Raw genomic sequence first — 139,647 nt, forward strand, 5'->3', positions numbered from 1 at the left:
TTCGATATGATTTCATAAAGTATGAATTGAGAAGATATGGTTATAGTTGTTATTATTTTGGGCAAATTAGTTAAATAATATGGCTAGAGAATGGTATTGTGCTTCGTCGGTTCCTTGATATGATATATGTTGTGAATTGCGATATCATGTTGCGACATAATGACTTATATAGAAGATGGAAGGGAAATCATGATTTTCAGGTGGGTTTGTTATGTAACCCTGAGTCTAGAAATTTCATGCTTGTCAAGTTCTATTGATTGATTGAGAAATGTTATGCATTTCAGCTTAAACGGACTGTGACATATGTCAATTATAGTGCATGACGACCCTGTTTAGGGTACGTAGGCAGTCTAACGAGGAGGTTAGATGCAGCCATAAAGCATACGAAAAATTACTATGCGATTTGATTATCAAATTGTGCTCTGCCCATATACCGGAGGCGGGGTATGATAGATACGGGTACTTAGTGACGTCACGTGTCGATCCTAGACGTATGTCGGGATCGGGGCGTGACAATTATAATGTCAACACACCTGAACAAACCATTTCAAATGACAAAATCCATCAAGTTCAACTCAGCAATTCTAGTATTACTTGGAATCCAAATACAATAACAAGTAGGCCATACTTCTCCAAGTAGCAAGTGGAGTAGAACAAGAGCTGGTTTGAAAGTGTTTTAAAATGATTAAAAATGCATTTGGTGAAATTATTTTTGGGTTTCAAAAGAACTTGAGTTCTTGCGAGAAGCACATAATTTTTAAAATAATTGGTGTTTCTTGCAAAAAGCAATTAAAGTGTTTTTTTTTTTCAAGATTCTCTTTGCATTTTTATTAAGGATTAGTTCCTAAAAACACTTTATTAAAAGTACTTTCAGTTACTTTAAAAACACTTCTAAACAAGCCCTTATATGTAAGAGGTACACCACAAACATCCAAGTGAATAACAGATTCCTATGTAAAGAGAGACTCACACATAATTATGCGTTATTAGATACTATAAGGTATAGTATCAAAATTCCAAAAATTCGTAATATCAACACATTATTACACTTGAATGAGTAAGCTAGGAAAATATATTTTTCATACCATATTAGTGTAACACATTATATGGAAAATGACGCTTACAATCCATATTCAATAAAATATATTCATTAAACATGTACCAAAAATGTAATTTCACTAACATTACCACACTTTACATAGTAATAGACCGCAAAGTGGCCCTAGTCAAAATTTTAAACTACTCACAAATGCCTATGACATCAAAGAAACTTTGGAAAGTTCCCCTAACTTGGTGGATTTAGATTGGATTTTTCAGGAAAATTGAAAAAAGGTGAAATTAGGTTCATATCTCTCATTTTGCTACTCCATTGATTAAATTTAAAACCTTATTTCTTTTCAATTTTTTATCAAGGTCATTGGGTATTAATAGCATCATTAATTATTTCAATAATAAAATATTTTTACCTAAAAATATTCATTTAGTGTTAAAAATGTTACAATTAGTATATTTATATTTATGGCTAAATTTTTTATCATATATTTTTATTTTTAGTTTGTACCCATTTTGAATTTGCAAACCTTTTTGAATTTGTACCAATTTTCTTTTCAGTTTTAATTTGTACCCATATATTAATTTCTTTTTGTGCCCATATTTTTTAAAGTTTTATTTGTATTTGTGCCCTTGTGTTTACCGTTACGTGACATTGTATAATTAATCAATGATAGGAAAATTACATATGGTATATTCATGTTTTATGGCTAAACTTTGTATTATATATTTATATTTTTAGTTTGTACCCATTTTTAATTTGCAATCTTTTTTTTTTAAAGTTGTAGTATTTTATTTTTAGTTTTAATTTGTAGCCATGTATTAATTTCTTTTTGAGCCCATATTTTTTAAAATTTCATTTGTACTCATAATTTTTTCAATATTTTATTTGTACCCTAATTTATTTATAATTTACCCATTCTTCTTTATTAATGTACCACTTTGTTATATGTGAAATGTACAAATTTTTTTTTTAACACTATGGATACATTCCTTTGCCATTTATTATTTCTTATTGTTACATAGTTTTTATCCATTTATTCAATCAAAATGTTTGAATTTTTTTTATTGTAGCTGTTTCTAATAGTATTATAATGAGGGATTTTAAATTTATAGGATTATAAATCTCATAAAATATCAAACAATTAATGTCAAAACTATAAAAAATATAAATTTTAATAGTAATATAATGAGGTGTACAAAGTCAAGGGACTTTGATCAAACTTTGAATACCATTAAAGTTTTAGTTAAAGAGTGTTAAAGATTAGGGATCGCATTTAATGTATCCATTGAAAAAACAAATTTGGAAGTCAGTTGAAGTGGGCCTATAGGCCCTTTTGCTTTACAGGCCGAATTGAGGATATGGGAAAACATTGGGCCTAGCCCAGCTGCCCAAAGAGTATAAACAAGACGACACCGTTCAGTATTTCGGTTATTTCACCACCTTCCGTTGGCGTCCATGCAAAAATCAACAAACAACCCCAACGTCCACCTCCGCAAAACATCAAAACCTCCTTCAATTTCGGAGTTGCAGGCATTTTAGGGTTAGGGTTTTTGAGGGGCTTTATGCTTCTGGATTTTCGGTTGTTTCTGAGGTCCAAAGGAGGAGTCTTTATCGAGCAAGAGATATTGTGTTTTGATAAACTTCACCTGAAAAGTAATTAAGTTCCGAAAATTTGGATTTACAGTTCATATTTTGAGCTGAATTCATGGAAACAAACATAACTCATTATTTATTAGCCAGTAATGATCCAATTAATTTAGATTTTAATCTTAATCAATAGCCTGTAGCTTTAGTAGAAGTGGGTAATATTATACATACACTTATTTTTACTTCTCATACATCCATGATCTTTCAATCACTTTATATATCTCATCTGACACTACGGGGACAATCATGAATCAGAATAATTTTGACGTTCGTGTGTCAAAATCCTTAATAACACGCAGAAAATAAAAAATCATCGCTACTTCTAATATCCTTAATATCCTTAATTGTTGACCGAATTTTATATCTCGAGTGTAGAATGAATACATGATATTCGGGATAGATTAGCCAGCATGACACGCTTATAATAACGGTTGTTATTCTTCTTTTTGGTTCAAGTTTGACAGAAAAATATGGCGGAAAAGATGGAGCAAAATCCCCGAATCACAAGGATCAAGTGCGAGGGTCAAAGCCAAACCATACCAGAACTTAACCTAGAGGATTTAAAGAAGCATACTCACATGCTTGCTTAACTACGTACTGAAGTTGTAACACTAAATAACCATCAGCCACGACAATTTTTGTGAACGAGAAAAGAACTTAAACATATTTGTGATTGAAAATTCATTCTCCAGCTAAGCTGAAATTATATTAATCGTGTATATATAAATCATAGTTTAGTACCATTTATTTTCGATGATTTTACTAGTGCATATTTCTTTTTTTCTTTCTTATTTTATAACTCTATTCAATAACCTTTATAGGCCAAAATAAAGAAAACCATCCAATTACTGTCTGCCCTTCCATCACCTTTCACAAAATATACAAAAGATTAACCAAGTTCAAATACGTGAACAAGAATTCACTAATACAAAGGAAAATAGGAGAAATTTTGTAATGTGACGGGAATAAGCATGATACACCTTGTGATTTTACATAAGTGATAAGAAATTTTATTTTTTAAGTTATTAACTTTTTTACATATATATTCCACCATTTGTATAGTGATGACATGTCCACTGATCTCACCGAAAAATCTCCCACTGGAAAATTTCCCGGATGATAGTGAACATCATTGGTCTTCGAATGGGCACAAAAAACGACAAAAAGCACAAGAAACAAAAGGAGAGCGGTCTCCAGACCTACCGCAAGAAACTTACCCAACGTTTTCTCCTTGAGCCAAGAAACTCCACCAGAACTAACATCTTTCGCAACCACGTCGTACTGTGGATACCTTAGGGTTTGGAAAGCAGGATCAAATAAGTCCTCAACCCCGTGAACAACCAGCCGTCCATTGTTATAGAGATCCCACTCAATTACTTTGACTAGGTTAAGAGAAGCATATCCATGCGTGCCGGCCGGTAGGGAAGTAACAACGAGAGGATGACCCAGTAGAAGAGTATCAACCTTGGAACCGTGACGAAAAGAGGCCTCCATGGAATCTTTGTCCATCTTGAATGGTACAGCATGGTACTTGAGGAGCGTCAATGGAGGCTGCGGGTACTTGGAGTCAAAGAAAGCTTTGTCTTGTGGGCAAAAGAGGGTAAGAGTGGCGTTAGGGTTTATAGCATCAAGAACCATGTCTAGGGTAAGTGACATGGCATGATACCCTTTGTCGGCGAGTACCGCTGACACCAAACCGACGTTGATCATCCCCGATGGCTCGTGTTTCTTTGTTTCTTCGTAGGGTTGGACAGCTTCAGCTTGCATGGTGTTGGTAATAAAGAGAGGGGAGGTGAGAAGAAGAACAAGAAGAAAACGGAGTGCAAACTTGGGATCCATGGGAGATTAGAGAGCTTTCAACAAGAGAGAGTTTGGTGAAGCAAAATATGAGGCAGGAGCATGTATATATAGTACTGAGGCAGTCTCTTAATTATACCCTATTTCTAATTGATTTCCGAATCGTAAAGGGATTCATTTTTCTTTCTGGATATATATAACAAACTTTATCTTGGCGGTGTCCATATTTTTTCGGTTTCTTGGGCCAAATTCTAATGTCAACACCCTAACAAACAGTTTCAAATGATAAAATCCCTCAAATTCAACTCAGCCATTCCGCAATCACTTGGAATCCAAATACAATAACAACTAAGTAGGTCATATTTCTCCGAGTACCAACACGGATAAAACAACTTATATGTAATTGGTGCACCATGGTGTTCCAAGTGAGTAACACAATATTATGTAGAGAGAGATTTTATACATCATTACGCATTATTGGATACTTTAAGGTATAGTTTCAAATTTCCTAAAGTTCGTAATATCAACACGTTATATACACTTGAATGAGTAATGCTAGAGATATCATTTTTTTTATACCATATTAGTGTAACACATAATGTGGCTGATGGTGCACACAACCGACATCTAATAAAATAAATTCTTAACTGATACGTCCACCTCTGCAAAATATCAAAAACTCCTCCTTCAATTTCAGAGTTGTAGGCAATTTAGGGTTATGGTTTTTGAAAGGTGTTTTTTGCTTCAGGATTTTCGGCTGTTCCTGAGGTCCAAAGGGGGAGTCTTTATCGAGATATTTGATAAACTTTGTTGATGCACAAAATCGGTGAGGACTTTGGTACAACAGAAAGTGTTAAGTTTGTGACATTCGTTAGATTGCTCAGGTCACTAGTGTGGATAAGTGTGCAAGTGGATAGAGACAGGGAAGCAAACACAAGATGTACGTGGTTCACCCAGATTGACTACGTCCACGGAGTAGAGGAGTTCTCATTAATTGTGAAGGGTTTACACAAGTACATAGGTTCAAGCTCTCCTTTAATGAGTACTAGTGAATGATTTAGTACAAATGACATTAGAAAATATTGTGGGAGAATGATCTCCTTTTATAGAAGAGAGTTTCTAGCTTTGTTCTAACATTGACACGTGTCGTGTTGTGATTGGCTTCTGATGTTGACACGTGTCGTGCTATGATTGGCTTCTGATGTCGACATGTGTCGCACTGTGATTGGCCTTCTGGTTGGAGGGAAACTCTTCTGGGTCCTTGACGGTATAACATTGATCGGTGCTCAGTAGTTTCGGGATTGGTCAAGTATGGTACAAACAGTGCTCCCCTAAGTTCTCGAGTGAGGGAAGCTCCTCAATTGGGGACTTGCAAGATCCAAGCCGCTGAGTAATCACGAAACTTCTAAGTACCGAAGTATGGTATCGTTTTCACTTGCCTTATCTGTCTCGTAAGTAGATGTGACATCTTCTCTAGAAGTACTTTTTCTTTATCCAGGGGTGGTATCTTTAACCAGTGGAGATGCACAGGGTAATGTATCAATTTCACTTGAAGCTTACTTGTAGTTTCACGCTTGGTTAAGCGCGATACAAACCATGTAGTAAGAGTCCCCCAAGTCGTCAAGCTAGGAGATCTGCCGAAAGAGGTGACAGACAAGGTAAGCAATTAGAGCTCCCAGCAATCAGTCCCAGATCAAAAGTTTGATTTTGAGTTCCGGCTGATTGTTCTCATTCTCCCTATCTTGCAGGCAGCAGTAAGGATAAAGAGAAGAAAAATGAGAAGAGATGATATAAGATACTTTTGCTTTTGAAGAAGTAACTTTCCACAGGTTTATTCTTGAACTGGCTGGAGGGTTTTCTGGTTTCCTCCAGAGTATAAGGTTGACTCAAGAATTTGAGGGTCAAAACAAGTCCATCAAATCAAAAGTGGGTTCGACCTTGATGATATGTGATACTTTTGCTGTTGACAAAGTAATAGATGAATCGGCACATGTTATGTTACACTTGTCTCCACATGCTTCCTTGTATCCTTCTCACTTGCCCTATCTGTTCCTCAAGCAGATGTGGTATATTCTCTAGAAGCATAAGATGTTGAAGATGAGTACTCGAGAACAATGCCAAGTAAGTAATCATGCAAGGAGTTCCAGGCAGTCAGTTCATGACTGGAAGCTTGATTCCAAGTGCTGACTGATTGCTCTCTTTCTCCTTGTCTTGCAGGTAAGAACAAGGGCAAAGGAAAAGACAGGGAAAAATCATGATATGGGATACTCTTGCTTTTAACCCTGATGATATAAGATACTCTTGCTCTGGTGTGGCTTGTTTGCAGAGGTATTATCGGAGGAGGGAGGAAAAAAGCTAAGTATTTCGAGAGACTCTGCTGAGAGCAAGGAAGAAAATATCGGTAATATCGGAAATATCGGTAGTCCGAAAATACGGAAATATCGATGGAAATATTGGGATAATATCGATATCGATAAAAATTACATGGAAACCACGGAAATTGTAAGAAAAACTTGGAAATTTTTATTGAAACTTTGCAGGATGTCTATTTAGTCAATTATCTATTAGTTTATCACAAAAAATTGGAAGGAAATGCATTGCATGATGGATTTAATATTATCAAGTTGATTATATAGCGAGCTGGCAAACATTGTGAGTGTAGAAAATATGTAGTAATTAATGAAAGAAATTTAAACACACCATAATCATTTATATATAATGAATTAGTACAATATTTTACACTTTATACATTGCATTTTTTTTTCTCTCGGATAACACACACAGGACTGACACATGGGTTGGATATTTTGAAAGCAGGTTTGGATTTTTTTTTTCTTCTCTCGGATAACACACACACACACACCCCACGATACACACTTCAATAACACACACACACACACATCCCACTTCTACACACACACACGCACAGACACACAGTTCAATAACACACACACACACACATCCCACTTCTACACACACACGCACAGACACACACTTCAATAACACACACACACACACACACATCCCACTTCTACACCAGGGACCAAGCCATTTCTTTCTCTCACTCACTTCGACCCTCTCTCTCTCTTCTCTGCAATCTCTCTCTCTCTCTCTCAAAATCCTCTTACCTCTCTCCCTCTCTTGCCGTGACCACACACACAGCAGCAGCAGCACCATCTGCTCTACTCGAGCAGCTCGAGGACGACACCGTGACTCGAGCAGCTCGAGGACGACACCGTGACTCGAGCAGCACCATCTTGCCGTGACCTCCACCGTGACTCGCGCAGCACCATCTTGCCGTGACCTCCACCGTGACTCGAACAGCACCATCTTGCCGTGACCACACATCATCAGTCTTCTCTCTCCCACCTCTGCGAGAATGGCGGACGACACCGTGACCTCCACCGTGGCGCACACTCCGACGAGCACCATCACCACCTGTGAGAGGCGCAGATCTTGGCAGAGAGAGGCGCAGATCTTGGCAGCTGCGACGACGGAGCTCGGCTGCCGTTTCGATTCCGACGATGGAGAGAGAGAGAGAGCGATATTATCGATATTATTGATAATATCGCGATATTATCGATAATATCGCGATATTATCACGATAATCAATTGGAATACTCTGAAAATATCGCTGTTGGAAAAAAACGATATTATCGGCGATATTTTGCCGATAATATCGATATTTAATTCCATGGCTGAGAGTGCTATTTCGGATGTGAAGAAAAGTTAGGCATTTTTTTTTATTTGCAGGTATGCCTGGCTGTGGAGGATGGAGGTCGACATATATAGGAATTGTCCCAACAGCGAGTAGTAACGTTGTTCCTTTACCCTTCTTGGTCATAGCAATGTAGTGGGAGCTGCAAGATTCACGTGTTTTGTCAGAGCACTTTGAAAAAATGGTATGTGGTATATGGAAAGCTGATGTTACGTGTGAAGATTGCAGACAAGCTTTATCCAAGGAAATCTGGCTCTCGAAGTTCGGAGAGCAGTAGCTCTTCGATTTTCGAATAAGCAATCCTGTCGGGGATTTGGCTCTTGAGATTTAGAGAACGGCGCCTCTTAGATTTTTGAGAAAGAAATCATGTTGGGAGTCTGGCTTTTGAGATTCGGAGAGCGGTGCCTCTTCGATTTTTGAGAAAGTAATCATGTTGGGAGTCTGGCTCTCGAGATTTGGAGAGCGGTGCTTTTTCGATTTTTGAGCAAGCAATTCTGTTGGGAGTGTTTTCTCGAATGTGAGTAAAGGTTAGGTATTTTTGCCAGTCTGCCTTATCACGGAGCACGGAGGTTGACACACATAGGGCCTTTCCAGTTATCAATCAATGATGATGTTCCTTTACCCTTGTGGGTAATAAGTAAGGTAGCTGGACCTTCAAAATTTATTTGTCTAAACTTTGTCAGAGATCTTTGGCAAAATTATCTGTGGTACCCGAGGAGCTGATGTTGGGTGTAGAGATTGTCGACAGATTTTACTCAGGAAAATCCGTTTCTTGAAATCCGAAGAGTGGTGCCTCTTCGATTTTTAAACCAACGGCACTGTTGCCCTTTCTTTTATACGGGCACCAATTGTGTGCAAGAAGTACGTTAAGAGAGTTATTGCTTATAGGAATTTTTCCCTTATTTTTGTACTTCAAAGATTTATTAGACCTCATTTCTCTTTCATCATTTCTGAAAATGTCCGGCCCATCCGACCGTCATTTTGACTTGAACTTTGGTGAAGAGGCAACCATGTCTCTTCAAGACAACATATGGCGCTCATCCTTCTTATCCCCTACTGGTCATCTTACCGTTGGGGACTCTGTGATGAAGAATTATATAACTGCTGTTGTGGTGGCTAGGAACATACTCACTCTCAAAGATAACAGACTACTTTCCAAACGGTCTGATGAGTTGGCTGTTAAGGATTCTCTGGCTCTTAGTGTTCAGTGTGCAGGTTCTATGTCTAATATGGCCCAACCCCTATTTGCTCGAACCCACCAAGTTGAATCATTGGCGGCTGAAGTGATAAGTCTCAAACAGGATATCAGAGGGCTCAAGCATGAGAATAAACAGTTGCACAGACTCACACATGACTATGCTACAAACATGAAGAGGAAGCTTGACCAACTGCAGGAATCTGATGGTCAGATTTTACTTGATCATTAGAGGTTTGTGGGTTTTTCCAAAGACATTTATTATCTTCGTCTTCTGGGGCTGTACCACGTAATGAAGCTCTAAATGATCAACCTTCGGTGTCTCCTCCTTCTAGGGTTCTGCCCAGTACTGAGGCTCCGAATGATCACCCTCCGATGCCTACTCTTTCTGAGGCTTTACCGACTGCTGAGACTTCTTCTGAGCAACATTTGTGAAGACTCCATCTTGTTTGTTTATTTTGATTCATGTATATGTATATATTTGTAACTTTTCAGATATATTAATAAATAAGTTGTGTTTCATTTCAACGTATTGTGTTAAATACACCAAGGCCTCATTCGCTAAGTTCTTTGAATTTTTTCTTTTGTTGAAGCTTTGTGAGTGAAGCATGTAGGTTGAGGTGATGCTCCCTTAATTTTCCGATTGAGGAAAACTTCTAGGTTGGAGACTTGAAAAATCTAAGTCACTGAGTAGTCGTGAAACTTTCAAGTACCGAGATGTAGTAGCATATGGTAGGAGTCCCCTAAGTCTCCAGTCGAGAGAGTTAACGAAGGGGGTGTCTTGCTAGTTGTCAAGACTCCTCTTTCATGTACATTTGTTATGAAAGTTGTTAGGCCCAAAGAAGGGGAGGTCTAGGCTCTCCTTTTGTTTCTTTTCTTTTTTTTCGATTTTTTTTTTTTTTTTGAATATTTGAATTTTTGATTTTTGAAATTTTTTTTTCGAATTTCCAAATTTTCAAATTTCCGAATATATATATATATTAAGCTTTATAGGTGAAACTTTGTTGGGTACCATGAATTGATTTTGCTTCACACTATCTTGATCAAGAGTGTGTGAAGCTTTTGGCATTTGTAGTTGAAGCTTTAGTATTGAAGCTTTGTAGGTGAAACTTTTGTGTTGAAGCTTTGTAGGTGAAGCTTTGGAGTTGAAGTTTTGGAGTTAAAACTTTGGAGTTGAAGTTTTTGTAGGTGAAGTTTTGGAGTTGAAGGTTTGTAGGTGAAGCTTTTGTGTTGAAGCTTTGTAGGTGAAGCTTTGAAGTTGAAGCTTTGTAGGTGAAGCTTTGGAGTTGAAGCTTTTGTAGGTGAAGCTTATTCTTAACTGATACGTCCACCTCCGCAAAATATCAAAACTCCTCCTTCAATTTCGGAGTTGCATGCAATTTAGGGTTATGGTTTTTGAAGGGGGTTTTCTGCTTTGGGATTTTTGGCTATTCCTGAGGTCCAAAGGAGGAGTCTTTATCAAGCAAGAGATATTTGATAAACTTTACCTGAAAAGTAATTAAGTTTAAAAAATGGTTGTTTTATTAACACTTCACATTTTGTTGACCACACCTCACGTACTGAAAACACCCCACTTTTACTTTTTAAATTAAAAATTATATTAATCCACCCCACGTAATTTCTTACATCCCACAAGGAAATAATAAAGGTTGTTGCTGCCTTGTTGGGAGATTTATCCAATATTAGAAAGAATTGCTTCTGTTTGTCGAATTCTAGGAAATAAAATGCACCTAGCTTCTAGTGTACTGCTATCTGTATAATTTAGCTGTTTTTGTTTGGTTCTTGCTCTAGTCTCTGACTTGACCTCTTACATTTTTATCCTATTTTGCTCTAGGATTTCAAACTTCAACTAGCTTTTCTCTTCTTGAAGTCTCTCATTTCAACCGAAAAAAATGAGAAATGAAACTCTCTTTTCCAGACATTCTTAACTACCAAATGGAATCAGTTTCTGATTCATAATTAATGATTATGCATGTATCAACATCAATATATTTCCCTTAAAAAAAATCTCATGGGTTCCTTGTAGCATTTGCGATTGCGATCGCGATTACACCCCCAACTTATGAAAATTATCTTTAAAAAAACGATATCGGAATTTGCAGAATTTTTTTTCAAATTTGAACTCTTAGACTATAGCTTGAAAACAAGAAAAATCGATCTCAACGTGTTCTTGAATTATTATTAGGTTAGTGTACTATTTAAGGCTTATAGTCATTTTATATCTAAATATATGAGTTATTTATTATTAAATTTTATATGGGGTGTAGTCAACAAAATGTTAATAAAAAAATCCTTAAAAAAATTGGATTTACGGTTCATATTTTGAGCTAAATTCATGAACCAACATATAACCCATTATTATCAGCTAGTAATGATCCAATTAATTTAGTTTTAAATCTTTATCAGTTGCATGTAGCTTTAGAAGAAGTGGGCTTTGGCAAAGGGTAGTGCTCAATTTTTACTTCTCATACTCTCTCTTATTTTTGGGTTTCAAAAGAACTTGAGTTCTTCCTGCAAGAAGCACATAAATTTTAAAATAACTGGTGTTTCTTGCAAAAAACAATTAAAGTGTTTTTTTTTCCAAGATTCACTTTGCATTTTAACTAAGGATTAGTTCCTAAAAACACTTTATTAAAAGTACTTTTAGTCACTTTAAAAACACTTCTAAATGAGCTCTTACATGTAAGCGGTACACTGCAAAGATCCAAGTGAATAACAGATTCCTATGTAAAGAAAGACTCACACATAATTATGCGTTATTAGATACTTTAAGGTATAGTATCAAAATTCCAAAAAATCGTAACCTCAACACTTTATTACACTTGAATGAGTAAGCTAGGAAGATATTTTTTTCATACCATATTAGTGTAACAAATTATATGGAAAATGACGCTTACAATCAATATTCAATAAAATATATTCATTAAACATGTACAAAAATGTAATTTCACTAACATTACCACACTTTAAAGTAGTAATAGACCGCAGAGTGGCCTTAGTCAAAATTTTAAACTACTCACAAATGCCTATGACATCAAAGAAACTTTGGAAAGTTCCCTAACTTGGTGGATTTAGATTGGATTTTTCAGGATAATTGAAAAAACAAATTTGGAAGTCAGTTGAAGTGGGCCTATAGGCCCTTTTGCTTTACAGGCCGAATTGAGGATATGAGAAAACATTGGGCCTAGTCCAAGGAAGAGTATAAACAAGACGACACCGTTCAGTATTTCGGTTATTTCACCGTCTTCCGTTGGCGTCCATATAAAATTCAACACACAACCCCAACGTCCACCTCCACAAAACATCAGAACCTCCTTCAATTTCGGAGTTGCAGGCAATTTAGGGTTAGGGTTTTTGAGGGGCTTTATGCTTCTGGATTTTCAGCTGTTTCTAAGGTCCAAAGGAGGAGTCTCTATCGAGCAAGAGATATTGTGTTGATAAACTTCACCTGAAAAGTAATCAAGTTCCGAAAATTTGGATTTACAGTTCATATTTTTAGCTGAATTCATGGAAACAAAAATAACCCATTATTAGTAATGATCCAATTAATATAGTTTTTAATCTTAATCAATAGCCTGTAGCTTTAGCAGAAGTGGGGTTTGGCAAAGGGTAGTGTTATCCATATCTTTCAGTCGCTTTATATATCTCATCTATTGTTCGATGAATGACACTAGGGGGGAAGTCATGAAACGAAATAATTTTGCCGCTCGTGTGTCAGTAAACACGCGGAAATTCAAAAATCATCGCTACTTCTAATATTCTTAATAACCTTAATCGTTGACCGAATTTTAAATTTCAAGTACAGAATGAATACATGATATTCGGAATAGATTAGCCAGCATGACATGCTTATAATAATGGTTGTTATTTTTCTTTTTGGTTGAAGTTTGACAGAAAAATATGGCTGAAAAGGTGGAGAAAAATCCCCGAATCACAAGGATCAAGTGCAAGGGTCAAAGCCTAACCATACCAGAGCATAACCTAGAGGATTTAAAGAAGCATACTCACATGCTTGCTTAACTACGCACTGAAGTTGTAACACTAAATAACCATCAGCCACGACAATTTTTGTGAAGGAGAAAAGAACTTAAACATATTTGTGATTGAAAATTCATTTTCCGATTAAGCTGAAATTATATTAGTCGTGTATATATAAATCATGGTTTAGTACTATTTATTGTCAATTGAATGTCACTCTAGGATATGTCTTCTGTTTGTACCATACTTGACCAATCCCGAAACTACCGAGCACCGGCCAACGCTATACTGTCAAGGACCCAGAAGAGTTCCCCTCCGACCAGGAGGCCAATCACTACTCGACACGTGTCAAGATTAGAAGCCAATCAGAGCGCAGCACGTGTCGACATCAAGAACCAATCATAACATGACACATGTCAATGTGACAAAGCTACAAGTTTTTCTATAAATAGGGGTCATTCCCCCACAATATTGGCTAATGCCATTTGTGTTAAATCATTCACAAGAACTCACTAAATTGAGAGCTTGATCCCTTGTACTTGTGTAAGCCCTTCACTACTAATAAGAACTCCTCTACTCCGTGGACGTAGCCAATCTGGGTGAACCACGTACATCATGTGTTTGCTTCTCTGTCTCTATTCATTTACGTACTTATCCTCACTAGTGACCGAAGCAACCAAGCGAAGGTCACAAAACCTGACACTTTCTGTTGTACCAAAGTCTTCGCTGATTTTGTGCATCAACATCTTCAATGATTCTACTAGTTCATATTTCGTTTTCTTTTTTTATAGCTCTATTCAATAACACCTTTATAGGCCAAAATAAGAAAACCATCCAATCACCTTCCATCACCTTTCATAAAGTATACAAAAGATTAATCAAGTTCAAACATAGTTCAACCTGATACGTGACCAAGAAGTATACAAAGGAAAACAGTAAAATTCACCGGTCTTCGAATGGTCACCATAAAAGAAAGAATGTACGAGAGAAAGCACAAGAAGCAAAGCGACAGTTTCCAGACCTAGCGCAAAAAACATACCCAACGTTGCCTCCTTGAGCCAAGAAACTCCACCAGAACTAACAACATCTTTCGCAACCACGTCGTACTGTGGATACCTTAGGGTTTGGAAAGCCGGATCAAATAAGTCCTCAACCCCGTGAACAATCAGCCGTCCATTGTTATAGAGATCCCACTCAGTTACTTTGACTAGGTTAAGAGAAGCATATCCATGCGTGCCGGCCGTTAGGGAAGTGACAACGAGAGGATGACCCGGCAGAAGAGTATCAACCTTGGAACCGTGACGAAAAGAGGCCTCCATGGAATCTTTGTCCATCTTGAATGGTACAGCATGGTACTTGAGGAGCGTCAGTGGAGGTTGCGGGTACTTGGAGTCAAAGAAAGCTTTGTCTTGTGGGCAAAAGAGGGTAAGCGTGGCGTTAGGGTTTATAGCATCAAGAACCATGTCTAGGGTAAGTGACATGGCATAATACCCTTTGTCGGCGAGTACGGCTGACACCAAACCGACGTTGATCATCCCCGATGGCTCGTGTTTCTTTGTTTCTTCGTAGGGTTGGACAGCTTCAGCTTGCATGGTGTTGGTAATAAAGAGAGGCGAGGTGAGAAGAAGAACAAGAAGAAAACGGAGTGCAAACTTGGGATCCATGGGAGATTAGAGAGCTTTCAACAAGAGAGAGTTTGGTGAAGCAAAACATGAGGCAGGAGCACGTAGATATAGTACTGAACCAGTCTCTTAATCCTACTCTATTTCTAATTGATTTCCGAATCGTAAAGGGATTCATTTTTCTTTCTGGATATATATAACAAACTTTATCTTGGCGGTGTCCACATTTTTTCGGTTTCTTGGGCCAAATTATAATGTCAACACCCTAACAAACCGTTTCAAATGATAAAATCCATCAAATTCAACTCAGCCATTCCGCAATCACTTGGAATCCAAATACAATAACAACTAAGTAGGTCATATTTCTCCGAGTACCAACACGGATTAAAACAACTTATATGTAATTGGTGCACCATTACTATGGTGTTCCAAGCAAGTTATAAAATATCGATGAATCAGAAATATCGGTAATCCAAAAACACGGAAATATCGATGGAAATATCGGGATATTAGCAATATCGATAAAAATTGAATAAAAACCACGGAAATTGTAAGAAAAACTTGGAAATTTTTATTGAAACTTTGCAGGATGTTTATTTAGTCAATTATCTATTAGTTGATCACAAAAAATTGGAAGGAAATGCATTGCATGATGGATTTAACTGATTTAAGTTGATTATATAGCGAGCTGGCAAACATTGTGAGTGTAGAAAATATGTAGTAATTAATGAAAGAAGTTTAAACACACTATAATCATTTATATATAATGAATTAGTACAATATTTTACACTTTATACATTGCATAGTAAGATACATGAGTGATTTAGTACCACATAGAGTTTCTATGAAGTTCAAATTTTTCTGAGCAAAGTCAAGTCCACATAATGTTCGAAGATAAAGATAGCAGATTTTTTTGCTTTTAAAATTTTTTTTTAGTCTTAATAGGTGTGCCACGGGGCCCACCTTTGTTTGTTGTTCCTTGGGTGGTCCAAGACTCCAAGCCTCACTCGTCTCTCTCTCTCTCTCTTCTCTTTCCCTCCCTCACACTCTCTTCCTTTTCCTCTTCTTCCCCGAGCCTCTGTGTTCTCTCATCTTCCCGTCAAACACACACACATCCAGTCACCGCACACCCTTCGTAGTACTCCGTCAACGACATCATCATCACCATTTAAACCTCGTCTTTCTCTCATTTTCTCTTGGTGCAGCTAGGACAGTGGAACCCAGGAACTCTCCGGCGAGGCTGTGAGTGTCGAGGAACTTTCCGAAAACCTCCGACCGTTTCACGGCAAATGGAAGTTATAAAAACATTCCTCTCATCTTGTATTTCATTTTGATACCTATATCGGAGTCTAGGGTGCTCTTTTACAGTCGGCCGGAGCTGTAGAAGCTCCGACATTCTTCTCCAATTCGCACCAACCTAAAATATCGCGATATTTGGATGATATTTTAGTGGATACGTATGAAAATATCGGTGTCTCACAAAAACGATATTATCGGCGAAATATCGTTGATAATATATCGAAATTTCAGACATTGGTTCCAAGTGAATAACACAATATTATGTAAAGAGAGACTTTATACATCATTATGCATTATTGGATACTTTAAGGTATAGTTTCCAATTTCCTAAAATTCATAATATCAACACGTTATATACACTTGAATGAGTAATGCTAGAGATATCACTTTTTATACCATATTAGTGTAACACATAATGTGGCAGATGATGCACACAACCGACATCTAATAAAATAAATTCTTAACTGATACGTCCACCTCCGCAAAATATCAAAAACTCCTCCTTCAATTTCGGAGTTGCAGGCAATTTAGGGTTATGGTTTTTGAAAGCGGTTTTCTGCTTCAGGATTTTCGGCTGTTCCTGAGGTCCAAAGGAGGAGTCTTTATCGAGCAAGAGATATTTGATAAACTTTACCTGAAAAGTAATTAAATTTAAAAAATTTGGATTTACAGTTCATATTTTGAGCTGAATTCATGAACCAGCATATAACCCATTATTATTAGCTAGTAATTATCCAATTAATTTAGTTTTAAATCTTAATCAATTGCATGTAGCTTTAGAAGAAGTGGGATTTGGCAAAGGGTAGTGCTCAATTTTTACTTTTCATACACTCCTCTCAATTTCCAGTCATCGGATCTAATGAATTAAAGAAAATCAATGGACAAAATTAACAAGGGTGTGTGAGAGGTAAATAGAGATGTGTGAATGACACTATCCAATCGCTTTATATATCTCATTCATCATATTGTTCGATGAATGACATTAGGGGAAAGTTAGGAATCAGAATATTTTTTATGCTCATGTGTTAGTAAACACGTAGAAAGTCACGAATCATATCTAATCATTTCAGTATGTATTCTATGTAAATAAACAAGCTAGAAATTTACAAATATCATTGGAAATCTAATATCCTTATGAAAACTACAAGTATCAATTGAAATCTAATATCCTTGACTTGAGAATCATTTCTCTTTAAACAATTGTTGTCGGACTCAAAATCTCAAGTGCAGGGGTGAATACATGATATTAGAGATAGATTAGCCACCATGACACTATATAATAACGGTTGTTATTTTTCTTTTTGGTTGAAGTTTGACAGAAGAATATGGCTGAAAAAGGTGGAGCAAAATCCCGAAACACAGGGATCAAGTGCAAGGGTCAAAGCCTAACCATACCATAGCTTAATTAACCTAGAGGATTTCAAGAAGCATATCACATGCTTGCTTCACCAACATCACAAGATACACCAAAATCATCAAGGTGGAAAAACTGCCTCTGCTCCCCAACCACTCATGCTGGCTCATTCCGCTGCAGACACCACCGAACTTCAAGTATCGGCTTGGGCCTCAACCGTGTAGGGGCCTCCGTCGGCTCCAACCTCTCGGAGCTTGCGAAAAGTACAGTCTAATCGCCTTCAACTCTCAGTCTCTGCTCAGTAACTTATGGAAAAATGTTGAGTTGAGTGAATACATGTGGCATGCATGCATGTAGCTTCTTCAGCATAAGAATAATACTATCAACACCAAAACTATAGTAAGATCCTGATGAATTTTGGGTTTCTGAAATTTTGATAGAACTTTTGAGGTTGTAGTATTATTTATTGATTATTAACATATTAAGAAGCTTCATTCAAATTGTTTTTGTTTAGTTACGAAACAGCACATGCATGTATTGTTTCCTTGTTTTCGTAATAACAATGTTGAGAGATGAGGATTGGGACTCTGAAACTTTGGATTCGAGGATAAATGCTCTTACTTAACTACGTACCGAAGTTGTAAGCCATGTTATTTTCACTGTCTTGACTCTTGATCTTCTAATTAACCACTAAATGACCAGCATCAACAAAATCTTTAATCTATGATAGGCCTAACGTTCAACCACAACAATTTTTGGGAAGGAGAAAAGAACTTACACATATTTGTGATTGAGAATTCATTCTCCGTTAAGGTGAAACTATTTTAGTCATGTATATATAAATCACGGTTTAGTACTATTATTGTCAATTGAATGGCACTCTACCATTAATCTTCGATTAAAATTTTGTAATCATTCTATTAGTAGGCCAAAATAAAGAAAACCATCCAATTACTGTCTGCCCTTCCATCATCTTTCACAAAAAAAGAAAAAAAAGAAAAAAAAGAAAAAAGCAAGAACCAGGGGAATATACAAAAGATTAATCAAGTTCAAACATAGTTCAAGAAAATTTAATCACTTAATGATACATGACCAAGAACCCCATAATACAAAGGAGAATACTGAAAGTCATCGGTCTTCGAAGGCTTCGCACAAAAGAAAAATACGAGAACGAGCACAATAGAGGAAGCAGCAGCCAGACCTAGCACAAGAAACCAATTCTCCATTGCCGCCTTGAGCCGAGAAACTCCACCAGAATTAACATCCTTCGCAACCACGTCGTACTGTGGATACCTTAGGGTTTGGAAAGCCGGATCAAAGAAGTCCTCGACCCCGTGAACAAGCAGTCGTCCATTGTTATAGAGATCCCACTCAGTAACTTTGACTAGGTTAAGAGAAGCATATCCATGAGTGCTGGCCGGTAGGGAAGTAACAACGAGAGGATGACCCGGCAGAAGAGTATCAACCTTGGAACCGTGACGAAAAGAGGCCTCCATAGAATCTTTGTCCATCTTGAATGGCACAGCATGGTACTTGAGGAGCGTCAACGGAGGCTGCGGGTACTTCGAGTTAAAGAAAGCTTTGTCTTGTGGGCAAAATAGGGTAAGAGTGGCGTTAGGGTTTGTAGCATCAAGAACCATGTCTAGGGTAAGTGACATGGCATGATACCCTTTGTCGGAGAGTACGGCTGACACCAAACCGACGTTGATCATCCCCGATGGCTCATGTTTCTTTGTTTCTTCGTAGGGTTGGACAGCTTCAGCTTGCATGGTGTTGGTATTACAGAGAAGGGAGGTGAGAAGAAGAACAAGAAGAAAACGGAGTGCAATCTTGGGATCCATGGGAGAAGAGAGCTAGGTGTATTTAGCTATCTAATTGCTTTAAACAAGAGAGAGTTCGATGAAACAAAACATGAGGCAGGAGCACGTATATATAGTACTTAGCCAGTTTCTTAATCCTACCCTAATTCTAATTGATTTCCAAATCGTAAACGGATTCATTTTTCTTGCTGGAGATATATAACAAAATTATAAGGGATATTTTAGATGCGGTCCCTAATCCTTAACATTCTTTTATTAAAACCTTAATAGTATTCAAAGTTTGATTAAGGTCCCTTGACTTTGTACACCTCATTATATTAGTATTAATATTTTTATTTTTATAGTTTTGACATTAATTGTTTGATATTTTATGAGATTTATAATCCTATAAATTTAAAATCTCTCATTATAATACTATTAGAAACGGTTACAATAAAAAAAAATCAAATATTTTGATTGAATAAATGGATAAAAAAATATGTAAAAATAAGAAATAATAAATGGCAAAAGAATGTATCCATAGTGTTAAAAATTTGGTACATTTCAAATATAATAAAGTGGTACATTAATAAAGAAGAATGGCTACATTAGAAATAAATTAGGGTACAGATAAAGGATTAAAAATTATGAATACATATGAATTTTTAAAAATATAGGCGCTAAAAGAAATTAATACATGGGTACAAAATAAAACTAAAAAGAAAATACTACAAATTAAAAAAAAAAAACTGTTGCAAATTAAAAGTGGGTACAAACTAAAAATATAATTATATGATACAAAGTTTAGGCATAAAACATAAATATACCATATGTTATTTTTCTATCATTGATTAAATATACAATGTCACGTGATAGTATACATGTCACATCCCGGCCCGGGGCGGATCACTTCCCGGGCCCGCTCCACCGTAGCACGATATTGTCCGCTTTGGGCCCCGACCACGCCCTCACGGTTTTGTTTCTGGGAACTCACGAGCAACTTCCCAATGGGTCACCCATCCTGGGAGTGCTCTGGCCTTCTTCTCGCTTAATTTCAGAGTTCCGACGGAACCCAAAGCCAGTGAGCTCCCAAAAGGCCTCGTGCTAGGTAGGGATGAGAATACATATTTAAGGATCGCTCCCCTGGGCGATGTGGGATGTTACAATCCACCCCCCTTAGGGGCCCGACGTCCTCGTCGGCACACTCGCGGCCAGGGTCAGGCTCTGATACCAATTGTCACATCCCGGCCCGGGGCGAATCACTTCCAAGGCCCGCTCCACCACCGTAGCACGATATTGTCTGCTTTGGGCCCCGACCACGCCCTCACGGTTTTGTTTCTAGGAACTCACGAGCAACTTCCCAGTGGTTCACCCATCCTGGGAGTGCTCTGGCCTCCTTCTCGCTTAACTTCAGAGTTCCGACGGAACCCGAAGCCAGTGAGCTCTCAAAAGGCCTCGTGCTAGGTAGGGATGGGAATACACATTTAAGGATCGCTCCCCTGGGCGATGTGGGATGTTACAATACACATGGGTACAAACACAAATAAAACTTTAAAAAATATGGGCACAAAAAGAAACTAATATATGGGTACAAATTAAAAATGAAAAGAAAATTGGTACAAATTAAAAAATATTTGCAAATTAAAAATAGGTACAAACTAAAAATAAAAATATATGATAAAAAATTTAGCCATAAATATAAATATACTAATTGTAACATTTTTAACATTAAAGGAATATATTTAAAAATATAAATATTTTATTATTCAAATAATTAATGATGTTATTAATACCCAAGGACCTTGATAAAAAATTGAAAATGAATGAGATTTGAATTAATGGAGTAACAAAAAGAAGGATGTGAACCTAATTTTCCCAGGCTCTTGGTGGTTTCCAATTTTTTTTTTGGTTTTTGGGCCAAATTATAATGTCAACACCCGAACAAACCGTTTCAATTTGATAAAATCCTTCAAGTTCATCCGCAATCACATGGAATCCAAATATGATAACAACCAAGTAGGTCATATTTTTCCAAACAACATTACGGATTAGACAACTTACATGTAACGGATACACCGTCACTGTGGTGTTCTGAGTAAATAACACAAGACTATGTAAAGAGATACTTACACACAATTATGCATTATTGGATACTTTAAGGTACAATATCCAATTTCCTAAAACTCGTTACATCAACATGTTATTACACTTAAATAAGTAATGCAACAGAGATGATTTTTTATACCACATATGACATGATAAATGATGCTTGCAATTGACATTCAATAAAATAAATTCATTAACTTATACGATATGTACAAAATATAAATTCAACTAGTAATACACCGCAGAGTTGCCATAGTCAAAATTTTAGACCACTCACAAATGCCTATGACATCAAAGAAACGTGGAAAATTCTTCAACTTGATGGATTTAAGATTGGATTTTATATTGAAAGAACAAACGTGGAAGTCAATAAAAGTGGGCCTATAGGCCCTTTTGTTTTGCAGGCCGAATTTAAGATATGGGCAAAGATTAGGCCCAGTCCAGCTGTCCAAAGGAGAGTATAACTAAACGACACCGTGTCGGTCGTTATTTCACCGCCTTCGATTGGCTTCCGCAGCGAAACCAACATACAGCCCCAACCTCCACCTCCACCACCTCCACAAAACATCAAAATCTCCTCCTTCAGTTTCGGAGTTGCCGGCAATTTAGGGTTAGGGTTTTTTGAAAGGGGTTTTATGCTTCAGGGTTTTCTGCTGTTTCTGGGGTCCAAAGGAGGAGTCTTTATCCGGTAAAGAGATATTGGGTTCTGATAAACTTCACTTGAAAAGTAATTAAATATCGAAAATTTGGAATTATAGTTCATATTTTGAGCCTGAATTCATGAAAACAAACATAACCCGTTATTCATTAGCGATTAATGATCTGATTAATTTAGTTTTTAATCGTAATAAATAGCATGTAGCTTTAGGGGAAGTGGGGTTTGGCAAATTGGCCAGCACCCAAGTTCTAATGCCCGTTTTCCGTAAATTAGAGTAGTTTGGAATATCGTCTTGTCAAAACAAAATAGTATAATACTTATATGTATGCATTTCTCTAGTAACATGTGCTGCTATGTATGTATGTATGTAGGTATTTATGTAGTGTTTATATTCGTAATGTGAACAGAGTTGGTTTTTGTTTTCTCAGGTAATCTTCATCACTAATTAAGATGCCAATGTTGACTGGTGCAAGTGCAATCGTGAACTCGCTTCCATTGCCAGCAGGTACTTATGAGTATCCATTCCTAAGTTTCTGTGGTTTTGAAGGTTCACAGATTCCGTTATTTGATTTTCCCATCGATTTTGATTACCCTTTATGACTTCGGATTTTGCAAGAAAAGATTCCCGTCGAAGAACTTCCATAACTGTGTTTGTTGCAATTTTGTTTTACTGAAACTTTCAGTTTGATGATATGGATTGGGTTTCTAAGAATGGCGTGTGATTCTTATGATGTTTGGTTGTATATGGTGAAAACTGTAGGTCAGTGCCGTGGACAATTTAAGCTTTCTAGCTGTGGACCGAAAAAAGTACATGTTGATGTAAAAATGGTGCATCTTAAGATAGGAGCGGTGGGGCTTGGTGCACAGTTTCCACTCGAGAGAAGAAATCCAGTTACGGTTTCAAATCGAAGGCAGTCTGCTTCTGTGATATGTGCTAGTGCCTTGGTTAGTTTGTTATTTCGTATAAAGTTTCAGTTTTTACCTTGCCTTTACATGGTGATAAAATTTTGAATTGTTGCATGCATGCCGGATCACTATTTTATACTCTTCCCTAGCAATTCGAGATAATTGAAGCATTTATATCCTGTGAATTCATTGATTTGAACCCTGAGAATGGTGACTTTGTAGCATTAACTGATGCATTTCGTACCTTTTCGTAAAAGTTGGTGAGGCAAGATACCGGCATGGGTTTTTAAAATTCTTTCACTTGAGTTATTGAGTTCAAATATCTGGAATTAATCAATTGGGATCCTGGTTCAGTTATTTGTCCAGTTTTGCGGCTTCTAAATTTTGCATTTTTGGTGTGCATGACCCTTAGGTAAGCACCTTGAAATTGTTTTTACGTAGATGTTTGAAGCGTTATTCAAATGATGGAGTCTACGTTTTGTTCTAGCTCCTTTTTTATAGTTGTTCGTTTCTTCCTTCGGAATTGATCCCTGTCTTCCTCTTTCAAGGAACAAAAAGGGAAAGAAATCTTGATTTTGCTATTTTATTTTGCAGAATGCCAGATGTGGTGCAGAGCAAACGCAGACTGTTACACGTGAGGCTCCAACAATTACACATCTCCCTGGTAAGAGCCATTATTTTGTATTAATCTCTTGTTAGTGCCGAGGGAAAAAATCGTTTTGAAACATTAGAGATGAGTGTTTGCAGGACGCAAATGTAATCTCTCGCAGCCTTTGATTTGAACCCTGAGAATGTGACTGTTTCTCTGCCTGAAATTCTGTAATAATGTCAGAAATCATCTAACAGTTGAGTGAAACTGTAGGCAAGGAGAAGTCCCCACTGCTTGATGATGGTGGGAGTGGCTTCCCTCCTCGTGACGATGGTGATGGCGGTGGCGGTGGAGGTGGCGGTGGAGGCAACTTTTCCGGAGGCTTTGCCTTTTTCGGCTTTCTTCTTTTCCTAAGCTTCTTAAAGGATAAAGAAAGTGAGGGTTCCTATCGAGAGAATAGGAGAAGGTGATGGAATTTGAGAGGATGTATTATGGAGATTTTGCATTGTATTTTTCTGTGCCAATGAATAATAATTGACTTTTATTCTTGATAAACCAAATGGTTTTCAAATGAATGCTAATTCGAGTATTTTTGCAGTTTTTCTCTAGAATTATTTTTTTTGACAAACGATAGTGTTAGCGAGGTAAATGGTTAAATGTTAGTGGAGAAGGGAATTGATGAGAATTGAACATGCACGAAAGTGCGTAGGCATTGTTTTCCGCTACTACAAGTAAAATGCTATTTGTGTACCTTCACCTTACATTAAGCGATGAAAATAAGATATTACAACCGCATGCAACCATTTTTAAACAGGAATTTAGATATAATATGGATCAAATATAATTGGAGGAAAATTAGCTATTTATTCTGAGGGAAAATGACCAGAACAAAAGTTTAAGGTGCAAATTAACAATGGACTACAAGTTCAATCAGAAAAAGAGTGACTCCAAGCCAACAAAGCTTCTTACTTTGCGAGAATCGTATGAAATGTTTGTCAGCCTTACTCTTTTGGTTCGATTCATAATAAAAACCTACTTGCAAAGCAAGAGTAAAATTATGTACGATAGACGACATCTCAACCCTTACAAAGCAGAAAATCTTGTTGGCTTGGAAAATGAATGAAATCTTGAAAATTAATAAATTTTTGGCCCGATCGGTTCGCCTAGCCAAATTTGGAGAATAAATTGGCAAGACGTAATTTCAAAATTGTTATTGTACGGCAGAACGTAAGAGTTACAGTTACCTAATCCAACCCTCCTCCTAGAGGACAAAATGCAATAACAAGTCGCTACAATTAATCCTATCTACTTAAAAATCTCTCAAAATTTTGAGGACTCATTTTGTTGGTTTCGTCCATGTAGTTTCCGATGTCACGGTATTTCCATAGTAAACCTTCTTTGAGGATTCGTCCCAGTAGGCCTGAACAAGTCGAAAAGATAAAAAATATCAGATTTTGAACAAGTAACTCCGCTCCGTCTAAGCCAGAGAAAATTATTTGCTTCGCATTTAACGGATTAAACAACAAGCACATAATCTAGAAAGCGAGTAAAGAATCGAAGTTTAGGTTCCTTGTTAATGGGTTTCAATGCGACCAGGATCAACTTAAACAGAAATGTCAGTGAGACATACCTGCCATCCGGGTGGGAGACCGTTTGATTGTTCGGTCATATCAGGCTGCTGGTTCCCATCAGTAGGAGCCGCAGATGTAGATGCTGCTGCGGTTTTTGCAGCTTCACGGTCTAATTGAGCTTTTCTTCGCTTCACTTTCTCACGCCTGCAGGAAACAGAACCATCAAATCAGAAAAAAAGTTGATGTAACATGAAAGTTGTGTCTAGAGACATGGTGAAAGTGACCAAGTCACCCTGAAAAAATAATGAATATATAAGCAAACTTTGGAGTTACAGTAATGCGTAAACATAAGATTTTGGGTTACCCTACCAATCGCCACCCAGAGGCTGAAAATTGGCATTATCTTTGGCCTCTCCACTAGTAATTTGTTGTGCGTACCATTCCTGCAACAATGGAACGTAAGAAACCAGAAGAAGCCAAAGCACAGTAAAACTGTACAAACAAAGTTCAGCAAACCTCTATTCCCCTTTGTCGCTTCCTCTCTAACAACTCGTATGCATTTTCAGGTTCCTCCTCGTCTTCAAGCAACTCCTCTTTTGCTGCTTTCCACTGGTTCAATTGACAACAAAATTAGGGGATCCATAATTATATGATGCAAGGATATGAAAAATTAGACAAAAACATACCTTGTCTACCAAACTGGAGACTTTCTTATTAGACCTCAAAGAGGAAGCAACTGCACTTGTTCGCTTTTTCGTTCGTGGAACTGATATGAGAAAAGGAAAGTAATGAGTATGCTTATAATCATATGCAAGTCACTAAGACCTGTCATAGATTAATTCCACCACACACATGAAGTAGGTTGCCATAGAAGAATGTCATTCAAAAAAATTACCCAATTTAATTAGGTTACAAAAGCTTTACCTTTAGATTGAACCTTGGTAGCCACTGATGTGGCCGAAATAGATGCGGCAATAGGAACAGAATTAGTTGATGGCAAAGAAACAGTTGCAGGTGCTTGAACTGTGGCTGTGGTAGAAGGAACCTCGATAGATCCCCCATCATTCCCACTATCAACAGAAAAACGCTCAGTATTCACATTTGAAGCGCTGCTGCTTGCTCCTGAATAGGAGTTGACGGATCCAGTCTGATCAGATGCCGGGTTTTCATAGCTTAGAGGAGCAGATTCGCTGTGAAACTGCAAGGGCTCTACACTACTGACTACAGGAGCAGCAGGTCCTGTTCCATCTTGAAGCCCATAATATGGGACAGACTCGACAGGGTTAACCGCAACCTGAGCAGTTTCCATGTAGGTGATAGGAACTGCACCATAGTAAAGTGGTGCCTGGGGTATAACTACTTGGGATCCTTCAGGATGTCCATAAAAATTAGTGTTAGAAGCTTCAGTGGCGGAATGCCCATAATACCCAAAACTGGAAGCTGGATATGAATAATTGTATTGCTCAGCAAAAGGAGGTTGCGTTGTCTCAGGGTAAGATGGATGAGAAGAATATGGGGGCTCAGGTGGGGGCTCATCAGGTGGGGGCGGAGGAATTTCTTCATTATCAGGTGGTGGTGGGGGAATCCATTCCTCATCTGGGGGAGGTGGAATGGTGAACGTATCCTCTGACACTAAGGATGTGTAAATTGAAGGTGGACTTGGATGAATTGGCTGCTCCGGTCGAGCAAACTCCTTGGAATTCAATGCATATTCAATAGGTGTATCTCCTGCATAATTTGACTCTTCAACTTCCATGTCCACATCCATGTCAACCTCTTCCCCACCACAGAACTCATTTTTGGTAGTCGACTCATATGGAACTACCACCTCATTGACTTGTTCACTTGCGCCCCTATCCATATGTCTAGTAGGAGAGCCAGACACAGACACATGCTCAGCATTTGCACCAGAATTTTTAACATCTTGATCTTTAGAAACTATCGCTGATGTATCAATAATAGGAGTAACATGACAATCATCCAGAGTACCAACTTGATCTACTTCAGTTTTATACCCCTCTTTTTCCTGAAAATTGTTTGTAGCCTGGGAGAAAGATGGATGAGTTGCCTCAGTATCATTCGACTGTAGAGATTTAACAATCTTGGATGTTTCATCATTAAGAGCACTCTCTAGTTGTTTAAGTTGTCTTTCAGAGTGCATCCAAAATGGAAGCAGAGATGAACCATGAGATAAAAGAGACTTAATATCAAATAGCCTTATCTCAACTTCCATAGTGTACTTTGTGATCCAGTTGAGACCTGGCAGTGGGTCCTTCGACCTGAAACGTATAGACTAATTTATTAAACATCTCAAAGAAAAGAGCAAAAATAAAGGGAAACATACAAATAAATCTAAATGAATGAGCAAACAAATAAATTTAAGAAAGCAGGATGCTTGTGTTGTGGGAGGGTTGGGGAAAGAATGGCAAAATATGTAGTACCCTTGCAGTGACTTCAATCTTCCTAATAATGCCTCACAATGTTTGATAAGACCAAAGGAGAGAGCAATCGCTGATTCATAATCTTCATTAGCGATTGTATTGTGAGTGGCTCCTTTATTGAATTCTAGATTCCACTTGTCCATTTGTGACCCATGCCCGTGCGATTCTATTCCATGAGGGGCCATATTGGCATCCCCTTCAATTGTGACAGAATTAGATAAACCATCTAACTTCACATCAGAAGCTAAATTAGACTCTTCTGCACCACCAGTAGCATTATCTGTTGTTCCAACAGTAGTAGGCATTTCCTGATCACTTAACTTCGTTTCCTGGGCCAAAACATCAGGGACTTCCCATGAAGTTTCTCCAGTTTCAGTATTCCAGTAATAATAGCTATTACTCTCTTCATGCATCACAATCTTCCAACCTGAACTAACATCTCCAATGACTTGTACGCTTGAGGTTTCAGGAACAGAGATCTGTTGCTTCAAATCCGATTCTGTATGTAAATCACTAGAGACGATATCATCATTCTCTCTTTTATCACTGTGGTCCATGTTCTGCTCACAATCTTGCTGGGCAGAATTTGCATTACCTCCCTGTTTCTCAACCTTTTGAGAAGCAATGTCTTCACTAGCATTGGCATCCAAATGCTGACGAGATTCACCAAGCAAACTCTTAACCTGAAAGAGACAAAGCATTTAGCATGTGAAGTAAATACAAAAAAGAAAGGTTTGCGAGTGGAACAGAATCTACTTTTAATACCTAGCTTGAGCATTACTGCTTAAAGAGAAACCCAACTTAGCACGTCTTGACATCTAAACCCTAGAATAGTGTAAAGAACTTTATTTAATTACCTCATCGCTTTTGTCAGGTGAGGAATTTTCTGCAGAAACATCGCTATGATTTGAATCATCATCCAAATCATCATCACTATATTGCCCAAGTAACAGCAGTGGATTCTGTAAATTCTGACCTGCAGACATAATAATACCAGCATGTCAAACACTATCCAATCCATCATATTATCTACTTACTAATCTTTTAATGAGATATGTTATCTACATAGTAATCACGAACATATCAGCACCTAAACAAACAAATGGGCTGGAGTATTAATGTAGAACGGAAGTAAGAGCAACTAAAATTGAGGAGACAACAGTTGTCTAAGTATATAGATTTGAAATGAGAAGATTAGTATCTCTTCATTGCAGCCACCTGTTCACAAGGAAGAAATATGTCAGTGAGTACAATGCAAAATAAAGCCAGGACATACGAACCGATAGAAAAAAATCCCAGCCGAACTCTCGAAAACGCTTTGCGGCTGCCAAAAAGGGCATAACGAATGGGAGTGACTCATATTGCACTGTGGCAGGGCCCGACATGATCTGACAACGAATGTTCTGAACGTGACAACAGCCACCCTACAGTCTGAAAACAAAATCTCGAGGGGGGAGGAAAATAACATAACATGTCTTGCACATATAGTATCCAAATTCCACCGAACAACATAATGTTGAGCACACATGTCCTCTCTACAAAGTCCTTTTTGAAGAAAACTGACGGAACCCACCTGAAGATGATGGTGAATTGGGTACCCCAGCATGGTTCTTGGATTTAGTATCTTCTCCATGTTCATCGTGTTCTGCAGAGCCACCCACATCTCCTATAAAAGCAAAACAAAGGTCCTCAACATAACACCCCAAAATCCATATAAACTACGCACAAACCATCTATATTACCCAATCCCGTAACACAAGATGCCAGCTTTACAAAAAAATAATGTCTTAACGATACTAAGAAAGAACCTTTTGGGACTGCTAGGTGCTATTCCAGTAAGCACTTGACTTTTGAATAAAAACTTCGACATGCTTATAAGAAAAGCACTTCTACTCACTACACAAGCAGAATATCTAAATTGTACAGTAAGAGACCTTAATCCACCATTACTCTAAAAGAAACCTCTTTCCTGTCAAAATTGCATAAAATTTCACTTCAACAATTCAGCTCAATTTTCTGACAACCTAATCAATATATAACGAGATGAACAGAAAGCCATTAAAAACGAAACACATACAATTAACCAGGAAAAACAAATACATAAAAAAAAAATCCTAAACAGGGTAATGGGTAATCTCAATAATTCAAGTTATCTCATACACAAATGCATGCATGTAAGCACACAAGCACAAATATATAAATATATAAATATACATACATATATATATATATATAGAGAGAGAGAGAGAGAGAGAGAGAGAGTACCGGAGGGTTCCGCGAAGAGATCGAGCTTGACTCTGCGACCAGCGTTGGTCTTAGCTGCAAGACGACGCTCTTTTCTCTTCCCCATCGATTACAACAGATTAACAGCTCGAGCTTCCTTCAGATTTTGCCCAAATTCCCAAAAGTTTTGAACTTTAGCTTGATTTTTCGGAGGATTTGATTGCGTTGCGAGGGAGACCGACCGTCGAGTGTGGAGGCTTTTTTATTGCGTTTCTGTCTAAGATACTCATATCCTACCATTTCATCGTATACGGTGAAAAATTATTTTAAATTTATTATTTTAAATAAAATTGTTAATGAAAAGAGTAAACTGTCATTTAACCCCCTAAACTATCACGTGAGTTTCAATTTCCCCCTTGAACTATTTTTTCAGCCAATTGACCCCCTAAACTATGTTAAAGTGGCCAATTAACCCCCTACCGTTAAGTATCTTTAACTCCATCCAATTTTCTGTTAGAAAGTGTCATGTGCTTGGCACATGACCACCTTTTTACATTTTATGTCTAAATCTTTACAAAGAAAACATATAAAACAAATATTAAAAAAAAACATACAAACCCTAAACTTAATCATTCAAAATAATAGAAAAAGTAAGGCTTTTTATATTAACACCCTATAAAATGTTGAATGCACCCATATTAAAATTTAATATTAAATGACTTATTTACTCTACTATGCAATGACAATTTTGACCTTATTAGGTTTAAAAAAAAATTATAAATACACCCCAAATCACTTTTAACGTATTATTTATCTTCTCAACTATCAAAACCCTCTCATCCTCCATTGTTGAACAAAACCCTAATCAATGAAACTACAAACATGTTGATTGAGAAAAATTGTTTTTGACGAATGAAACACGAAATCGATGTTTCTGAAGCTTCACATGAGGTAAGACTTCACATTTTTCATTGTTTTAGTGATTTCGATGACATCGATAATTATTTAATCTTGCGTTTGCTGCATTATTTAAACTTATATATTCATATTCATATTCATATTCATCTTTGAGGGTTCATATTGAAAAATAATGCAGCAAACGCAAGATTAAATAATTATCGATGTCATCGAAATCACTAAAACAATGAAAAATATGAAGTCTTACCTCATGTGAAGCTTCAGAAACATCGATTTCATGTTTCATTCATCAAAAACAATTTTTCTCAATCAACATGTTTGTAGTTTCATTGGTTATGATTTTGTTCAACAATGGAGGATGAGAGGGTTTTGATAGTTGAGAAGATAAATAATATGCTAAAAGTGATTTGGGATGTATTTATAAATTTTTTTTTTAAACCTAATAATGTCAAAATTGTCATTGCATAGTGGAGTAAATAAGTCATTTAATATTAAATTTTAATATGGGGTGCATTCAACATTTTGTGGGGTGTTAATATAAAAAGCCTTACCTTTTCTATTATTTTGAATGATTAAGTTTAGGGTTTGTATGTTTTTTTTTTTTAATATTTATTTTATATGTTTTTTTTGTAAAGATTTAGACATAAAATGTAAAAAGGTGGTCATGTGCCAAGCACATGACTCTTTCTAACAGAAAATTGGATGGAGTTAAAGATATTTAACGGTAGGGGGTTAATTGGCCACTTTAATATAGTTTAGGGGGTCAATTGGCTGAAAAAATAGTTCAGGGGGGAAATTGAAACTCACGTGATAGTTTAGGGGGTTAAATGACAGTTTACTCTAATGAAAATTAACGCATAATAAAAGTACGGATAGAATGTGAGCATCCTAATCAGATGGTTCGAAGAACATATCCTCATCCGTTTAAGTCGATCCACAAAGCCCTCATTGAAAGGCCCAATTGACTAAAAATTAAAGTGCTAATCTGCTAAGGCCCAATTAACTGAAACTTTTAAAAAAATAATGACGTGTAACTTAAATAAGTTGAAATCAAATCCTAAAAAGTAAACGTGTTTAGTCTAAAAAATATAAAAGATAGGTGCGGAATCTATTTTCCTCTTATATTATATTACTAGACTTTGCATGCTTTTTCAGTTTAGAAAACTACTGAAGAAAGAATGGAGTAGAATTTTCTTCCTTCCTAATCTTTATCTCATTCTTTCCTCTCTTATTTAAACGATTATGATTACGCAATGTTTACATCTCATTTTGAATTTTTTATATAGAGAATAAGACAAAAAGAAGAGTGTGAGATGAGGAGATGGAAGAGGATGATAATAAGAGGGAAGAGAATCCTACTACAGAAAGAAAAATATAATTCATGACCTCAAAAGTTGGAGTGAATATTCTTAATCATTTGAGTTGCAAAATTTCGACTTTTTTTATAGATTTTTTTTTTCATATTTTTTTAGTCATGTTAGACAAGGGAAGATTTTATTTTAATTAAGTATGAGTTTTTGAGTATTTAGGTTTTGTAAAGGAGTGCGGAACCATAAAATACTATTTGCTCGCCCAACCATGTATCATCAGGTCAAGTAAGTTTACTTGACGAAAATATACGTTTGTCGGGCAAAGTTGGTCACAATTTAAGGTTTTGTCAAAGGCTTTGCATGACGAAAAATTTTTGCAGGACAAGATAACATTCGTTGGGCAAAGTTTTGGTTTTGAGAAAAAAATGGCGCGTATTGTGTAAAGGTTTGCTCGAAGAAAATTTAGGTCGTCAACTTAACTACCTTTGTCCGATGATATATTTCATTGGGTCCTGTTAGTGCCGAAACGTTATCTAATTGTCACGTGAACGGAGCTAAATTTTCAACAGCTGAACGAGACAGTAAATTGTGCACTCAAAATAGTGGAGTTGTTTTCCTTGGGGGTAAATGTGAATAGGTTTTTTTTGGCAACTTTTAAGTGGGATTCATTGTTATACACAAACCGCAAGAAAGTTATGATGTTCAAGTGTTATTGGTATGATACGAACTCAGACAATCGAGATATGTACTTGTTATTTGTCAACACAAACACCCGATGGTTTGAGGATGATCCCTACATCCTCGTCAATACAGCAAAACAAGTATTCTACATTGATGATCCAAAGGCGATGAGTGGTTGGAAAGTAGTCCAAATTATAAAACATACAAATATTTGGGACTTGCCATACCCACAACAAAATGAGGATGAGTATACCGATTATGACCAAAATGTTCACCAAAAGGATTCATCTAAACACACGTAAAAATTCCAAAACAAAAGAAAAAGGAGTTCTTTTGGAATGACTAGCGAATAATAATTTTGTTGTTGCCAATTGCCATGGCTAATGCAGAAAGAATCCTTTGTTTTAAACTAATTAAACCCTAATTCGACCCCTTTCTTGTAACTATAATCGAGTCGACTTCAATTGCTCCCTTCAAATTGACCGTCGGCATATCCTCATGATAAAAGCCTGCCCCTTTCATATATGCCTCCTCAAAACTACAGCCTATCAAACTTGCCCCACGTAAATTTGCACCTTGAAGACCAGCACCCACAAAAGAAGCTCCAGCAAGATCTGCATCACACATACATGATCCTTTCAACTCCGCATTGTCGAAGATGGCACCCTCAGCATACGCCCCCGTAAACTTTGCATCCGATAAATTTGCATCGGAGAATATTGTGTTTCTCACGTATGCATAGGTGAAGTCCATACCTGACAGGTCCAGGCAAGAAAGATCAAGGCCAGAAAGATCAAGACCTTGAAGGTTTTTCAAGTACTTGTCGATAACACCGGCACGAGTTAAATCTGGACAAGGCTTGTCCTCTTCACCTTTGTTCTTATTTAGAACATCTTGTACTCCATCCATTAACCCAACTAGCTGATAGTATTCTGCTTCTCTCAGAAGTTCTTCATATACAGAATCTTCTAATAAGGTCGGGACTTTGCCGTCTCTTAACCAGTTAAGAATGTGCCTAAATTGTTTTCCATCCCTGTCGATAAAAACAGCTCCATTTTCGTCTTGCTGCAAGTTGTGACGACCGCTAAACATTGCAGCTAGCCTCGAATGAGGCTCGCAATTAGTGAAAGTACCAATGGTGGTCCGGAATATTTTTCCTCCGACGTCCAAGCGAACTACAGAGGAGGGATTAGGGTTTTCTTCGGTCGACATTGCTTCAAAAAATTGGGAAACAAATTGAGGAACAAGTTTATAATATTGTAGTGCAACGCTCAAGCCTAGCTAATGAGGAGAATAACGAATACTAGGGTTTGTATATATAGCCAACAAAACGCTAGCTGTATAGGAAAAGGAAATAGAATTCCTAATTTAGGTATAAATGGTGGATCCCTTGGGGAGTAGGATTTTCTCGGCCCAAATCTCTTTCCCTTTTCTCCCTATCCTTTCACTTTCTTCTTTGTCTATTTCTCTCTATGAAGAAGTCAATACAAGATATTAGCATGGCTTAAAAGTCTCCCCTACATGTGCCAATGTATTTGATGCTAAATGTCCACTATGTGTTAACATCAACAATTAGAAAATATTAAGTTTAGAGAAGAAATTAAGAATTTGAATTTTTTGGGTTGCTATGATTGAGTTGCAGAGATGAAAAGAACAAGAAAAAAACTAATTAGCCTAGTACCCAAAACAAACCCACATAATGGGGTTAATAGAATTAACAAAATGTGGAGTGAACTTTGAGTTTTATGGGGTAGAGGGGAATCAAAATTGAATTCGAGGTAGCAAAGTTGAGTGAATTTTGAGTTTCAGGAGTAAAATGACAATTTTGTATTTACATAGGATAAAGTAAGATTAAAAATTAAAATTAGTTTTGGAAAGCGTGGCAAAAAATAAAAATAGAAAAAGTTTGAGTTTTATAGGGTAGAGAAGAATCAATATGGAATTTCAGTTAGCAAAGTTGAGCGAATTTTGAGTTCAAGAGTAAAATGACGATTTTTTATTTACATAGGATAAAGTAAGATTAAAATCAGTTCCGGAAAGCATGGCAAAAAATAAAACTAGAAAGAGTTTTGTTTTAAAAAAAAAAAAAAGATCAAAAACGCCCACCGTGGGGCTCGAACCCACGACCACAAGGTTAAGAGCCTTGCGCTCTACCAACTGAGCTAGACGGGCAATTGTTAATCACCGTAGCGTTTTCCAATTTAAAAAGTTATTCAAAATCTGCGATGCGAAATTTAACAAAAAGAAAATAAAACCGCTTCAAATACCCAAATCAAAACTGACTTTTCTGTTGCCCGCGGCCTCTGCTTGGAGAAATTTTTTATTGTGATAGAAATATGGGTGTATACGTGTTTTTATGTAAGTGATGAAAAATTTTAGTTTTTAAGTTATCAATTTTTTAACACATATATCTCACAATTTGTATAGTGACATATTGTGTACCCCTGGTGTGCCGGTCACATTGAAAAATCTGTCATCTGCCTGCTCGCTCGCTTTCTCTGTTTCTCAGTCGGTCAGTTCTCTCACTTTCTCTCTAAAATTCAGTTTTCTAATTTTTTAAAGAAAGCAAATACCCAGATTAATCAAATATTGATTCAGTCTTTTGATTTTTTATATTGTCCTTTGCCTGTTTTTGTGCTTTTTTTTCTTTTTCCTTTTTCCAATTGGGAATATTTTGTATCTTTGAGGATTATCATAGAAGTTTTTATCTTTTTCTGTTTGATTCCTGAGAAAACGAACGAAAACAATTGTTTGTTAATGCTTATGGTAATTTTCAGTCTGTAGTTTGATTTTTCATGATACAATGTCTTCTACTTTATTAGTATTTTCATATTCTTTGTACCGTCGCCAAGTTAGGTTATTGTTCGCTTGATTCGTTCAGTGGTTTGTGTGCCGAAGATTTTACAAACTACATTAGGAATGAACGGAAAAATGAAGTCGTGTAAAACCGCACTTTGTTTTTTCTTATTTTATGTAGTACTGTCCTTGTTAGTGCTTACCCAATTTTTAAGCTTCTTATATATTTGCTACTTATATTGTATCATTAGGTGCTTTAATATAAAAGAAAACTAACAAAAAGTTCAAAAAACTTTTAGTTTTAATGAAAAAAGACAAATAAATGTGTAGTGAATAGTAAGGAAAGGTAAAAATATGGTTTTTCGTTAAAAGTGAACAGTATCGGAAGTGTGTTAATGAATGATGGGTATGACAATGATCCATGAGATTCATATATGCACCTTCACAACAATTCATGCCCAATTTCGATTTCTGTTTGAATATTTTGTGCTCACTTTCTTCCTTATAACAATACTTGCAAGTATTCGATTTTGACATTGTATGATCGTTATTTACAGAGATACAGTTATGGCCGTAAGAACAGTGACGAGGAAGTCAGGGAGTAACCTATTACCCAGGTTTTCTCCTGCTGCTCTATTGCATTCACATGCTACAAGCTTTGGTTAGTCCCTCTCTCCGCTTACTCTAACTTTGTGTGTGCACGAACGTGTGTAGATTTCAATGTGTATTGATTTTAAGGAAAACTAATGAAAAAAGTTTGAACACTTTGAATTTCAACGATAAATACAAAATAAAGGGTAAAGTGAATAGTACCAGGATTGACTTTTTAGTGTAAAAATGTGATTTTTCGTTAAAGTAAATAATACCATGAGCTTTTATTGTTAAATAGGACGTAGTGGTTAGTGTGTTGTGTACAGAATATGAATGCTAAACCCGTTATAAACGCCTAATATTTTGGTGTATCACGAATAGTTTTATACAAATCATTAGCTTGGTTCATTTGGCTGATAAATTATAGTCGTTAAGATTTTCTTGTGCAGGATTTAAAGAAGTAAGGGAGGAGGAAAAAGGTCGAATGGTTGGTAATGTCTTCAGCAGTGTTGCTTCGAACTATGATCTAATGAATGATGTGATGAGTGCAGGATTACACAGATTATGGAAGGATAGGTAAACCGATTGAAGATTTACTTTAATGCGTTATTCTTTTCCCTCTATTTATTTTCTTTTAGGCTTTTTATTCAAAATGGTCCCTGAGATTTGCATCATCCATAAGTTTGGTTCATGAGATTTAAAATCAATAGAAGTAGTCCCTGAGATTGTCCACCATCCATGATTTTGGTCATTTCGCTGAAGCTTTTGGCCGGAAGTTTGGACAATTTTCAAAGCTTCGTAACTCAATCGTTTCTTAACCAAATTCGATCCATAATATATCAAAATGAATATATGAAAGTGTAAAATAAGATTATATCTATTTGGAAGCCCAATGATTGCCGGAGATGGTCAGAAAAAAGCCTTAAAGTTGACTGGTCCGAGGGAAAACTGAAAAACTTGTCGGAAAGTCGCCGAAAACTGGGTAAACTTTAAACATTCATAACTTCTTCAATACTCAACGAAATCAAGTGATTCAAAAACAAAAATCATACATCTCAATGAGAAGAATAGAATGGTACCTTTTTCAATGGCTAACTCATGGTGTTTTGGCCGGAAAACGGCTCGAAAGTGGCTGTTGAAAAACGAGTCAGCAACTTTCGAGCCGTTTTCCGGCCAAAGCACGGAGATTTAGCTGTAAAAAAACAGTACCATTCTCTTCTTCTCGTCGAGAAGTATGATTTTTATTTTTGAATCACTTAATTTCGTTGAGTATTGAAGAAATTATGAACGTTTAAAGTTTACTCATTTTCCGGCGAGTTTTCCAGTTTTCCCTCGGACCAGTCAATTTTGAAGCTATTTTCTAACCATCTCCGTTAATCATTGGGCTTCCAAATAGATATAATCTTATTCTATACTTTCCTATCTTCATTTTGATATATTACAGGTCGAATTTGGTTAAGAAACGATTGAGTTACGAAGTTTTGAAAATTGACCAAATTTTTGGCCAAAAGCTTCCGCGGAAGGACCAAAATCATGGATGGTGGACAATCTCAGGGACTATTTCTATTGATTTTAAATCTCAGGGACCAAACTTATGGATGATGCAAATCTCAGGAACCATTTTGAATAAAAAGCCTTTCCTTTTATAGACGAGCGAATTGTTAGCACCTTGACTTTTTTCACTGCTCTATACAATGCCCCATCTCTTTTCAGATTAGTTTCCAAACTGAATCCTTTCCCCGGAATGAAGCATCTTGATGTGGCTGGTAGGACAGGTAAAGCTCGTGACATGCAATCCAGTTTGAATTTTTATACGGCCAACTTTTGCATATTGTTGGTTACCTGGGTTCAACTTTGGGCATTTTAATAGAAAGTTATATGCCTATCATAATGTTATATCTCACATCGTCCAGGGTGAGGATCCTCTATGCTTTATATGTACATGCTCACCTCCTTTAGCACGAGGCCTTTTGGGAACTCACTGGCTTTGGGTTCTATCGGAACTCCGAAGTTAAGCGAGTTCGGGCGAGAGCATTCCCAGGATGGGTGATCCCCTGGAAGTTCTCGTGCGAGTTCTCAGAAACAAAATCGTGAGGACGTGGTCGGGATTCAAAGCAGACAATATCGTGCTACGACGGAGGCGAGATTGGGATGTGACACATAAAGTATGAGATCCAGTTTGGGATGGGACACCATCCCATGATTCCCTCATATATTATGGAGTGGAAGGTGATCTTGCAGGTGTGTTACCTGCTCATGCTGGAGTGCATCTGCCAGATGGAAAAATAAATAACATAATTTCATAGGATAGTTTGTTTCCTTGTCTGAAACAGTACAGAAATCAATTCTTCTCATTGTGTATGTCAATCTTACTGGTAATTTTATTTTGTCAGGTGATGTTGCCTTCAGAATACTAGACTCAGTAAACAGCATCAGACGTAGAGCTATGCAAGATGTTCTCGAAGATGATTTACAGGAAGAAACTAAGATTTATGTATGTGACATAAACCCTAACATGTTGAATGTTGGTAAAAAGCGGGCGTTGGAGAGAGGTCAGATAATGCTGTGAGTTTGACTTTAGGTTGCACTAGGCATTCTCCTTAGATATTGGACAAACAAATTCTACTTTTGTTTATAAATGTACAATCGTGTATTGAAATTTACAGGTATTGGAGAAGACAAATCCCTTCTATGGGTGGAGGGTGACGCAGAAGCCTTGTCTTTTGGAGATAATACAATGGATGGTTACACAATTGCATTTGGAATTAGGAATGTTACACACACGTGGACAGAGGGAGGTAAGGCCTAGTGGGGGCACATGCCCCCTCTCATCCCTTTTGTTTTATTACAAATTATTCAATTAATCATATTAAAATAGTGAAAATGTTCTTTTAGTTTTTAAATGCCCCTCCGTCTTGTATATTTTTCTCACGCACTAATGTCTAAACCTTTTTTAGTTGCATGTACTTGGTTAATTAGTACAGATGAGCATTAGATTGTCAACAATTAAAGACAAAATTAGACGATAGAGTAATAAAATTAGGCATTTTGTAATTAATTTTTTCAGCATTTGTAAAAGAATCAGCTTTATTTGTCCAAAAAAGGAGCTCAAATTTTTTAAGATGCCCCCTCTTAGTTAAATTTCTGACTTCGTCCCTGTACACACATAGAGAAAGTGCTGTCTGAAGCCTATCAGTAAGGTGGCCAAACCTCTGTACTGGTTAACAAATACTAACAATTAATAATAATGCAAGGCAAGTTATCATGATGGAAAATTGGTAAATGATCTCTCTAAATAGGCTATCACTCCTTCTGTATGAAGAATTCAATGGTTTTTACTCCGTGTATCAACTGTTGAATAAGTAACTTATTTCAATTAGTTTTAAGCACGTCACCTGTAGTATTTTCATTTTTGTTTTTGCGTTGATAGCGCTAGAATACAGCTTGAGTAGTTAAATTGTGGGTAAATTATATAAAACTACCTCAATTATTGGGTCATTAACAGTTTCATACCTCGTTTTTAAAAAGTTTCAATGTTGCTTATACCTTATCTTCGACTTTGTTGCAATGTCATACCTTCCGTCAGTTGTCTGTCAATTCCTTTGTTAAATGCTGACGTGGCTTGAGACGGGGCCCACATTCTATTAAATGGGTTGCAAGGAATGGGCGGAGGTTTCTCGATAAACTATCTTACTTGAATGAAGAAAGACAGAACTCTTCTTCATATACAAAATTTTCAGTCCAGTCCTTTGCTTAATAATTTTTTTAATAGAAAGTGGGCCCCTCCTCAAGCCACGTCAGCATTTAACAGAGGAATTGACAGACAACTGACAGAAGGTATGACATTGCAACAAATTCGAAGATAAGGTATGACATTGAAACGTTTTAAAGACGAGGTATGAAATTGTTAATGATCTAATAGTTGAGGTAGTTTTATGTAATATACCCTTAAATTGTCCATCCTTGTGACTGCTATTTTGGTTTTCTCAAATTAGTTATTCTCATGCGGAAGCTTTTAAGGCGGAGGAGAGGATTGTGAGACATACCAATTTCCTCCTTATTGTCTCTGTCAGATGTTATAGGCAACAAGGCACACTTACAAACATTTTTCCGACTCTATTCCCTGCTTTTCCATAAAGAATAATAGAAATATGTAAATTGTTTCCATTACCTTTGGTATATGGATGTGTTCCCTTCTAAACAATTATGCAGATGCGCTAAAACTGACACACACGATGAACCAATATCTAGAGCTACAGTAGGTAGAAAGAACCAGGTGAAAACCTGAATAATTTTTTAGTATGATGTGCACATGCAGTTCTAAAGAACCAACTTTGAAGCTAAAAAGGTGATATATGCCTTAGGGGATTAACAGTAAGATGAAACTACCAGTATATAACTTGACCAAAATGAAACTAGAGGTATATAACTGACTTGTACTGATACCACTGATACATATAGGAAAACCTGTGAAACAATCTTCTTCGAGGGCGTTTCTACAGCTCAATCCATCTAAAAACTTCTCGGCCTTCATGATATAAGCTTTTGTGCCAATGTTAAGTTATGCTGGTCATTTTGATTATTAATAGGCTGTTGTGTATTTTTGCGGGAAGAGGCATTAAAGTAGTTTGTCAAATTGTTACACTAATCATGTTTGCTCTTTATGATTTTGTTAATAGAGTGCTAAAGCGTGGAGGAAGGTTCCTGTGCCTTGAACTGAGCCATGTAGACATTCCTGTATTCAAAGAATTGTAAGTATTTGACACTTTTAGTTGGTTAAATTTGCAATTTCTAACCTACGAGGGAATCTCTTTTGAGTTATCACTGACATCATCATGTCTGTACGGGAAATATTATAGATTCATGGTCTGCTGCATAGATATTTTTTGTTACGAAAGTTTAACGTTAATCCAGCTGCTTGAATTCAATAGCTCAAAAATAGGTGGAGTTCGCCCTTTGCTCCAAATGTTATGTTGAAGTTCCTTATCCCAGGAAAAAACAAGGAAAGACAAATGCTCCATTGAATTTGACTTTAATTGGAATTTTCTGTTGTCGTAAGCACCATACGCTTCAAGCTGCACACTGGCATGAGCGTGTAGTGTCAATTGATATGCACACAAGTGCTACCGTGCCCTCCAGCTTAGAGGAAAATCTTTTACGATAGACATTTGAGTCATTGGCAAAGATTGTTATGGCGGGCAACGGTGCATACCATTTGATGGACGCTTGCTTTCTTTCTTGTGTATTTCTTTTAGTCGTGTAATTAAGGTTTCCTCATTTCCTCGTGCAGCTATGATTTTTACTCATTCTCAGTCATTTCAGCCCTTGGAGAGCTCGTTGCAGGGGATAGAAAATCATACCAGTACTTGGTAGAGAGTATTCGTCGTTTCCCCCCACAGGTTTTGTTTTCAGATTCCATACTTGAGTACTCTATTTTAGTATTATCCGCATTTTGATTGGTCCTGCTCGTACTTCTTTCTTGTAAATTTTCTTATATTCCCTTACATTTCATCTTATGTACTGATTGCAGGAGAAGTTTGCTTCGATGATTGCGGATGCAGGATTCCAGCAGGTTGAATATGAGAACCTTGTTGGAGGTGTAGTTGCTATTCATTCGGGGTTGAAAGTTTAGTAGCGTTTTTAAGTATTTGGACCCCGAAAATTCTCAAAAGCATCTGTTTGAACAATTTTGGCATTGAGCTTTTTGTTTTACCTCTCCGTAATCACCTTTAAGAAATTAAATAAGTGAAATAAGTAATGTTTTGTATGTAAGTCTCAGATCAACTCATGCTCAAAACAATCAATGAGACTTGTGTAACTCTCAAACTGACAAACGAATGCCGCGGCACAAGGGGCAGCAACTACTGCCACGACAAAGGCGCGGCATTCAAGTGGCAGCAACTACTGCCACGACAAAGGAACGCCGGTTGCCATTGAAACCAATGATCTCTACCATCCCCAGTTTAGTATTTTGCAGAATTTCTTTCGTTTCTTTCTCTGTAGATTTGAAGTTTGTGATTTGTAAGAATTTTTTACTGATTGAAAAGAACATTTATGTAAAGAGAGAAACCTCGAGTACAACTATTTTCAGTACAATCAAAGAGTAAAACATTTCTAGCAATAGCGGGTAAGGACCTATCCCATATATAAGTATCATGAATGGAGTGCCATACACGAGTAATGACATTAGTTGGGAAATTTGCCTCTCTAGAAATATGAGTCCAAGAATATAGAAGAAAAGGATTGTGCAAGTAATCTAATGTCCTCAAGAATAGTCTTCAATCGCCAAGGCGTTATGCACTTGTTGAAAACAGATTCAATAATGAGTTTGGAGTCACCTTCGACACAGACATCCTTGAAACCTTTGACTTTTGCAGACTTTAGGGTATCACATAAGACAAGTGATGGTGCTTCAGCAGCAGCAGATGTAGGATTCTCTCCAAGGTGGCGCGCCCCGGCCAAATCATAGGCAGCATCACGCTCACCAATTCCTCTTCCAGTTGTGTTGAATCTGCATCTTTCACAAATATTGACTTGTATGATTGTACCAAGAGTCGAACGAAGAAAATGTTTCAAGTCATATTATTATTGCAAGCTGTCAAGACCCGACTTGTCCTTAAGGTTGCATTGCATGGAAATTAGTCCAATATCAATGCTGGACCGGTTATTTTATTAGAAAAATTTAGACAGGACATTTTAACAGTTGAATCTATTATAAATAGGTGAAAGAGAGAGGGGGAACCTTTGCTAAAGGTTGAAGTGGAACGAGATCAGAGTATCACATTGTCTTGTTATCTTTACTTGTTTTGGATATGGGAGATGGATGCGAGAGAGAGAGAGATAGAGAGAACCTTTTTTTGCTAGAGGTTGAAGTGGAATGAGATCAGAGTATCGCACTGTCTTGGTGTCTTTACTTATTTTGGATTTGGGAGATGAATATGAAAGAAAAAGGGTGAAAGAGACTCGTATAATGTGTTTCACCATTGTTTGCGCTTTTGTTGTTCACAAGAGGGAACTGAGGCTGAGTTTTCAATCGGCGTCTGGGGTCTCAAAGTTACACCTTTATATAGGAAAGTTCACCGAGAAAACATATACAACCTTACAAAGTCATGAGCAAAAATACTGTAGTCAAATAGTAAGAACTATTTACCCTATGCAACAATCTTCAATGAATAGTGAAGACTCACATGGCAATTGCACTTTTTGCTCATCTTTCCTAGATGTGGATTGTCTGCCCTCTCATTTTCATATTCTTCTTATCCCCTTATGTTTGTGTGATCACGGTTAAGCCACGTTAACATTTTATATTGATTTTTTTATAAAAAAAAAAAAGTAATAGGAATATAAAATGTTGACGTGGCTTAACCGTGACCACACAAAACAAGAGGGGATGAGAAGAGTATGAAAATGGGAGGGGACAATCCACCTCCATCTTTCCTTTGATCACTCTGTTTTTTCTGTGTGGGTCTAATTGAATTGACTACAACAGGTCATGAATGCCATTATAAATAAGCCCTAGAAGTGGATTATAATATGTACACAAAAATTTCGACCAAAAAAAATATATATATGTACACGAAATTAAACTAAAATTATTAGAGGAGAAAAGTTATTTTTGAGTTAAAATCTAAATTTTTTTATATAATACAATCGTGGATGTGGACTTAACCATAATTAAATTTTCAAAATTATTAATGCTCATAAAAATTGAACATAATACCTTTTAATTAGGCTTAAATGTCAAAATGGCCATTGTGTTTTACTCTATCGACCAATTTAGTTCCTGTGTTTTCAATTTAGTCAAATTGGTCCATGTGTTTACATTCGTTAGCCAGTTCAAGACAATCAGGTAAAAGACACTTAAAATTGACATGTCCTAAATCGCATTTATACTCAAGTGAATTGAACGAAACGTCAATTTCGAAAGATAGGTATCGTATCTGTTTAGTAAGTGTACATAAAATTAAGTTTTTGTCCTCTCATGTGCCTGACACATGTCAATTCTAACGGTCTTTTAATGGATTGTCTTGAATTAGCTAATGGATGTAAACACAGAGATCAATTTGGCCATATTGAAAACACAGAGACAAAATTGGCCGATAGAGTAAAATACGAAGACCATTTTGACATCTAAGCCTTTTAATTATAAATAAAAAGATGCCTACACTGTACGTGCCTCCACTAGCATTTTCCAAATTTTCTTTTATTTGATACGTTTGAACTTATAACACCAAACGGATAACTTTAATGGGAAGAAAAAAAAATAGAAATAAATGAGATATGAACAAGAGAGCAGGGTTGAGAGTGTGATATTTGAGAAGTGCAAATATTGACAATTAGAGACATTTGGGACAAAGTGGTGTACTAGCTGGCGACAAAGACTTTTATTTGATACGTTTGAACTTATTCACTCTGCAAGTCCTGTATCTTTGTTCTTCCACCCCACCCTTTTTTGTCTGTGCGGTTCGAGTGAATAAGGTATCCCCCTCCAAAAAAAAATGAGCCAAGGGCAGTGGTGGCCCCAGCTCCTACGCGTGAACGTGACTACGAGAAATTTTTAGGTGTTCCCGTCACCCTACATCACCATAGACACTTGGTGTACCCATCAAATCAGGGGATGCCACGTTTCCCATTAAAAAATCTTTCTGATTTATTTTTTAAGAAAATCAATTAAACAAACACTTTAATGGGAAACGTGGCACCCTCTGATTGGATGAGTACACCAAGTGTGATGGTGATGTGGGGTGACGGGAACATCTAAAAATTTCTCCTTTTTGTGATCCAACAAATGGAAATGATGGGCTTTGGTTGGTTCAACGGCCGAACGGCTGAAATCGAATATGAAAAAAGTTCTAACGTCTCAAAATCAAATTCAACGGCTAAAACATTTAAAAAAATTATTTAAATCAAAATTCTAGCAAAAACTTCACAAATACCTATGTATTTGTTCAAATATCCATACAAAATTCACTTTCCTCATACTATTCTTCCATTTTTTTTTCTACTCACTTCCAAAATTTTCAATATGGCAAAATATCATATTAAAGGGAGGACCCTTACAAGATGGCATTCAATTTTGAGCTCTAATATGCAGAGGAGAGGTGGTAGATTTCCTGGAGGTTTGAGCTCTAATATGCAGAGGAGATGTGGTAGATTTCCTGGAGGCCCTAAATTTCAGAGGCAGAGGGATTTTGGTGGTTCAGGTGGTTCAGGTGCCCCTTTATGCCGCAGATGTAATAATAGGCATTTTGGGGAGTATAAGAGAGGCAGCAGTGCATGCTATACTTGTGGACAGATGGGGCATAGAGCTGTACATTGCCCTTAGAATCAGCAGAGGCCCCAACAGCCTCTCTTACCACCGTCTGCGCTGATCCAGCAAACTTCAGGACCTAGCGGTTATGCCCAGACTGGACGAGGAGGTGCTTATCACTATCAGGGCGACGCCGCTCCTTATGCTTCAGGGCAGTATCAGTACTCGCAAGATCTTCATTATCAGGGTGGTTACCCTCAATATCAGGGAAGTTCTATGTCATATCAGCCATATTCAGCAGGTGGATCCTAGTGGTACCAATGGGGACAGCCCCAACATGTAGATGTTGCTGCTAGCAGTGCAGGATCGTTGAGGCAGTCTGGTCAGCCAAGACAAGGACGAGGTATTCATGCTAACAGAGGTCGTGGTGGACGACAACAGGCTCAGGAACGTATCCACAATATGACACTGCAAGATGCTCAGAACAATCCTGATTTAATCATGGGTACGTTAAATATTCTTGGTCATTTTGCTAAAGTATTGATTGATTGTGGTGCTACACATTCTGTTGTTTCTCATACATTTGCTCAAGTGACGCAACCTCATCCTACACCTCTAGGATATGATTTAGAGTTTTCTATGCCTAGAGGGGAGATATGTTATGTTGATCAGGTATATCCAGGATGCCCAGTGATGGTAGAGGATGTAGTTATGCCAGCTAACCTTATTCGGTTAGACATTGTGGATTTTGATGTGATTTTGGGCACTTATTGGTTACACTACAATCGTGCCAAGATAGATAGCTACGGAAAAATGGTTACTTTTCATCGTCCTGAATTATCTGAAGTCACATTTGTGGGAGAGCTTAGTGGGGTGAGGCATTGTGTTATTTCTGCCATGAAAGCCAAAAGATTGTTGTCGAAAGGTTGTCAGGGATATTTGGCTCATGTGGTGTTGAATGATAATGCTCCTATTAGTGTGGATGATGTACGTGTGGTCAGTCATTTTCCGGATGTGTTCCTTGATGATTTGTCTGGATTGCCGCCAGACAGAGATGTGGAGTTCGCTATTGATTTACTTCCAGGTACGAATCCTATATCTTTGACTCCATATAGAATGGCTCCTGCCGAATTGAGGGAATTGAAAGTTCAGTTGCAAGAATTAGTGGATAAAGGTTTTATTCAACCTAGTACTTCACCCTAGGGAGCTCTAGTTTTGTTTGTGAGGAAGAAAGACGGAACTTTAAGGTTGTGCATTGATTACAGGCAATTGAATCGGGTAACAATTAAGAACCGTTATCTGTTACCTCGTATAGATGATTTGTTTGATCAACTCCGAGGTGCCTGTGTGTTCTCTAAGATTGACTTGAGGTCTGGTTACTACCAGTTGAAGATTAGAATTAAAGATGTCCCGAAAACAGCATTCAGGACTCGATATGGTCATTATGAGTTTCTAGTAATGCCATTCGGATTAACTAATGTTCCAGCAGCTTTCATGGATTTAATGAATCGTGTATTCTAGCCGTATTTGGACAGGTTTGTCATTGTCTTCATTGATGACATTTTGGTATACTCTAAGTCTAGAGCAGAGCATGCTAGACATCTTAAATTAGTGTTGAAAAGTTTGAGGGAACACCAGCTATATGCTAAGTTTTGCAAATGCCAATTCTGGTTAGATCAAGTGGCATTTTTGGGACATGTTATATCAGCTCAAGGCATTCGAGTGGATTCTCAAAAAGTGGCAGCTGTGGAGAATTGGGAACAACCTCGAACCGTCACTTAGGTACGGAGTTTTCTTGGCTTAGCAGGCTATTATAGACGGTTTGTTAAGCATTTTCAGTCATTGATTTGCCATTGACAAGGTTGACTAGAAAAGAAGTTAAGTTTGAGTGGGATGATAATTGTGAGCAAAGTTTTCAGCAGTTGAAGTATTATCTCACTCATGCACATGTTTTAGCACTCCCAGATGATAATGGTAATTTTGAGGTCTTCAGTGATGCTTCTTTGAACGGTCTGGGTTGTGTATTGATGCAACATGGTAGGGTGATTGCTTATGCTTCGAGACAGTTGAAACCTCATGAGAAGAATTACCCTATTCATGATCTGGAGTTAGCGGCTATCATCTTTGCTTTGAAGATTTGGAGACATTATCTTTATGGTGAGAAATGTAAGATCTTCACAGATCATAAAAGCCTTCAGTATCTTTTTACTCAGAGAGATCTAAATCTTAGGCAGCCGAGGTTGATTGAGTTACTTAGCGATTATGATTGCACGATTGAGTATCACCCTGGTCGTGCAAATGCAGTGGCGGATGCACTTACTAGGAAGACTCCAGCTAGACTTAATGTCATATATGATTGTCATGTTCCTCTTCTTGCAGATTTGAGGTCCACTGGAGTGGAGTTAGGAGTGGAAGATCGAGAGGAAGCCTTACTTGCTAATTTTCAAGTTAGGCCAATTTTAATTGATCGAGTGCTTGAAGTCCAGATGAATGATGAAGAGACCCAGGAAATAATTCAAGCAAGGAATCAGGGAAAGTAGAAAGACTTCAGAATTCGAGAATCTGATGGTATGCTTATGCAAGAGAACAGAATGTATGTGCCGAATAATATGGAATTAAAAAAGGCAATTCTTGATGAAGCACATATTTCGGCATATGCAATGCATCCAGGAGGTACCAAGATGTATCATACCATTCGACCATTTTATTATTGGCCGGGTATGAAAAGAGAAATTGCTGAATATGTGACTAGGTGTGCCATTTGTCAGCAAGTTAAGGCGGAAAGGAAGAAGCCGTTTGGGTTGATGCAGCCACTTCCCATTCCGTAGTGGAAATGGGAAAATATTACTATGGATTTCATGTACAAACTTCCTTATACACAGAATGGTTATGACGACATTTGGGTGATAGTTGATCGGCTTACTAAGTCAACACATTTTATTCCAATAAGGGAAAAAAATTCGTTAAGCCGATTAGCTAAGTTGTTCATATCAAAGATTGTGAAGTACCATGGTGTTCCAGTTGATATTATCTCGGACCGGGATCCTAGATTTACTTCTAAGTTTTGGATAGCGTTCCAGGAAGCTCTTGGTACGAGATTACTTTATTACGGCATATCATCCTCAGACTGATGGGCAATCTGATAGGACTATTCAAACGTTAGAAGATATGATGAGATCTTCGGTGCTGCAGTTTGGCGATGGTTGGCATGATTGGTTGGATTTGATGGAATTCGCCTACAACAATAATTACCATTCGAGTATTGGTATGGCACCATTTGAGGCACTCTATGGCAAATCTTGTCGCACACCCTTGTGTTGGTCAGAGGTGGGTGAAAGAGTTTTAGTGGGTCCTGAGAGAGTGGAAAAGACTACTCAGAATATTCAGGTAATTAAGTCTAACCTGAAAGCGGCCCAGGATCGTCAGAAGACTCTGGCAGACAAGGATGCTACTGATCGAGTGTATAAAGTTGGCGATTGGGTATTCTTGAAGTTGTCACCATAGAGAGGTGTAGTACGGTTTGGGAAAAATGGTAAGCTAAGCCCTAGGTACATTGGACCATATATGGTCACCGAGCAAGTCGGTGAGGTTGCTTACAAGCTTGAGTTGCCTCAAGAGTTGTCCAAAGTTCATGATGTGTTTCATGTTTCGATGCTTCGACATTATGTCTCAGATTCTTCGCATGTGATTCCTCATCAACCTTTGGAAATTAATTCAGACTTGTTTTACGATGATGAGCCAATGACTATTTTGGATTGGAAAGATAAGGAGCTGAGGAATAAGACAGTGCGTTTGGTGAAAGTATTATGGAGAAATCATGCAGTGGAAAAAACTACTTGGGAGACAGATGACCGGATGAAAGAGATGTATCCACGCCTATTTTATGATTATTAGTGGATTGTATGATTGTATAAATTTCGAGGACGAAATTTTATAAGGTGGGTAGATTGTCACAGCCCGTCCTGGGAAAATTTTATCGAAGGTGTGAAATGACGGTTTTACCCTTAAACGTGGGTAACGGTGTGCGTACTTGACTTAGGTTTAGGTCCAAGTTATTTTCCTAAGTATGTGAAACTAATTGGAATTAAGTTGTTTTGTTGTTTTGGTTGGTTGGAGTGGACAATTTTGGACCACACACACTCCAACTCCCTCTCTCTCTCCTTCCCGTGCACTCTCTCTCTCCTCCCTCTCGATTTTCTTCTGTTTCCGTCAACTTCGTACGGACGAACGCCAAACTCACATTTCACAATATGCTTATAAAGTTTACCTTAATGCATAAGAAAAATATTTTGTCCAAGTAAAAAAATGGAACTTTAACGAAAAGCACCCGGTACTGTTCACTTTAACGAAAAACCACATTTTTACACTAAAAAGTCAATCCTGGTACTATTCACTTTACCCTTTATTTTGTCCTTATCATTAAAACTCAAAGTTTTCAAGCCCTTTTCATTAGTTTTCCTGTAAAAAAATTAGACTTTTTTCCAAAAAAAAATATGTGCTTTTTTATGGTATTTAGTCAATTTTACAAATTTGTACAAACTTCATCATATAATCCATTTGCTTTCACCTATGCCTCACCGTAGAATTTGAGAATTTATGTAAAACTTTATGCTAATATTCTTGAGGGTGGAACCCTATATTAGCAATATTTTGGGCCTCACAACTATTTATTCCACTTATTATTAGTCGGTTTTGTAATTTTGTACAAAGTTCATTATGGAATCCATTTACTTTCACCTCCACCTCACCATGCAGTTTCGAAAACTCGTGTAAGACTTTTCATTGATATTCTTAAGTGTGAAACCCTATGTCGCAACATTTTGGGCCTCACTACTATTTTTTCCGAAATCAATATGGGCTAGGGTTTAGTTTTAATCGCATGAGTCAACCATTGTTGCCCGTACAAACCATTGGTATCGAGGGTAAGACATTTATAGGAGGTAGGGTTTAGTTTTAATCTCATGGATGGACGATTGTTGCCTGCATGAAGCATTGGTGTTGGGGGTGGACATTTATAAGCTGCCAATAATAGTGGTAGGGTCTAGTTTTAATCTTAGGGATCAACTATAGTTGGCCGGCGAAACATTGTTGCCGTGGGTGGGACATTTATAAGCTGCTATTTATCTTTTTGTTAAAATTTCATGTACCGTAACACCAAACTATCATCTCCATGCTCTACAAAATGTATTTTCGGTGAAGATTTTCTTATAATCCATGTCAAAACAATTGAAAACAAGGATATAAATATAAATCTAAAAGTATTTGAATTATAAATAAAGTAAGATAGGAAGAAAAAAAAATTAATAGAAAATTAAATAATCGGTACTTTGTTACCGATATTCTATAACATAGTCGCTAAAAATATATTGATTGGCTGAGATTCTAGTCGCTATATGGATAGCGACTAACTTTCTTACGAGTCACTAGCATTTTACCGATCCCCACTTTTCAATTTTTTTTCTGTTTACTTTTGTTAATTTTTCTTTTATTTCTCTTACCATAACAACAAACCATGTCACAGCCCGTCCTGGAAAATTTTATCGATGGTGTAAAAGGACGGTTTTACCCTTAAACGTGGGTAGCAGTGTGCGTGCGTGACTTAGGTTTAGGTCCAAGTTATTTTCCTAAGTATGTGGAACTAATTGGAATTAAGTTGTTTGGTTGGTTGGAGTGGACAATTTTGGACCACTCACACTCCAACTCCCTCTCTCTCTCTCCTTCCCGTGCACTCTCTCTCTCATCCCTCTCGATTTTCTTTTGTTTCCGTCAACTTTGTACAGACGAACGCCAAACTCACATTTCACGCACAGATCGACGTTAAAAAGGTAATGTTCTTGTTCCCTACAAGCTCTTGAGTTCCTTCGTACCATTTTTAGGACTTGTAAACTTGTAAAACCCGAGAAATCATCACCCCCGATTTGAGTATTGTTCACATGGTCGTAATTATGGATGTTTCAGGGAATTTTAAGCTCGTAGGAAGCTTTAGGACGTTCCTACAAAGCTCGGATGACAAAAACCATAACAACAAACCATGTCACAGCCCATCCTGGAAAATTTTATCGATGGTGTAAAAGGACAGTTTTACCCTTAAACGTGGGTAGCGGTGTGCGTGCATGACTTAGGTTTAGGTCCAAGCTATTTTCCTAAGTATGTGGAACTAATTGGAATTAAGTTGTTTGGTTGTTTTGGTTGGTTGGAGTGGACAATTTTGGACCACACACTCCAACTCCCTTTTTCTCTCCTTCCCGTGCATTCTCTCTCTCCTCCCTCTCGATTTTCTTCTATTTCCGTCAACTTTATACGGACGAACGCCAAACTCACATTTCATGCACAGATCGACGTTAAAAAGGCAATGTTCTTGTTCCCTACAAGCTCTTGAGTTCCTTCGTACCATTTTTAGGACTTGAAAACTTGTAAAACCCGAGAAATCATCACCCCCGATTTGAGTATTGTTCACATGGTCGTAATTATGGATGTTTCAGGGGATTTTAAGCTCGTAGGAAGCTTTAGGACGTTCCTACGAAGCTCGGATGACAAAAACCAAGCAAATTGGACGTCGGGAAGTTGAGTTTGGTGAGTTTGAAAGTTCGCCGGAATTATTGTGTCTTCTCCGACGAGATCCTGTGACTTTTGGAGTTTAAAATTGGTAAGAATGTGTTCTAATCATTGTAAGCTTTAAATTGGTTTATGTTTCATGAATTTTGGTTGAGAAATGGACGAGAAATGAAGATTTGAAAAATTCCCAGTTTTCCGGTGACGGCGACGTCGCCGGAGTTCAAAGGTCGTCGTCGTCGGAGTTCAAAGGTAGGGGATGATGGAATATTCCGTCAACTTTGACGGAATATTCCTAACGGCGTTGGTTAGTTTTAACGGTTCCTGTTACTTTTTAACGGAATATTCCTAACGGGGTTAAGGGATTCCGTTAGGGTCCCTGCGCATGTTGCCCTACCCTTGTGGTGACACCGGCTAGATTGATTGATGAGCTATGAATTCAGATGTACAGACCTCTGTAGGGGTTCCAGCTCATATATTGTTATTCATGAACTTAATTGCACCTGAGTTACTTATTTCGTTTTATATTTGGCATGACATACTTATGTTTATGGTTATGTGAAGCATGATTTGAATACATATATTAATATATTTATATTCTATTTCTGGGAAAATTATACATTTTTTTACGGTGAGGGGTTAGAGCTTTTGATAATGAATGGTTTTGAAAAGCTTTGTTTTTGCCCACTCACGTTTTCTGTTTTGCGCCCCTCCAGGTTTTAGGTAGGCTTGCTGTTAGTGGCATTGAGGATCTCGGCAGTCTGACAAAATATATATTTAGTAGGACATCTTATGGTACTGTATAACAGTACTTGTCCTACTAGACTGCACCTAGACTTTCTATGCTCTGATTAGGTGTATTCACACTTGTATCCCATTTCTAATACTTTCTGCTTATAAGTGCACATTAGTAGCTTTCGGTTTTTATTTATCCGTATATTTCTTATCTTTATTACTTCCGCACTGTGCACATGGCTACGTCACCCTCACGTGATGGCCAGCATGCCCCGACTCGGGTCGGGGTGTGTCAATTAAGGACTCAACTTTTTCAAGAGGCTGCTTTTAAAAAAAAAATTAAGCAACCCCAAACTGACCATAATTAAGTTTTCAAAAATATTAATGCTCATAGAAGTTGAACATAATACCTTTTATTTATAAATAAAGAGACAAATACACACATTTAGGACAACCGTTAGAAGGAGTGGAAGAGAATCCTCTAGATCCACTTTGTTGGGATCCAAGGAATCTCCGCATTCTAACTGTTCATTGTACATAGTGCGGCAAGTTTTGATCAGGTACTATTTGTGTTTAATTTTAAATAAAAAAAATTAAATGATTTATAACCACACGATGCACGATGAATAACTAAGATGTAATGATTCCTAGGATTCCCACAATTCGAATCCGGATAGGATCCAAATCCAGAAAGAGTGGGGTGAGCTCCATAAAACAAAGTGGTGCACTGTACAAGCTGGCGACAATTAAAGACTTTGACTTGGAGTGAGTAAATTTATGGAAGACTCCATCAAGAGGAAAAATTATTAATTGGAAAAACATTTTCGTGGTCTGAGGGACACTGAGCCATGAAGATGTCATTTTCTTGTGGAAAACAAAACATTTTGCAAGTTTCTTCACACCCACTCCTTTTTTCACGTCTGAAAACAGTACAAAAGAGAAGAAAGATCCTGTAACCTCAATCCAACTTTCAAAATGAACACAAATAACACAAAAATTGTGTTTTTCTACATAAAAATAATTGACTTGGACTTTGGCCAAATTGCCAAACTGCATTGATGGAAGACTCTAAAATCGACCTTTTTTTTTTTTTGGCAAACGATAGATTTGTTAGATTAGGGAGCCGATGGAGTTCGAACTCATACTGTGATGTAAGGGCAACACTCATCTCCACCACTATGGCAGAGGACCACTTGCTACTCTAAAATTGTCCAAGTTACCAAGACTCCATAGTCATCCAAGTTGCCAAATTGCATTTGTGGAACTCCAAGGACCATGTACAATGATTGGGCCAAAAACAAACCTAATGAATATCTTATACACGTTTTATGAGATTAGAATTGCACCCAAACTTGAGAGTGCAAAATATAATTTATCCTATATAATATAATACGTTGAAAAAGTCATACTCTAGCAACTTCACCTTGCGGCAGTCCCCCAGTTGTGTGATGCCCAACACCCTCCTCGGGGGATTTCTTGTAGAGAGTGATAAGCCTGCCTTGCCACAAGCAATTCATGTGAAGACCTATTGCAGGCTATTTCGGCCAGAACCCGATTGCTTTTGGTTTACTTCTTGGTAGCTTTTGTCTATGACTTTACATCTGTCCGTATACATATATAGAAATAGTAGTATAAAGTGTGGCCATTGCATTCTTATCTTAACTAGTCATTGTCCCTTTGCATGAAAACCAATTCTTTGTTATATTAACTTCTGTTTCTTCCTCACAAGCGTAAACACAATTTTAACTGAAAAAGCATTAAGCGTTGTGCATAAAGTGAATAGAGCCCCAACAAACTAGTGCATAAAAATAAATTACAATACAGGAAACATCTACGAAGAATCTTTCTTCTAAAAGGAAGACTCGAAATTTATTTATCTGAAACGAGCACATTCTCTGCTTCTCAGGCCGTCAAAGGATCTAGAGCAAACAATTCACTGCAGGTTATCATACGTATTGGCTTCAACAAATGCAACTTCTGAGTTGAGAGGAGTTGAGTAACTCGTCTCATTGTAGGACGAGAATGTGGACTGGGATTCAAGCATGAAAACACAATCTTCATAAGAGAGAGTACTTCCCCTGCTTCTTGATGTGTGGGAGGCAAAATGCGTTGGTCTAGAACATCCACAACTGACATTTGATGGGGTGGTAATGTTGATGTTGATGACGACGTGGACGAAGAAGGCACTAATAAGAATGATGAGAAAAAATCACCAGGATGCCTTCCCATGATGGTTTCCATAGCAACCACTCCAAAGCTATAAACATCGCATGTTTCTTTCACTTCCATGGTATATGCAAGTTCTACTCAGAAGAAGACCATAGCAATGGGACTATTAGTTTGTATATATAATACCTTAACTGAAGATAAAAAGTGAAAAAATTGAACAAAACTAATTTACAACTAACTTTTAACAAAAATTAGATGACAATATTTTAATTAATGGGTCAAGACTTAACAAGCTCAAGTAAAAATACGGTTGGTTTTAAGTAATCCCAAAAAACCCATAATCATAAATCAGCCATTAAAGAGGGTTAGTTTTGTAATTATGTAAATCCTATCTGAGAGATACGGAGGCAGATTGCCTGCCCTCCTGTTTGGGTGCCCTTCTTATCCCCTCATATTTTGTGCGGTCACGGTTAAGCTTTTTTTATAGAGATAATAAGACAACAAGTAATAAGAATATAAAATGTTGACGTAACTTAACCGTGTTCGCACAAATAAGAGGGCATAGGAAGGGCACCCAAACAGGAGGGCAAACAATCTGCATGCGAGAGATACAGTCTGCAATCTCTCTCTGCCACTCCGCTCCCTGTCCTCTCACGATTTCTCACTCTCTCTCTAATTCAGAACAATATGAAGTAGCTCGAGCTCTCTCCTCGTTGAATCAATGGCAGTCATCTAGAGGTGATTTTAGCTTGTCTTTCTTGTTGGGTTAGTGGACTATTAGCGTAATTTGGGTAGTGAAGGTTTCGTTTTGGCTTAATTTCGATTTTCAACTATAATTGAATATTGGGTTTTATGGATTTCTTATTAGTGTGGTGATTTGTCTTCAAAATTTGAGAATTTTACTTATTAGTGTGGTGGTTTTAGGGATTTCTTATTAGCTTGCTAAAAGTTGCTAATAGATGCATCAGAATAAAATTTTCATTTTTCCCTTCAACTTCATGTAGAGATACTGTGAAGGAGTTGAAGAATGTTGGTGGTACATTGTCATCATTCAAATCCAATGAATCAGACCTTGGGTCAAACTAAACTTTTGAGGTAATATTAATGTTTATTGTTGATGTTTTTGTACTTTTTGTATGCATCTATATTGTATGTTGGTATATGATCTGAGGAATACAAGACATGGGCTCTCTTCGATATGTTTATTCTTGATATGCAGGATTTCGATAAACGTTACAAAAAGGGCTCAATTTTATGTACAAAATCTGAATTACGTAAATATCTTGATGAAGAAAGACTTGAGAGAAAACAAGAGTTGGATATTCTTTCTCGGTGGAAAGTAGACCAATTTCATTATCCTGTCCTTTCTCGTTTGGCTTGCGATGTATTAACAATTCTTGTTTCTATTGTCACCTCAGAATCAGTATTTAGTATTGGTGCTAGAATGATCCATCAATATCGTAGTTGCTTATTGCCTGAAACCATTCAAGCATTGTTATGTACTAGAGATTGGTTTTTTGACAAAAGAGGTAAATCTTACATGGTATTTATATTCTTACTGCAGTTTCCATGTTTACTGCATGTTGTTTTAATTAGTTAGTTTTTAGTAATTCATTAACATCTCGATTGGTATTACTTATTGAATTAGAAGCTTACTATAGTTTTGCATGTTTATAATTGGTTTTTTTTTTTTTCCAGTTTTTTTTTATGTTTTAGCTTTAAGGAAAGAGAGTGCTGACTTGGAAGAACATACAATAAACCCAAGTATCGCCTATACTTTATGTGAATGTTCTCCTCAAAATCAAAGCATGGAACATGGTATGTTTAATCCGTCCTAATGTTGAAAAGAAATAAATTTGGCCAAAAAATTAATCATAGACAACACTCAATTAATAAGGTTAAAAGGGAGAAAACATATTACCTGGTGCGACATACCCATATGTGCCTGCAACGGCAGTCCAAGTTGTTGAGCCTGGATTCAAAAACTTAGCAGTGCCAAAGTCTGAAACAGAGGCATCATATTTAGAATCCAACAAAATATTCTTGGTTGATATGTCCCGGTGCACAATTGGTGGCACGCAATCGTGGTGCATGTATGCCAAGGCATGAGCTACACAGTTAACAATATTAACCCTTTTTCTCCACCCTACTTCTTTAGCTTCTTCATCTTTGCTCAAAATTGCAGCCAAGCTACCTCTTTCAACAAACTCGTACACCAAGAACGAGTGTTGATGGTGTGAACAGAAACCATAAAGCTTCACAATATTCCGGTGCCTTATCTCTGTTAGTGTCCTTATTTCATTCAAGAATGCCGTCTCTAAATTCTTCTCGCCATCCCACAATTGATGTAGTTTTTTCACAGCGACTATGTTGTCACTTGACAAATTTGCTCTGTAGACACTTCCTTGTCCTCCACTCCCGATGCAATATGTGGAATCAAAATTTTCTGTCGCCCTTATGATTTCCTCATACATTGACTTTCCATCAAAATTTAAAACTGAAAACGATATTTCTTCATGCAAGTTTTTTTCTGCTTTTTCTGGACGTTTCTTCTTTCTTTCCATTAGGAATTTAATTGTAAAGAAAGTAGAAAGAAGTAAAATTGCTGCTATAAGGGAGAATGTGATTCCAAATACCCATTTGCGGTGCTTCCTTGGGCCAATTGTGCAAGATTGCAAACCTTCAACGTTGCCGCACAGTCCTTTGTTCCCTTGTAAAGCTTCTGGCAGAGCTTGTTGAAATGCTCTGTTGTTGGGAAGGGGACCTTCCAATTCATTGTAAGATACATCCACATATAACAAGCTGTGCATGCCTTCGAAACTTGATGGTATGAAACCCGAAAGATTGTTATGAGAAAGATTGAGTGTCTGTAGACTCTCCATATTGCTGATTTCAGGTGGTATGCTACCTTCAAGTGAGTTGTGACTTAAGTCCAGTTCGTTCAACTGAACTAACTTTTCCAACTTCAATGGAATTCCTTGGGAAAATTGATTGTTGCTCAAATTCAGATGGTACAGTTTGAGAAAGTTGCCTAATGCGCTCGCAATTGACCCATTTAATTTGTTTGATGACAAGTCGAGATATTCAAGATCAACAAGTAATCCAAATTCCGAAGGTATACAGCCTGAAAGTTGATTTCCATTCAGCATCAACTTCTGCAAAGAAGTCATTCTCCCTAACCCCTTTGGAATGGCCCCAACTAGGTGATTTGAAGAAAGGTCGAGTTTATGGATTTTGTCAGCATTGACAATCTCGGGAGGTATGCTACCACTAAGGTTGTTTCCCACAATTAGTAAGGTTTCTAATTGTGCGCATTGTCCCCATTTATGTGAAATTTCACCATAAAACTTATTGTGACTCATATCTATGAAATCAAGATTTGGATAAACACCAAAATCTTTTGATACATTGCCTGTGAATTGGTTCCCTTCAAGATGAACTCTAACAAAGCTCTTGCATGTTTTCAAGCTTTTGGGGATTGGACCTGTCAAATGGTTATTGCTCACTGAAAGGTTTTGGAGTTGTCCACTACAACAAATATTTTCGGGCAAATAACCTATTAATTGGTTTTCACCTAATTGCAGTTCAGTCAACTTCTTCAATTTCCCTATCTCTTTAGGAATAGTGCCAGAAAGATTGTTACTATGGAGATTGAGAATGGTAAGGTTTGTGAGCTGACCTAGGGATGTTGGGATTGAACCGCTCAGCTGATTCTCATACAAACCGAGCTCCACAAGAGATTTCAATTTCCCTATCTCTTTTGGAATTATGCTAGAAAGATTATTACGGGAGAGATAGAGAAATGTGATGTTTGTGAGATCACCGAGGGATGTTGGGATTGAACCGCTGAGCTGATTCTCATACAAACCGAGCTCCACAAGAGATTTCAATTTCCCTATCTCTTTTGGAATTGTGCTAGAAAGATTATTACGGGAGAGATAGAGAAAGGTGATGTTTGTGAGATCACCGAGGGATTTTGGGATTGAACCGCTGAGTTGATTCTTAGACAATTCTATGTCTACAAGAGATTTCAATTTCCCTATCTCTTTAGGAATAGTGCCAGAAAGATTATTACCATAGAGATAGAGAGTGGTAAGGTTTATGAGCTGACCTAGGGATGTTGGGATTGAACCGCTGAGCTGATTCTTATACAAACTGAGCTCTACAAGAGATTTCAATTTCCCTATCTCTTTAGGAATAATGCCAGAAAGATTGTTACTATAGAGATAAAGAGTGGTAAGGTTTGTGAGCTGACCTAGGGATGTTGGGATTGAACCGCTGAGCTGATTCTCACACAAAACGAGCTCCACAAGAGATTTCAATTTCCCTATCTCTTTAGGAATAGTGCCAGAAAGATTATTATTATTGAGATAGAGAGCGATAAGGTTTGTGAGCTGACCTAAGGATGTTGGGATTGAACCGATGAGCTGATTCTCAGACAATTCTAGGTCCACAAGAGATTTCAATTTCCCTATCTGTTTAGGAATAGTGCCATAAAGATTATTACTATACATATAGAGAGTGGTAAGGTTTGTGAGCTGACCTAGGGATGTTGGGATTGAACCGCTGAGCTGATTCTCATACAAACCGAGCTCCACAAGAGATTTCAATTTCCCTATCTCTTGAGGAATAGTGCCAGAAAGATTATTACGGTGGAGATGGATAATGGTAATGTTTGTGAGATCACCAAGAGATATTGGGATTGAACCATTGAGCCAATTGTTGGAAAGATCAAGATAGATAAGTTTGGAGAGGGAACTGATCTGAGCTGGAATGACATTAAAGAGATTATTGTAGCTGAGATCGATGTATTGAAGATTGGGGAAAGACAAGAATGAAAACTCATGTAGCGTTCCTTGTATACCGGAATTGGTAAGGTTTATCACATTGACACTTCCAACAGCATTGCATGAAATACCAGTCCAAAAGCATGGGGCTACTTTTGTATGAGCGGGTAGGTAAGCCCACGATGTGAGATTTTGCAGGTGGGTATGGTTTTGAAGGGTGGCTTTCCATTTGAGAAGCGCTTCTGCTTCAATAGTAGAAGTAGCAGAAGCAAAAGCAGCACAACTTGGCAATGAAAGAAGTTGTACGAATAAGACAAGGCAATAAGCCAGAGGGCATAGTTTATGAAAATCTAAAGATGTCATGGCCACTAGTGTTTAATTTCGTGTGCGTATTAAAATCTACTCCTAGGGCTTATTTATAATGGCATTCATGGGCTATCGTAGTTAATTCAATTCAACCTGCACCGAAAAAGGGGGGGGGGAGAAAAGAAAGATAGAGGACTTGCAAAGTCTCAGTCTTTGTCCCAAATGCATGTAATTGTTTTATGGGGCCCACCCCACTCATTTTAACGGTTGTTTCCTATCATTTATTTCTATTTTTTTTTCTTCTCATTAAAGTTATTTCGTTTGGTGTCATAAGTTCAAACTTATCACATAAAAGAAAATTTGGGAAATGCTAGTGGACTTAATATTTTATCTCTTTGGGGCAATCATCTAAAGATTATTAAGAATCAGTTGTAACACATACTGTGTAGTGATATTTATCTCTTTATTTATAAATAAAAAATATTATGTTCAACTTTTACGAGCATTAATAATTTTGAAAACTTAATTATGGCTAGTTTGGGGTTGCTCAAAATTTTTAAAAGCAGCTTTTTTTTTAAAAAGTTGGGTCCTTAATTGTGTTTGGTAAATAAATAAAAAAAGTTTTTTTTTTTCAAATCATAGGTCTAAAACAATTGAAAACATAAGCAACTCTACACATGCTTCTCAAAAAAGCGTTTTTTGTTTTTTTTTTTCTTCAAATGAGGCAGGTGAACAATATCATTTAATGAAACATTCATATTGACAATCATACCCCATCTTTTTTTTTTTTTTAGCTAAGAGCACTTTTAGCACTATAGTTTACCATTACACTTACCTGCTTTTTCACAGCTATTTATTCTCATAGTACAACAGAAGCAGTTTTGAAAAAAAAATATATATATATATAGCAACCCAGACTAGCCCCAAGTCTACCTCCATGATTGTGTTGTATAAAAAAAAATTAGTTTTAACTCAAAAATAACTTTGATCTCCCAATAGTTTTGGCTAAAAATTTTAGGCAAGGATTATTAAAGAATGATTTTAGCCTAATTTTTGTCGGTTAATTTTTCTAAAAGTAAAATTTATGTAAATTATCTTGATTTATTTTTGTGAACATTTTAACTTAAAAATATTTTTTATGAACATTTTAACTTAAAAATATTTAAATTTCGATAAAAATGCACCTTGAAACATGAAAGCCATGGAACAATGATTACATTTTTATAAAGATAAGGATTAAAACTTTGAAATAGTTCTATATAGTATGCTTCAATCTTACAACAATTACTAATACAAACAATAATTAAAACACTAAATAAAGATTAATAAATGATAAGTAAAATACTACATTAGAATTACAACAATTACTAATACTAATAATATTCATCAACATTTGGTTGACTTGGTCCTTGATTTCGTGGTGGATTTCGTGGTGGACTTGGGTAATAGACATTATATTGGTCATCATCTTCAAAGATATTCATTACTGTGAGAATCCGTTTTTGGTTAGGTTGCTGTGAAGTTTGAAAATCAGAAAGTGTGGGACCCTCCCCACTTCTATCACGGGTCTATACCTTACTCCACATAGCAATCAGTTTTCCTATTATTTTATTACCACTTTTTACCGAAAGCCAACACAATCATCGCACCTTCTCTCTCACGCTACCTCCCCTCCCTTTTCCCCCATTTTCTGCCATCTCACTCCCACTAACCAATAATTTTATTATTTTATTTTAACTCTCTTTCTTCTCCCTACACCTCAAGTTCTCTTAGCTCATTCTTATCACTCTTCCTCTCGGATTTGGATCCTCTCCTGAGCTTAAGAAAAAGGTCCTCTTTATCAAGATACGTGAGCCGTTAGATGAAAATTCAACGGTTATATTTATTATAACTTTAAAGGAATTCTCTTGTTTGTAGCTGTTGAATTTTCATCCAACGACCCACGTGTCTTAATCAGTAGGATCCTCTTCTTAAGCTCAGGAGAGGATCCAAATCCGATTTACATTTCTTTCACTTCTCTCCTTCCCTCAAATTCCCTCCTTTCCTCTGCACGCACAGAGAGCTCCGAGAGCCCCAAAATCAAGGAGCTGCGCTCCATTTGGTTAAACATCCGTTAAAATTAGGGGTTTGGTGTATGGAGATTGTTAGTAGGATTATCTTGTCAAAGCTCGGAATATCGAGATGAGTGGTTTATGTAATGTGTTGCAAATTATACTTATTTTCAATTATCTCTCTATTTCAAGTCAAGCATGTTGAATTTGTGGAAACGCTTTTGGAATTATTAATATAGTGATGTGTGGATATTTGGATATTTGGAATTGTTCATGGAGCATGAGAACCTTAGTGTTGCATTAATCCGAGGAATAAATGTAAACTGCACACGGGGACATTAGGGGAGAATGGCCAATAAGAGTCACGTGGTGAGTTACTATTTATGAAGGATATAATGAACTCGTAAGGGGATGATGTGATATGGCATTACGTGCATGATGATTTGATACTATTATTGTATTTTCTGTAGTGACTAAAATGACATCTCTTGACATATTACATATTCTACTCACTGAGCAACAGTGGTTGTTGCTCACCCCTCACCCTTTATTTTACAGATGAGTTATTTGACAAGGCAAGTGCTAGACAAGCTGAGTTTGGGTTAGACAAGAGATTTAAGAGTTTTCTTATTTTTGTACACTCTATAAGGATTTTGTAGTAATTACTTGTTTAAGAGAAGTTATTGTTTTACGTCTTTACTTTTTACTTTTACTTTTACTCGCACGCCGGGCATGGGTCTCACCGATTCGCCGTCCAAGGCATGACAATTACAGCATTCCCTCTTATAATTTCAGGTTGCTTGTTGCGGAATAATTTCTTCCTATGTAAAGTGTATTTGTTGGGACCCTCCCTCATTACATCAAAATCGAATGTCATCTTGTAAGGGTCCTCCTCCTTCTAATATGATCTTTGAATTTTGAATGGATGTTTGAACAAATACATGTATTTATAGAGTTTTTGGATGAATTTTGATTTAAATAATTTCTTTTAAATGTGCTGTTGAATTTAATTTTGAGCCATTAGACCTTTCTTTACTATTAATTTAATATAAGAATTCAACCGTTCGATTTAATTTAATTATAAATTTAATTTCAAAAAAATTGAATATAGACCGTTGAATCAACCATTGCCCATCATTTCCAATCGTTGGATCACAAAAAGAGCAGTTATGCTAGTGGGTAGTCGCTGGGACTCAGGAATTGATGACTTGTCGCATGAGATGCTTCTGGCGCGTTGCTTAGCTACAGCTGGGCACTTTGTAGGCGCGTTCACACGTTGGAGCTTGGGCCACCACTATCCTTGAGGGGAGGTGAGAATTTGGCCCAAAAGCAAGTTTTAACATTTTAAATCTCAAAAAAATTAAAGTACGGTGCATGATTTCTTTGAACACTATTGGGTGGAACTAAAAGTTAAAAGGAAAACTAACGAAAAGTCCAAAAAAAATTTCCTTTTAATGAAAAGCCCTTTTTAAAGGTATAGTGAATAGTACCCAAGGAAATGTATAAATGTGGTTTTTCGTTAAAAGTGAACAGTACTTGGAGTGTTTTGTTAAAACTCCCAAAGTTAAACCTTCCGGAGCAATGGCCGTGGTTTATAGCTAGGGTCTTGAAAACCAGCATATAGTTATCTTTCTCCGAGCAAGAGTTACTTACCAAATTGAAGTCACCGATGTCTCGTCTCATGTTCTGCATTTCTAAAGTCTTCAAGAGAAAGAAAACATTTTCATTTTCGATGCCAACATTCTCTTCGCCGAAGCCAATCCCACAATTCTCTCGAGCTGAAATGCAATAAGCGAAAAACAAAAATACACTTGCATATCAAGTTTTTCAGTATTCATTGGTCCGATAATCAAACAAACAAACAAAATACAGAATCTAATTCATATTCGCTACATCAGGCAGTGTAAAACGACAACAGGAGATTAACAAAGTTCATCATATCGATCAGATTCGCACAATTCTGATGCTAGGCGGTTTCTTTATTCAATTGATGAGAACCGTGCCAGTTTCTACTATAAAGGATCACTAAGTTGTTAAACATTCAAAACTTCTAGCAAAGTTAACAGCTACCCTATCTCATCCTCATACTCAAAGAACGATCTAGCACACTTTTAGGAGAACAAAACATTACCCGAAGGAGATCAAATTGAGAAAAGAGCACCGTGCATGCCATGTCATTGGACCCATCAAGCATATTAACAACCTGCAATTCAATAAAAACCGCTTTTGGTTTACGAAGAGAAGAATACGACTGTATCTCAAAATGAATTATATAAAGTATCAAAACACTTCATTATTTTTTTTTTTTTAATTTGGTAGCTCTCCAATTGAGCTTCTTAAAGAGAATGACGATTTGTATCGCGCTCACCTCAGGGTAGAATTCCTTTCTCTCAGGCAGAGAATATATGATTAAATTCTGAATGCCACGAATCTATTCACCACAAAATAATCGTATGTCAGCAACGAGGCTCAAAATACTGATTTTAAACTTCCGCAAAATACTCTCCAAATTAAGCAGCAATATCCAAAATGGAAGGACACAAAATACAACAGCATTTGGACAAGAAAAGTATGCTCAAAGCAGTCTAAAGAACCTTATATCTGTGGTAAAAATGTGATCTCTCAGTGTAAAGCATTATCTTCCGCTTTCCTTCAAAGAACCTAACCCGTGCACGAGAAATATCACTTTGCTGTGCATATCTAATGAGCCACAAAATATTTATTGCGTCAGTACATTTACGAGTTACGACCACACAATCATCATAACATAAATAGGACAGGTTCTTACTCATGAAGTAAACAGAAGGATGCACTCTGTGACTTCAAAAAATTCCGAACTCGAACATATTCAAAGTAAGAACTGATAAATATCATAATCCCGCCCTGAACGAAAGTTTCCAAGTAAAGATATCATGAAAAATTCCAAGGAGACAAGTTAAACAAAAATTTATCAACAACTGCAATTTTAAAAATATTAGGCCTCAAATAATTACCTCAACAGAATCTTTTATCTTTGGGAAGACCTGAAAACAGAAAAAACACCAAACATCTCAAAATGTGAGTAAAAAGATGCTAAAAAAATCAAGCTAAACTAAAACAGTCGAGCGCAGAGAGATTTATTTCAATTTCTTAAGACGCAGCAAGTTCAATGACATGAGTAGGATTTGGGTTAAGATATGGAATATTTTTTCTTTCGAAAAAAACTGAATTTATATCAGAAACTTTTCATTTCTCTTCCAACTTCAAGTACAAGTTGTTATAGCTAGTTGCCCTGATGTTCCTAAAAGGCTTGGCACAAAATTATTTAATTCCATAGATTTGACAACACAAAAACTGCAGGAACTATAACTTGAAAATTAAAACTTATCTTTCAAAGAAATTTAAGGGGTTGTTTGCTATCCTTCTTGAACTTTTTGTTATTGAAACTAATGGTATTAAGTAATTTAGTTACATTCATCATTTTTTAAAACAAAAAATTGGATCCAAGAAGGATACCAAGAAGGATACCAAACGGGCACTAAAGAATTCTTCTTCAAGATGGTTCTATCAAATTAATAACAAAGTATCTAACCACAAGTTGTAGAGACCTTCTTTAATAAGTCGAACTATAGCAATTCAGAAATCAAATTATAGTTGTTTAATAACAACAAACTATAAAGTCTCTTGCAATTAAGGACGCTTCTGGAAAACAGAACAAACCTTTGTAGTAAAATATTCAAAACGAGCATCATCAAAATGTTCTATTGAATCTGCATCAAACCGCTGATAAATCTGGAAGGTTGAATAGTAACAAAGTGCATTAGCTGAGGAAGTTATTCAGTCTGAAACATTATTAAGGAATCAACCCAATTCCTTGCACTTAAAGAAGAAACTGAGTACAGTGACACATATATATATATATATATATATATATTTTTTTTTTTTTCTAGGTAGCCACTTCTCCTAAAAGGTCGTACCCAGTGCACAAGGCTCCCGCTTTAAGCAGGGTCTGGGAGAGGTGAATGTCGGCTAGCCTTACCCCCATTTATGGAGAGGCTGCTCCCAAGTATCGAACCCGAGACCTACCGCTCATGGGCGAAGGCACTTGCCATCGCACCAAGTGCGACCTCTTGGTAGCCACTTCTCCTAACATAATAAATATTCAAATCACACCAAGAAACGTAAAAGAACAATTCAAAGTCTCAATGTTGTGTGACCCATATTCCCGACAGGTTCTCAATGAATGAAGTCAAAACATAAATCAATAAAGTGTTGAGAATGAGTCCCACATTGATAGGAGGATAGACCTTGCATGGGCTTATAAGAGGTTGGGCTACTCCCTATATTGCCAATTGGTTTTATGGTGGAACCTCAACTTCTTTCATAGTATCAGAGCAAGTTGTCCCACGTGTGAAGCCCGACAGCCACACGCGCTCCACGTCACCCCATTGTGTTGTCCACGTGTTAGGCTTAAAAATTCGCCACACATGAGGGGGAGTGTTGAGAATGAGTCCCACATTGATGGGATGACGGACCTTGCATGGGCTTATATGAGGTTGGGCTACTCCCTATATTGCTAATTGGTTTTATGGTGGAACCTCAACTTCCTTCATAAAGAACATCACTGATTCTATGTTTTCATTTCAAATCCACCTTAACCCCTCAAAAGCCAATTATCAGCAACAAGAAACAAGAAGCAGGACAGAAATTGATATATTATTTAGACAGTACATTTCGCATCCTAATTATGTGAAGAAAGGGAAATAAAGGATGACAAATAAGAAAATTAGAAGATAGACAGTTAAGACCTCCAAACCAGACAAATTAAATGGTTTTACAAGCAAGTAAACTCAACTTGAAGGAGAACGGTTTTAAGTTTTGACGGTATTGTCAAATGAGTCAAGAGAATAACTAGAATCTAGGAATTTCAAGTAATGAAACACAAACATAGAAGCTAAAATAATCAGAAAAGAAAAACCCATTGGACATTAGTCACATGAGAGATAAAAGGTATACAATGAAGAGCAATTGATGGACGACATTCCAACAATCCACTTTGATCCATATATTTTCACCGTAACAGTTAGATTTTTTTTAATGTTTTAATGCAACATAAATTAATAGAAGCATTAACACATCTCAGTGGGTGAAAAATATCACAAAACCATCCACAAATCAACACAAAATAAAGTTTTATGCCTATACCTGGCGGACTTGAAGAACCACTTTAGGAAGAACTCCTTTATGTTCATGTACCAGCTTCACCTATAGTTATAACAAACTCAGTATTTAAGACTATTTGCATTTTGTGAACCATAAAATAAGCATTGCCAATCTGAATATTTGAAGGAAAACAGAAATTAGAGTTTTCCTTTTGCATTGTGTTGGCAAACAGCCATTTTATATTAATTTATGTAGTTTTTTTAATTAATTTAATATTTTCTATTGATATCATTTAATCCATTGTACGATCAGTGGACGGTAGAGCCCAAAAGCATAGGAGAATATATAAAGCTATAAAAGATACTTTCTAGTCCAAAAATATGCACAAACTGAACAAATAATCATGCTCTAAATGTTAATTTTTATACATACCTTCCCATGGTAATTACTGCAGTGCTTGTTGAACAAATTGTTTATATCTGCCGTAAAAAGCATCGGGTTAAAGGCTGATCAAGAACTGGAATGCATATATTATTGATTTTCTTATAATTTTGAATTTTATCACGAGTGAACATCAATATAAAAGAAAGAAAAAAATTTCACAGTTGCCATCAAAGAAAAGGAGAAATCTTACCTGGATTTGAATAATAACTCAAAAGTATTGTTTGCCTATAGAAAGGTGCATATCCATCCAGGTACCTGACCATGAAAAACATTGTTGAGTTGGTTTTCATGACATGTGATATAGATCAGTAGCTTCACAATCAAATTTCCAATCGGAATACAACATTTTCATAATGAGTTCTACTTCTTGAGATGTTCATAACAACTTAGGTTGTATAGGAAGAACTTTGTTACTAATAGTGTGAGGGAGAAAACTATAAGGATAAATTGCCATGTCAGGTCCAAAACAATGTTAATACTTGAAAAGATAGACGCAAAACATACCACGGTCTTATCCGCATGACATCAGTTCCATGCTGCTTAGATGGTATGTGGTTCAATTGTTCAACAACAGACTTCAAAAAGTCCCAGTTCTGGATATTTTATCAGAAAAGAGAAGATATAAATTTTTTGCAAGCACCATATATTTCAAGTAGATAATTGATCACACTATTACCTGCATCGTTATAACATCTGCATGATCAATAACTAGAACCTGCCACATCAAAACATATATCTCCATCAATGGAAGGGAACCATCAAAGCATAGGAAAAAAAACCCCATAATAAGAATACAAGCGTACTTCCAAACACAGACAGGTTGGTCAGATATATTACCTCTATGGAAGAAAGATAGTCGACATCTTTTTCTTTATTTATTTTAGCCTCATCAATTTTCTGTAAAAATAAAGGTCCAGACTCATTATAATAGTTATAAGGGAAGTGTAAGCCAATCACAAATGTAAACAAATGACCAACCTCCAACCTTAGAACACATAGATAAAGTCCACAGTCCTATATTTAGAAAAAAGTATTTCATTTTAAGATGATTCTTGCTAAGGAGTTGGTGGCTTCAATAGGAAAGTTGGTTACACAAACTAGAGACAATTATATAATTATCCTTTCTTTTTAGTTTCTTTCCCAGGAACCTTCAGTTTTCTTGTTGTTATTTAGAGGCAAGAAGGCCAAATGTGCCATTTTAACAAATCTTAACTACTTTGATATAAAAGAAAGTAATTTTTGAGAAGACAAACATGCCTGCATATATCCAAATAATTATGGGAAATTAGATAACCAACTGTAATACAAAAGAAGTCATAGCTAGTTCTTGTGTCCCTTAAATACAGAATTCAAAACCTTATGTACTTATTTTGCCTCTTAAAAATTATTATCACTGTGCTGCATCTATTTAAATCACTAAGTGCAATAATTTCCTTATCTAAATCTGCATCCATCTACAAACAGTAAGTTGACCAAAGGTGGTCATGTAAGGCATTAACCATTGATGGGCACTTCTTACTTACCAGTTAACTACATTGAAAGTAACAAAGGAAAAAAAAAGGCAATGCCTCAAAGAAATACATTGGAAGATATAACAAAAATGGACTTCTAGGATTAGATTAATAATGGAATTTTTTTTTTTTTTTTTTTTTTGGTGTATAGTAGTAGTTTCATAACAGATCACCAGTGGAAAAAATCAGATTAGGAACTTTGAAAGTGAAAATAAAGTTGATCACTTACTTTCAACAAACCAACTGAAGAAGCAACTATAATGTCTGAGGTATAGAAATCACTGTACAGCTTTATGCTCCTCCTACAAAGCAAAGATTAAAAACTGAGTTGAAATCTCAATCTATGTCGTCTCTGTTTAAATGTCCGCCAATAAATTTTTTGAACAAGAAAAAAAAAGCATGAAATTGTAAAACAAAAGTGAATATAACTTTTAGCACTCTTTGATCACTCTACATTCAACGTAATAAGTTAGAATTTGGACCAAAAAAAAAAAACTTAATAAGTTAGAACATCATAAGCGGATGACTTCACAAAATTCCAATATAATCCTTCATTACTTTAACTAATGATTCACAATTAAAAAATGATTAAAAAGACTTTGTAGCCATTAAAGGATCATATGTAGCTGATGTTGCACTGGGGCCAAAAGATATAAAACCTCAAAATTCCAATTACAGTTTTGCAAGATACAATGAAGCCATCCACACCATTAACAGACAAATTGGTGCTAAACAATATCATAATAGTTCAGCACACACAGAAGAATGCTTCTAAAATGATTCAGTAAAATATTCAAGTGACGGGAAGAGACATGTGCCTTGCTGGCCACTAATGTCGCACTAACTTTGATTGAAGCCTAGTGTTAAATTGAACTTTGATTGGTACGAGAGGAATTGTAGGTACTATAATAAAACATATCATCATGCATATATACGTTATGTACAATATACCCACAAACATAAATTACATACAGCTTTGCATTTATATATATTTTAAGAACAATGTACCTAATCACCAAACACTGTAACTCTTCTAAAACCCACCACCAGAACCAAACATCAACTGTTGATGCTCACATTGTCCACCTACGTTAAGGCTCAAAATTTACATGTTCTACCAAAGATATACTATCTACTTAAAAGGCCACAAGATACTTGTAAGTTAAATCTCACATACACGTTGCATAGAAGATTATAGAATACCCTTGGTAAAGCAACAATAAGAGCAACTATTCACCAGATGGTCTTTACTATAAAAGTCTCAAATAGGTAATCATCGTTATAAGTTAAAGTAACTTACTTGGTGAACTTGATGCCAACCATGAAGTCATCCTTGCTATTTCCTCCAAAAAGTACTTGAAAATCACTAGGCTTTGAAGACTTGTGAGGTTTTAGAATTTCCTGGCCAGGTGGTGTTATTTCTTTTTCATCCTCATTGTCATCAGTTCCGAACTCTCTAGAAAATCTATCCATGTGCTCCACATTAACCTGAGAAAGAGAACATACGGTATTAAGAATAAGGTAAATCTGCCTACTATTCACGTCATTTCCTTTAATTAAGAATAAGGTAAGCCCCACTTAGTGGGATAAGGCTTTTGTTGTTGTACACCCAGCACTTTCCCAAACTCATTCATGGACTTGAATTTGAAACTGGTTCTCTGCCCACAATCTTTGGGAGTTTCCTATAGCAAATAGTAGGCAGCTACCTCTAGGAATTGGACCCCAGACCACGTGGGAGCAAACCACGGACTTGACGGTTCGACTAAACCCTCATTAATTCATAGATAAATGTGATTATGAGAATGCAAGTAAAACTCAGAAAAATTGATGTAGACATATTCATACAATGATTCTGGCAGAAATTTAGCATAAAGTTTGGAATCTTCTTCAGCAACTAATATACGGTGTACAAAGTTTACCAAGATGAATGCTTGATAATTGAGCTTTCAAGCAACAGAATGTAACAATGTAGCTTCAACTAAGAACAATCTCAACAACCCTAAACACATCAACATCTAAGGAATTAAAGAAGTATGCCCTTGGAAGTCATGTGTCATCAGATAATAACAGACTAATAATTGTATCCTTTGCATTCTTCTACACAATCAAGGATCTGTTTAAATGTGTCTGTGGGTAGAGGAACTGCATATGAGATATGTCGGACAATACACATCCATGTAGAATAATACATTGGCTCCGTGTATACTCAAGGGGACAACCACCCTCAAAACACAGTGAAAGGCACCCAAAATACTCAAACCTATACTAACAGGAGTCATCCATTACTAAATTCTGAGGTTCTATGTCCATAGGGTAACTGATCCGCATAATTTTCTAGTGATTGCATGTTTTGTGGGTATAACTCCTAAATCAAAACTATCAGAGATGCCAAAAGTTAAATAAATAAATGAATAAAATTGAAAGTTTCTATAAGAAAAATTAAACAAGGGTAGAAAGAGAAGCAATGTGCAGGGAGCAAGGTCAAAATAGTCCATGAAACGGGGGCACAACCCTCGTCCAAACATACTAAAGGATTAAATCTGACCTACCTCACATAGTACCGTCAAGAGAAATCTTCACATATTACTTTTACATACAACATTTGTGGAGATCAACCAGTGCATAGCTTGTACAAGAAAAGAAGAAAAATGAAAAGAAATACCTTGTGAGCTGAAGGAGTAAGTTGTATTATCCTCTTAACAACACGGAGTGCAATGCTTGCCATTGGCAATAGGATCAAAACCTGGTAAAGAAATAAAGCAAATCCTCTTCACTATAAATGCAAATTACAATATCTCATTTGAAGATATATGTTCTTTTCTCCACACTAAAGATATGCGTTTTAATTCAAGAGATAACTTTATAAGCAGCATAATGATAATACGATCTACAAGTATAGCCATACAATGTTTACAAAATCAAATTGCAACAATTACAATAAATAGATAGTAGTTCATGGTTCCCGAACCAAGTGTGCCCAAATTTGAAACACAGTGCACATATAGGACCACAAACAAGATATACACTACTCCCTCTCCACCAAATAAAACAAGATACACACTACATGGCTTGTACAAAAAAAGGATATACACTATCATATGAATGACGTTATCAAAACGATATACACTGTTATGAGGAATCCAAGTCCAGTATATTTATAACAAGAACATCACACTTGTATACCTTAGGACGAGTAAATCCATGGTCCAGGAAACTATCATCAGTAGGAATTTCATTATTAGCAGTTTCTCGAAGCTTGGACACTTTTGCATCATTCTTGGTTACAAGATCTCTAGTTTTGAAGACATGATTCAGCTGCATATAAGTAATTATTATAAGATGACAATTTCTAAAATAGAACATAAAGATATTGATATTTTTCAAGGAATAGGAACAAGCACATACACACTGCATAATGTATGCATCCATGACATTTGAGTCTTCTGTAGAGCCTCTGTGATAAAAGGGCTTTTTGTTGCAGTGCAATATATCCCGATAGCTGTTGACTGAGGAACGTGTACACATCGACATAAACACAAAATATCCAAAATGAGTCAACCCATACTACAATTGCAAACTTAAGAAACTTCATGATTACAAATTAGGATAAAGAGAGAATAAATAAATAAAAAAAGAAGACAAAATCTGGATACACTATAAATAAAAATAGAAGACAATCTGGATAAACTACAACCCAGCGAAGATGTCACTTCGCTAAAAACTATACATTTTTCCCCTTTGTTTTGATATCGGGATAAGGAAAAATGATAAAAGGTAAACCATAGGTAAGGTTACCAAAAATGACAAAACAATAGAAGTTGTAAGAAGCTTACCACTCAAGAAAATTGAAATGAATGTTTATGGATAGAATTATTTTCCATACAAAAAACAATCAAGTATTTAGAAATAAGATATCATTAATGCTGGTATATCATGCCCACTTCTTCCCGTATATCCCTTACTGTACATATGACATTTCATACGGTCAAGATTAATAAAGCCTCATGGAAGCTGAAGTTCCACTAATGAAGAATAGGAATGAATCATAACTTGCACTTTCAATATTCCGATTTAACCTTAGTACAGATTAATTTTCTTGTTCAAAAGCTCCATAAGAAAATGTCAGATAAAATCATGTCAAGTTTATAAGGAAATATTTAGCATTAAAATTCCACAGTTGCACAATTATCGAGGTGTGTTTTTGGAACAAAGTTGGGAGATTGAATTCCACCAGCTCCAATAAAAAAATTAAAATCATAGCAACTATTTAAGATAGTGGGAATTAAGTGGGGACATGTAGAGCTTAATGATATAGATCAAGCCATCGCAATAACAAGTAGCCAGTGCAAGTCAAATTGGGGACTCACACAGGGAGAAGAACAATCTTTCTCTAGATGAATGAAAATCATTTCCTCCAGATCTGCAATAAACATCTAACCAATGCTTATATAACTTTTGCTTCAGACCATAACAAGAGTTGGGGTCGTCATCCTGAAAAAATAATACTCAAAAAAGAAAAAATTAAGGGACATATTATGAATATAATTGTGCAAACAGCAGAACAAGAAAAAAAATTAAGGGACTGTAATGTATACATACTATACTTGGCATGTGAAGGAACAACATGGATCATGTATTTAAAAAAATTACCAAAAACATTAAAATTTATTGACAAGGAAAAAGTAAAACCCAGAAGGTGAAACACAAGGGATCCATCTCTGCCTAAATAACACTTCAGAAAGTATGAGAGGACCATGAGAATGAATTCATAACCACCCCACACTTTAGATGAATTAAAGCAAAGAGGAACCCCTAAAACTTTGTCGTTTAAGAACAAAACACACCACAATCTGCTCCTTTCCAACAGAAAGTTGATGAGATTTTTTTTGAGAGAAAGGAGTGGTGAGAAGATGGGGATCATAAAATATAGTACATTCTGCAAAACCTAAAAACAAAACGAAAAAGGGTCGGCCAAAGGAACTTGTTAATAAGAGGAATAGTGTATTCTTAGGTTTAAGCTTGTGGAGATTTCGATCAAATGTGGTTTGTCAATAAGAGTAAGTATGATTTGCTCTAAGAGGTGGTTCTTCCAAAGTGTGAAGAGAGCAACTCCTATCATCGCTCCCACTATTAAACAGAAGGAATGATAGATAAGGAAGAACAAAGGTGGATTCTGTTGCCTTTACTCTGGAAGGCGCTTCAATGGACAAAACCAATGCAAAAGAGATCATTTCAAGAGCTTTTACAAACAGACATAAAATGAATATAGTGCAAGTCATAAATGGGTAACATACTTTTGTAAAACACTCTCCTGTTCCTGCCCAGTTGCCCTTTGTCATCCCAACAGCAGGCACCTCCCACTCGTATGTCCACTTCTTTTTTGACAGATTTTCAACCTCAGCTTTTGTTAATTTGTGCCCCCAGTGTATATCAAAGGAACTGCACAATACAAGATATAATAGGGGAATATAAAGTGTATATAAGCATACAATCTGATTTAAAAAAGATGCCAAAATGGGAAGACATACAAACATAAAAGCTAGTGGTGATTACATCAAGCTTAACACGGAATACAATAATAATGTTAACGTATAATATAAATGCAAAATCCAAATGAACAAGATATTTCATGTAAATGCACCTCAAGCACATTGATGGTTCAACAGCAGATTGAGAACTGGTTCCCAGGTCTTGTTCTGCATCCGAATCATGAGTCTCTTCGTCATCAAAAGCAGAGGTCTCCTGGTCATCCTCATTTTCAGAATCTTCACTATGCTCCTCAATGCCTGCCATTTCAGGGTCTTCATCATCAACTCCTATGCAAGTATAGAGAATGAATTAAATAATATGGAGTGCAGCACAATCTAACACAAAAGATCAATCTGACTCTGCTTATGAAGAAGTAAGACTACATCTTAATCCTATATCACATAGGAGATAAAAACAAAAGTAAGCACTCATGCTCACTACAGTAATGTATGCCTTCCATACAATATTGATACATGACTATATGAACCTCAACTATGGGCTTTTGGTTACTTATTTAAAATACAGATAATGAAAAAGATTGTGGAATCCAGGAGGCCAGTATCCTTACAACAGGAAATGCACAAGTATTGTCTGCAAAACAATTCGGAGGGCAGAAACAACAAAATTGTTTTCTACTATTTGAATATAAAACATAAATGTTCTACCTTCTTCATCGTTATCCGCATCCTCTGAGTCACTAGAAGATTCACTTCCATCATCTTCGGAATTTTCAGAGTCACTTATACCTTCTTCTTGTCTTTTTCTATACAAAAAAGAAGTGGATGACAACATGTTAGTTGTAAATTCCTTGAATGAATCAACCAGTTTCAAATTAATAACATTGAGAGAAGAGATTTCCTTTTTTGAACTGCCATAATAATGAACGCACCAAGTTAGATTGCTATCAACTAAACACAGATGTAGCGCAGGTGTAAATCCAACTTTTTTGAGCTTTATATTTTTCTTAGTCACAATGTGCTGACATAACTCAAACAACAACAACAAAGCCTTTTCCCACTAAGTGGGGTCGGCTATATGAATCCTAGAACGCCATTGCGCTCGGTTTTGTGTCATGTCCTCCGTTAGATCCAAGTAATCAAGTCTTTTCTTAGGGTCTCTTCCAAAGTTTTCCTAGGTCTTCCTCTACCCCTTCGGCCCTGAACTTCTGTCCCGTAGTCACATTTTCGAACCGGAGCGTCAGTAGGCCTTCTTTGCACATGTCCAAACCACCGGAACCGATTTTCTCTCATATTTCCTTCAATTTTGGCTACTCCTACTTTACCTTGGATATCCTCATTCCCAATCTTATCCTTTCTCGTGTGCCCATACATCCCACGAAGCATCCTCATCTCCGCTACACCCATTTTGTGTACGTGTTGATGCTTCACCGCCCAACATTCTGTGCCATACAACATCGTTGGCCTTATTGCCGTCCTATAAAATTTTTCCTTGAGCTTCAGTGGCCTACGACGATCACACAACACGCCGGATACACTCTTACACTTCATCCATCCAACTTGTATTCTATGGTTGAGATCTCCAGCTAATTCTCCGTTCTCTTGCAAGATAGATCCTAGGTAGCGAAAACGGTCACTTTTTGTGATCTTCGCTAGATTGCTCCGGTCATTAGTGTGGATAAGTATATAAATGGATAGAGATAGGAAAGCAAACACAAGATGTACGTGATTCACCCAGATTGGCTACGTCCACGGAATAGAGGAGTTCTCATTAATTGTGAAGGGTTTACACAAGTACATAGGTTCAAGCTCTCCTTTAGGGAGTACAAGTGAATGATTTAGTACAAATGACTTTAGGAAATATTGTGGGAGAATGATCTCGTAACCACGAAACTTCTAAGTCCCGGAGTGTGGTATCGGCTTGACTTTCCTTATCTGTCTCATAGGTAGATGTGGAATCTTCTCTGGAAGTACTCTTCTTCCATCCAGGGGTGGTATCTGTAACTGGTGGAGATGCACAAGGTAATGTATCAATGTCACTTGAAGCTTACTTGTAGTTTCAGGCTTGGTCAAGCGCGATACAAACCATGTAGTAGGAGTCCCCCAAGTCGCCGAGCTAGGGGATCTGCTGAAAGAGGTAACAGACAAGGTAAGCAATCAGAGCTCCGGCTGATTGTTCACATTCTCCCTATCTTGCAGGCAGCATGAAGGATAAAGAGAAGAAAAATGAGAAGAGATGATATGGGATACTTTTGCTTTTGAAGAAGTAACTTTCCACAGGCTTATTCTTGAACTGGGCTGGAGGGTTTTCTGGTTTCCTCCAAAGTATAAGGCCGACTGAAGAATTTGAGGGTCAAAACAAGTCCATCAAATCTAGAGTACGTTCGACCCTGCTGATATGGGGTACTTTTGCTTTTGACAGAGTAGTGGATGTATCGGCACGTGTGCTGTTACGCTTGTCTCCACATGCTTCCTTGTATCCTTCTCACTTGCCCTATCTGTTCCTCAGGCAGATGCGGTATCTTCCTTGGGAGCATAAGATGTTGAAGATGAGTACTCGAGAGCAATGCCAGGGTAAGGGGTTCCAGGCAGTCAGTTCCTGGCTGGAAGCTTGATTCCAAGTGCTGACTGATTGCTCTCTTTCTCCTTGTCTTGCAGGTAAGAACAAGGCCAAAGGAAAAGACAGGGAAAAAGCATGATATGGGATACTCTTGCTTTTAACCCTGATGATATGAGATATTCTTGCTCTAGTATAGCTTGTTTACAGAGGTATTATCGGGGGGAAAGAAAGCTGAATATTTCGAAAGGCTTCGTTGGGAGTGCCCTCTCAGATAAGAGGAAGGGTTGAGCATTTTTGCAGGTCTGCCTGTCCGTTGGGGATGGAGGTCGACATATATAGAAGTCTCCCTAACATCAAGTAATAATGCTATTCCTTTACCCTGCTTGGTCATAGCACGGTAGTGGGAGCTGCCAGCTTCACAAGTTTTAACTCTGTCAGAGCACTTTGAAAAAGTGGTCTGTGGTATCTGGAAAGCTGATGTTGCGTGTGAAGATTACAGACAAGCTTTATCCAAGGAGATCCGGCTCTTGAAGTTGGGAAAGTGGTGCCTTTTCGGTTTTCGAACAAGCAATCCTGTCGGGGATCTGGCTCTCGAGATTCGGAGAACGATGCCTCTTCGATTTTTGAGAAAGCAATCATGCTGGGGGTCTGGCTCTCGAGATTCGGAGAACGGTGTCTTCGATTTTTGAGAAAGTAATCATGTTGGGAGTTGGGAGTGTTTTCTCGAATATGAGTAAAGGTTGGGCATGTTTGCTAGTCTACCTTGCCACGAAGCACAGAGGTTGACACACAGGGACTTTCCAATTATCCAGCAGTGGTACTGTTCCTTTACCCTCTCTTCGATTTTTGAGAAAGTAATCATGTTAGGAGTCTGGCTCTCGAGATTCGGAGGGCGGTGCCTCTTCGATTTTGGAGCAAGCAATCTTGTTGGGGGTGTTTTCTCGAATGTGAGTAAAGGTTGGGCATGTTTGCTAGTCTACCTTGCCACGAAGCACAGAGGATGACACACAGGGACTTTCAAATTATCCAGCAGTGGTACTGTTCCTTTACCCTCTTCGATTTTTGAGAAAGTAATCATGTTGGGAGTCTGGCTCTCGAGATTCGGAGGGCGATGCCTCTTCGATTTTGGGGCAAGCAATCTTGTTGGGAGTGTTTTCTCGAATGTGAGTAAAGGTTGGGCATGTTTGCTAGTCTACCTTGCCATGAAGCACAGAGGTTGACACACCGGGACTTTCCAATTATCCAACAGTGGTACTGTTCCTTTACCCTTGTGGGTAATAATATGGTAGCTAGGCCGTCAAAATTTATGTGTCTAAACTTTGTTAGTGTTGTTTCTTTGCTATTCTTTTACCCTTCTTGGTCAGAGCGATGTAGTGAGAGTTGCAAGCTTCACGTGTCTCGACTTTGTCAGAGAACTTTGGCAAAGTTATATGTGGTACCCATGAGCTACTGTTGCGTGTGGGAAGTGGGTGATTGAACAGTACGATTCCTGTGCTTTCTACTTCGCCAGAAATCTTCGATAGAATGCCCATAATTTCCGCAAAGCTGAGTGTGCGTGTGACAGGTGCTGACAAGGCTGGAAAAGTAGTCTCAACTTTGTCAGAGAACTTTGGCAAAGTTATATGTGGTACCCATGAGCTACTGTTGCGTGTGGGAAGTGGGTGATTGAACAGTACGATTCATGTGCTTTCTACTTCGCCAGAAATCTTCGACAGAATGCCCATAATTTCCGCAAAACTGAGTGTGCGTGTGACAGGTGCTGACAAGGCTGGAAAAGTAGGTGCCTCTTCGATTTCTGAGATTGACCCTCGTGGTCTCTGAGCAGCCCAGCTTTTGAGAAAGCAAACCTCTTCGATTTCTGAGATCGGCCCTCGTGGTCTCTGAGCAGCCCAGCTTTTGAGAAAGCAAACCTCTTCGATTTCTGAGATCGGCCCTCGTGGTCTCTAAGCAGCCCAGCTTTTGAGAAAGCAAACCTCTTCGATTTCTGAGATCGGCCTTCGTGGTCTTTGAGCAGCCCAACTTTTGAGAAAGCAAACGCCTCTTCGATTTCTGAGATCGACCCTCGTGGTCTCTGAGCAGCCCAGCTTTTGAGAAAGCAAACGCCTCTTCGATTTCTGAAGCTTCGTCGAGTGCAGATTTTTATAGAGGCTGACATTAAGTTCCAAAGCACACTTGAATATCCACCAGTAGAAGCTCCATTCTTGCACTTCTAAGATCTTGATTTGTCCGACCTCTTCTCTTTTCTACACCTTTGAAAATGTCTGGCCCCTCCGACCGTCGTTTTGACTTGAACCTTGTTGAAGAGGCAGCCCCGCCTTCTCCAGACAACATATGGCGCCCATCCTTTGTCTCCCCTACTGGTCCTCTTACCGTTGGGGATTCCGTGATGAAGAATGATATGACCGCTGCGGTAGTGGCCAGGAACCTTCTCACTCCCAAAGATAACAGACTACTTTCCAAACGGTCTGATGAGTTGGCTGTTAAGGATTCTCTGGCTCTTAGTGTTCAGTGTGCAGGTTCTGTGTCTAATATGGCCCAACGCCTATTTGCTCGAACCCGCCAAGTTGAATCATTGGCGGCTGAAGTGATGAGTCTCAAACAGGAGATTAGAGGGCTCAAGCATGAGAATAAACAGTTGCACCGGCTCGCACATGACTATGCTACAAACATGAAGAGGAAGCTTGACCAGATGAAGGAATCTGATGGTCAGGTTTTACTTGATCATCAGAGATTTGTGGGTTTGTTCCAAAGGCATTTATTGCCTTCGTCTTCTGGGGCTGTACCGCGTAATGAAGCTCCAAATGATCAACCTCTGATGCCTCCTCCTTCTAGGGTTCTGTCCAGTACTGAGGCTCCGAATGATCCCCCTCCGGTGCCTTCTCTTTCTGGGGCTCTACCGACCGCCGAGACTTCTCCTAAGCAACCTTTGTGAAGGCTCCCTCTTGTTTGTTTATTTTGACTCAAGTATATGTACATATTTGTAATTTATCGGGGATATCAATAAATAAGCTTTCCTTCATTTCAACGTATTGTGTTAAATCACCAAAGCCTTTTTCGCTAAGTTCTTTGAATTTTCTTTTGTTGAAGCTTGTATGTTGGAGCTTTGTGAGTGGAGCATGTAGGTTGAGGTAGTGTTCCCTTAATTTCCCGAGAGAGGACAACTTCTCGGTTGGAGACTTGGAAAATCCAAGTCACTGAGTGGGATCGGCTATATGAATCTTAGAACGCCATTGTGTTCTGTCATGTGTCATATCCTCCGTTAGATCCAAGTACTCTAAGTCTTTTCTTAGGGTCTCTCTCAAAGTTTTCCTGGGTCTTCCTCTACCCCTTCGGCCCTGAACCTCTGTCCCATAGTCGCATCTTCTAATCGGAGCGTCAGTAGGCCTTCTTTGCACATGTCCAAACCACCGTAACCGATTTTCTCTCATCTTTCCTTCAATTTCGGCTACTCCTACTTTACCCCGGATATCCTCATTCCTAATCTTATCCTTTCTCGTGTGCCCACACATCCAACGAAGCATCCTCATCTCCGCTACACCCATTTTGTGTACGTGTTGATGCTTCACCGCCCAACATTCTGTGCCATACAGCATCGCCGGCCTTATTGCCGTCCTATAAAATTTTCCCTTGAGCTTCAGTGGCATACGGCGGTCACACAACACGCCGGATGCACTCTTCCACTTCATCCATCCAGCTTGTATTCTATGGTTGAGATCTCCATCTAATTCTCCGTTCTTTTGCAAGATAGATCCTAGGTAACGAAAACGGTCGCTCTTTGGTATTTCTTGATCTCCGATCCTCACCCCTAACTCGTTTTGGCCTCCATTTGCACTGAACTTGCACTCCATATATTCTGTCTTTGATCGGCTTAGGCGAAGACCTTTAGATTCCAACACTTCTCTCCAAAGGTTAAGCTTTGCATTTACCCCTTCTTGAGTTTCATCTATCAACACTATATCGTCTGCGAAAAGCATACACCAAGGAATATCATCTTGAATATGTCCTGTTAACTCATCCATTACCAACGCAAAAAGGTAAGGACTTAAGGATGAGCCTTGATGTAATCCTACAGTTATGGGAAAGCTTTCGGTTTGTCCTTCATGAGTTCTTACGGCAGTCTTTGCTCCTTCATACATATCCTGTATAGCTTGGATATATGCTACTCGTACTCCTTTCTTCTCTAAAATCCTCCAAAGAATGTCTCTTGGGACCCTATCATACGCTTTTTCCAAATCTATAAAGACCATGTGTAAATCCTTTTTCCCATCTCTATATCTTTCCATCAATCTTCGTAAAAGATAGATTGCCTCCATGGTTGAGCGCCCTGGCATGAACCCGAATTGGTTGTCCGAAACCCGTGTCTCTTGCCTCAATCTATGCTCAATGACTCTCTCCCAGAGCTTCATTGTATGACTCATTAGCTTAATACCCCTATAGTTCATGCAATTTTGTACATCGCCCTTATTCTTGTAGATAGGCACCAAAGTGCTCGTTCGCCACTCATTTGGCATCTTCTTCGTTTTCAAAATCCTATTGAAAAGGTCAGTGAGCCATGTTATACCCGTCTCTCCCAAAACTTTCCACACTTCGATTGGTATATCGTCTGGGCCTACTGCTTTTCTATGCTTCATCTTCTTCAAAGCTACAACCACTTCTTCCTTCCGGATTCTGCGATAAAAAGAGTAGTTTTTACACTCTTCTGAGTTACTCAACTCCCCTAAAGAAGCACTCCTTTCATGTCCTTCATTGAAAAGATTATGAAAATAACCTTTTCATCTGTCTTTAACCGCGTTCTCTGTAGCAAGAACATTTCCATCCTCATCCTTGATGCACCTCACTTGGTTTAGGTCCCTTGTCTTCTTTTCCCTTGCTCTAGCTAGTTTATAGATATCCAACTCTCCTTCTTTGGTATCTAGTCGTTTATACATATCGTCATAAGCCGCTAACTTAGCTTCTCTCACAGCTTTCTTCGCCTCTTGCTTCGCTTTTCTATACCTTTCACCATTTTCATCGGTCCTATCCTTGTATAAGGCTTTACAACATTCCTTCTTAGCCTTCACCTTTGTTTGTACCTCCTCATTCCACCACCAAGATTCCTTTTGGTGTGGGGCAAAGCCCTTGGACTCTCCTAATACCTCTTTTGCTATTTTTCGGATACAACTAGCCATGGAATCCCACATTTGGTTAGCTTCCCCCTTTCTAATACAGGGGAACTACCAAATGCGCGATTTCGTTCTTGACTCCTAGAGGCGCCTCAAAACCTTATAAACCAAATTTTATATGCAACCCTTAAACGTCACAGAACAGAGCATAACGAAACTAATAATTGGAGGTCACGTAAGAACCAAAACAAGCTTAAACAACCCAAAAATCACTGCCTTATGCACACTTAATGTTGGGAACAAAAAAATACCTTTTAGAGTTTAGCCATATAAGTAGATGCTAAAAAAAACTGAAAATAAACCCAGACTTTGAGAAAACCCTTACCTCAGCTTATATGCAGCAGAAACAGATTTATTAGATGATCCCAGCGTCATTAACAGTTTATCATACATGGATGGCTCCTTATAAACCGTTTCTTCTTCAGAAACCACACCGTTAGATTCTTCGTTTGGTAGTTCCCCTGTATTAGAAAGATCTTGAATGTGAATATGAAAACAGTGCCAATTAAATCAATATCTCCAATTCATTAACCAAATATAGATCCCCTAACGATCACGATTGACAGATCTCCGAAATCCTCACAAGGAGTATCCAGATTCCATAGAAAAATATCTCCAGGGGCATAACCACAGGTGTTTTGGTGACTCGCAAGGTTGAAAACAGTAAAAAAGCGTAGTACCGTGTAGCCAAAAACAAGAATGACAAATGAGAACGGTAAAAACTGAGATTGCAAGCTTTTGAAGCAAACAAGGAATGCGTGTAATTACACAGTGAATCAGAACAGGGAGAAGATGGAGAGGAACCAGAGGACTGTTGATTTTGCAGAATTGTAGAGAGAGAAAGAGAGGAGAGAGAGGGGGGACTGGGGTTTTAAGTTGTGGTGGTGGTGTTGGGGAAGAAGATGTCAGGCGAGGAATACAGCGATGAGACTCGTCTGCTGCGATCCTCCAGCGACATTATCAAAGACAACAACGCTGGAGTTTCGGCAGAGAAAGACAGCGACTTGGAAGCTCAAGAGGGATTAATAAGCAGCAGGAGAAGCAGTATTAGTCCGACCAGTAGAAGAGGAGGAGTCGGAGGCTTCAAAGATCTGCTGATCAAGCATTTGGACGGCGTATGGGGGCTTTCCGGCCACCATCTCAGTATCAAGTGTGGCCGAGATAATTCCCCAAATCACGGCGGCAGAGAGGTTAGAGGTCAGCTTTCCGCTGTAGATCACCCCCACCATCATAATCAGCATCATCAGATTCAGCAGCAGGTAACAATTGGGTGGAAACTCTCAAAACAGATACAAAGGGGGAAAAAGGCCAACTCTCTTCAAAGACCAAAGGTTAAAATTAACACGAATTCGGACTTCAGAAACACTATAAAAAGGTAAAAATACCTGAGGAAGTGGACGCGGGACTGTGTGCAACATTTTCTTCTTCAAGACGACGACTTTTCTTGCCCGTGTTGAACCTGTTGGCCATTTTGCGTTTTCCAAATCCTGCTAAGGAAACACAACAATGTCTGACCAGTAAGTATTGCAATGGAAACGAAGATGAAGCTACAGATTGAACAAAAATTCAATTTCAATGATGCAATGGGGACAAAGAATCATGCTAATTCAGTTCATGGGCAAGGAACCAAACAAAAACTTACCTAGGTTCTTGCCTGATTGTTTTCCCATGTTGAGAAGAAAAAGAAAACCGGAAATTTCGCACCAGAAAATCCCCCAATTCGAGTACAGACTTGGTTTCGGTTAAAGAGACCGGAGGAGGATGAGGGTTTGTCCGAGTTGAAGCCTGAGGTCGTTTAATTTATAGTCAAATAGAATGCCAAAGCATGAACAGAACATAGCAAACAAATTTTAATTCTACAAAAACGAAAAAGGAATTAAATTTTCTCCACCATTTTTTCCACAATAATTTTTCAGCCACAACTTTGCATCATCAGTCTCTGATAAATTAAGTTTTGACAAATTATGTATAGAATTCCTCTTCCATGGTTTGGAACACTCAAAATACCAAATTCAAATCAGAAACGGGAAAATTCGGAGTTTGGGAGCTTACGTTCTGCCTCGCGGTGGTGAAGGTGGGCTCTTGCAACTGCGTTGGGAGGAGACCTACTGGTTTAACGTGTAAGTGAAGGAGGAAATCGAGGTTTTTGGGGTTCAGGATTTTTATTTTATTTTAGTTAGGGTTTAGGGTTTAAGAACGAGGCAGAGGTGGGTCTTAAATTTCAAGTAGACATCGATATTGTCCTCATTTGGTCACTTACTTAATCCGTCAGGTGTGAGGTTTTAGCACAAAAGGTATCGGTGTTAGTTAGAATGAGATAATTCTATTTAAAGGGCTTGTTCTCAAGCCTTCTAGCAGATGTGGGATAGATGAATTCTAATACTCTCCCGCATGTGAGACCCTATTTTTATGGGTCACACGTGAAGTTTCACACATCGACAACCACGTGGAGCCAAGCTGGGGCTTACCCGTTTGCACGGGGCTAATGGAGACCCACCCATTCACGCGGCATCTCTTGGGTATTTGTGCAACTCGTGGTGGCTAAGCAAGATGGAAACTTTACTTTGAGAGTGGGTTTTGGGTGGTGGTGGGGGGGGGAGGCGTCGCAGTGGTTGAGCAAGTTGTGCGGCGGAGAAGGCGGTGGCTTGCCCCGGGGAGGGGGTTGGGGCATCGCGGTGGCTGAGCAAGTTGTGCGGCGGAGAAGGCGGTGACTTGCGATCTCCGTGCAACTTGCAATGGTTGTAGCAAAAGAGGAGTTACGAATGTTAATATGATAGTGAGAAGAAGAGGAGGTAACGTGCATAACTTGTTATAATTCCAAATTGAGTTTCGTTTGCAGCCAAGTGGTCGTAATGAGCACTATTCAAAAATAGTAAAATAAGAGTGGAAAATTTTAAGATCCACGTGGAAGGCCTACGTGGCATCTTAGGGGTATTTTGATAATTTCACTACTATTAAGAATAAAATATGATAAATCTCGAGAATGGATGTCACAGCAACTCAAGCATAACAACCCAAAAAAATTCAAATTCTTAATTTCTTCTTTTTAACAATATTTTCTTATTGTTGAATGTTAACGCATAGCAAAGATTTATAATCAAATACATTGGCACATGTGGTATAATCTTATTGGGTGGTGGATCTCACATCTGTTCTAGGAGAAACTTTTACGTTTCAGGGAGAAGAGAGACTCCACAAGTTAAAATGAAACGAATTTTGAATTTCAGAGAGTAAAGTGATAACTTTTGAGTTACAAAATAAAAGTAAGATTAAAATCAAGTTCTAGAAAGAGTCGCTAAAAATAAGCCTTTTATTTTCCTTTAGACTCTAGCATTAGTTGTAGAAAAGAACCACTCTTTCTTTTTTCTTCCAACCCAAATTGCGAGACCAATGCACGTCCAAGCTCCACAACACAAACTTATAAGTCTGAGAAAGCTCAAGGCCATCATCAACAATTTGTATGTCTTTATGTCGAAATTATTTATGCATGTCCTGTAGTACGGTTTCAAAACGCGCATTAGCGCGCGGGTAATTTTTCAAGTTGATTCTAAAATTTAAAGTCAAATTATTCTCCACAGCCCTCGCGATTAAACTTGAGGCATGCATGGCAATGCAAATCACACCCGCATGATGGTGATCTCTTATCACTGCTACCGCTACGAACACCTCACCAGATAATTATGGAGCCATATATGTATAAAGTAAAGCAGGAAAACAACAACAAAGAAATGAAGGAAAAGAAGACGTAGGGAGGGCTATGTACAATTGTTGCAGGACAATGATATGTAAATCCTGGTCAGTCAATTGCTGATTTCTTCCTTCCATGGCTACAGTCATATCCATTTCTCTGAATATGCACACTAAAAAAAACGAAAATATGATGCGCAATAATTCTTTAATTTTAAGGAAAACTAACGAAAAGTTCAAAAAAAATTTAATTTTAATGAAAAATAACAAATAAAGGTGTAGTGAATAGTAGTCAAGAAAGATAAAAGTGTGATTTTTCATTAAAAATGAATAGTACCGAGAGTATTATGTTAAAACTTCCTTAATTTTATTGATCCTCTAAACTGCACATCTTAGAAACTAGGAGCTCCTGTTTGGTTTTCAACTTAAATTTAATTTTTTTTTAAACTCAAAAACAATTTTTGAGTCCCAAGCCTTAATTCTGGTTTGTAGTATTATTTTAAAAAACTGAATTCAAAACTGTAACCCACCCTTCTCCTCTCTCTCTCTATAGATCTTCTTTTCTTCTCTCTCTCTCTCTCTCTCTCCCCTATCCCTTCCGGTCTCAATCTCCCTCCTTCGGCTCCAAGAAGGAGTTGCATGGTCTTCGGAAATATTTTTAAAAATATTGAAAACTTTTGAGTAGAGTACTAAATCGGCCCTAAGTGTTCTTAACCACTGTTTTTTTTTTTCTTTTTTTGTCTAAGGTAGACTTTATTAGATTATAAGAAACGTTTACATCTTAAGCAAAAATATTAAATAAAAACTCCAGACCAATTGCATCCCAACAAAAAGCACCTCTATGTGAGGCGAACAAAAAGGCATTTGCTTTGTCCAATTCCTCCCTAATGCCCTGTGGGACTTGAGGAGTAATGATGTTCTTAGCTGAGGCCACGGCATGCGCAGCAGCATTTCCGCACCGCTTAACAAAACCAAACCTCACCCTTCCAAATTGAGATACCAAAAGTCATATATCATGAATAACGCATTCCAAAGTAGCATCGATCACGTGCTCTCCCGTAAGCATTCGAATAAGTACCTGAGAGTCAGATTCGAGTTCCACATCCGCACAACCTAGCTCGCAGCAGACCCACAGAGCAGCTCGGATAGCAGCAGCTTCTGCCATTGCTGCCGAGTTGAAGAATAGCCCCCTTCCCCACCAGCAGCTTGCAACAAACCAGCAAAATCCCACAAAACCCACCCATAACCACCCCTGCATGTTTTCCCACACCATGCACCATCACAATTGATCTTCATCACCCCAAAATAAGGCCTCTTCCATCGAACCCGTTGCCCTGCAAAGCTGTCAACACTCCCCTCCGTAGCACCTCCATCCACACTCCGCTTACTGCATTGCCCAGCCCTAAACTCCAAGAGGTGACACCTCACCAAATTCACTATCTCCATGGGATTAACCAAAATTCCCTTAAACACCATTTCATTCCTGCTCTTCCATATGCGCCACATGATAAACACACACTCCTGCATCAATTCCTCCTTTTGGTCATTGTCACGGAACCAAGCACAGATCATCTGCCAATACTCGCAGAAATCCCTGCCTTCCACAGATGCCACATCCAGCTGCAAGGAACAAGAATACCATAGCACACGACTAAACGCACATTGGAAGAACAAGTGATGCTCCGTCTCCTCCGCTTCTCCACACATAGCACACTTACTATCCACTTGCATTCGGCGTTTAAGAAGGTTACATCGCACCGCCAAGGAATGGTTACAACATTGCCATATAAAGAATTTCAATTTATTTGGAACCTCTAATCTCCATATATCCCTCCAGCTCCAGTCATCCACATCCCCCCTACTCCCTCCCCCCATCCCTTTCCTTCCAAGCTCCCCATTTTCCCCCATATCCACGGCAATACCATAACCCGTTCGAACCGTATAGGTACCATTAGTTGAATAGTGCCATATAATTCTATCCGGGCACCCCATTAAACTTACAGGTAACCCAAGAATGATATTACCTTCATCCTCCTCAAAGACCCTCCGTATAAGATCCTCCTTCCACACCCCCCCCCCCCCGGTCCGAATCAATCAAAGCATCTACCATCACCGGCATATCCACATGTTTACCACATCTTGCACTTTGTTTTGATTTGTTTTAACATCTTTTTGGTACATTTTTTTTTTTTCAAATTATTTCGTCAAAGTATTTTTTTACTTTTTGAATATTTAAGTTTAAAAAAGGAGTAATAAGGAATGAACACTTGATTTTGTTGCAAGTGGCCATTTACCACAGTGGCGGAAAGGTGTTGTGTCCTTGTATGATGGCGTGAGTTTGAACCTCGTCAGTGGCTAATCTAACATTTAACCTTGTATGATGGCGTGAGTTCGAACCCCTTCGGTGGCTAATCTAACATTTAACTTACTAACGCTATTGTTTCACTCAAAACACTTGATTTTGTTGTCAAACTCAATATATTAACTAGCATGAGTCACGACAACACAATTATCATAAAATTTATAAAAATCTCAAGATAAATATATTAAGAAAATCATAAAAATCTAAAAGCATCTTATATAAAACAAATACAACTAAGAGCATCTTTAAAGAGGAGTTAAAAAATCCACATCAACAATAACAGTAAAAAAAATACAGCATTAGTATACTCCAACCGAAATGGTAATTCCTATGGCATGATATGGATTGACAACAACTTCAAATATATTTCTTGGTAGTTTTTGTTATAAAAAAAATGCATATTACAATTTTAAAAAGTAAAAAAAAATGTAATAAATAACAATTTAAATTTGACATAACAAAATTTAAAAATTGATCAAAGTGTCACATAAGCTTTAAATTTAAATTTTTTGTTTAAAATTTAACATCTCCTTTAGAAACGCTCTAAGAGTCACAAATATCCTTGGAGAATGAGACTCCTTGCATATTGGTGTTTAGGATCAATGGACAAACTTTTGACAAATAATTTTACAATCCTTATTAGCTCTTGGATTCTTTTAAATTTAACGGTCTTAATTAAAAGTAATGATGATAGTGATTAAACTAATAGGTGTTGTGGCAATTTTGCTACAAATAATTGTTTTGAAGACTTTTTTTAGAAAGTTAAAATGCATGATTGCCCCCAATCCAAAACAAACATTCCTTTTTCCACAAACAAATAAAAATGAAAAAAAAAAAACCAAAAATAAACAGCAAACAAAGTATCCCTAATGATTCACTAGCCGCAGGTGGCAATCTGCCCATCCACCTATCAAAACGAAGGATTTGGATCCTCTCTGAAGCAACTGGTCGAATCCTCCGATTAGTGTTCGTGGACCGTTGGATTTTTATCCAACGACTACAAACATAAGGTCCTCTCAAAGTTATAATAATTGTAGCCGTTGGATAAAAATTCAACAGTCCACGAACACTGATCAGGAGGATCTCGACCAGTTGCCTCAGAGAGGATCCAAATCCCAAAACGAAATCAAATCTTCTGCGCTCAAAATATGTGCGGTCACTTTATGATTACAATTATTGTTTGACATGTATTAAATTTATTACAATAAAATAAAATAAAAAGTTAAGTTTATAAGTACGTGTTAATCAATGATTGAGTCACATACAGATGACACCTATTTTGGACGGAAAAGATTTGATCGCCATCAAACGCCGTCGTTCCATAAATTTCCGCATCATTAAAAACCTTCTAAACAACTCCAACTCGTGCTCTTCTTCCTCCTCTTCTTCTCTCTATCATATTAACATTCGTAACTCCTCTTTCGCTACAACCACCGCGAGTTGCACGGAGATCGCAAGCCACCGCCTTCTCCGCCGCACAGCTTGCTCAGCCACCGTGACGCCTTCCCCCCTCTCTCTCAAAGTAAAGTTTCCAACTTTTTTCATATAATTCTCCAAATATCGAATCTGTACTTGTTCTTCAATTCTCCGAATCTGTTTTCAATTTTGTCTCTGATTTTCTCGGGCGCGAAACAGATCGCTGAGCTCCTGCTGTTTAAATTTTGTGTCTTTCAATTGGCTTTGGTTTGTTGCGTTGGATCTCGGATTCGGATTCGAGGATAGCGAGCTTAATTACATATGTTTCTGTTCATTGCTGTGAATATTTTGATTTATCGATTTGTGAGTGGTTGTGGAAATGAATTGCGGATTCAGGAGCCACTTTCCGTGATTTCTAAGCTGAAATTTAGTGCGAAATTTCGTACATTTATTCGTCTTCGCTTTCGGATGTGTTTTATTATCGGATTGTTTCTCAGTCATGTGTTTCGAAAACAATCGAAATGCCAATTTGGGTGCGAGTTCGGTGAGCTAGGAAAAAAGATTCATAAGTGGTGTTTCAATTTCATGGTCTAAAATGAAATTTTGTTTAATTATGTGGGTTGTAATCGGTAGAAAAATTCGGCATGTTTGTTTCTATTCAAATCCTATTAGATGTTAAGACTCCGAAAACGTTGTGGTATATGGAATTAGAAGATTGTTTTTAGCTGAGGTGAGGTAGTGTAAGTTGTACTCCTAGGATGTGTATATCATGAAGGTTTTGCTCTTTTTACGATGGAAAATTGTATAAATTTTAAATTAGGATTTGATTTGTGTAGAGGACTGTTCTTCTTGATGTTAGAAAGTTTTCGTTGGTCGAATCATATACATTCCCTTGTTTATTAATTGTGTGTTTACCCTTGTTTTTGGGCTGTAGCAGCGGAAAACTTGTGAATGAGATGATTTTAATCTATCTTCTACTTGTTTGAGTTCAGCTACTACCACTGGCTTTACATCAGATACAGCTTTGGCTGCGCCAAATTTAATAGATCTTGGGGTTCGGGCCGTGAGTTAGAAGAAGCAGGAAATGGTTAAAAGGTTTGTTCTGTTATTTACATGCTTTAGAATCCTATCTTCTATAGAAATACTTAAGGTAGTCTCATGTTTTGGTTTTCCTTTTATCATGTGAACCAGGTATGGAGTGTTTTGATCTGCAGAAAATATCATGTTGCAGTGCATAGACGGGTTCAAGCATTTATGTGCTTCCCTGCTGAGGTGCTGTGATCTTGACTTGTACAAACAATCGAGAGGATTAGAAGATCCTGAAATTCTAGCAAGGGAGACCGTGTGTATGCCATTTCACCCATGAAATTAGCAATTTTTAATTTAATGCGTCGATCTACCGACCCACAATGTTAGTTCTAGATCTAAAACAATCGATTCTCATTCTACTGAAAATTACTGTTCCTTATTAAATGCAGTCAGCGTGAGTGAAATAGAGGCACTTTATGAGCTATTTAAGAAGATCAGCAGTGCAGTGATTGATGACGGGTTGATTAACAAGGTTCGCATAATCTTTCTGTTTATTAGGCAATGCTTTTCACATTCACACTGAGTTAGAATTGTATTTCGGTACTGCACATTAACATAAGTTTACTTTTCTCTACTCCATGCATTCTTGTATTCTTTTTTCTCAAGTTGTTCTTTTATGCCATGGTGTAGGAGGAATTTCAACTGGCATTATTCAAGACAAACAAGAAAGAGAGCTTGTTTGCTGATCGTGTACGTTTTTCTGTGAGATATTACATCTTCATCACATTCTGTTATATTCTTTTCTTTAATTTCATCATCTTGATTATCTGTTCCACGGTCCACCAGATGTGCATCATAAGGCATTTGCCAAGTCTTAAGTGGCTTGGATAAGCCGTTACTTATTATTGCTTGTTATTGCAGGTTTTTGACTTGTTTGACACAAAGCACAATGGAATACTAGGTTTTGAAGAGTTTGCTCGAGCTCTCTCTGTCTTTCATCCCAATGCCCCAATTGACGATAAGATTGAGTGTACGTTTTCTTTAGTTAATTTGTTTCATGCTGCCATTTAATTTTTTAACGCTCAATTCTAATATGTTTCAACACTGTCTTGTATCATTTTTTGTTTCCTTTAATACTAATTTTCAAAATTTCAAATTCCAGTTTCTTTTCAGTTATATGACCTTAAACAGCAAGGTTTCATCGAAAGGCAGGAGGTAATAATTTTATTTTCCGAGTAAACTCTTGTGTATCTCCCAATTTATTTATCGAGTTTCTATCTGTTTCTTTCAAACAGTTCACTAATTCTTATTTGTATATCTGTATCTAGGTGAAACAAATGGTTGTGGCTACCCTCGCAGAATCAGGCATGAATCTTTCAGATGATGTGATAGAGAGCATAATTGATAAGGTGCTTTCTCAACCCAACTTTAGTATTTGATGTTTCGGTATGATTTTCCTGGATATATTTGTTGCACGGAGGAGTGCCTGGTATGTTACTGAAGTAGATTTGGTTTTTGCTCTTCTTGTTCTGTAACTATGTGTTTCAGACCTTTGAGGAAGCTGATACAAAACATGATGGGAGGATCGACAAGGAAGAGTGGAGAAGCCTTGTTTTGCGGCATCCATCGCTTCTTAAAAATATGACGCTCCAATACCTCAAGTAAGTTTCAGATATGATTTTGATTACAGTTGACCCACGAGACATTGTTCTTAAAAATTACCCTACTTTATATGCCTGCTTAGAACAAGATAAATTTTTCCTGCCATACACCGACAAGATAAGTCTTGTGGAAAAGATTTTGAAACATCACGATCTTTTAAATCAGCATTGGTAATTTCGTGTACTTTTATAGCCACAGGGCTCAATATATATCCATCCTATCTGCTTTGGTTTTGATTCGCCCTTGACGAACATCCAGTAACCGACCATTGCCAACGAAAAAACATTAAACTGAATATATTTCTAAATCTTTACAAGTACTAAATTCAAGATTTAATTGAACGCATTGTAACAGATTCGACTACATGCTGTTATACACTTACTGACCATCATGTGTTTTGTGTCTTGGGCAGAGACATCACCACAACATTCCCGAGTTTTGTATTTCACTCGCAAGTTGACGACACCTGAAGTGGAAAATTTCCGTTTTTAAGCTCCAAGAGACATCATTCTTTGATTCACTTGGTGTGGGTTGCACGTTTCGGAAGAATGGGAGGGGCTCGCACTTGTGTAAAAGGGCCTAGTAGAAAATTTAACACCATCATATTCGTTGTTTCGGAAGAATGGGAGGGGCTCGCACTTGTGTAAAAGGGCCTAGTAGAAAATTTAACACCATCATATTCGTTGTTTCTTTTGAAATATTTTTCGGCTGTGTGTTTTATGCTCGACGACGACTTAAGTTGCGTTTTAAGTATAATGTAGCTTAAGATTTCGGCTTCTTATTAGACTGAATTTGAATTGTAGGCAAAGACTACGTTAGTATGATTTTGGGACTTGATAGATAGAAGAGTGTAGGGCTGGTTTGGTATTGCTGGACTTTGAAAAAAACACTGCTTCTATTGTGCTGTGAGAATAAGCTCATTTTTGCTGCTTCACATTTTTAGCTTTTTTTCATCCGAAATTATGAAAATAAATTGTTTTTAAGTGTTTACCAAATATCTTTTTGTGCTCAGCTGTTTTTTATACCCACTTTTTATAAAAGTACCTCAATACCAAACCAGTATTAAGTTCTTTCCTATTTTGCAATTGGTTGTTCATACTTTTGAAAGTTTCTTTTTGCTAGAGAAAATCTGATCTAACGAGGAATTTCCAGCCATATATCTGCTTTTGATGTTGAAATTGAAAGAAGACGACAAAGTTGTGGTTAGCAGCGTTGAGTACACTGCCATGTTTAATGTAAATTCATATTCACAACTGATAGTTAGAATTGAATGTACCGTACTACACGGGAAATTTAAAATTGATTGCTATGCGCTTTGACAGGATGGTTCTAGCAAATCAATCAAGAAAATTGTTATCTTGAGGGGACAATCAACAATTGAATTGGAGATAAGATAACAAACTTAGAGTCGAATACACCACCATATTTAATCTAAATTCACTTTCGCAACCAATATGTAGAGTTAACTACTATATGATTGCGCTCTTTTATATTTGTCAATGGATGTCAACGAAGGAAAATTGTCCTATTAGGGTGTATTTGTTTGACCTTCTTAGGTGTCATTGGACTATACTACATTTTTTGTCCAATCCGGTGTTTGTTGTCCACACTGGACTAGTTTTAATGAGACTAATGGGGACTCACCCTGACTGAACGCTTTGCTAAACGTTCTTAGCGAGACCCCTCGATTTCGAGCGAACTGCTAGTCTCGTTCTCTCCCCCGCCGTTGATCCCTTGTCGTCTCCCTTCTCCCTCGCCCCTTTGCCCTCTCCCTTCTCCTTCGCACCTTCGCCCACTCCCTTGGGCCTTCACTATCCCACCCCAAAGCCTAAACCCAAACCTCAAACAAAAACTGAAAAAACAATCCACTGACTCCTTTCCTTTCTTCTTCGTTCAATTCACTCTCTCTCAGCAAAATGCATGGTTATGGCTTTCGAGCACCACACACCAGTTGCACAATTCTCCACCGCAATCTCAGCCCACAAATCTTAAGCATTCACAGAGCAATCTCAGCAGTTCTGAATCCACCGCCGCTAAATCCTCACTCTCCTTCCCCCGTCGTCTCTGAACCAGTACAAGCTTGCCAAGATCGCCACCGTTGCCGAAAAATGGTGAGTGCTTCTCCTTTTCTAGCTTATAGTTTTCAATTTCTCCACTTGAATTTGATTTTGTTGTGGTATGATTGTGAATTCATGACCAATGAGAAAGAAATTCATTACAAAAGGAATGAAAATAAAGTCATTTGTTGATTGTGAATTCAATTGATCAATGAGTATTGCAAAAGGGTAATTTGGAAAGTGCCTAAGAGGTGTTTGATGAAACGGGGAAATGTCCGAGAGAACTGTGGCATGGGTTATTTTTATTTTTTTCATTATCCAGCTTCTTAGTTCGACACTACACCAAACGTTTCACTAAGTTAGTCCAACTTAGTCTATTTTAAGTCAGTCCAGCTTAGCCCTTGAAGTTAGTCCAGTTCAAGCTTCTTAGTCTGACACTACACCAAACGTTTCACTAAGTTAGTTTAGCTTAATCTATTTTAAGTCAGTCCAACTTAGCCCTTGAAGTTAATCCAGTTCAAGATAATTCGGTGCAACAAACGCACCCTTAATTTATAAACATACCCAACTCAACCCAAATTATTGTTAGATCCAGCAGCGAACCCAACAAGGTATCAACTTCCCATTAAACAAGAAGGCAAAACGAAAACGCCGGTAAAACAAAATTCTAGTGTTATTCATCTTTTACTCCAAGAAAACCCATATGAAAAGGTCCACTGCCACGATGACGCTCCCAGCAACTTTTGCTTTTGCAGGTGGACAGAATAAGGTTCACTGCCACAACCCCAGCAACTTTTGCTTTTGTGGGTGGACAGAACAGTAACAAGGACCCATTCGATACAAGTTAAGGAAACCATCCAAAAATATGCCCAACTAAAACTAAAAGTACATAAATTTAGAATTAAAAAGTAAGAAAAACCAAGCAAAACCATTAACAAGAGATCCTTACGAGAGAATTGTTCCAAAACGCATTCATTATAAATATCCGAATACCAAACAGTAGCAACCATCCAAAAATATCCAAACTTAAAACTAGACACGTTAGAAAGAAAATATAAAAATTACTACTTAACAAGGTGGGGTAAAAAAAATACTACTGCTGGTTGGGCAGGTGGAGTTAAAACTTGAAACACTCCGAAACTTAATCGACTTCCTCCATCTTGCTGCCCTCTGCGTCGGCATCAGCGTCCTCCAATGGTGGCATGTCAGCGTCGCCCTCGACGGTATCATCATCAATGCTCAGTCCGAGCTTCAACATCCTGTGAATCCTGTTGCCGAAGGTGTTGGGGTCGTCGAGGCTGAACCCGGAGGTGAGAAGAGCAGTCTCGAACAGGAGGAGTACAAGGTCCTTCACCGACTTGTCGTTCTTGTCTGCATCAGACCTCTTCCTGAGCTCCTCCATGATTGGGTTCTCTGGGTTGATCTCCATGGTCTTCTTGGAAGACATGTATCCTGCCATGCTGTTATCCCTCAAAGCCTGAGCCTTCATGATTCTTTCCATGTTAGCAGTCCAGCCATACTCGCCGGTCACCAAACAGCAGGGAGAATCGACTACACGGTCAGACACAACCACCTTCTCAACTCTGTCGCCCAAGACATCCTTGACGACCTTGCAGAGTCCCTCAAACTTCTCCTTGAGCTCTTCCTTCTTCTTGGCCTCGTCCTCACTCTCGTCAAGCTTCAAACCTTCTTTGGTGGCTGAGACAAGCTTCTTGCCCTCAAACTCCTTGAGCTGACCAATAGCATACTCATCAATGGCATCAACCATGAAGAGAACCTCATATCCCTTCTTCTTCAGCTTCTCGAGGAATGGAGAGTTCTCGACAGCCTTCTTGCTCTCACCAGTAATATAGTAGATGTCCTGCTGGCCCTCCTTCATCCTTGTGACATAGTCCTTCAGGCTGGTCATCTCCTCTCCACTCTTGGTAGAGTGGTATCTCAACAACTCAGCAAGCTTGGTCTTGTTCTGGGAGTCTTCATGGATTCCGAGCTTAAGGTTCTTGGAGAATGACTCGTAGAACTTGTTGTAGTCCTCCTTGTTCTCGGCAATTTCCTGGAACATCTCAATGCACTTCTTAACCAAGTTCTTGCGGATGACCTTCAAGATCTTGTTCTGCTGCAACATTTCTCTTGAGATGTTAAGAGGAAGATCCTCAGAGTCGACAATACCCTTAACAAAGCCAAGGTATTCGGGCATCAACTCCTCACAGTTGTCCATGATAAAGACACGGCGAACATAGAGCTTGATGTTGTTGGGCTTCTTCCTGGTGTCGAACAGATCGAATGGAGCCCTCTTGGGAACAAAGAGGATGGCCTTAAACTCAAGCTGACCCTCAACTGAAAAGTGCTTCACAGAAAGATGCTCCTCCCAGTCATTGGTGAGACTCTTGTAGAAAGCGGAGTACTCTTCCTTGGTGATCTCCTCTGGCTTCCTCATCCAGATAGGCTTCTGCTTGTTAACCAACGACCATTCATGAGAAATCTCCTGGATCTTCTTCTTTTTCTTCTCTTCGTCTACTTCCTCAACCTTTCCTTCCTCTTCCTTCTTCTCTTCCTCATCCTCGTCATCAGAAATCTCCTTCTCAGTGGTCTTCTCAATCCAGAGTGAGATTGGGTAGCTGATGAACTCAGAGTGCTTCTTGATCAAATCCTTGAGGCGGCGCTCCTCAAGGTACTCAAGCTGGTCCTCCTTAAGGTGAAGGGTGATCTTTGTACCCCTGCCAAGAACCTCACCAGTGGTGTCTCTGGTCACAGTGAATGAGCCTCCAGCCTGTGACTCCCACACATACTGCTCATCGTCATTGTGCTTGGTGGTAACAATGACCTTATCGGCAACAAGGTATGCAGAGTAGAACCCAACACCAAACTGACCTATCATGCTAACATCAGCACCAGCAGACAAGGCTTCCATGAATTCCTTGGTGCCAGACCTAGCAATGGTACCGAGGTTGTTCACCAAATCTGACAATACAAATCAAAATTAAAACCATAAGTAAAAAATCCCAACTGGATTAGAATCAAATAACAAATTGAATAGCCCAATCAACGTACCAGCTTTGGTCATCCCAATACCACTGTCAATAATGGTCAATGTGTTGTTGGCTTTGTCAGGGATGATATGAATGAAGAGCTCCGGCTGACCATCGAGCTTGCTCTTGTCAGTCAAGCTCTCGAATCTGATCTTATCAAGGGCCTGCGTGCATAACATAAACAAGTAAATACAACAAATACCAGTTTCATCTATCTCAACAAAAGAAGACCCATTCAACAGGAACCAAGTATACTAATTGCATAAATTTCGACATCGATTTCAAAAAGCATCTGCACCTAACCAATAAAAACAACTACTTTTTTAGAACCCAGTAACATATAAACACACCAAGATTAAAAGGCGAATCCTTCATACAGAAATATTAAATTTATACCCAATTGAAATTAATAATTGGTCTTAAGGATGAACTAGATAATCCCATGATTAATAAAAACCATATCGTTAATTAAAACCTGGACACCCTTAATCAGACGAGCTACAGTATTTCATCAATAACTATCGATTAAATAGAACAAAACCAACGATTACAGAGCAAAACTAGAAACTTTAACATCAAAATCAACATGTTCAGATCTCTCATCAAAGGCAAACAGAATCTAAACGCCCAAATTCCAAATGCAAACATACAACACAAAGATTCATACAATAAACCCTACAAAACACCGAATTCGAAAGCAAAGAGGATAAGAAGACTCACATCAGAGGCATTGCTGATGAGCTCACGGAGAAAGATCTCCTTGTTGCTGTAGAAGGTGTTGATGATCAAACTCAGAAGCTGGTTGATCTCGGCCTGGAAGGCAAACGTCTCAGCCTCTGCCATTGATCTTGCGTGCTAGGGTTTTCGGAAGATCTAGGGTTTTGGAGACAACGTCGTAAAGAGAGCAGAGGAGGTAGTTACTTCTGAAAGAGTAAGGGAGGCGCGAGGAGTTATATAGGAGACTTCACTAGGGTTTCTAGATCTTTCGATTGCTATTTTTTGCTAATTAATTGGATCAATTTTTTAACAGGAATTTTCGGGGTTGGTTCGCGTACGCGTAGGGAACACCTGCGCTGTGGTGCCACGTGTCGGTTTGGACCGTTCGAAGGAGAGAGTTTTGGGCCTTTGTGTTGATATTTTGCAACAAAATTAAAAAAAAAAAAAATAGGACCAAAGAAGTTTGGTATTGAATTATCGTGCTTTTATATATCAAAATTGATCTTGTAAAATTCGAGATATTTTATTTTGAAAAGAATTTTATTGCTGATATCAGTAATTTAGCTCACTTGGGTTGTTGTAATACAGTTTGGGTTCAATCTTTTTAAGTAAGTTTTTTTATCGTTGATTGTTAGTTACAGATATAATTAGAATATGAGGTCTCGTCCTATTCTTATGTAATATTTCTTTTTCTTTTTTCATACTTATGTCTCGTTGTGAATAAAAATTACATCTTCGGATTTGAACTTTTAACATTGGCAAAGAAAATACGACTAAATTAAAATACTTTTCATTTTCAAATCAATCAACATGGATCATAAAGTAGGGTTAATTTTCTTTTTTTGAAAGTAATGGTTGATATTTTTTACAATTTATTTTTATATTTTTTTTTTTGCGTTGACTTGGAGTCAAAACTTCACACTTTACCGACTTCTTCCATGGCTCCAAAAGAACGGTCCATATTGTTTTCTATGGACATCAATACACAGTAGCAAAAAAATCCTCCCAGATCTCTCAAGCCTCCCACCTTTGAGGTCCCAGTTTATCCATCTATCTCCAAATTCTTCAACTCGCAAATGGAAGCTCTCTCATTCCAAACCCTACTTCAGCTCCCATCGGCTCCCAGAAAAACACTAAGGTAAATCCTTGTCATACTCGTATATTGGTTTCCCGCGAGAAACTTACCTACAACGTGATGTCAATGAGGTGATATCTCAAGTCCTTCACGTATTGTCATGTGTTTTAACTTTTTTTCACTTGATAATATATGATTGACTCGAAATACTGCAACTGTAACACGTTGAAAATATGGTAATGTTACTTGTAGGTGCTAGTTAGAAAGCGAAATTTTATGTCACAGATATGGTTGGAGTTTAATTAGCATCTAGAGGTTTGCAGTGATCAAATTTTATGTCATCTGGCAATTGATATTTTGGTTTCAATTTTGTGGGAGCTTGTTGATTACTTTGTTGTGTGCTTAAACCAGTTATGTTGAGAAAGATAAATCTAAGAACAATGTGGCTAAGAACTTGCATGAACGAGTTCACTCATCGACGGCGAAAAGATTACCAAGAAGGCTGTTTTTGCAGTACATTGGATTCTGCCCAGTTCTATTCTCAAATCCTGTTTTTGCTGCGCCAATGCCAGAGATGAAGGAGCCTGAAATCATTCGGTAAATTTTGTTTCTCGGTCTTTGGTTCTCGATTTGTACTTGAAATGTAGATCCAACTTGGGAGCCAAAGGTTATGTTGAGCTTCTTACTCGAAAATTATGTCTCATATGCGATTGTTGCTTGGAAATTGAAGCACTCAGGACCGTAAAGCTTCCCAGCGGTGTGAGGGTTCAAGGTACATATTCTGCAGAATTCATATGGTTAAATATCTGCTCAGGAATGGTTTTGGGGTATTTGGTATGTTGAGGCGTATATGGCGAGCGGTTTCACTGATGTTTTCTTACCCATGAATAAGATGTTCAATGACTATTCAACCTTATCAATTTTCTGTATTTCGAAGCTCTGAATCCGCATTCTCTTTGGAAAAAATGTCATACATTGTCCAAGCAAATAGGAATGTTGAAACACAATACATGGATTAGTTTTTTTTGGTTCCTGAGGTCAACTAATCACTGGTTTCTTTTTTGTAGAGATTGTTGAAGGTCAAGGACCAATAGCCCATGAAGGAGATTTGGTTGAAATTAACTACGTTTGCAGGCGCACAAACGGATATTTTGTTCATAGGTAAATACTGAATTCTGTCACAAATGCAACGTCTTCTGTTTTGTTTTCGCACAAGTATATTATACTTCGGTCTTCAGTCTTCAACTTTTCTGAATGAAAATGTGTTTTTTGTGTAGCACTGTTGATCAATTCAGTGGAGAAAGCGCACCGGTAATACTCCCTTTGGATGAAAAACAGGTCAACTCTTGTTTCAATGTGACATGTCTAGACTTCAAGACTTCTTTTCGATGACCATGCCATTAACGTATTACCTAATTGCGTATTCAGATTATAGAAGGCTTGAAGGAGGTTCTGGTTGGCATGAAAACTGGAGGTAAGTTCTGAGGCTATAATTTTAACAACTGCAATACCTACTTATATGCTGGTTTTTCACTCTTTCCGTTCAACATTGCGCTTTTTAACCAGACATCCTCTCTTGATTCTCACTATTGCTTGCTTGAACTTGTAAAAAGTACTCACATCTGAAAGCTTGCATTTCAGGAAAGAGGAGAGCTCTGATACCTCCTTATGTGGGATACACGAACGAGAACTTAAAACCAATCCCGGAAGAGGTAAAGCTTATCCGTCATGATTCATTTCTCAAACTTTGTTGTCGAGTGGATTCTTTTCGCTCTCCTTTTAGGCGCTTCATGTTGAGGAAACACTAGAGACACAACTCTAACACAAGTGTTGGAGAGACAACACAAGTAAACAAATTACTTGTATTACACTTACAAAATATTACAACACACTCTCATGGACACTCTTTAGAAGCTATGACACTCACTCACTTCTAGAGACACACTCTAGACCACTCACACTCCTACAAGACTATTCTTGCTTCTCACTCTCACTTGGTTGCCTACTACTTGATTGGTTGGTTGGTTTTTCTTAATTGCTCACCAACACACATGCATACATATTTATAGTTGATATTTGCCGACTTACTAAGTTGGTTAACATGGCTCATTTCATCCTAGCATTATTCTAGGCTTTTCTACAATCAGCCCACCGACATGGGCTTTGCATGACAACCTCACAATTGTACAAATAGCTAAATCTTTCTAGCTAGTGAGCCACCGACATGCTTGCTAGAGCTTTCTAGCAAAATCCCATGTATAATTCATCTAGAACATTAAGACTTCATAATGGGCTGGTGTTGTACTTTCAACACTCCCCCTCAACACCAGCTCTTTTTTTCCTCCATGTTGAGTGGATGACGGAACTTTTCGAATTTGCTAGCACTCAAACATTTTGTGAACAAGTTTGCAATTTGATCATCTGTATTGATATGTCTAATCTCAATCTTTTCTTACAAGACCTTCTCTCTAATGAAATGGTAGTGTACCTCCACATGCTTAGTTCTCGCATGAAAGAATGGATTTTCCGCCAAGCGAATTGCTGATTGGTTATCACAGTACAATGGCACTGCATAATTTTCTGGTTGATGTAGATCACTCGTCAACTGTACTAACCATGCATTCTCTTGTGTTGCCATTGTTGCTGCTCTATACTCTGCTTCTGTAGTTGACAGAGACATTGTTGGTTGTCTCTTGCTGCACCATGAAATTACTCCAGAACCAATTCTGAAAACATACCCAGTGGTCGATCTCCTGGTGTCATGATCTCCTGCAAAATCTGCGTCACAATAGCCAACCAACTTACCGTCTTCACCTTTCTTGTACAAGAGACCATAGTCAATTGTACTCTTTACATATCTCAATATTCGTCGAACTGTTTCTAGATGAGGCTTCTTTGGATTTTGCATGTACCGACTCGTCACACCAACTGCATAATAAATGTCAGGTCGAGTCAAAGTCAAGTAAATTAGACTACCTACCAATTGTCAATACATTGTTGCATCTTCCAAGTCTCTGCCTTCATGTGCACACATCTTGGCATTAGGTTCAATTGGTGTTGAGATTGGTTTGCATTCAAGCATCCCAAACTTCTACAACAAGCTGGAGTCTGCATGCACCAATGAGTAACCACTTTGTGTGAGAAACTCTGCAATCTTACCGTACCATGCTCTTGGTGCTTGTAATAAGCTGGAGTCTACATGCGCCACTGAGTAACCACTTTGTGTGAGAAACTCTACAATATTACCGTACCACGCTCTTGGTGCTTGTTTCAGACCGTATAGTGTTTTCCTTAACTTGCACACATACTCGGGATGAGCTTTGCTTTCAAAGCCCATTGGCTCCATCATGTAGATCTCTTGATCTAACTCTCTATGCAAGAAAGCATTCTTCACATCCATATGGTGTATATTCCAATCTTTATTAGCTGCAAGTGCAAGTAGGACTCGTATGGTCGTAAGCTTTGCTACTGGACTAAACGTTTCATCATAGTCTAGTCCATACTACTAAGAGAAGCCTCGAGCCACCAACCGAGCCTTGTACCTTTCAATTGAACCATCAGGACGATATTTTACCTTGTACACCCATTTACAGGATATGGGTTTCACATCCTTTGGCTTTGGCACCAAATCCCAAGTCTGATTCTGCTTAATCACAGTGATTTCTTCTTCCATACATCTTATCCATTCAGAACTCTGTGATGTATCTTCAAACGTCTCAGGTTCTTTTACTGCTCCATCAACTATAACAACATTGACATATTTAGGATTTGGCTTTTGTACTCTTGTTGACCTTCTTAGTTGTGATTGTGGAGTTGATTCTTCCACCTCACTAGGTCTAACTTCTCCTGGTTGTTGATATACACCAGTTTTCCAATGACTCTTGGGTATTTCTTGCTTAACATCATCTCCAGCAAGCAATCTTCTAACTCATCTGGACTTGATTGGATTTAGGCAGCTTGGTCTCCCAGTTTCCCTTGCAACGTATCTTCAATCTCTTTCGAATCGGGCAACGCCTCATTTTCTAAGCACCAACAAGATGATGCTTCTGCGTCCCATTCTTCCTCCAAAGCTAGAGACGTTACGGGGTCCCAGTCATCTTCACTTTTCTTCTTTGAGTTAGCGACGTTACTCTCTGCGGGCTTTTTGAACCAACACTCTTTCACCATGTGGCCATTCTTTCCATAATTGTAACATTTTCCCTTAAACCTTTTATTGTTCTGAGACTTACCACGGTTACCGTGATACATTGGAGTTCCCCCTCGCCGAGAACTCCCTTCCTTCTGGTGATCTTTCTCCTTGTCACCATTTCTTTTCGATCCTTCATCAGCATGCTGCTTAAAGCTGCCTTTACTTTTGGTGTAGAATGCTTCCTCCTCACCTCTTAACGAGACCTCTCCCATTTGCTTTGCTAAAGTTTCTTGATCGGTAAGCAAATTCTCAAACTCAACAAGTGATGGTTGGGTCGGCCATCCTTGTACAGCGGCAACGAAGCCTCGACATTTGGGTTTCAATCTATGGATAATTATTCTTTTTATCCTGGATTCTACAATGGCAGTACTAGGATCTAACTCAGAAATTTCACGATAAATAGACTTTATCTCGTGGAAATACTGGGCAATCGTCATGTCCTCTTAGGCCACCGATAACAGCTCATTCTCAAGAAGCTGCAGTCTTGTATCGTTCCTCTTTGAAAAGAGTGTGGCGAAGGTATCCCACGCTTCTTTTGGTGTTTTGGCCTTCAATATATGCTCCAACATGTCATCTTCAACTGTGGTTTTTAAGGCAAACATGGCCTTACCTGCCTTGATCTTCCACTTCCTCAAAATGCCGATAGTGTCTTCTTTCGGCTGTGTAACTTCATTACCGCCGATGACATCCCAAAGATCTTGGCCTTGTAGGTAAGACTCCATACACGTCACCCCTTGTAATTTTTGTTGTTCAACTTCTTGATTCCTCAAACAACTTGAAGATCTCCCATCGTGTCTGTAGAGCTTCGATAAGCCAAACAAGATTAACCAATAATCTTGCGAAGTACTAAACTTCTCACGATTCTCAAAAAGCTTCACTAGAGACGGTCCCTGATCATACCGCTCTTAATACCAATTGTTGAGAAAAAGTTTAGTGTACACAAGTGTTGGAGAAGTAAACAAATTACTTGTATTACACTTACAAAATATTACAACACACTCTCAATGACACTCTTTAGAAGCCATGACACTCACTACCAGCCCATAACTTAAAGTCCAGCCCATTATGAAGTCTTGATGTTCTAGATGAATTATACATGGGATTTTGCTAGAAAGCTCTAGCAAGCATGTCGGTGGATCACTAGCTAGAAAGATCTAGCTATTTGTACAATTGTGAGGTTGTCATGCAAAGCTCATGTCGGTGGGCTGATTGTAGAAAAACCTAGAATAATGCTATGATGAAATGAGCCATGTTAATCGACTTAGTAAGTCGGCAAATATCAATTATAAATATGTATACATGTGTGTTGGTAAGCAATCAAGAAACACCAACCAACCAATCAAGTAGTAGGCAACCAAGTGAGACTGAGAAGCAAGAATAGTATTGTAGGAGTATGAGTGGTCTAGAGTGTGTCTCTAGAAGTAAGTAAGTGTCATAGCTTCTAAAGAGTGTCCTTGAGAGTGTGTTGTAATATTTTGTAAGTGTAATATAAGTAATTTGTTTACTTGTGTTGTCTCTCCAACACTTGTGTTAGAGTTGTGTACTCCAGTTTTTCCTCAACAATTGATCATGCACACTTTTCCATCTATTTTGCTAAACCGACTTACATAGTCGGTGAGATTGAGTTCTTCCAATTTTAGCCAATATGTTTCTAGATTCTACCACAAACAAAAACATTTTATATTTTCTTAAGCATAAGGCGGTGGACTTGACTTTTCCCACCAATTGCTGCACTTTGCTAGAGTTTTCTAGCATATCACTTCATGATTCCAAATGGGCTAGACTTTAAGTTATGGGCTGGTATTGTACTTTCAACACTTCATTCGTTTATAAACATGTGGTTGTTGGTTGCAGTTTGGCCCTCGGCGTAGCCTCTTGTCGCATGTAAACGAGCCTTTGATATTCGAGGTGCAGCTCTTGAAAGTACTATGAGTTTTTTCACCAAAAGGATTTAGTTGTTGGGACACACATTTGATCCCGAAAATGCACTCAATACACATCATTTTTTCATGATCTTACCATATTAATGCAGATGATGTACTTTCATTATGCACATTCTTGTATTTGTGAACTGATTCTAGATGGATTATTGCAATATTTTCATATGCTGCTAGAGATTTTCCAAAAGCAACGATGCTAAGCAACCTTAACAAAAGGGTTGTACATGAAAAAACAGATTTTGGCCTTTAAATTGTTTGCAGAAAGCTTTAATTTATATCATTTATCCAAGACATGAATACCACTTTCTCGTGTTAAACACGAAGTTTTGAAATCATATCAATTTGTGTCTTATGACTATTTGATGTCCTCCGTTAATTGAGGATGTGGCATGCTAGGACTCATTTAAAGGCTGATGCCAAACCCACAATCGCATCACAGGGACTAAAAACAACCCTCTTCTCAAATGTTGCTATGTATCCCAACTGGACTTCTAAAGACATAATTTGGTCCCAATAATGCAGGTGTGACTTCCACATTAGTCCCCAAATGTCCAAAATGAAACTCTACAACTATCACGTCGTCAATTTATGAACTAAAGGAAAACGGAAGATAATACAATTTCAAAGCTTTTAATACAAGCAAAGTGATACGACTTCAAAGCTTCTGATGCAAGTAAATTGATACGATTTCAAAACTTCAAATACAAGCAAAAACACCTCCCTAGCCCAAGGAGAAGAAAAGCCCAAAAAAATAAAAAAAATTGAAATTAAAACCAATACCAGCGGCCAATCCTTTTGCTTAATTCGTAAGCCTCTACGTCGACAAATATTCCGGGAAACCACCACGCCGCCATTTTTCTATCAACCAAAAAAAAAAACAAACGTTTCGACAAAGAAACTCGCAAACCAAAAAGAAACGTTCCCTTGCATTCTCCAATTTTAAATTCCCCGAAAGCTCAAAGCCAGCGACTTTCCCGATTCCACGGCGAAGCTTCTTCACAATGCAGAAGATGGCGCAGGAATGGTTTTCGCAGACCGGCAGCGGCGTCGACGACTCGCAGAAGCCGTCGTCGTCTTCTTTGCTAGCCGATTGGAACTCCTACGCCGCTTCACAATCCACTGACGAGAGCTCCTCTTTGGGACTCGGATTCGATCTGGAATCTGCGGTGCGCTCTGCTAACGACACCGTTTCCGGCACTTTCAGCGTGTAAGTTCGTATCTGATCTTAGTTTCCTGCCTAATTAACTCAGTTTTTTAGTTACTGTAGAGTTATTTGTGGGCGATTTTGGCTGTGGGTATCTGATTTTGTGTGTGTTTTAAGTGAATCTGATAATTGTGTTTTCGATTTTGTGCATATTTAGGTGAACTTGATCATGGGTTATGGAATTTGTGTATAAATAAGTGAATCTGATATTGGATTAATGATATTTGTGTATATTATGCTGGGATGGTAATGTTAGTGTGCATGTTTAGGTGAATCTGATATGGAGATTTTGGTTTTTAGGGGTTTAGGAGCTGGTGGATTTGTAGAATGAGCTGATATCTCGACCCGTTTCGTCAAACTTGTGATAGGGATTGTGTATATGATATATTTTGATGATGGGTATTTGATTTCTGTGCTTGGATCTGGGATTAGTAATTTAGTATTTGATTGAGTGCATGATGCTTATGTTGCTTCATATTCTGATTTGGGGCCTATGGATTTCCTTCTGACTGTATGATTGGACTGTAGTTAAACGAAGAGCTGCCAAGCTGTATGAGGTACAGGACTTGTGGAGAGTCCTGGCTGAGGTGCTTAAGAAATGGGATGTTAGCTCAAAGTGGAGTGAATTTAAGTTAGTAGATGTGTAAACTGAATAGTTGTGCTGCTGCATCTTCGTATGATTAGAAAGAAGCTGCGAAATGCACACTGGATTTTGAGTGATAGATTCTTTCAATAGTTGTGTTGTTACTTCATGATGGGCAGAAAGGTTATCCTAATAATGCGGCATATAGACACAAATCAGGAGTTAGGGAGAGAGGAGAAAAAAAGAGGGGGGGGGGTGTGGTTGGTGGCGGTGCATGCATATTGCTTTTTCTTGTCGTTCTGTTGTTCTATTGGAGGGTTGTCCTGAAACATCTAATTGGTTATTCATTTTTAAACATAAATTCACTACCATTTTTTGCCTGAAACATATTACTCACTTGGTACCTTAGTTTTGTACTATACCTGCCGAATGGACAAGTTTAGTATGAAAGTTAATACCAATTTGTTTTCTTGGTTTTTATTTTATCTCAGCATTTCTGTAGCCTCTGTTTGATTTTTCGGTTCCTATTTAGGGTTTCAAAAGGAGTGAGAGATATACCTGGGAGCCTCCAGTCTGCTACTAGTAATGTCCCTTCAGGAAAAGCTCTCATGTATTTCGGCTTGTTTCTAGCCACTGGGGTGTTCTTTGTTTTTATCGCATTTACCATGTTCCTTCCTGTCATGGTGTTGATGCCTCAGAAGTTTGCTATCTGCTTTACACTTGGGTGTGCCTTTATTATCGCATCATTCTTTGCACTCAAAGGTCCAAAGAATCAGCTTGCTCACATGTCTTCAAAAGAGGTGACTCGATGGCATGTGTACCTATTCATTTATCTCTGTAACCTAGCCCACACCTAATTTACTTGTTTGATGATGTACTTGTTTTTTTTTTCCACGATGTATGCAGAGACTTCCGTTTACCGTTGGATTTTTAGGCACTATGGTGGGTACCATATATGTATCCATGGTACTCCACAGTTACATCCTCTCTGTTTTCTTCTCTGTGTTACAGGTATCTAATTCTTTTCCTTCCTTAAGATTTACTATTTGATTTGTTTTCCACATGGCTGATGATTCTGCTTTTTAAATCTATTTCGATATTTCTACTTGCCAGGATATATGTTTTTAACTGTGTTGATTTATAAAGATTGTTAATTATCCTATCGGACACTGTGTTCAAACATCAAATGAAAACTTTCAGGTTCTGGCACTTGCATACTATGCTGTTTCATACTTTCCTGGTGGATCTGCGGGTATGAAGTTCCTATCTTCTGCCCTTGCGTCTTCAGTAATGCGATGTTTTGGGAGGTGACTCTGACCTCTTTATTGCCTTGTATATTTCTTACTTACGATTTTTGGTCAGTCTAGTTGAACTTGTGAACAGTCTGAGACATATTTCTGAGTGGCATCTATCATGTTTAAAATCTTGGGATTTAATTCTTGTTCACTTTCTCCCTCTGAAATTGCACCTCTATTTGAGTTTTTATTTAGTTGTAGTAAACATCAATTTTAGATCAACTGGCAGAGAAAACTGAGATGCTTTTTCCGCAAGGTATGAAATATCTTGATGACTGGCGATTGGCGACAGGAAGGTAAATGAAAACCGAACTAATCTTATGTGATTAAGCCTTGTGGGGAGGATTTAGTTGTATGCTGAATGATGAAATTATAACTGAGAAAACAGGCTGATAGTTATCGTCAGTATGTCGCAATAAGCGGCATTGAATGTGTGAGATTGAAGATCTGCTATTGTTTTGTTGTCTTGGCTTGGCTCTTGGCTTTATAATTGCATCCTGAAGTTCGACATCTGAAATTTTTTGCAAGATTCTTGGCATTTTGCCTTTGCAGAACCATAAATTTTCTCAGATATCAGTGCTAGAAGACTGGATTAAGATAGGATTGGACTAGTTAAACCACAATTGGCAGTCTTGTTGACAAAATGCGTTCTTAGCTAGTCTAATTTATGGAGAGGGGGATCCGATTGGTGCAATCCAAACATTGTTTTAGCCAACTTACTTAACTTACATCGACCAATATGATAATGTAGAGTATGGTTGGAGAGCTTTGCTGTGAATGGTTGTGACCCCGAACAAACTTCTTATGAAGTTACATGTCTATGATGGGTAACTCAAGTTCGAATCTACCTCCAGTGCGTAGAGTACTAGAGTACAACGTCACATCACAATTTTTTTTTCTTTGGGTTTCAAGGTTATGTTTTAGGCCCAAATTGAGATTCTTGATTCAACCCAATTAATTTGCGATTTTGTGTTCGTCCATTTATCGAGTAAGGATCCTCTCCAGATCTGTGTTCTACGAATCTTGGAGGACAAGTTATCTTGGTCATTTGATTCAAATCTTGCAGTCAAAATCTTTCTTTTCCTTCCTTTTCCTCTGGTGTAGATTTCTCTTCCTCTTCGGGCTGGTTTGGTATTGCTGTACTTTGAAAAAAAACTGCTATGAGAATAAGCGGCTGTGAAATAAATCAGCAGAGTGTTTGGTAAATTTTTTTGTAAAAGTGCTTTTGGAAAAAAAAAGCAGTCTGATAGTGGGTATTTTCATTAAAGGAGCACTGTAGCTCCGTGTGCTTTGAACAAAAGCCAGTTTTCCAAAGCTGCAAATAGCAGCTTCAGCTTTTTCCTTTGATTTCAGCTTATTCTCACAGCAGCTTCCAAAATAAGCCATTTTTTTTCAGTTTACCAAACACCTAAAACCCTCACAGCTTTTTTTCATGGCTGCTTTTTTTTTAAGCACCTCACTCCCAAACCACCCCTTCTTCATGGAAATCGAAGACGGAGAAGAACTCTTGGGTTTCGCACACTTGGAATTCATTGACGCCTTGGACGCTGACTCAAAGGACAACCAACCACCATCGCTCTGACTCCTAACAAACGAATAAAGACGGGGTTGCTAGTGGCTGATCTGATCCCCACCCACCGTCATCGCCGGTGGTAGTGAGAGGAAGACGGGCCTACCGGCCGTGAGGGTAGGGATCCTTACCTAAGGATCCAGAGTGAATTAATCCGGAGAGGACTCTTACCCCAATAATCCATTACATTTAGAAATCCTTGAAACGTCGTTTTCTCATCCATTCGAGTGATATTATACACATTGATAGCATTCCTCACTGCATCTCTTACAAATTGGAGTTAATAATAACTTAGTTTTATTCCCAAATTGATTCATCAGATGATGTTTTGTACATATTTGATATGATGAAATTATAGATTTACACCTCATTCGGTGAAAAGAACTTGGTGAAAAAATATAGTTTCGTAGCACTATAATTATATGGAATTTACATACTTACAACCAGGGCCAACCTTGAGAATTTGAGGGCCATAGACGAGCCTTTAAATTGGTATGTAGAAAAAAAAAAGTATTCGCTAAATATAGAAAAAATTTATTCCTACAACAAATATCATTAGAAATTAATATCAAAAGAAGAAAGATATGTAAACATTATTTAAATATTACACGTTTCACGCTTTTAGACTCAAATGTACTAATTAAGTTTTTTTTTATTTGTCGAAAATACTAATGAAGTTTACATTATATAATCTGATTTTTCAAACAATTTTTTCAATTGATAAACTAACCAATTCAATCTTTCTTGTGACATAGTTGATCGAAGATAAGAGACATTTGGTCTTCATGACTTGCATCTGGAGTGCAATCAAGTATCACTGAAAAACATTTTGCTTCTTTGGTTCTTGCCATGATTGTACTTTTGACCTCACTTGCCAACAATTGTATTTAATCTTGTGACCAAGATAATGGTAATGGGTCTCATGTGTATCAATTCGCCGAATGTGCTCTTGCATTATAGGATCAAACTCAGCAATCACTTCAATTACATTTAGAAAAATTCCATTATTCTCTTCATACAGCTTCTTATTGTCTCCACAATTTCAATTACATCTAATGTAATGTATTGGAGAAAAATGGCTATCTGAATTATCTTTGGGGAATATGACATCATAAACTCTTTTAGGACCTCTTTCCACTAACATATCTCTAAGATTCTGACTAGTCTTATCCCAATTACCTGGATCATCAATGTTTAAAGGAAAAACAATTTCTCCACTTAAATCTTCAACGTGAACATCCTGAGACATTTCTCACTATCTTCCCATTATGATTATTTTCCACAATTTCATTATCTTCTCCATTCTCATTAGCTTGATCATGTTCCTTAATGTTAGTCTCAATCAGATGGTCATCTTCTGGCTCTCCATTAACATTGTCAAATATAGGCTCATCTTGTTCCTCATTCACTATACTGTCAGCTTGTTTTTTGAAATACTTACTAAGAGATCCAACTTGAGATTTTATTAATACTTCTTCATTTTCTTTATTTTTTATTGTTTTAGACCTAGAGAGATACTTTATATTTGTGTTAGTAAGCTTACTATTTCTAATAGGAGGCATGATAACTAACTCATTTTCAATCAAGAAATCACAATGCAACAATCAAGATTCAACTCAATATTAAGTCGATAAAGTAAAAAAGAACAATAAAACTTAATTGACGAATACAAGAAATTCTATTATACTTTTCCAAAATTCAGCATCACAAATTCACAATTCCTAAATATACCTACATAAAACCAAGTAACAAACACAATTATAATATCAAACCCGTGAAGCAAAAAATAATCCACAAAACCATTGGTCCATTACCATACCAAAGAAAAAAACTATAAAAAAGATAAAATTTTCTCTTTGATTACCTTATCGTTAATTTCATAGTTTATATCACCTTAAATCGCAATCTTCTAGATCTTATGAGATTTGAATTCCACCTCCAATAGAAAAGAGAGATTGAAATTTGAAAGAAGAGAGAATTGCAAGAGACTTAGGGTTTATATGTTGGCCAGGAGGCAAAATATTGGATGCGTGCTGTTTTGTGTTGGTTGTGATTTTTTTTTTGGGGTGCATTTTCCTAATTGTTATTGGAGGTTTGAAAGGCTAAAAATATAAATATAAAATTGTTACTAGATTAGGCTTCCTAACTATATTTGGATATGCTTCTTTGAGGGAGTCTTCAACGTCGGGCTTTTCAGTTATATTGACTTAATTTAAAAAATAAATGCTTACTTCGTATTTTTAACCTGAAACAATTAAGCAAAAGCCACTCGTTTTCCACTACATTAGCAGGTTTTTGTGTCATTCATTTTAGTTTTATGGTATTTATATACCAAAAGATATATAAAAAATATTTAGGGCCAAAATCTAGGGCACCTTACTCTACTAGGGCTGGCCCTGCATACAACGCTAAGGTTACATGTAGAATTACACCTCTGCAATAACTGTATACGAACTTTGTCAAACTAAATATCGCTCTACTTAAGCATGACTTGTTTAATATTCGAACTCAGATTGAAAGGCTTCTTATACAAGTCAAGCTCCACTATTTCAATCTATTTACAATACGTGGTTCACTGATGTAACAAAAATTTGCAATTTGGTGACATATAATTTAATAATAAAATATATAACACATAAATAATCCAACACTAAAAAATTCAGACATAATACTCCAAGATAGTGACATAAATCTTTTTCCTTCATGTAGCTTCTTCAGAAACATAAGAAGATGGTGAAACATAATATCAATCTCCGTCTTAAAATATTCAAATTGAAATATATTCAATCAGAACTTAGAAAAAAAATTAGTAAACATAATTCTCCAAGAGCATAAACTTAAACATGATCTTCCATTACAAGCAAACTTCTTTAATAGAATCCAGTTTGAGTTGTTTTCGTGAAAAATGCAAGAGCTAGCTTGTTGTTCTTATCTAGCCGAACATTGACATGTTTCTTTTACAAATTGAGCTTTTGACAAGCCAAACATGAGTCGAACTCGAATTTGGTCAGTAATATTGTACAAATAGATTTAGTAAATGATCAAAAAATGTTTTATTAAATTTTAGGGTTAATCTCAGTTTACTACCATGAAGTTTCTTGGTTTTTAACATTTAATACATGAAGTTTTTTTCATCCTAGAGTGGTACATAAAGTCATAATTATGGGACACTTTCATACATATGTTAAGTTTGTTGTTAACTCAGCCATTAACTGGTGACAAGGCGCTCACGTGGACAGTGATTAGGCGCCACGTGTCATAGGGGGTCAGGGGTTGAGGTAGGGGCAGCCTAGAAACTTTTTTTTTTAATTTTTAATTTTTTAATATTTATGTGGGCCCCTATGACACGTGGTGCCTAGTCATTGTCCACGTGAGCGCCAAGTCACCAGTTAACGGCTGATTTAACAGCAAACTTAATAGATGTATGAAAGTGTCCCAAAATTATGACTTTATGTACCACTCTGGGATGAAAAAAAACTTCATGTATTAAATGTTGAAAACCAAAAAACTTCAGGGTAGTAAACTAAAATTAACCCTAAATTTTAAGGGAGTTTTAATGAAAAGGATTTGGGCCAACAAATATTTAACAAAAAACCATTCTAAAATGTTATTTAACCAAAAGGGCTCAAAGTTTAATAAAAAACCATCCAAAACTATTGTCTACCTTTTTCGTGCCCTTATCCTCTTCTTCCTCATCACCGTCCTCATCCTCTTATCTGCACCACGAACAATTTATAGTGTTAGTATTTTAGTCCAATCAGATCCAATAAGGACCTAAGGACCCGGTGATGTATGTACATGTCAAACATTTGTAAATAGAAAAAAAAAAGAACGAAAACATAAAAATGTCTATAAAGAACCCAAAACATAACACTGTTTCTGGAAAAAAAAAATCAGATACAGTGTTTGTTTGTTTTTTTTTTGTGCAAACAAACACTGTATCTGGAAAGAAAAGAGCCAAAATCTAGAAACAGTGACTTAAATTCCATAAACAGTGACTTAGATTCTAGAAACAGTCTATGTTTTAACCTTTGATTGTTTCTTTTTTTCATGCATCAGTTGATTATATTTAAGAAACAAGATGCTTATTTTGCTTTGAATCCAAATACAATAAATTTCATTATCTCTTTTCTAGCTTACATTTAACAAACAATGTGTCTATTTCATTTTGGATCCAGAAACAGTGACTTAGATACCAGAAACAGTAACTTAGATTTCAGAAACAGTGACTTAGATTCCAAAAACAGTGTTACTTAAAATCCAGAAACAGTGACCCGTTGTTATTATTGAATAACATACAAATTTCAAATTTATTTTCTGGAAAAACAAACGATGAACTCCACTAACGAAGAAAATTTGAAAAACAGTACCTCGAATACTTTATGAATAATAATGACGACCAGGTTTCAACGAAATAATACAAAATATAAATTAAATAGCATGAGGATCTATATTTTTGTTTCAAAGAAAAAGAATAAGGTCTGCAAAACAACGATGAACTCCATTAACGACTAAAATCTGGAACTCAACCTAAAAAAGTCAAGGGTAAAATCGACAAATCATAATTTATTATAGTTAGGCCATTTTTAGTTTGACTACTTTAATATGGGCCTTGTACTAAAAGCACTACGAGTTGGGTCCCGGGCACACAAATTTTGACCGTTTAGGGTTGGTTAGGATTGCTACAAGTGGTGCTTTAGGTAAAGAAGCAAGTTTAATAAACAATTATCCGCCTCACACCAATTATCCTCTTTTTATGTAAATTAAAACGATAATAAAATGGTTTAAAATTCGTGTTCAAACACCCAAATCCAGGAATCAGGAAGATGATGACAGAAAATTGTAACTTGGGGACAAGGATTTGACCTTTGATATGGAGCTTATGCAAGAAGATGCAATGTATGAGTTAAAAGCCTTTGTTTTTTGTATTGAAAAAAAATTATTGAGAAACGAGAAGGGCCATCTTCTCCACTAAGTAAACACAAAGCTAAAAACAAAGAGGCAAAGTGGTGGGTTTAAAGATCAAATGGCATCTTCAAAAATATATTAAGCAAATCACAAAAGGCTAAGTAGGCCAAGTCAGTGTTCAAATGGTGGGTTAATTGATTAACCATTTCACCATTTCTTGAGTACTTAATCTGACTAGGTGAAGAGGATAAATGAGGAGGATTGGTCTGTCATAAGCGAGCTACCGATTACTAAAGCTAGCAATGATCATATTTGAGGCTGGATGGTAGATTAGATCTTAATTAAAATTGACCAAAAAAATGGTTAGATGCTTGATTGAGTCAATTCTATCAGTGTTTAAGTGCAACCTCAATTATGCATTCCAATTGATTTGACTGCTGAAAGCTAAAGGATTTGTGGATTTTATTTTTCAAATGGTAGAGAACACTCATAACAAAGTTCAAACGGACATAATACAATTTATGTAATTCTAGAAAGAATCGGTAATTTGGTGTACAGAAAAAAAAAAAAAAAGGCTACTTATGCAAACAAAAAATGAGTAATAGTTCTTTCGTACAACAATTACAAATAGTACATAAAAGAAACTAATTCCATTATATAAACTCCAACATTATATTGAAATTGTCAAGCAGACATAAAACCAAAAACTACATTGGAAAATGTCATACAAACAATTAAAAATCTAACATTCACCAAATTTAGTTTTATCCCAAGCCAAGCCCAAATACCCCTAGAATAATGAAAACCTTAAAACAATCCATAGGCCAAAATTATGAGAGTTATCGCCACCACCTGAAGCAACGACACCACCAAACTTGCTACGTTTACTCACTAAAAAAACTGTGTGGAGTAAGAGACATTTATAAGGTTTGACAAAAAAAGGAGAGACATTTTTGAGGAAAAAATGGTCGCTGGGGATCCAATTGCGCATAATAGTGAATATTTTCCAAGAGCATGGTAACACTAAATTAAAAAAAAATAAACAAGTTTAGAGAGGGTTCTTGGATTTGAGGAGGGAGAAAAGGTGATTGAAATACATATCCAAGAAGTTAAAATATGAATTCTTTCTCTTTGGTTTTCTCCATAAGATTTCCTTCTAAAATTTCTACACGATTTTTGCCTCACTTGTAAGTTGTTTCACCTAATGGTAATACCAGAAGACAATATTATGATTACATGCTACAACAATTTCTCATAATTGAGAAGTACAAATTAAATTTATATGGCCAAATTACTTTTTCTATTTCCAAATGATTAGACTTATTAAGTCAGCATGATAACATAATGTAGTATATACTAATCTTATCAATATTTTTCTCCCTTTGGACGGCTGTAGACCGTACAGATTTGATAGATGAGACCTTTATGACCCGAGAACACACAATTTTAACACATATTTTAAAATTTTATTTTGAAATTTATTTCGTAAAGCTTATTTCGTAATGTACTTTAATGATCTAAATTGTTTATGTTTTAGTACATCATTTATAGATCATTGTTGCAAAAAATTATCCAAAATCATTAAGATATTCATTAGAAGTGAAGAAAATGAATGAATACATTTCTACAATGAAACACTACATTTAATCCAATGATCATATGATTTCGGATTGGAGTATTTTTGGTTGACATGACCTTTGAAGTGAAACATAAAATATAGGGTAAATTACATAGTAGCCTCTCAGGTTTGAGGTTTATTTGCAATCTTATACAACATCTTTAAAACATTTCACTTTCATACCTCAAGTACTATTTTATTTCAATTTCATACAACCGTTACATTTTCCATCCATGGATCTGTTAAATACTGACGTGGCTGCCACATATATGCCATGTGGCTGCCAAATGTCTGCCACGTGGCAAATAAAATAATTTTTTAAAAACCTGAAATTGGAAGAAAAAAAAAAGAAAAGAAGGGGACCGAACCCTTGCAACCCAGAAGAAGAAGAAGAGAAGAAGAAAGAGGAGGAGGAGGAAGAAGAAGAAGAAGAAGAAGAAGAAAAAAAAAAGAAAAAGAAAGGGACCGAACCCATAAGAAGAAGGAGGAAGAAGAAGAAGAGAAGAAGAAAGAGGAGGAGGAGGAAGAAGAAGAAGAAAAAAGAAAGGGACCGAACCCAGAAGAGAAGAAGAAAGAGGAGGAAGAGAAGAAGAAAGAGGAGGAGGAGGAAGAAGAAGAAGAAGAAAAAAAAAAAAAAGGGACCGAACCCAGAAGAGAAGAAGAAAGAGGAGGAAGAGAAGAAGAAGAAGAAGCAAAAAAAAAAAAAGAATGATCTGCAACCCAGAAGAAGAAGGAGGAAGAAGAAGAAGAGAAGGAGGAGGAGGAGGAGGAAGAAGAAGAAGAAGAAGAAAAAAAAAAAGTGGCAGACATGTTTTTTTTTTTTTAAATTAAAAAATTATTTTATTTGCCACGTGACAGACATTTGGCGGCCACGTGGCATATATGTGGTAGCCACGTCAGCATTTAACAGATCCATGAATGGAAAATGTAACGGTTGTATGAAATTGAAATAAAATAGTATTTGATGTATGAAAGTGAAATGTTTTAAAGATGTTGTATAAGATTGCAATAGACCTCAAACCTGAGGGGTTACTATGTAATTTACCCTAAAATATAGATGTTGGATTGTTGATATTTATTAAGGAGTGTGCCTCACAAAAACATGTGTAAAAAACGTATATCTCTAAATCCCAACTCTATACATGTGTGTATATAAAATAGCATGCATGGTGTGTAATAATCTTATCAAAATTTCCTTTTAATTTGGACTGCCCTTATAGCGTATAGAAGACCTTATTATTATTATTCTGAGACTGAAAAAATTAGGGTTCTATCCAATATTCGAACTCCAAAACACGTGTGACAAGAGCCAATTAATGACAAAAGGTCTAGGGTCGACTAGCTTGTACAGTTCCAAAGAAACCCTCTCTCACTATCATAGGCGATTCTCGATCACCAATTCAGCAGATGATGGGAATCTATTTGATATGCATGTTCACTTTCTTGGTTGGCTAAAGTTATTGGAAAAATATAAACTATGAGCCATTTTCAAGAGAGATCCCGCTCTACCATTCACAAAGCGAGATCGATAGCATCGTTGTATATCGATAAATCGTTGTATCGTTTGTATAGTGATCATGTATTGCTTACATAGCACCGTAAACAGTAGAGTTTACATGGGCACCGTAAGCAGAACATGTCAATTCCATACAACCCACCCTTCTCTCTCTCTCTCTCTCTCTCTCTCTCTCTCTCTCTCTCTCATGCCAAAACCAGAACAGACAAAACAAATAAATAAATTGCACCAAGGGAGGTTGTAACATGGCACTATAATTAATCCAGAAAGCATGATCGATATCCATAAACTAAACTAAAAGAACAGACCAGAAAATACAAACTTTATTTTTTTCTTCTACATCTTTGCATCATGCATGCAGCAGCCAATAGCACTATCTTTCTACAGCTAGTGCGTTATATTAAACCAGCAGGGTCAAGTTCATATCATGTGCCCCTTTATATTTGTTGCCATTAACCATTACAAAATCTCAGATTCCTCCAACTCTTTGGTTCTGAATATATTGGATGCGATCTGAAATCTAAAAGATATTCGATTCAGATCCAAGCCACTTTCCTCGTATTTTCATCAATTATTGTGATCTAGTATATTCACTTGAACAACTTATGGATTATCTATAAATTATATACAAAATTAGGGGTTTTCCTTAAAACTCAAGTCACTGTCCTTAATTACTTGCATGCAGAACGAATATATATAAATACACACACACACACACACACACACACACACACACACACACACACATATATATATATATATATATGTAAAGGTCAGATCCGTGTTTACACCATATGAGCTGGAAGAAGGGTTTAGGGTTTCTTTGTAGAACCGTATTTGTCCATTTTCTTCACTACAAATGAATGTTTTAATGGTTTTGGATTGGGAGACTTTGGATACGGTCCCCAATGATCAATGTTCTTTGACTAAAACCTTGTTGTTTTTCAATTTTTGATCGAAGTCTCTGACATTAATATAATAATATATTTTTAGGTAGGTTATTTTATATTTTTAAATTAAAAATTGAAATGTGTAGTTGTTTATATTAATGAGATTTTAAATAAAATCCATCATTTGTGGGATTATAAATATCAAATGATAAATTATACTCTTCAAAGTATTGTGTACATCTAAACATGGGTACATTTATCGAAATTAACCAAAATATTATTGTACCAAAATATGGGTATCAAAACCATACAAAAAAAAAAAAAAATAGATATTAGACTTAATAACATTATTAAATTTTCTAGTTAAACTTGACATGGATACATTCTCAAATCAACAAAATAAAATGTACCCATATAAGTTTGAAGAATGGAATAGAAAAAAAATTGAATGGGTTTTATATTAAAAAAAGGGTACATTTTATATTAAAAAATGATAATTTTACATACAATAAATTTAAGAATGTGTGCATTAAGATTAAAATATATATATATGATTGGTTACATTTAATATTAAAAAATTAAAAAAATTGATGGGTACAAACTTATTCTAATTTATTTATTTATTTATTTTGGAAATGTTATAAATTGAAAATTAATTAGGAGTTTAATAAGGGTGGGAGTATAAAAACCCTAAATCAATTACTAATTTTTATTTAAAAAAAATTAAGTAACTTACATGTAAATTATTAAATACATTAATATCAAGGATTTCAATCAAAATGTAAAAACTAATAAAGTCTCAGTCAATAAACATTAGTAACTAGGAACCGGATACTAATTTGTCTAATTTTTTTTTGTAAGGATGATTTATGAATGATTTTCTCAAAAAATAGACGGTTTTGATCATTAAAATACACTACAAAGTGGGCCCACAAAATATGTATAAAAAAATTGATTTCACGAATTTGCTCCGTAGATATTCATCCTTTCACATAATGGTTTTCGACTAAGCTTACATTAGTTTTTTATTCTTGACCTTTTGACCATTAGACATATTATCATGATTATATACACGTAGGTTCATGAAATGCATTTAGCATAATGTTGCAACGTAATATTGCACCGAAACATAACTAATATGAAATCTAAAGATGACAAGGGATAATTGAAAGTTTGACAAACTTCCTTTCTTTTTCAATCCGGCCATGCACAATTTCACTCAAAAATGATTAACACATTTTTTTTTTCTTTTACATATCTTTGTTTAATTATGGTGATTGATTTTATTTGATTTATTCAATTCAATGATCATAAATAAAGAGGAGTGTGTGAGGAGCTAAAAATGGTAATAACTTTTTTCCTGATGTTGACGAATCACACGATGGTGACCAAGAAGAGGCTGAAATGCCTCTATAACTTTTCTCGAACTCTTAAAAAGTGGACTGTCATAGTGAAGTCACTAAATAGCTGATCCCCTTCTAATAAAAAGAAAAAGAAAAAGAAAACATGACATCACTAATCACTTCCCTACGTGCACAGCAAATTTTAGATCCAATAAAATAATCATTTATTTCAAGCCGATGGATAGGAAGGGCTTTGAATTCCATCCGGATCCAAATTGTGGGGATCTTAGGGATTCTCACATCTTAACCATTCATCGTGCATCGTGCGGTTAGAAATTATTTGATTTTTTTATTTAAAATTAAACACAAATAGTACTTGACGAAAACTGATCGTACGATGTACGATGAACGGTAGAATGTGGGAAAGTAGATCCGGATAGGAAGCAGCTGCTTTTCGCTGAGAAAAAAACACTAAGAATTGGGGTTGATGGAGGGACCATTCGGTTAATGGTTTTCTTGCCTATAAACATTCGATGGTGTCCTTCTCTCCCTTTTTTTTTATGTTATTTCTTAGTGTCCCTTTTCTCCTCCTTTGGCTCATATACAAATATAGATCTTTCGCTTTTCAGACGTTTTTTTACTACTAAATGTTTCTTTCCTAACTTTTCTATTTTGCTTTTTATTCGTACTTGTATTCATTTCATGCATGTTGCAAGCTCACACATACAACTGTTACGATTTGAACATTTAATCGAAAATGAATGGCAATTGATAGAAAAAATAAATTATTGTTAGACAGTGGAATATGAGATTGTGCATGGTACTACAAATTCACGTGTTATACATATTTTTTGATACTTACATTAAGAGAAGAACTTTATAAACCTGTAATGCTAAGATTTTCTTTCTCGACATGAATTCATACTCCCAATATATATATATAGACACACACACTAATTCCATGCATAGTACCCATCAACCATGGCCTTATTGTGCACTAGATGTTCACATATATAGCTTATAATGCGTTAAACATAAAAGGAGAGAAATTGGAAGTTTCCCTTCTTCCTACAAGCTAGTGAAGCATACATGAGGACCATAATATATATTTAGACCAAATTATAAATCTTTTCTTTGTTCTTTCTTGTAATTTGATTCACCTAATGGTAATACCGGAAGACAGTACTATGATTACGAAAATTTTCTCAGATTGAGAAATACAAATTAAATTATTTTATTGAGAATAAGGCCAAATTAATTTTTCTTTTTCCAAATGATTACACTTATCTTATCAATATTTTTCTCCCTTCAGAGGGCTGTAGACCGTAGAGATTTGATAGATGAGACTTATGAAAAATCTTTTTATTGTTATTGAAATCAATATAAGTTTATACTAAGCGGGTGTGTGTGTGTGTGTGTGTGTGTATATATATGTTAGTGTACATATATATGGATTAGGCTTCAGGGATACATGCTTTTAACACACATTTTGTAAGGTCCACTAAATTTAAAACATTCATTTGTAGTGAATAAAATTGACGAATATAGTTCTATTAATTAAGAAACACTAAATTTAATCCAACGGTCATATGTTTTTGAATTTTGGTGAATTTTGGTAGACATGATCTCTGAGGTAAGTTATGAAAGATAGACATTGGATCGTTGAAGTGCATTAGGAGTAAACCTCACAAAAACATATATAAAAAACGTGTATTCCCCGAATTTTAACCCTATATATCTCTGTGTGTGTGTAACAGCATGCATGGTGTAATAATCTTATCCAAAAAAAAATTATTTATTTTTTATGGCAAGTGTATAAAAAACGTGTATTCCCTGAATTTTTAACCCTATATATCTGTGTGTGTGTGTGTAACAGCATGCATGGTGTAATAATCTTATCCAAAAAAAAATTCTTTATTTTTTATGGCAAGCGTATGGATTTTGTAGATGAGATCACCTATGACAAATCTTGTTGGATCAATAATGGACCTTATTGTTATTCTGAGACTAAAAAATTAGGGTTCCATCCAATTTTCCAATTCCAGAACACGTGTGCCAAGAGCCAATGACAAAATGTCTAGGGTCCACATGTGCATTTCCAAAGAAACCCTCTCTCACTATCGTATACATTATACACTGATATTCTCGATCAGCAATTCAGCGTATGATGATGGGAAGCCATTTTATATGCTTGTTGATCACTGTCTTGGTTGGCTAAAGTTTTTGGAAAAATATAAACTGTAAACCCATTTTCAAGAGAGATCCCGCTCCACTATTCACTGAGCAGGATTGATTGCATCATTATATATCGATAATACCATTGTATAGTCTGTATAGTGATCCTTGCTTACATAGCACCGTAAACAGTAAAGTAAAATCTCTGATGAGAAGCTGGTCCTACGTATATAGACTCCATTTATACAATTCCATATGAAAAGCTTATATATAAACAAATAACAACCCACCCTTCTCTCTCTCTCTCTCTCTCTCTCTCTCTCTCTCATGCCAAAATCAGAACTGGCAAAACAATTAAATAAATTGCACTAAGGGAGGTTGTAACATGGCACTAACAAAACCAGAAAGCATGATGTCCACAAAATATCTTATTTTTCTTCTTCTATATATTTGCATCATGCATGCAGCAGCGAATGGCACTATAATCCTATAGCTAGTGCGTTATATTAAACCAGCAGGGCCAAGTTCATGTCATGTGCCTCCCTTTATATTTGTTGCTATTACATTTCAATATCTCAGATTCCTCCAACGCTCTTTGGTTCTGAATATATTGGATGTCGGATCTCAAATCTAAAAGATATTGCGATCCAGATCCAAACCACTTTTCTCATATTTCCATCAATTATTTGTGAGCTAGTATATTCACATGAACAACTTATGAATTATCTATAAATATATACAAGGTTTATCCTTAAAACTCATTGTTCTTAATTAATTACTTGCTTTACATGCAGAATGAAAAAAAAAAAATATATATATATATATATATATGTGTGTGTCTGTGTGTGTCTGTGTGTGTATATTATATTCATCCTTTCATATAATGGTTTTCGACTAAGCTCAAGTGTCACATTATTTTTTTATTCTTGACCTTTTGATCATTAGACATATTATCATGATTGAACTTCCTTTCTTTTTCAATCTAATGATGACAATAAAATTTCTAGAAGAGAAAAGAAAATGAATAATTGAAAGTTTGACAAACTTCCTTTCGTTTTCAACCGGCAGTGCACAATTTCACTCGAAAATAATAAATACATGCCTTTTTGATCTTTTACACACTTCTGTTTAATTACGATTATTTATTCTATTTGATTTATTCAATCTGATGACAAAAAATAAAGAAAAATATATGAGGAGTTAAAAATGGTACGTAAATATATCTCCACTAAACCAATTACTGCAAAGTGAAAAAGTGACATCACTTCCATTCGTGCACAGCAAATTTTTGTATCCTACAAAATAATCCTTTATTTCTAACTAGATAGGAAGCCTTTGCTTTTCACGGAGAAAATATCACAATAGAAGTGGGGTTGATGAAGGGACCATTCAGTTAATGGTTTTCTTGCCTATAGCCCTTCAATGGTATCCTTCTCTCCCTTTTTTTATTGTCTCTTTTCTCCTACTTTGCTCATATACAAATATAGATCCTTCTCTTTTTAGAACTTTTTTTTTTAGGAAAATGATCATCTCCGGATCCCTACCTCCTAATTCACCAAATCAGAAGATCCGTGCCGTTGAAATTTAATCCAACGACTGAAGTTATTATAACTTTTAAAGTGGGCCCCTGTTTGTAGCCGTTGGATCAAATTTCAACGGCACGGATCCCCTGATTTGGTGGATTAGGAGGAAGGGATCCGAGGATCCCTTTCCCTTTTTTTACTACCAAATGCTTCTTTCCTAACTTTTCTTTTGCTTTTTAATCGTACTTGTATTCATTTCATGCATGTTGCAAGCTCACACATACAACTATTACGATTTGAACTTTTAATTGAAAATTAATGGCAATTGATAGAGGATAAACTATTGTGAGATAGTGAAATATGGGAACGTGCATGATATTATAAATTCACATGTTATACATTTTTTTTTTATACTTTACATTAAGAAAGGAACTTTATAAACTTGTAGTTCATGATTCGTGTGTTATAACATGTGTACTAATTATACAATGTGCCGGTATTCTAGTAATGCTAAGATTTGCTCTCATGACATGGATTCATACTCCCAACATATGTATATACTAATTCCATGCATAGTACACTATGGTCTTATAGGGTGCGTTTGGTACGCAGACGGGACGGAACGGGACGGGACGGGACGGGACGGAACGGGACGGGACGGAACGAAGGTGTAATTTTTGAAAAATACATGGGGTATATTTGTCTTAAAATGGTAAAACAGTGTGTTCCACAGACGTGGAACAAACCCATTCCAGGGGGGAGGTGGGACGCAAAAACACCCAAAATCTGTCCCGTGGAACAGCCCGTTCCACCCATTTTTGGCGTACCAAACGCGGGACGGAACGCCTCGTCCCGTTCCGTCCCGTCCCGTCCCACGTACCAAACGCGCCCTATGTGCATAAGATGTTCGTGTATATTGCTTATAATGAGTTAAACATAAAAGGAGAGAAATTGGAAGTTTCCCAAATTCCTAGAAGTGAAGCACACATGAGGACCATAATATATATATATATATATATATATATATATATATATATATATATATATATGAAGTGTGCAATATCAGGGATGATTTTGATTTCATGTAATGTAAGGTGTACAATAACTTAGAGAAAGTGAATGACAATTTACAGTTGAAGTGTCCCAAGGATCCCTAATCAAATCAAAAGAGTATTTGTTCTAAAAGTTATGTCCAACCTTGAAAGGTCTATATCTGTAAATATTTGTATGGACCATGCATGGTTAGCTACAAGCAATTATTATTAACTACATTCTTGAACTGTACCATTATACATGCTCAATTTCTGTTAATTTAAAGAGAGAATAATATGCACAATCATTTATTTATGGAAAGAGAGACAAAGGAATCAAATTATCACCACCCATTAATCCCAAGAAATAACCAAACACATGTAACTAAAATACACTAATAATTTTAAACTCCAACGGAACCCGTGACACAGCAATAATGCAACATTATTGATTAAACAAAGCTCTATTTGTTTTCTGTAGGTAATTTGGTTTTGATCTGTGCCTAAATATACTAAATTAATTACTTAAAAACTCTGAGTTTGTGTGACATTGTTCCTTCCAAATGAGGCCGGCCACCATTCCTTTCTTTGTTTTTCTTTTAATCCTTTCCAGCAAAGACCCTCCCGACAGCATATTTGCAGTTTATTAAAATGGTTAAAAAAACTAATTTCAAAAATATTTCTCAATATTCCTCAATATTTCATGTGCACTTCACTATTCCATGTGCTTTTACAAAATTACTATATATTCTCCCATGCTGTTTGTACAAAATAATCTCTCAAGATCCCTGACATTCAAGTAAATTCCCATTAAATAAATAAATAATTTACTTTCTTTTAATTTTATTTCTTAATTAACCAAAACCCACTTGGCCTTTTCTAATCATGTTCAATATTTAGACCAAATTATAGATCTTTTCTCTGTTCTTTCTTTTTTACTGCTCATATGCAGCAGTCCTGCTCCTTATACGCTGGCTAGATATCTGCTATCAGAGATACGAGTTTACATATTTGATGAAGTCATTAATTCAAAAAAAAACATGGGTTTAAATTTTAAGTAAATAAATAAACGAAATTTAAACAAAAACTCAGTTTTCCTTTCGTAATCTTGTTCAGTATTCAGACTAAATTCTAGATCTCTATTTCTTTTACTGCTACGTACTTGTTGAAGTCCTTTTTTTCTTTTCATACAAGCGATATATAGGTTAGTAAATCGAACACAAGACTTCAAATACATTAGTAAATGTTTTTATCCACTTATCTGTAAAACCTGTTGTTACTTTATGAAGTTATTAATTCCACCAAGAATGTGTTTCCTCAATTGAATAGGAACATGGTACTCATCAGCTTTCAGCTCCTTCAATCACCACAAAATTTGCTGCAATTGAGCAAGCTATCAAATTAATTAGATATGGCTGGCTCAGCAAATATTGCTGACCACTAAAATTGCTGGACCACAATTTTGGGACCTGGCTTATTTAAGAAAGATGTTGTCCTCTTGATTAACAATTTCCAGAGCTAAATACATCTAGCTGGTTTTGATCACTGAGCTATCAAAGTCTGAAAACTCTGAACAGTGTTGTTGAATAACGGGAGATTCTTACGTGTGATCGGAGATATCGCTGTCTTTTTATTTCACTCATGTAGAAAAAGCGAGATTGAGAGAGGAGATACATCCTCGGCTACGCCTATGCCCAAGTTTTTATCCTTGATAAGAGTCAAGGGCTGATTTTACTCTTCAGTGTATCAATCAGTCCCCCAAAAAGCATGTCTGTTTTTATCCAACTAATTAATGCTTGGACATGGGATGAAAACAAATGCCTCAAAAGAGGAAACAAAATATTTTAATTGTCAAAATGAGCAGTAAAAAAGGGCAATTTTTCTTTCATGACATTCAGCAACATCAATGTGAGTTCTGACTGTACTTACACCCGGTAAAAGTAAGTTACTTGTGTACACAAAATAACAATGAAAAGTAGACAAAAAACTTAGGTACGATATATTAATGTAACAGTATTCAAAGTTAATCATATATTTTTATGTATTTAAATTTATCATATAACAATACTTATTGATTCGAGAAACCGTCACACTAACACTTCGTTAGTCTAGCCCATTTCAAAAATAAACAGACTTACATAAATAAAACCAAAAGTCCCCCATCTGCATCACCATCCCTAAAATTAACAACAATATTAATTAATAGAATAATGAAGTAGCGCTTGGATCCAGATCTTCTGCTATTTTCTTCTATAAACAATACATGGGGTTCCTCCCTCTACAATCCCAAAACAGATGACCTGCTGTTCTCTCTCTCTCTCTCTCTCTCTTCTTTCTTCTCTCTTCTCTCACCAGCAATGCCTGCAACTCTAAGGAATCTCTTGCTTTCTCCCAATATCTTCTCCATCGCCTTACTTCTTTCAATAAACTCTCTCTTCTTCTTTTCTTCTTGTTACTCCATTGATGAACAAGGCCAAGCTCTTCTATCATGGAAGAACAGCTTAAACGGCTCCACGGACGCATTGAGGTCGTGGAATCCTTCCGACACAAGTCCATGCAGCTGGTTCGGGGTTCGCTGCAGCTCCAACGGAGAAGTGGAGGAGATAACGTTGAAGGCATTGGAATTGCAAGGTCCATTGCCTTCAAAATTTCAACCTCTCAAGTCCTTAAAGACCCTTGTCCTCTCTTCGACGAATCTCACTGGCCCGATTCCAAAACAGTTTGGAGAGTATCACGAGCTTAGGGTCGTTGATCTCAGTGACAATTCTCTCTCTGGTGAAATCCCAGAAGAAATATGCAGCCTAACCCAGCTGCAAACTTTATCTCTCAATACGAATCTTTTCGAAGGCAAAATCCCTTCCGGCATCGGAAATCTTTCGCGCCTTGTGTATCTTACACTCTATGACAATCAACTCAGTGGCGAAATTCCAAAGAGTGTTGGAGAATTGAGAAAGCTAGAAGTTTTCAGAGCAGGAGGGAACAAGAATCTCAATGGTGAGATACCTTGGGAGATTGGAAACTGCACCAACTTGGTCATGTTAGGCCTTGCTGAAACCGGCATTACCGGAAGCCTTCCCACGTCGATTGGAATGCTCAAAAGACTCCGAACGATAGCCTTATACACATCTCTGCTGTCTGGTCCAATCCCTGAAGAAATCGGAAACTGCAGCGAGCTGCTGAACCTGTACTTGTATCAGAACTCCATCACCGGTCCAATCCCAAAGCGAATTGGAGAGCTCGGGAAGCTTCAGAGTCTGTTGCTGTGGCAGAACAGCTTGGTGGGTTCAATCCCAAATGAGTTTGGAAGCTGCAGAGAGCTCACAGTCTTGGACTTCTCAGAAAACCTTCTGACAGGACAAATACCTAAAAGCTTTGGTGAGCTTTCGAATCTTCAAGAGCTTCAGCTGAGTGTCAATCAGTTATCAGGTACTATACCTTCTGAAATCTCAAACTGCACTGCTCTGACTCAATTGGAAGTTGACAACAACGACATCTCGGGGGAGATTCCTGCTCTCATTGGCAACCTCAAGGGCTTAACTCTATTTTTCGCGTGGCAAAATAGGCTTACGGGCAACATTCCTGAGAGTCTCTCAGACTGTCAGGATCTTCAGGCTCTTGATCTTTCTTACAACAACCTATTTGGTTCAATACCAAGAAATCTTTTCGGATTACGAAATCTCACCAAGATTCTGCTGCTTTCCAATGATTTATCTGGCTTTATACCGCCGGATATAGGAAACTGCACAAACCTGTACAGGTTAAGGTTGAATCGTAACCGGCTGGGAGGTACTGTTCCATCGGAGATTGGCAACTTGAAGAGATTGAATTTCGTTGATTTGAGCAACAACCGCCTCGTTGGAGCAATCCCTCCATCGATATCAGGATGTCAGAACCTTGAGTTTCTTGATCTCCATTCGAATGGGATCGCCGGCTCTGTCCCTGACACACTGCCTAAAAGCCTGCAGTTTGTTGACATCTCCGATAATAGGCTCACCGGTCAGCTTCCTCCCAGCATTGGATCATTAACCGAATTGACAAAACTCAATCTCGGGAAGAATCAGCTCTCTGGCAGCATCCCAACAGAGATCCTTTCTTGCAGTAAGCTTCAACTGCTAGACATTGGCAACAATGGCTTCTCAGGTGAAATTCCAAAGCAACTTGGTCAAATTCCTTCGCTCGAAATATCCCTCAACCTAAGCTGCAACCTATTTTCGGGTGAAATCCCATCCGAGTTCTCTAGTCTTACCAAGCTAGGAACCCTTGACATCTCCCACAACAAGCTCTCTGGAAACTTGAACACTCTCACAAACCTTCAAAACCTTGTTTCCCTCAATGTCTCTTTCAATAACTTATCCGGCGAATTGCCTAACACCCCATTCTTTCAGAAACTCCCTCTTAGTGACCTTGCTGAAAACACAGGTCTCTACATCTCCGGCGGAGTCACAACTCCAGCTGATAGGATGGGATCAAAGCACAATAGATCAGTTGTGAAGCTGATCACATCGGTTTTCATTTGTGTCACTGCAGCTCTTCTCCTGCTTGCAGTCTACACCCTAGTCCGTGCGCGAATAGCTAGCAATATTCTCAGGAAAGATGACAGCTGGGAAATAACCTTGTACCAGAAGCTCGATTTCTCTATAGATGACATTGTCAGGAGTTTGACATCATCGAATGTGATTGGCACCGGAAGCTCTGGGGTTGTATACAGGGTGACAATTCCAAATGGAGAAACTCTAGCAGTGAAGAAGATGTGGTCATCAGAAGAGTCAGGAGCATTCAATTCCGAAATTCAGACGCTCGGATCAATCAGGCACAAGAACATCATCCGGCTCTTGGGTTGGGGTTCAAACCGAAACCTGAAAATTCTGTTCTATGATTACCTTCCCAGCGGAAGCTTGAGCTCGCTTCTACATGGTTCCAGGAAAGGAGGAGCAGATTGGGAGGCTAGATACGATATTGTTTTAGGCGTGGCTCATGCACTTGCGTACTTGCACCATGACTGTGTGCCGGCTATTCTGCATGGTGATGTGAAAGCCATGAATGTTCTGTTGGGTCCTGGCCATGAGCCGTATCTTGCTGACTTTGGATTAGCTAGGATTGTGAACAGCAATGGTGGTGATGAATTTTCGAAAACAAGTCATCGGCCTCAATTGGCCGGTTCGTATGGATACATGGCTCCAGGTAATGTTTACTTTCAACAAAGTTTAGTCAGTTCCTAATCTTCTTACCAAATTTTTGCCATTAAATCGCTAACTATTGTTTTTCGTGTTTTCATTTTTGGTGATTACAGAGCATGCATCAATGCAAAGTATCACTGAGAAGAGTGATGTCTACAGTTTTGGCGTTGTTCTTTTAGAGGTACTAACAGGAAGGCATCCATTAGACCCAACTCTTCCCAAAGGTGCACATTTAGTTCAGTGGATTCGGGACCACTTAGCGTGCAAGAGAGACCCGATTGACATTCTCGATCAAAAGCTCAGGGGAAGATCTGATCCTGCGATGCACGAAATGCAGCAGACACTAGCTGTGTCGCTTCTCTGTGTCAGCAACCGTGCTGATGAACGCCCGATGATGAAGGATGTCGTTGCAATGCTCAAGGAAATTCGACATGTAGACTGCGCAAGGCCGGAACCGGAGTTGTTAAAGGGAGGAGGGTTGCAAGCAATTCTGGCATCCCCTCCTGCTAGGAAGGCAGTTTCACAATGCTCTTCTAACTACTCATTTGCTTTCTCTGAAGATTCAAGGTCTCAATGAGAAGCTAAAGTGCTTCGTAGTTCACCTACTAATGTTCATATATTTAGGGGGAATCAAAATCCCATAGAGCAAGGAAGAATATTAGAGCATTTTTAGTGTAATTTTCAATTTTTTTTTTCATTATTTGTGGTTAGATTGAAATAATTAATTGCCTCCCCACTAGGAACGGCGTTTAAGGGAGACTAGCTTAACTGTCTTTTGAAAGGACTTACATCAAGCAGGGAAATCAAGGGGCCTGCGTGCCCAAACCAATCCCGCAACGCGACGTGAGGAAGTTAAAACACATGGCGACGTCTGACAAGTTCCTCTCGTGATTAGGAGTGAGACTAAATTCAGGGCATGTATGTAGAAGTGTAAACAATGATTAGTATTTTTGGATTTATGCAATTAGAATTTAATGCAAGGAGAAAGGGAATGAGATTCCACGCCATATTTTTCTTTCCAGCCCAGCTCTCACATGGTCCCCCATCCCCACTCCACATCACGTCCATGTGCTTATCTGAAAAACAAGACTTTCCAGCAAATAAATCTACTAATCTTGGATTAGAAGACTTGGTATGTCATGATCGGAAGCACATGTAGAAAAAAGCAGGACCATTATACCTCTACATACATATATATATATATTTACATATACGTGTATATATATATAATACACAAAACCAGGTAAACTGTTCCATAACATTACAGCTGCACATGGATTTGAATCTACTTTTTGAGCATATTGCAGAGGTCTACGTTTAGGGTCGGTTTGGAAGTGCTTTTTCAGAATGGCTAAAAGTACTTTCATGGTTGGCCGTAAAAGTTAGAAGTGCTTATGGTTGTAAGTGCAGAAGCACTTGCAAATGTTTATTGGAGAAGCACTTAGAAAGTGTTTCCCAAAGAAGCACTTCCAAGTGTTTTCTTCTAATAAATCCACTTTAAGCAATATCGCTTATGAGCAGAAGAGTTTTCTATAGGAGCATTTCAAACGTGCCCTTGCATTCTTTCTTAAGAGGTACAAAAACAGCCAAAAGTATGGAAACAAATAGAACGGTTCAAATTTTCGGATTTAGGAACACAAACAACTGAGTTTCATTATTCACAATACATGAAGACATGAGATTTTCTGATTTCAGCCAAAAAATGGTGGTACCCTATCAAAAGACAGCTAATTAGTGCCCACTTCTGGGTTGTCTACTACCTATATGTTGTCAGTAAGGTAGTCCTCACCCCAATTAAACTAGGTGATGCCAGGCTAGGCTGACGCAATATATGTCCGACACTGGTAACAGTTAGACCACCAAACTGAGTGTTTTCTGGCCGCAGCAGCAAGTGACATTATAGACCAAAACCCTATCCATACTACACAACTAACGTTCCAGTTGAGGGTTATGGACGGTACCCTTTTGTTCTTATGTGTCACGGAAAAGATAGAACCTCATTGTGCTCTAGGGTGGCTACTCAGATTCTAACTTCTTTAATATGAAGCTGATGACACCCCAGCTGAATCCGCGATACTGAAGCCAACGAACAATCCTCGATTTCCTTGTTTCTTTAGGCACTTCTTGACCTCGGAGCCACTGCTTTGAGGCTTGAACAACTAAATTATCCATTGAGAGCTTCGACAGGCCATGAATTAACTCCTCATCCTCATCTGGTTTTCCCTCCTCAAAAACCAGTTTAATTGCCTTCTCAGCATCAACATTACTCACTCCCTTGTTAAAAAGTGCCTGAACCAACAATAACGCTTTTGTTACATATAATCACACATTTTACCCTTGCTAAAATGAATAGTGGACTCTAGCAATTACGCTTGCTTATTGGTCTGATTAGATTTTTAAAATAAAGACTCCAACAAGGGCCGACTACCTAGTGCAATATGAACATGACTACTCTTGCTTAAATGGGACAGCTCTAATAAAAAAACGAGGTTTAACATGTCAATCTGAGTCCTTCAACGTATGAATCTAAAATACTCATCTCAGTCTAGGACATTTCTCTTCATACAGAAATAGTGGCTTACTTGCTTTATTCGCCTTGGTCCCCAACTTAAGGAAGACCATCTGGAACGAGAAAATGCTTCCGCATACAAGCTATCATTGATTAGGCCTCTACAATAAATTTCAAGGTCAAAATCACCGAAGATATCATATATAATGAAATGAAATTTTGGAACTTCACTTATGTAAATGATAAAATAACTCCAGAAAACATAAACACATAATTAGAGATCAGTACAATTGAAAAATCAATTATATGGTGGTACCAGTCATTCAATAACGACTGGTTCAAAGAAAAAAAAGATGGGAAGGGATATCCAGGTACTTAGAAAGCCCCTGTGGTGTTATGCATGCCATTTGTTCAGATGTTCTTTTCTTTTACACATTTTGTACTCCATTTGTCACTACAATTGACATTATTGACATGATTTTGACAATAACGATTGACATGATTGCTAGCAAGAAAAACGATTTAACTATGGTCTAGAAGACTTTCGGGCCACTTGGTTTTCATATAATTGGTGCTTCCAGATTTCTATAATGCTTTTTTTTTTGTGCTTCTTTTAAGTGGTAGGCGAACCAGTCTTACAACTTGCATTGCCTGTACGCACCAGTTTCTAAGATCATTGTGACATAGTTACTCATGTATGCAAAGTTTTCAAACAAAGGTTGTTTGCAGAAAAAATGGCTGATGAGCAGCTCTTAAAAAGGGACATCTTGTAACTAGAAAATACCTGCTGATGAAGTCATCTGTCACTGCCTCGACGGTACCTAGAGGAAAATTCTTTCCACATAACTTCTTTCTCAGTTCAACTGCCGTGAAAGCCCTACAAAGGAAAAGAACTACATAAAAAAAAAAATCTTCTTCATTCACACTTCACAGATAAACACCCTTATTTCAAACTGTTACAGCAACTTAAGTCCAGGGATCCATGTCCTCAAGCACTGTTACAGAAACTTCGCAAAATCATGTACCTTGGAAGTATCCATGCCCTTTAACATTCTAGCACACTACACCACGTAATGATATACATTGCACACATATCAAACAGAGCTATGAAGTTGCGGAAACACTACACCACATACTGATGTACAATGCACACATATCAAACAGGGCTATGAAGTTTTGGAAATTTTTAACCTGGTTGCAAGTAATTTTATTGCCACTTGCTCAGCATCATGCTTTATACCTTGCACTACACCTTGCTCAGGACACTTTTTCTCTTCAAGGATATTTAACTCTTCGAAAACCTCCTCAGGCTCTTCAATGAGTTCATAGCCTATTGCCCCTAAAATACGATCATTCCGATCTTCCAGCCCTGGAGATTCTAAAATGTTTTGAAGCAAATGGGGCTTGAGTGCATAAACAAAGCCCGAAATGAAACTTCACAACTAAACACAAACAATAACAAAGAAGCTACAATTGCTAGGCAAAAGGGCATTCATTTATGTAAATCCAATCATATATCTAAAAAATCGCTGTATGTTACGCAATTAATTGCTCTATTCACTTGAGTTAGACAAATAACGTACCTTTCTGGACATCATTAAACAATGAGTTACTATATTGAATTTGATTCCGATTCTTTTTTTTAGAACTCTGTTGATTCTGATCCTGAGGCTTCTCATTCAGTACCCTATTTTTATGCACACCTCTTCCCCAATGTTTAACCTCACGCTTCAGTGCGCTCGCATCCGAAAATTCAGGAAACTCTTTTTCTTTAGAACCCTTTAACTCTTCAAAAACCTCTTCAGGCTCTTCCATGAGTTCATAGCCTACAGCACCCGAAAGATGATTCGTCTGATCTTTCAAATCTGGAGCTGCTATAATGTTTTTCAAGAAAATCGTTTGAGTTTATTGCATAAACAAATCCCAAACAATACATGACAACTGAAGAAACACGAACAATTTCCAGGTGAAAGAGCATGTATTGATGCAATCATACATCTATGTCTGAATGTTACACAATGAATGTTTTATTTTCAATTGAGTTAAAGAACAGAATACCTTTCTGAGCATCACTAAACGATGAGTTACTATATCGATTTTGATTCTGATTTTGAGGCTTCTCGTTGAAGTCCAGGCTTTTACGCACCCTTCTTCCACTCTGTTTAACCTCCGCAAATTCACGGAACTCTTTCTCTTCAGAACCCTTTGTCTGTGGAGAACTTTCCAATTTCTTAACTTTCGAAGAATTTTTCGGAATGTACCTAACCGGAGCCGAGGAACTGTAATCTCTGTTCTGCAAGCATGTGAAGGCACATTTTCTCCTATCCCAACAAATGACGAACTTAGTAATAAAATACAAACTTTCAATGGCCATTAGCTCAGTTTCTAAGCTTAATTTTCTGTTTGGTTCCTGAGAAAACAGATAGGAAAATCACAAATGCGGATATTCGGTGCTACGGGCTGAGAATCAACAACCCAAGTCACACAACTGTTACCCAATTTGGGATTTGTTTTTCAAAATTTTTAAACTTCACACTAATTAACAAATTTATGTCAAAAAATACAGAACATTCAAAAGATGGAAAATTTTAAAGCAACTTTTTTCCCTTTCCTTCATTTTCTCGGGAACCAAACACACCAAAGACGGAAACATTTGGAAAGTGAAGAAATTTCTCACCAGGTCAGGGGGAGAAGCCGACAGGGAAACTGAACTTGGGTTTTGAAGCAGAGGATTCCCGCGTGAATTGTCATAATTGTGAATTTTCAGAGACGAAGAATGATAAACCCTAATTTTAATTTGCCAGCCATAGCCTTGTTGAACAAACTCTTTGGCGCTCTTATCTAAACTTACGAAATTACCCTCGCTCGGAGTTTTTATTTATTCCTGTATAAAAAGATACTCTTTCATCTAAATTGTAGAGAGTAAAATACAAACCTAGTCTAACTACTACGTAGTGGCTCAGTGACACTAATTGAGACGAATTTCAAGTATTTATTTTACACGGTTAGCGAGTTTGATTTTTAGTACTAGTGAATCACACGATACAATGATAGTTAGAAAGGCTAAAATGTATATGTGAGTATTCTTAGCCCTAAAAAAAAGTTTCCATGGCTTGACCCCCAACTGTTTTCACTAAATGATAAGGCATGTGAGCAGCTACATAATATGTCGACTATAATAATTTAATTCAAGGGAAAATTAGGTTCACATCTTTCTTTTTGTTACTCCATTGATTAAAATCCTATTCATTTTCAATTTTTGATCAAGGTCCTTGGGTATTAATAACATCATTAATTATTTGAATAATAAAATATTTTTATTTTTAAATATATTCCTTTTGTGTTAAAAATATTACAATTAGTATATTTATATTTATGGCTAAATGTTTTATCATATATTTTTATTTTTAGTTTGTACCAATTTTTAATTTGCAAATATTTTTTAATTTGTACCAATTTTCTTTTCATTTTTAATTTGTACCCATATATTAGTTTCTTTTTGTGCCCATATTTTTTAAAGTTTTATTTGTGTTTGTACCCATGTGTATACCATCACGTGACATTGTATATTTAATCAATGATAGAAAAATTACATATGGTATATTTATGTTTTATGCCTAAACTTTGTATCATATATTTATATTTTTAGTTTGTACCCACTTTTAATTTGCAACATTTTTTTTTTAAATTTGTAGTATTTTCTTTTTAGTTTTATTTTGTACCCATTTATTAATTTCTTTTAGCACCTATATTTTTAAAAATTCATTTGTACTCATAATTTTTAATCTTTTATTTGTACCCTAATTTACTTATAATGTACCCATTCTTCTTTATTAATGTACCACTTTGTTATATGTGAAATGTACCAATTTTTTTTGTAAAATGTACCAATTTTTTTAACACTATGGATACATTCTTTTGCCATTTATTATTTCTTATTTTTACATAGTTTTTATCCATTTATTCAATTAAAATGTTTGAATTTTTTTATTACAACTGTTTCTAATAGTATTATAATGAGGGATTTTAAATTTATAAGATTATAAATCTCATAAAATATCAAACAATTAATGTCAAAACTATAAGAATATAAATATTAATAGTAATATAATGAGGTGTACAAAGTCAAAGGACCTTGATCAAACTTTGAATACTATTAAGGTTTTAATCAAATAATGTTAAGGATTAGGGACCGCAATCAAATTATCCCTTAATTCAAATAGCCATCAACGAGAATTGAATTTAAAATATTTCACTTATAAGTAACAAATAATATCACTAGACTATAGTACTATGACTACGAGAGCACATTTATTTTAGCCAATATGATTGGCTCATGTTTGAGCTTAATTAGCTTAGAGTTCTCACTTCTAAATAAAGAGGAATACAACTAAACCGTAGTACTGAATGACTTAAATTCGATAACTTAAAAATTGTTGCGAGAAGCAAGTCCTAAACATTTCTATTAACTTAAAGAACTTGGCCGTCTTTTTCTTAAAGATTTAGAAATATAGGCACTCAGGACTCGAGAGCTCCCTTCAGCCGTTCAAGACCCCTCTCGAGTTCCTCAGGCAGTGCTCGATCCCGCCTCGATCAGTATGCTCAAGTCCCTCCCACTACATACATACTTTGCATTTGATATTTGGATCCGCTTCACCGTCTTCCGTATAAATGCAAATCGACTCAGCTCTATACCAATCCAACATATTGTTAATTTAGAAACAATTTAATCGAGAGAGAAAATCACAGGCTTCAATCACGGCAGCGGAAGACCAGCCGTCTTCAATCATGGCGGCGAAAGACCAGCCGAACCAAGTCCTGTCCATGCTGGATGCCGCCAAAAACTCATCTCCACCACCTAAAATCAGTTGTGATCTCCGGCATGGAATTCTTCTATTAGGTTAACATGCTTATGTAAGTGAAGGTCCTTGCGTTTGTTGACACACGCAACATTCACAAATTGCTCGTACGGTTTGATTGCTAAGGATTAGTACATCCAGTGGCGAAACCAGGAATTATTGAGGGGAGGGGCGAAATTTGAAAGGGTAAAAATTGTTGCCGACGAGGTTTCATGTCATGAAAACAATCCATAATGTGTTCATTCATTGCATAATGAAACGTTATAGCAAGGGTAAAATGTTGTAGGAAAAGGTATTGAGTTGTCGGAAAAACTTTTCGAGGAAAAAAATTTGTCGTTGATCGTTGCAAATTCTTCTATTCGAAATACTTTTTTTCTTTCTTTTCTGATTAGTCATCCAACAAAACAAAATTTTGACACCAATCAATCTTTGGTTTCAGTTAAATACTCGTCGAAGTCAAATTTTAAAAAGGTTAATAATCCTAAATTAAAGAGGTTTTTTGTCAATCCGGTGCAAATATAGTTTACAAGTTAGCTCATATAAGGTTCTCAAGCTCATAATGTCATCAATTTAATAAAATCATACAATTATGCCAAAGATAAAAATTAATACACTTAAGTTAAACTCCAAATACGTACGATTCTTCATTTTTTTACTCATTTGAAAAGATTAAAATGAACACTACTGTGAAAACGATCTAAATGAACACTACCAATTATCGAATATTTACATATATGTAAGAGATTGAATTATGTGCTAACTATTAATCTACATTAGGTGATTGTAGACTAAAATTTATATTCATGTATACAAAATTAAATACATTGCCAATATAATTTAACAAGTTAGAACTTGAGGGTATATTTGTGAATTGTGAGTTTTTGGGGCATATTTTGCTGCTCTCGTAAAAGGGACGGGGTGTGAGTGAGTGTGAAGATGAAATGGGGGACCAGTGGTTCCCTTTATAATCATTTATTTATTTTTATCTCAATAAAGCAAAATGGCATTGTTCCGCCTAGGAATTTTCAAAAAAAATTATAACCTTTCACTGCTACTGCTAAACCAGAGCAGTAGCCAGGACTCCATCATTTTTTATGAGACTAGAGGGGATGAACCATTGCTCTTGTGCTTGATTCCAGCGAGGGGAGGGGTGTCCACCCCTTCTCGCTCCTCTGTAGCTTCGCCCATGAGTAAAACGTAGAAGACTCTTTGCATACTAAGCTTTCATCCATGGCGTCTCCGCGTTAGTTATTTACTTGTGCTTTAATCAGTAGTCAGACATGTTTAAAGTACTATACGATCAAGTTTTTAGGGCTTACTCGTTTCGTAGCGGCTTAACCGTTGGTCTCTAAATCCAAAGTTTTATTGATCAAATTGCGTTGTTATAATTATAACAATTACATTTTTCCTTCTTGCTCGTAAGTGTAGAAAATTTCTCATGAAAGTAATTCTTATAGCTTTGTGTTTTAGATCTCCCCAAGGGACTGGGATCACCTCCGGATCCCAACCTGCGGAGCCAGCTGACCACAAGATCCTAACTCTCCATTTTCATCTTGCCTTGTTTTGCATGAGAATTTTTCATTACTCTTGGCCACAGGATAAAAAATGGAAGGATGAGATCTTGTGGTCAGCTGGCTCCGCAGGCTGGGATCCGAAGGTGATCCCAATCCCTCCCCAAGAGCTTCTTATAGTTTCAAGAAGTTTTATATAAAATATGGAAACATGTACAAGTAACCGGTTACAAACTTTTAAATCAAATACCGAACTAGAGGGACATTGAACTAACAATAAAGAGTACTAAACCGTGATTTATATACCGCTCAAAATGTCTCACTCGGTTTTCCAAGCATAGAGAAAATGGCAAAACCCTCCTAT

General features: G+C 37.2%; 14 protein-coding genes, 3 long non-coding RNA genes and 1 other non-coding gene across 29 annotated transcripts in view; 10 read left to right on the forward strand and 8 right to left on the reverse strand.

The window, feature by feature from the left end:
* Window positions 1-22,057: 22,057 nt before the first annotated feature.
* On the forward strand, window positions 22,058-24,319 carry LOC103416658 (protein FERTILITY RESTORER RF2, mitochondrial-like). Its single transcript, XM_008354889.4, has 5 exons — window positions 22,058-22,257; window positions 22,656-22,732; window positions 22,988-23,172; window positions 23,728-23,797; window positions 23,996-24,319. The coding sequence occupies exons 2-5, from the start codon at window positions 22,678-22,680 to the stop codon at window positions 24,190-24,192; spliced, it is 507 nt and encodes a 168-aa protein (XP_008353111.3). The 5' UTR covers window positions 22,058-22,257; window positions 22,656-22,677; the 3' UTR covers window positions 24,193-24,319.
* A 588-nt stretch (window positions 24,320-24,907) lies between these two features.
* Window positions 24,908-30,260, reverse strand: LOC103416676 (uncharacterized). Of its 3 annotated transcripts, none has more exons than XM_029099468.2 (10): window positions 30,000-30,260; window positions 29,015-29,400; window positions 28,592-28,710; window positions 27,735-28,417; window positions 26,218-27,572; window positions 25,980-26,059; window positions 25,810-25,902; window positions 25,663-25,736; window positions 25,353-25,497; window positions 24,908-25,142 (listed from the first exon to the last, which is right to left on the reverse strand). In XM_029099468.2, exons 4-10 carry the CDS (start codon window positions 28,289-28,291, stop codon window positions 25,059-25,061), a joined length of 2,388 nt encoding a protein of 795 aa, XP_028955301.2. In that variant the 5' UTR covers window positions 28,292-28,417; window positions 28,592-28,710; window positions 29,015-29,400; window positions 30,000-30,260; the 3' UTR covers window positions 24,908-25,058. The 3 variants fall into 3 exon arrangements, with proteins under 3 accessions (XP_028955301.2, XP_028955300.2, XP_008353129.4); XM_029099467.2 differs by having other exon boundaries at window positions 28,825-29,400; window positions 30,000-30,252; XM_008354907.4 differs by having other exon boundaries at window positions 29,308-29,400; window positions 30,000-30,241.
* Window positions 30,261-33,038: 2,778 nt separating this feature from the next.
* Window positions 33,039-34,165, reverse strand: LOC103416686 (FH protein interacting protein FIP2-like). The gene is made up of 2 exons (XM_070818555.1): window positions 33,622-34,165; window positions 33,039-33,480 (listed from the first exon to the last, which is right to left on the reverse strand). Exons 1-2 carry the CDS (start codon window positions 34,076-34,078, stop codon window positions 33,287-33,289), a joined length of 651 nt encoding a protein of 216 aa, XP_070674656.1. The 5' UTR covers window positions 34,079-34,165; the 3' UTR covers window positions 33,039-33,286.
* An 800-nt stretch (window positions 34,166-34,965) lies between these two features.
* TRNAK-CUU (transfer RNA lysine (anticodon CUU)) lies at window positions 34,966-35,038 on the reverse strand. The gene has a single exon. It is a non-coding gene; the product is annotated as a tRNA-Lys (tRNA).
* Window positions 35,039-36,187: 1,149 nt separating this feature from the next.
* On the forward strand, window positions 36,188-41,924 carry LOC103407620 (2-methoxy-6-polyprenyl-1,4-benzoquinol methylase, mitochondrial-like). The gene is made up of 9 exons (XM_070818743.1): window positions 36,188-36,323; window positions 36,703-36,829; window positions 37,967-38,028; window positions 38,647-38,805; window positions 38,920-39,051; window positions 39,424-39,448; window positions 40,933-41,004; window positions 41,544-41,652; window positions 41,784-41,924. The coding sequence occupies exons 1-9, from the start codon at window positions 36,203-36,205 to the stop codon at window positions 41,883-41,885; spliced, it is 909 nt and encodes a 302-aa protein (XP_070674844.1). The 5' UTR covers window positions 36,188-36,202; the 3' UTR covers window positions 41,886-41,924.
* Window positions 41,925-45,341: 3,417 nt separating this feature from the next.
* Window positions 45,342-49,397, forward strand: LOC139194332 (uncharacterized). Its single transcript, XM_070818640.1, has 8 exons — window positions 45,342-45,563; window positions 45,834-46,008; window positions 46,096-46,587; window positions 46,819-47,015; window positions 47,179-47,285; window positions 47,365-47,610; window positions 48,584-48,890; window positions 49,008-49,397. The coding sequence occupies exons 1-8, from the start codon at window positions 45,342-45,344 to the stop codon at window positions 49,395-49,397; spliced, it is 2,136 nt and encodes a 711-aa protein (XP_070674741.1).
* A 1,893-nt stretch (window positions 49,398-51,290) lies between these two features.
* Window positions 51,291-52,960, forward strand: LOC139194158 (uncharacterized). The gene is made up of 2 exons (XR_011578933.1): window positions 51,291-52,149; window positions 52,772-52,960. It is a non-coding gene; the product is annotated as an uncharacterized lncRNA (long non-coding RNA).
* A 1,506-nt stretch (window positions 52,961-54,466) lies between these two features.
* LOC103417229 (probable leucine-rich repeat receptor-like protein kinase At1g35710) lies at window positions 54,467-60,830 on the reverse strand. Of its 2 annotated transcripts, none has more exons than XM_008355425.4 (2): window positions 56,881-60,824; window positions 54,467-55,093 (listed from the first exon to the last, which is right to left on the reverse strand). In XM_008355425.4, the coding sequence occupies exons 1-2, from the start codon at window positions 60,107-60,109 to the stop codon at window positions 54,693-54,695; spliced, it is 3,630 nt and encodes a 1,209-aa protein (XP_008353647.4). In that variant the 5' UTR covers window positions 60,110-60,824; the 3' UTR covers window positions 54,467-54,692. The 2 variants fall into 2 exon arrangements, with proteins under 2 accessions (XP_008353647.4, XP_070674185.1); XM_070818084.1 differs by having other exon boundaries at window positions 55,069-55,145; window positions 56,881-60,830.
* Window positions 55,581-56,515, forward strand: LOC139194019 (uncharacterized). Its single transcript, XR_011578681.1, has 4 exons — window positions 55,581-55,697; window positions 55,964-56,054; window positions 56,179-56,343; window positions 56,403-56,515. It is a non-coding gene; the product is annotated as an uncharacterized lncRNA (long non-coding RNA).
* Window positions 60,831-63,103: 2,273 nt separating the features above from the next.
* On the reverse strand, window positions 63,104-84,607 carry LOC103417236 (protein NUCLEOLAR FACTOR 1). Of its 7 annotated transcripts, none has more exons than XR_011578684.1 (27): window positions 84,461-84,607; window positions 84,051-84,193; window positions 83,794-83,895; window positions 82,734-82,869; window positions 75,395-75,492; window positions 74,842-75,016; window positions 74,495-74,639; window positions 73,568-73,691; window positions 72,606-72,706; window positions 72,384-72,515; window positions 71,863-71,943; window positions 70,501-70,688; window positions 69,430-69,502; window positions 68,527-68,586; window positions 68,366-68,404; window positions 68,194-68,282; window positions 67,880-67,944; window positions 67,678-67,724; window positions 67,288-67,347; window positions 65,803-65,874; window positions 65,097-65,126; window positions 64,892-64,986; window positions 64,698-64,803; window positions 64,472-64,534; window positions 64,235-64,306; window positions 63,757-63,881; window positions 63,104-63,402 (listed from the first exon to the last, which is right to left on the reverse strand). XR_011578684.1 is itself a non-coding variant. In XM_070818089.1 (26 exons), exons 2-26 carry the CDS (start codon window positions 84,076-84,078, stop codon window positions 63,807-63,809), a joined length of 2,226 nt encoding a protein of 741 aa, XP_070674190.1. In that variant the 5' UTR covers window positions 84,079-84,193; window positions 84,461-84,607; the 3' UTR covers window positions 63,535-63,806. The 7 variants fall into 7 exon arrangements, 4 of the variants coding, with proteins under 4 accessions (XP_070674190.1, XP_070674187.1, XP_070674189.1 ...); XR_011578683.1 differs by having other exon boundaries at window positions 63,104-63,397; window positions 83,794-83,898; XR_011578682.1 differs by having other exon boundaries at window positions 83,794-83,898.
* Window positions 84,608-89,753: 5,146 nt separating this feature from the next.
* On the forward strand, window positions 89,754-93,559 carry LOC103407603 (calcineurin B-like protein 3). Of its 2 annotated transcripts, none has more exons than XM_070818091.1 (10): window positions 89,754-89,979; window positions 90,866-90,968; window positions 91,065-91,219; window positions 91,352-91,434; window positions 91,593-91,652; window positions 91,824-91,932; window positions 92,065-92,117; window positions 92,231-92,311; window positions 92,451-92,563; window positions 92,977-93,559. In XM_070818091.1, the coding sequence occupies exons 3-10, from the start codon at window positions 91,096-91,098 to the stop codon at window positions 93,032-93,034; spliced, it is 681 nt and encodes a 226-aa protein (XP_070674192.1). In that variant the 5' UTR covers window positions 89,754-89,979; window positions 90,866-90,968; window positions 91,065-91,095; the 3' UTR covers window positions 93,035-93,559. The 2 variants fall into 2 exon arrangements, with proteins under 2 accessions (XP_070674192.1, XP_070674191.1); XM_070818090.1 differs by having other exon boundaries at window positions 89,778-89,979; window positions 91,593-91,664.
* Window positions 93,560-93,687: 128 nt separating this feature from the next.
* Window positions 93,688-94,111, forward strand: LOC139194021 (uncharacterized). Its single transcript, XR_011578685.1, has 2 exons — window positions 93,688-93,799; window positions 93,887-94,111. It is a non-coding gene; the product is annotated as an uncharacterized lncRNA (long non-coding RNA).
* A 1,466-nt stretch (window positions 94,112-95,577) lies between these two features.
* LOC103418696 (heat shock protein 90-2) lies at window positions 95,578-98,678 on the reverse strand. Its single transcript, XM_008356806.4, has 3 exons — window positions 98,371-98,678; window positions 97,673-97,814; window positions 95,578-97,582 (listed from the first exon to the last, which is right to left on the reverse strand). The coding sequence occupies exons 1-3, from the start codon at window positions 98,491-98,493 to the stop codon at window positions 95,763-95,765; spliced, it is 2,085 nt and encodes a 694-aa protein (XP_008355028.3). The 5' UTR covers window positions 98,494-98,678; the 3' UTR covers window positions 95,578-95,762.
* Window positions 98,679-99,321: 643 nt separating this feature from the next.
* On the forward strand, window positions 99,322-105,744 carry LOC103418697 (peptidyl-prolyl cis-trans isomerase FKBP16-1, chloroplastic). 2 transcript variants are annotated; one of them, XM_029099479.2, is made up of 9 exons: window positions 99,413-99,573; window positions 99,695-99,757; window positions 99,854-100,039; window positions 100,180-100,214; window positions 100,510-100,603; window positions 100,720-100,780; window positions 100,871-100,916; window positions 101,084-101,154; window positions 105,486-105,744. In XM_029099479.2, the coding sequence occupies exons 3-9, from the start codon at window positions 100,008-100,010 to the stop codon at window positions 105,561-105,563; spliced, it is 417 nt and encodes a 138-aa protein (XP_028955312.1). In that variant the 5' UTR covers window positions 99,413-99,573; window positions 99,695-99,757; window positions 99,854-100,007; the 3' UTR covers window positions 105,564-105,744. The 2 variants fall into 2 exon arrangements, with proteins under 2 accessions (XP_028955310.1, XP_028955312.1); XM_029099477.2 differs by lacking the exon at window positions 99,695-99,757 and having other exon boundaries at window positions 99,322-99,505.
* A 349-nt stretch (window positions 105,745-106,093) lies between these two features.
* LOC103418699 (protein transport protein SFT2) lies at window positions 106,094-108,794 on the forward strand. Its single transcript, XM_008356809.4, has 4 exons — window positions 106,094-106,778; window positions 107,891-108,158; window positions 108,265-108,369; window positions 108,559-108,794. The coding sequence occupies exons 1-4, from the start codon at window positions 106,573-106,575 to the stop codon at window positions 108,667-108,669; spliced, it is 690 nt and encodes a 229-aa protein (XP_008355031.1). The 5' UTR covers window positions 106,094-106,572; the 3' UTR covers window positions 108,670-108,794.
* An 18,623-nt stretch (window positions 108,795-127,417) lies between these two features.
* On the forward strand, window positions 127,418-131,411 carry LOC103418700 (LRR receptor-like serine/threonine-protein kinase RGI3). Its single transcript, XM_008356810.4, has 2 exons — window positions 127,418-130,408; window positions 130,518-131,411. The coding sequence occupies exons 1-2, from the start codon at window positions 127,585-127,587 to the stop codon at window positions 130,979-130,981; spliced, it is 3,288 nt and encodes a 1,095-aa protein (XP_008355032.3). The 5' UTR covers window positions 127,418-127,584; the 3' UTR covers window positions 130,982-131,411.
* Window positions 131,412-131,997: 586 nt separating this feature from the next.
* Window positions 131,998-135,702, reverse strand: LOC103418701 (uncharacterized). The gene is made up of 7 exons (XM_029099480.2): window positions 135,591-135,702; window positions 134,972-135,323; window positions 134,497-134,787; window positions 134,105-134,291; window positions 133,698-133,790; window positions 132,987-133,074; window positions 131,998-132,693 (listed from the first exon to the last, which is right to left on the reverse strand). Exons 2-7 carry the CDS (start codon window positions 135,285-135,287, stop codon window positions 132,421-132,423), a joined length of 1,248 nt encoding a protein of 415 aa, XP_028955313.2. The 5' UTR covers window positions 135,288-135,323; window positions 135,591-135,702; the 3' UTR covers window positions 131,998-132,420.
* Window positions 135,703-139,454: 3,752 nt separating this feature from the next.
* Window positions 139,455-139,647, reverse strand: part of LOC103416744 (uncharacterized) — a 1,241-nt gene continuing 1,048 nt past the window's right edge. Inside the window, exon 1 of the mRNA XM_029099481.2 lies at window positions 139,455-139,647. This exon is cut by the window's right edge and continues 1,048 nt beyond it. Coding sequence (XP_028955314.1) covers window positions 139,603-139,647 — 45 coding nt within the window. The 3' untranslated portion in view covers window positions 139,455-139,602.

The sequence above is a fragment of the Malus domestica genome, chromosome 03 (genome assembly GCF_042453785.1).
Source record: "Malus domestica chromosome 03, GDT2T_hap1".
NCBI lineage: Eukaryota > Viridiplantae > Streptophyta > Magnoliopsida > Rosales > Rosaceae > Malus > Malus domestica.

Coding starts and splice junctions, on each gene's coding strand:
- LOC103418701 (XM_029099480.2), bottom strand. CDS start 135,287: ATGGCCATTGAAAGTTTGTATTTTATTACTAAGTTCGTCATTTGTTGG. Junction 134,292..134,496: donor GTTTAATGATGTCCAGAAAG/GTACGTTATTTG, acceptor AAAACATTTTAG/AATCTCCAGGGCTGGAAGAT. Junction 133,075..133,697: donor ACAGATGACTTCATCAGCAG/GTATTTTCTAGT, acceptor AATTTATTGTAG/AGGCCTAATCAATGATAGCT.
- LOC103417236 (XM_070818085.1), bottom strand. CDS start 84,078: ATGGGAAAACAATCAGGCAAGAACCTAG. Junction 70,689..71,862: donor TTACTCCTTCAGCTCACAAG/GTATTTCTTTTC, acceptor TCTCTTTCTCAG/GTTAATGTGGAGCACATGGA. Junction 65,127..65,802: donor TTGAATATTTTACTACAAAG/GTTTGTTCTGTT, acceptor TTCTGTTTTCAG/GTCTTCCCAAAGATAAAAGA.
- LOC103416686 (XM_070818555.1), bottom strand. CDS start 34,078: ATGTCGACCGAAGAAAACCCTAATCCCTCCTCTGTAGTTCGCTTGGAC. Junction 33,481..33,621: donor TTCTTGCCTGGACCTGTCAG/GTATGGACTTCA, acceptor TGTGTGATGCAG/ATCTTGCTGGAGCTTCTTTT.
- LOC103416676 (XM_008354907.4), bottom strand. CDS start 30,084: ATGGGGAAGAGAAAAGAGCGTCGTCTTGCAGCTAAGACCAACGCTGGT. Junction 26,060..26,217: donor TACCAAGGTTCAATCTAAAG/GTAAAGCTTTTG, acceptor TTCTCATATCAG/TTCCACGAACGAAAAAGCGA. Junction 25,903..25,979: donor TCTCCAGTTTGGTAGACAAG/GTATGTTTTTGT, acceptor CAATTGAACCAG/TGGAAAGCAGCAAAAGAGGA.
- LOC103418696 (XM_008356806.4), bottom strand. CDS start 98,493: ATGGCAGAGGCTGAGACGTTTGCCTTCCAGGCCGAGATCAACCAGCTT. Junction 97,815..98,370: donor TCATCAGCAATGCCTCTGAT/GTGAGTCTTCTT, acceptor TTATGCACGCAG/GCCCTTGATAAGATCAGATT. Junction 97,583..97,672: donor TATTGGGATGACCAAAGCTG/GTACGTTGATTG, acceptor TTGTATTGTCAG/ATTTGGTGAACAACCTCGGT.
- LOC103407620 (XM_070818743.1), top strand. CDS start 36,203: ATGATCGTTATTTACAGAGATACAGTTATGGCCGTAAGAACAGTGACG. Junction 39,449..40,932: donor GTGCTGTCTGAAGCCTATCA/GTAAGGTGGCCA, acceptor TTTTGTTAATAG/AGTGCTAAAGCGTGGAGGAA. Junction 41,653..41,783: donor TTCGTCGTTTCCCCCCACAG/GTTTTGTTTTCA, acceptor TACTGATTGCAG/GAGAAGTTTGCTTCGATGAT.
- LOC103418697 (XM_029099477.2), top strand. CDS start 99,444: ATGGAAGCTCTCTCATTCCAAACCCTACTTCAGCTCCCATCGGCTCCC. Junction 100,040..100,179: donor AAGGAGCCTGAAATCATTCG/GTAAATTTTGTT, acceptor TGAAGCACTCAG/GACCGTAAAGCTTCCCAGCG. Junction 100,917..101,083: donor GGTTGGCATGAAAACTGGAG/GTAAGTTCTGAG, acceptor CTTGCATTTCAG/GAAAGAGGAGAGCTCTGATA.
- LOC139194332 (XM_070818640.1), top strand. CDS start 45,342: ATGCAGAGGAGAGGTGGTAGATTTCCTGGAGGTTTGAGCTCTAATATG. Junction 47,016..47,178: donor TCATGGATTTAATGAATCGT/GTATTCTAGCCG, acceptor AATTCTGGTTAG/ATCAAGTGGCATTTTTGGGA. Junction 47,286..47,364: donor AACCTCGAACCGTCACTTAG/GTACGGAGTTTT, acceptor GCCATTGACAAG/GTTGACTAGAAAAGAAGTTA.
- LOC103418700 (XM_008356810.4), top strand. CDS start 127,585: ATGCCTGCAACTCTAAGGAATCTCTTGCTTTCTCCCAATATCTTCTCC. Junction 130,409..130,517: donor GTATGGATACATGGCTCCAG/GTAATGTTTACT, acceptor TGGTGATTACAG/AGCATGCATCAATGCAAAGT.
- LOC103416658 (XM_008354889.4), top strand. CDS start 22,678: ATGCCAATGTTGACTGGTGCAAGTGCAATCGTGAACTCGCTTCCATTG. Junction 23,173..23,727: donor TGATATGTGCTAGTGCCTTG/GTTAGTTTGTTA, acceptor TTTATTTTGCAG/AATGCCAGATGTGGTGCAGA. Junction 23,798..23,995: donor AACAATTACACATCTCCCTG/GTAAGAGCCATT, acceptor GTGAAACTGTAG/GCAAGGAGAAGTCCCCACTG.
- LOC103418699 (XM_008356809.4), top strand. CDS start 106,573: ATGCAGAAGATGGCGCAGGAATGGTTTTCGCAGACCGGCAGCGGCGTC. Junction 108,159..108,264: donor CTCACATGTCTTCAAAAGAG/GTGACTCGATGG, acceptor CGATGTATGCAG/AGACTTCCGTTTACCGTTGG. Junction 108,370..108,558: donor TTTTCTTCTCTGTGTTACAG/GTATCTAATTCT, acceptor GAAAACTTTCAG/GTTCTGGCACTTGCATACTA.
- LOC103407603 (XM_070818090.1), top strand. CDS start 91,096: ATGTTGCAGTGCATAGACGGGTTCAAGCATTTATGTGCTTCCCTGCTG. Junction 91,665..91,823: donor CTGATCGTGTACGTTTTTCT/GTGAGATATTAC, acceptor TTGTTATTGCAG/GTTTTTGACTTGTTTGACAC. Junction 92,312..92,450: donor TAGAGAGCATAATTGATAAG/GTGCTTTCTCAA, acceptor TATGTGTTTCAG/ACCTTTGAGGAAGCTGATAC.
- LOC103417229 (XM_008355425.4), bottom strand. CDS start 60,109: ATGACATCTTTAGATTTTCATAAACTATGCCCTCTGGCTTATTGCCTT. Junction 55,094..56,880: donor ATATGGGTATGTCGCACCAG/GTAATATGTTTT, acceptor TCTTCTGAGTAG/AACTTGCATATACCATGGAA.